Source organism: Phascolarctos cinereus, unplaced genomic scaffold (genome assembly GCF_003287225.1).
Source record: "Phascolarctos cinereus isolate Bilbo 61053 unplaced genomic scaffold, phaCin_HiC Scaffold_5;HRSCAF=322, whole genome shotgun sequence".
Taxonomy (NCBI): Eukaryota; Metazoa; Chordata; class Mammalia; order Diprotodontia; family Phascolarctidae; genus Phascolarctos; species Phascolarctos cinereus.
The window spans coordinates 58054833-58199011 of NW_027555958.1; the positions used below are offsets into that span (position 1 = coordinate 58054833).

General features: G+C 42.3%; 3 protein-coding genes across 7 annotated transcripts; 2 read left to right on the forward strand and 1 right to left on the reverse strand.

Moving 5' to 3' along the window:
• Positions 1–8194: 8194 nt before the first annotated feature.
• On the forward strand, positions 8195–15311 carry LAMTOR5 (late endosomal/lysosomal adaptor, MAPK and MTOR activator 5). Its single transcript, XM_021001215.2, has 4 exons — positions 8195–8484; positions 8734–8795; positions 13349–13466; positions 14494–15311. The coding sequence occupies exons 1-4, from the start codon at positions 8450–8452 to the stop codon at positions 14552–14554; spliced, it is 276 nt and encodes a 91-aa protein (XP_020856874.1). The 5' UTR covers positions 8195–8449; the 3' UTR covers positions 14555–15311.
• A 102-nt stretch (positions 15312–15413) lies between these two features.
• SLC16A4 (solute carrier family 16 member 4) lies at positions 15414–46321 on the forward strand. Of its 5 annotated transcripts, none has more exons than XM_021000995.2 (9): positions 15414–18064; positions 19068–19190; positions 27309–27441; positions 28646–28789; positions 28964–29125; positions 30102–30539; positions 33433–33644; positions 34722–34815; positions 45600–46321. In XM_021000995.2, exons 2-9 carry the CDS (start codon positions 19107–19109, stop codon positions 45725–45727), a joined length of 1395 nt encoding a protein of 464 aa, XP_020856654.1. In that variant the 5' UTR covers positions 15414–18064; positions 19068–19106; the 3' UTR covers positions 45728–46321. The 5 variants fall into 5 exon arrangements, with proteins under 5 accessions (XP_020856654.1, XP_020856647.1, XP_020856667.1 ...); XM_021000988.2 differs by lacking the exon at positions 45600–46321 and adding an exon at positions 43290–43967; XM_021001008.2 differs by lacking the exons at positions 28646–28789; positions 45600–46321 and adding an exon at positions 43290–43967.
• RBM15 (RNA binding motif protein 15) lies at positions 32888–69996 on the reverse strand. Its single transcript, XM_078154974.1, is given in 5 exon segments — positions 32888–38255; positions 54376–54542; positions 61518–68639; positions 68641–68826; positions 68828–69996. Coding segments are annotated over 3 exon segments (2853 nt in total). The 5' UTR covers positions 69815–69996; the 3' UTR covers positions 32888–38255; positions 54376–54542; positions 61518–66959.
• Positions 69997–144179: the final 74183 nt, after the last annotated feature.

A 144179-nucleotide genomic window follows, 5' to 3' on the forward strand; every position in this document is an offset into this window, starting at 1 on the left:
ATTCTGTCCTCCCATGATATGTGTTTCTGGAGCCCAGGAGAGAGGTGGGTGTGCTAAATATTTGTGACAGAAGTGATAGTGGAAGGCATGGGAGTGGATGGCTTAGTAACTAGAGAACAGAGAAAGGATTATAAAAGTCTAAGGACAGAACTTTGGGGAATGTCCTCATTAAGGAAGGAAGATAGTAATCTCATTGACAGGAAGTCATTTTTCATCTTTTTATTCTTAGCTTCTCATATGTCACGCTGCACATAGTAGGCGTCTGACAAATGTTTGTCAAAGAGATGACAACAAAGGAGACAGGAGTAGTCAGAGAACCACTAGAGTACAGTAATGTAAAAGGCAAGGGATGAGGAAGCATTCAGAAGGAGGGGGATGGACCACAGGGTTAAGTTCTGCAAAGAGGCCAAGGAGAATGATGATTAATGAAAGGCCACCAGATTTATCAAGTAGGATGCCACTGATGGCCTTTCAGAGACATCTGAGTAGTCATTTATTAACAGAGCTGTAACTTGAGTGACTGAGGTTTTGCCCTTAAGTGCACAAATATAATGGATGCTGACAACAGTATAGTTTAGCAGCAGCATAGAAACAACCCAGCTCAGGACCTCCTTGACTCATGGGCTCTCTACTGTAGAAAACTTTCTAGCAGTGTTCCCAGGTCTCCTTCACCCTTGCCTCCCTGGAGGTATCACAGAGGTTCTGTTGACACCTACCATTATCCCCATAATTTCCCCAGTGGTATTTCAGGGTTTTTGCCACCACTACCTCCAGCAGTTTCCCAAGGTTTCTTCTCCTACAACCCTCCCTGTGACATCTCCAACAGTGTCCTTACCTCCTTCATCCCTCCCCAATACAACTAACCAAATTAGGACCACCATTTTAGTCATCTCTATTCCCATTCTTTTCCTCTCTTTCTACTCTTTTCTCAGCCACTCCTTGAGAAAACCATTGGCATTTGGGGCCTCCACTTCACCTCCTACTCTCTTCTTAACTCTTTGTAATCTGATTTCCAAAATGGAAACCAAATTGGAGAGACAAAAAAATACCAGCCGTAGCTTGGCAAAGAACCAATAAATCACAATTTAGCTGACAAAGAAGCCCCACAGAGGATCTCAGCAGATTATGGCCCATGACAGTCTTAGTTGGCAGGGAATCAGTAAGTAGCTGCTTCCAAGATAGGTATTTCAGCTGGGTATATCCTAGAAGCATGAGTTGTTCAGACTACATATGTTATCGATTTCATGGGTGTTGCTCTTCCCACTGGAATCTGTGGAAAAGTCTGTTTTTGTATGCATTAGGGGAGTATATTTTCCTTATTTATCTTGATAGTCTGTTTAATTTTTTTTTGTTTGTTTTGAGTGAATGTATCCCCTAATTTGGTCTGATAAAGAAAAAATAAACAGATGGAGACTCATGAACTGTGATTAAAAAAAATTATTGGTTTTCAGTTTCTTATGTCACTTTAGTATCCCATGTATCCCTCTTCCTATCCCCTTCCCCAAGTGCTATCCCATATGACAAATAATATTGTTTACAGAGGGAAAAAAAAGTCAACACAACTGATCCATACATTGAGAAAGTCCAAAAACTTGTGCAGTGTGTAACACCTCTAGACCTTCCACCTCCACAAAGGGGTAGGCTATGGGTATCTTCTCACATCTCTTAATTTGATTCCTACTTAATCTTTATAATTTCGTCACATTTACTTTTGATTTTTTTGGCGTCATTGCTTCCATTTACATTGTTACAGTTACTGTGTATATTGTTTTCTTAACTCTGCTTACTTCACTTTGCATCAGTTCACATAGATCTTTCCATGCTTCTCTGTAGACGTCATGCAACATCATTTCTTTTTTTTCAAATATCCTTTCTTATAGCACAGTAATATTCCATTACATTTGTGTACATTTTGTTTAGCACTTCCCAGTCAATAGGCACATGCTTTGTTTCCAGTTCTTAGCTACAACAAAAAGCGCTGTTATAAATATTTTGGAGGACATGGTGACTTTTTTTTTTAATAGATGGCTTTCTTAGGGCATAAGTCCAATAATGGAGTCTCTGGTTCAAACAGTATGGACACTTTAGTTACTTTATTTGCATGATTCCAAATTGCTTTTCAAAACATGGCTGTATTATTTCACAGCTCCACCAAAAATGTATCAGTGTGGCTCTCTTCCCACAACCCCTCCAACATTGACTGTTGCTATTTTTGGTCATTTTTGCCAATTTGTAGGGTGTAAGGTGAAACCTCAGGGCTGTTTTGGTCCGCATTTCTCTTGTTATTTGTGATTCAGAGCATTTTTTCATGTGGTTGTTAATATTTTGTAGTTCTTTTGAGAATGGTTTATCTATATCCTTTGACCATTTTTCTATTGGAGAATGGCTGTTAGTTTTATATATGTTAATTATTTACATATGTTGGATATCAAACTCTTGTCAGAGAAATTTGACACAAAGATTTTTTTCCCATTTGACCTCTTTACCTATCTGTGATGCTTTAAAGTTGTCTGGACAGAAGTTTTTCAGTTTCAAGTAATCAGTTATCTGTTTTGTCTTTTATAATTGCCTCTACCTCTTGATTGATTAAGAATACGTCTCTTACCTATAGCTGTGAGCAGTAGTGTTTCTCTTCTAATTTTTTATAGTATGACCTTTAATATAAAAGTCACACATCCATGTAGAATAAATTGTAGAAAGTGGTATAAAGTGTTGGTCTAAGCCTAATTTCTGCCAGACTACTTCCCGGTTTTCCTAGCAATTTTAATCAAATAGGGAGTTTTTTTCCTAGGCAACTTGTGTTTTCCATTTTTTTTAAGTTGCATTGTTCCTGAACCTCACTTATCTAGTCTGTTCCATTGATCTGTCTCTATTTTTAATCAGTACCAGATGGTTTTGAAGACTGATGCTTTTAGTTTGAGGTGTAGAAATATTATTCCCCTTTGTCCTTACTTAGTCATTTCCCTTGATAGTCTAGATTTTATGCTTTTCCAAATGAATTTTGTTGTTATTTTATCCAGCTCTGTGAAGTAGCTTCTTGGTAATTTAAATGAGATAGCATTAAAAGTGTATATTAATTTTGGTAGTATTGTTGTTTTTATTCTATTGGAACAGCTTAGCCATGGAGAACTGTGACTTTTCTTACATTGATGCTTGTTATGTTCCTTACCTAAGTGTATGCAACTTTAAAAGGGTTACTTGGGGTGAGAGAGGGCTTCAAGGTTCATTTGGCAGTTACCATGTTGTTATCTTTTTTTCATGTATTCCCAGCTGTACCTTAAGAACAGAGGCCAGAGTCTTAAAATTCTTTTTAACCACTACGAGCCCAACTCATCCCAAAAGTACTAGACTGAAAGAAAAAAGACAAATGTGGCTAGAATTCTGGTTGTGCCCTCTGCTCCGGTGGGTGACCCTGGACAAGTGATTTCATGGATTTGAGTAAAATTAGAGGACTGAACTAATTCGATGATGTCAAAGGTTCCTTATATCCCAAACATCAACTGATTCTGTGAAAGACTGGTGGTTATTCTTTCAAGCCAGCAGCCTCCTTTTGTGACAGTAGGCTGGTGTCGGCTATGGTCTTAGTGCCCTCTGGTGGCACAGCAGATCACATGCCCCTCCCTCCCTCTGATGCACTCCACTGTAAGCACATCTCAGCTTCAAAAATGGTAGTAGGCCTCCACAGTCAGAAGATATCTAGTATCTATATATTACAAAGAGAAAATAGGGCATTCACTCATTCACTCACTACAAGTGATGGAGCCCAAAAGTAGTTTCTTTTCATAAACTGGTCAGGGGTATAAGTGGACAAGGCCCTGGAAAAATTGATACCTACAGTATAGTACAGTGGCATTGGGTTTGGAGTCTGAGGACCTAGATTCAGATGCTAGACTTGTATGTCTATTGGCAAATCATTTAATATCTCTGGTCCCAGTTTCCTCATCTGTAAAAGGGGGCTTGGATGAAATGTTTCTTCATGCTTTAAATTTGTGGTTATCTCTTGTCAGTTTTGTGGACTTGGCCTATTGGTCCAAACATTCTGGAAAACTATTTGGAGTTATGTGAGAATAGTCACCAAAATGTTCATATTTTTTGACCCTGATATTCCACTACAGGTCATATGCACACAGAAACATGGTAAGATTTACATGAAATGATATAGAGTGAAGATGTAAATGAAAACAGCACAAAGGAAAGAATTCTAATTAAATGTAATGACCAGTCTTCATTCTGGAGAAGAGTTGAGGGTGGGAGGGAATCTATGGGTTAGGTCACTGATGAGCTAGTTTCACCTCTATGTTTTTCTTTGTTACAAGAGAAAGACATGGGAAAATTATTATAATGTAAAAAATAAAATGTGTCAAAACTTAAAAGATAGGAAGAGGGGGAAAAAAAGGAAGTTAAAAGAAAGGAAGTCTTAGCTTTTCCCCCATTTCTTAACTTCATAACAAGGACATGCAAGACTTGACTTCTGTGAACTTTTCTTGTCCTTGGCCCTGCATTTATATTTATTCAGTACAGGATCCTTCCAATCTTCAAAGGAATGGGGAAGGGAAGATGGAAAGCATGGTTAAAGATCTAGGGTTCCTAAGGTTCCTTAGCTTCTGACCAATCATTCAACTGAAACTGTCCTCTGGAAGGCTACCAACAATCTCTTGCTGTTCAATCTAATGACTGAATGGAATGGGTAGGACCTCTTAAAATAATGCTATTCTACAGGGAATGAAGGCAGCTAGGTTAAAACACTAGTCCTAGAGTCAGAAAGACCAGAGTCCAAAATCTGACCTCAGACACTTGCTAGTTGTGTGACCCTGTATAAGTTTGCCTTAGTCCACTGGAAAAGGAAATAGAAAACTTCAGTTATCTTTGCCAAGAAAAACCCATGGATAGTATGGTCCATGGGGTTATGAAGAGTTGGACACGACTGAACACACATGTGATGGAGTGCTCAGGCCCCCACCCTAAGATCATGTCTCTGGAAGCCTCCCAATTTCTCAGTAGGTCCCTGTCCTATGAGAAAATTTTCTCTTGTTGCAGAATATTCTCTTATCAGAACAGAGAGAGGGGTGCCTGGCCCATGGATTTTTGTCTCTGGCTGGCCCAAGGACTCTTTCTCCCACCAGATCACCAAGGTCCATGCCTCTAACAACTCCCTCAGTGTCTGGCATCAACAAAATTATCTCTGCAAAACTCCCTATATTGTCCCATCTATAGCTCCCAAAGACACCTGGACCCCTTGCATTACCTAATTAGAATCCTTGGCATCCTTTCCCTTGTCCCTTTTCCATATAAGCCCTAGCACCATCCTAACTTTTTCACAGGTTCCCTAAGGACCCTTGCCCAATTTGGCTAAAGAGTTACATTAAACTTTGCCACTTGACCAAGAGAAGGCTTGAGTGTGTGAATTCATTCCAGGCAACTCTGCCTTGGCATTCTCAGGGTCCTAGCACCCCTAGACCTCCTCACATGTCCAAGACAATGTGTTCAGTGCTGGGGATATAAAAACTTTAAGGCAGCTAGGTAGCATAGAGGTCAGAGTGCCAAGCCTGAAGTCAGGAAAACTCATTTTTCTGAGTTCAGATCTGGCCTCAGACACTAGCTGTGTGATCCTGAGCAAGTCATTTCACCCTGTCTGCCTCAGTTTCCTCATCTGTCAAATGAGCTGGAGAAGGAAATGGCACACTACCCCTATATCTTTGCCAAGAAAACCCCAAATGGGGTCAGGAAATGGCTGAAGAACAACCACCACCATCCTTGCAGTTATCCGGCTTTGCAGTGTCACAGTCATCCTCAATTCTTCCCTTCCTCTCGCCCTTCCCCTCCCACAGTGACTCAGTTGCCAAGTCTGCTTCTACAACATCTCTCACAAGTAGTCCCATTCTCTTCTGCTCACTGCCTCTCCATGGTATTGCAATAGCCCCCTAATCACTCCCCGTCCATTTCATCCTTGACGAAGTTGCCAAAAGGATATTGACTTCTACAGCCCAGGCCTCACCTGAGCCTCCTCCACGAATGAAGTTCTAGTGGCTCCCACTTGCTTCCAGGATGTTGGTGTTTTGAATGTAAAACATTTAAAGCTCATCACATTCTAGCCCCAGCTGACCTTTCCACAATCATTGAATTCTACCTGTCCACATACTCTATGTTCTGTCTAGCTCAGTGGTTCTCTCAAAGTGTGGTCTAGGAACCCCTCAAATCCCTGAGACCCTTTTGGGAGACCTTCATTCAAGAAGTCAACAAAGTAGAAGCTATTTTGTAATAATATTAAGATGTTTTTATTTCTAAAATGACAAATATTGATAGATGCTTGAAGGGAAGGGTGAGGGGAGAGATCCAAGGGGAAATCTAAGTGATATGGGAAAAAGAAAAATTAGTAAAAATCTATTTTAAAATAGTTGGTAGCTTTGGAGAGAACAATTTCATTTGAATGGTAGTGATTTACAAGTGATTTAAAAACTAAGTGAGGAAGTGTAGATAACCAGTATAGACAACTTTTTGTAGGAGTTTGTATGGAAAAATCAAATTAAAGGTTTGTTTTTTAAGAATAGGTAAGATCTGGGCATGTTTATAAATACTGGAGTAGAAGCCAGTGGAAGAAACATTCAAGACAAGAGAATGATAGAAGAGATGATTAAAAATTGAATAGAGAGTGGAGGTGGAACATAAGTCTTAGCAATGAGGCATTTGTGAAATGGGTGAACACTTGTCCATTCATCCCATCAGCTAATATTTATTAAGGGCCAGGCACAGTGCTGAGCTCTGGGAATACAAAGGTCAGCAAAAAACAAACAAACAAAAAAAACAAAAACAAAGCACAGTTCCTGCTCTCAAGGAGCTCACAGTCTAATCGGGGAGACAGTAAGCAAATAACCATAAATAATAAGATAAGTAGAGAATAAATTGGGGGTAATTTCAGAGGGAAGGTACTAAGATTAAGCCCAACGGTGGGAAAGTTTCCTGCATAAAGTGGGACTTTGGCTGATTCTGGAAGGAAGCCAGGAGGTATGGAGATGAGGAGGGGGAGGCTTAGAGGCATGAGAGACAGCTACTGAAAATACCCTCTCAGGAGCAGATAGGTGGCACAGGGGATAGAGCACTAGCCCTGGAGTCAGAAGGACCTGAGTTCAAATGTGACCTTAGACACATGCCATTTACTAGCTGTGTGACCCTAGGCAAGTCACTTAACCCCACTGCCTAGCCAAAAAAATAAAATAAAAATACCCTCTCTCAGTCTCGAGATGAAGTGTTACAACGAATAGCAAAACAGGCCCAGATCAAAGAGGCCCGTAGGGGTGAGCCCAGGTGTGGGATGCCAGGAAAGGTATCCAGCCTATGAAGGGTTTTGGAAGCCAAGTAGAGGATTTTTCTATTTGGTCCTGGAGATGATAGGGAACCAGCAGAGTTTACTGAAGAAAAAGCTGTTTTGAGAAAAATGTTTGTAAATCTGAAAGCCCTACAGAAATGTGTATTTTCACACTCATGTCAAAGTAAATGGGGGAGGATTCCATTACTTAGTTCAGGGGTTCTTGGCCTGAGGTCCATGAACTGGGTTTTTATATGTATGTATGTATATATATATAACTATAAAATTATAAATCCCAGCTGTATAATCCATTTATTTATATTTGTTATATATGGATATTATATTTTGATGTTACATATCATATATTAAATGCATTTCTATATATTTGTTTTTTAAATAAAAACTATATACACACGTACAGAGATAATTTTCGATATGACTTCCTTGTATTCTTGAGTATTTTATTTTATACACTTAAAAACATGATTCTAAGAAGGGTCCATAGGTTTCACCAGAGGTTCCAGGGCCCCAAAAGCTGCAAAATCCCTATTCTAGACATTTTAGAGGGAAAGAAACTGAGGGCCAGGGAGGTAAGGTACTTCCCCTGGGTCACCTCGTCAGTGGCAAAGCCCAGTCTGGACACTCCCCCACCACCCAGGGCAAGGCTAATTCTGTGTGAGCCCCTCCACAGCGTGGGGGGAGGGAGGAGGCACTGGGGTCAACGGGCGGGGCCTGGAGGTCGCGCGCAGTCGCAGATGCACTGGCGCGCCCATCCCCCTCCCCCTACCACGCAAGACTCTGCCTCAAGGGTAACCATGACAACCGGAGGCCTTGACGCCCAGGGGACGCTCCTTGGAGGCGGCGTCCCCTCCCTAGCCCCGTGAGGGCCCTATGGATACAGTGCCCAGCTTGGCGGCGTCTGCGCAGGCTCCGGACTCCTGACACAGCGAGGAAGAGGTGGGCAGAAAGGAAGTGTTTTCAATTTCGGACGCGAGTTGATGCTTTTTGTCCCGTCGGAAGCCCCGTCGCGTGGCTGTTGCTCCAGGGCCGCTGAAGCCACGTGATTGTATCACGGGCCAGAGAGGGAGCGGTCACATGATGCGACGCCCCGGGAGCGGCCCGGACTAATCGGCTGTCAAGACAGAGATGGAGGCTACCCTGGAGCAGCACCTCGAGGACACGTAGGTGGTGTGGGCACGGACGGTCCGAGCCCTTCGGTGGCCTCCTGGAGGCCTGGCCCAGGAGGGAGGGGAGGGAAGGGAGGCGGCGCGTTCCCTGCTCCAGCCCGCGGGTATCCGTGTCCGCAGCCCCGGCCTCGGGGCCCCTTGGTGGGGCTGCGGGACTGTTCCTGTAGCGCTTTGGCCGCGGCCCCGTGGGGGGGCCTCGCGTAGAAAAGGGCTCCTGTAACGTCGGCCTCTGGTCTGTGCTAGGATGAAGAACCCGTCCATCGTCGGCGTCCTGTGTACGGACTCGCAGGGACTGAACCTGGGCTGTAAGTAGCATCTTCGAGAAAGAGCGTGTACCCCGACCCTGGGGCGGCAGGGGGGGTCACCCACCCACGCCCCCCCCATTTCCATGCCTATTCCTGGTAAGAAGGTGAAAGGAGAAAAGACGGGCGGTACCTAGTTGTCCGATACTTCGGACAGGCATAACGCGCCTACTATGTGCTGGGGATGCAGGCCCAGGTCGGTGTGATCCCTGCACGCTAGGATCCCGTGTTCTGACGGGGGAGGACAACGTGCAAATGATTCTATATACAAAAAAAAATACAGTTTAAGTGGAAGGGAATCCTCAGAGTAAAGGCTCTACCCCTGGTGGCGACGAGCAGATAAAGCCTCTTGCTGAAGATGGGAAGATGGGATTTCTTGGGGGGCGGGAGGGGCGTGAAGAGGTCCTCATTCCAGGCTGGGATAACCGTTGACAAAGAATTCACTCAGGAGATGGAGTGTTATAGGTGAGAATAGCAAGAAGGCCAGGACCTCACGGGCCACAGGTGTTCTTTAAGAAGGGACATAGTGATATGCAAAGTGCCATGATTGGTCTATATATTGTTACTACTGTTGATTATAGTGTTTGTGACACTGATGTCCTTGCATTTTATAAGGGGATAGAGGGCTACATCTTTCTACACCTGTTTCTCTGAGCTGTTTTCTTTACTAGAATTTCCAAGATTTAAAAAAATCTGTGGTTTCACAGGATAGCTTCTCTTTTCACTGTAGAAAACATTAATCTTTCTTCAACCTAGGGTAGAGGATTTTTGTGAATTGTCACTGGAAGAAATAAAATTTAACTGGCTTCATTACTGATTTGTTATATAATTTCAGGTGGGCCTTCAGTGCAATCTTTTAACTCTTCCTGGATTCTGTGCGATTTTGTCACCTGCAAACTTCTCTATTCAGCTCCCAACCCCATGTAGGATCACTGCTGCCTTTTTTAAAGAGGCAGGTCTCCTGCTTAAGGGAGAAAAGCAACATAAGCAGTTGACATCCCCACCCCATCCCCTTTTCCCTACCTCACACCCCAAAACTCTTCCACATCTCCATCCATCCTATCTATGCTTCTTTGCTTCAGTCTCTGAGGAAGACACAGCCCTCCCTGAAAAGGCAAACCCTTCTACTTATGCCTTCAATCTCATCTTCAAAGAGCCAGTTTCATCAGTCATTCCCTAATACTAGTCTTAGGTAGTTTAGGGATTCTTTGGGAGATTCCTTAGGACAGGGATAGATAACTACTCCCCATCTAGCGACTTCATTACCTCCCTCTCATCACCCTCCATCTACAGTTAAGCTTGTCTGACCCATCATTTTAAAAGTTTCTTTGCCTCTGCCCTCCCCACATGCTGCCATCTTTTTTCAGTGCCAAACTCCTTGAGAAAATTGTCTATACTCTAGGCCTCTGTTTCTTTACCAGACACTCATTTCTCAACCACATGTAATTGTAATTGGGCTTCCTCCAAGGTTACCAAGGATCTCTTTACCTGCTGAATCCAGCGGCCTTCCTCAGTCTTCATGCACCTTGATTTCTCCAAAGCCTTTACACTATTGACCATCCCTTCTTGAACATATTTTCCTTATTTGGATTTCTTGGCATTGCTTTCTCCTGGTTCTGTCTTTCTGTTTTCATCCTATGAGGTGCCTCCTTTGCTGAAATGCCAGCCGTCCCCTACCTCCTCAACGTGTCTACTTCTCTAGGGCTGTCCTGGTCCCTCTTCCACACACGTGCTCTCCCTGGTTTCATCTGTTACCAGATTCAATGTACCTCTGCGCTGATGACTTTCAAACCTGTGTTTCCAGCTCTGATCTTTTCCTGAACTCCGCTTCTATATTATCAGTTGCCTTTGTGGCATCCCCTGGAGGTATGATAGTTTATCAAAAACTTATTAAAAACAGAACTATTATCTTCATCTTGAAACCTCTTCCCCTAAAACTCCTTATTTGGGCTGAGGGCAGTAGCATATTCTCCCTCTCCTTCCCCCTCCCCCCTGTCCCACCATTTGCCAGCTTGTGTTGATTCTGCTATCCCTTCTCTTCACTCAGTGGCTACCACCCTAGTTCAGATTGTCATAGCCTCCTAATTGGTCTCCCTGCTCCCAGTTTCTCCATTCTCATTCTCCTCTCAGCTACCAAAATTACTTTCCTAATTCAGGTCTGATCATGACACTGCCCTCCAAAATCTTCTCTCTCCCCTTGTCTAGAGCATAAAGTACAAACTCCTTAGCCTTGAGCCTCCCTTAATAACTGACACTACTTTATAGACACCTTATTTGGGCCTCAACAGCCTTGTGAAGCAAGCCTTGCAGGTCTTATTATACCCCATTTTACAGCTGAGTAATCTGAAATTCAGAAAAGTTCAGTGGCTTGCCTGTGTTCACTTCAGAGGTGTCTCTCCTCTGAATCATTCTGTGTATCAGCCTGGCTTACCTTTACTGCCTTGTTTCATTATATTCTGCTTCATACCCTCTGTATTCCAGCCATATTGGCAAATTATCTATTTCCAGTACTTGGCACGCCATCTCCCCTCCATGCTTTTACACAGGCTGCCCATGGTCCCCACCCCCCATGCCAAGAGACTCCTTCCTCATCATTGCTTTTTAGAATTTTTTGGTGGCTGCTTCTAAGGTTCAACTTTGGTACCAACTCCAATAGAAGACCTTTCCTCCTGTTCAAAAACCCACCATGTTAGTGGAACCTCCATCTTTTATTGATAAGGTATTAGAGTTGTGTACTGCCCGTCACAAAGTAAGCTCCTTGAGGGCAAGGACAGAGTTTTTGTTTTCTCTAGTATCCCTAGCATAGGGCTTTATACACAATAAGTGCTTAATAATTGTTTATTTAATTGATTTGCTGCAGCTAAAAAAAAATGACAGCCAAACTTTGTTTTCATTTTTCAAATGAGCTAGACTGGCTCAGACTACAGCGGATCTTCACCAGGCCCTTATTTGAAACCTTTTGCGCTGGTATTCACAGGAAGATCAGAAAAATGCTTTTGTAAGGTTGGGGGTGTTGTTGTTGTTGTTTTTTGATGGAAGGGGGAGTGAGAAGGAAGATTATACCAGGTTGCTAAAGAGGATCAGTGCAGCAGCTAGGTGGCACAGTAGATAGAGTACTGGCCCTGGAGTCAGGAGGACCTGAGTTCAAATGTGGTCTCAGACACTTACTAGCTAGCTGTTGACCCTGAGCAAGTCGCTTAACTCCCATTGCCTCTTTAAAAAAAAAAAGGATCAGTGAAGCAGTTTTTTTAAATATGAAGAAGGAAACACAAAGAAGGACAGCTGTACTTAAGATGTGATTTGTGGTTTATGCTTAATCCTTTTTGTTCTACTTTGTATATGGAGATACTCCTTTTATTTGATGTTTAGACAGTTTTAAAAAATTTTAATAACTTTTGTGAGGGTACTTATAAAGAGGTGACCCATTGCTAGGGTTTTGTAGCCTCAAAGAAATTGTGAGGGCCCTGGCAGCAAATTTCATTTGTTTCCATTAAAATAAGAGTAGTACCATAAATGTTGGCATTATAAGGAATTTTAGAGGTCATCCATTCATTACACAAGTGAAGAAACTGGGACCATGGAGATTGTTACTTGTTCATGCCACAGTCAGTACTAGACTTGGCTTTCGTGGCCTTTAATCCATGCTAGAGTTCTGTGTGAAAAAATGTGTGTGGAAGGGATACCGATGCAATCTGGGCAGATTGCAGTGGGGGGGGGGGGGGGGGGAGTTAAAGGGTTAAAGTTACTTTCTAGATTCATTTGTAAAACTTGTTTAGAATTCAGATGCCTAAATTCTGAAACTTGACTTTGTGTCCCCAAGAGGCTTCCTTCCGTCCTGTAAAACAGCACTGAGTCTCTGTGGTTTACATCTTAGGCGGCAATCAGCAGTAAATCCACATAATCTGTTGTGGTGACACCTCTGTTACCTGGCTTAGTTTTAGACACAATTAGGGGATGCTTGTTTCTTGTAGCTGCTAACATATTTCAAAGTAAACTTATTACTGTTGGTTTGTAGGACCTCAGGCTTACCCATTATCCCAAGACTGAAATAAGGCATCAATAAAAACCCATCTTACTAGCATTAAGTTGATTTAGGAGGATTCAGCCTCAGGAAATAAAAAAGTCAGTTTATTCTAACCAAGAAATAAAGAGCTTCTAGAGTGCCCACATTGTCAAGGTGAGTTGATCCTGGACAGAAGGCTTTAGGGGACACAGGGGGGTTGAGTTTAGTAAATGAAGTCAAAAAATTAATTTGTTTTATCAGTTTCTTATTTCAGTTGACTTTGCATGACTGAACCTGTGTGACTTTCAGATCGATCTGAAATACAGCTTTCATTCCCTCATTGGGATGGATCATGAAATTTAAGGCAGAGCTTTCTGGTGGCCCTTTGTTTAAGACTGGCAATTACCTAACTTGATTGTGTAGATTGAGCCAGAAATTAGCATAAGCGGGAGTGAGTTAAAACATTCTTCACTGAATTGGAATTCTACATATTTATTACTATTGTCATCCCAAAGAGTAGATGCTTAGGTTGGAGCATTTCTGTGTCTTTTAGGCCGTGGAACCCTGTCAGATGAACATGCCGGGGTGATCTCTGTCCTAGCCCAACAAGCAGCTAAACTAACCTCTGACCCAACAGACATTCCTGTGGTCTGTCTAGAGTCAGACAATGGGTGAGTATGTAGAGTTAGATCTTAATCTTAAAGGCCCCCTCTTTCCCATTATTGATGAGAAATTTTATCTCAAATCAGAGTTGCGCCTCCATGTTTCATTCACATTTCAATGCTATCATTGGGCTGACTGAAAAGAAGGTTTTCCCTATGTCCTTTAGGAGTATTTACATGTTCCTTTGCATAGGTTCCCAGAGTGGGAGATACCACCCCTTGGGGTGTGCTGGAACTATCCAGGGGGGTGATAGTAGCCTCGGGTGCAATTGGGGGCTCTTGAATAAAAATAAGGGTTAACCTAACTTAACCCCAGGGGGACACTGAGTAATTTTTTTTTAAAAAGGAGCAGTAGGTCAAATAAGTTTGGGAACCTCTGCTTTAAAGCAAAGGGTTCTTAATCCTTTTGTGTTTTATAAACACCTTTGGGAGCTTGGTGAAGCCTATAGATGTGGAACCCTTCTCAGAATAAGGTTTTTTTTTTTCTCCTACATTCATAAGTGAAGGAAATACTCTAGAGGCTAGGGAAACTAAAGATGGAATTTTTTTCCCCCATCCAAATTCACAAACCCCCTAAAATCTATTCACAGATTCCTCGGAACATTAACAACCTCAGCTTTAGAACCACAAATATAGCAAATGGGTTGGTAGCATTTCCCTATGCCCCAGTATTAATTTTGTTAATCCTTCCCACATTAGATTAATTAACACCTTAAGAGAAGTTATAGAAACTAAAGATAAATTTGATAGTACATTGTATAAATGTAGACCTGATATTCCCTTGAACCAAGAAATGAGTAGCAGAGAAAAAAAGTCATCCTAAAAGATGTCATTTTTTCTGTGACAGTAGTGACATGTACCCAAATAATTTTAAAATGTGAAGTCCCTAGTATCTTAGCTATGACTTTAAACTTCTGTTATTTCCTAGTAATAAAGCAGATAGAATGGTTATATGGTCATTAAGTTGGAGACCAGCCTGTGATGACACCACCGGTTTGAATAAACATTATCAAATTTCCTCTGCTTTGCCTTTCAGGAATATAATGATCCAGAAACATGATGGCATCACCGTGGCAGTGCATAAAATGGCATCTTGACCTCTCAGACCTAAGTCTCCAAACAGTTGTAGAACTCAAACCAATCTTTCCATCTCATTTCTCTTATCCTGCTCCACGTTTAAGTGCTAGTATCAGGCCAGCTATTAAATGTAATACTTGCTTTTTTCCTGTTTATTATTTTAAAGTTGCCTTTGGTAAGCACTTAGTGAGAAAGGGTAATAAGGTTTTAAGGCACCTGTCAAAATCAGGTTCTTCTGTATCGCTGGACTTTGGGTATGGTCAATAAATATAGCTGGAGAAAAGCACTGAGCTTTTCCTAGATTGTATAAGATGTTTGCATCACACAACCTATATAGCGTAAGATCAAAATTTTCTTTTAAAAGGCTTATGATCCGAACTGCATACCTTTCCAAGTTTTCCTAAAGCCCCTGCCTTCTCCAAAAGAGTGGTGTCCGATGATGGGGGTATGATGGCTAATTAACCTTAATTTCTCCAGCAAAGGACACTTAGCATAAGAAGAAATGGGAGAGGTGGTAGGAAAATACTTTTATGTTTAGTCTGTTAAAATAATTAACTTTCTGAAAGTAAGGAATGCGTCTTCTCTAAGTTATATGTATAATATGCATAACCATATATAAGCAGGCAAGCAGATGCTTGATCTACTGCAAGTGAAATATGATCCTTGTTGCCCTACATTGAGAGCAGCTATCACAAGTATTAGGAAAAAATTGTAATTTTACAGTAAGAGGAAATATTCTCTAATATAATTTCATGCAATAAATATTTATTGAACGCCTGTCTGCAGTTTGTTAGGAAGTCCTTCCACGTACGGAGCCAAAATTTGCCCTTCTCCATTTTCTAATCCACCCATGCCAGGGCAGTCCTCTGAAGATGATTTGTATAAGACACATCTTCAAACATTTCAAGATGGCTTCAAGTCCTCCAAGCATGCCTCAGAACATTTGAGTCTTCACCTCATTTGCCTTCTGGAAGCGCTCCATTTCTGTCAGTGTGTTTCCTGAATTGTGACTCCCAGAAGCAAACGTCACCTCCCTGTTCTTGATGTAGTCTAGCCGGTACAGACACTACTGCTGCCAGTATAGCCTCAGACGATGCAGGACAGGAATGCCATACCTGTTGATCAACACTGAGCTATTGTCTCTAGCCCCATCGTTCCCATGCTGTCCTTATGTGGTTAGACTTTTCTAATCCTAGGTAAAGGATTTCACATTTATTAGTAAAGTTCAGCTTATTCTATTCAGCCCATCATTCCAGCTTTTTGAGATATTTCTGGATCCTGTTGTCTTACATGGAGTATGGTAAAAAAAAAATTTGGAGTCAGGAAACATGAGCTAGTATCCCCATCTTAATCACTTAACTTATAAGCATTACCTACTTCTCAGGGTTGTTATAAGGGACATTTTTTAAGGTGTTAAAGAAATGTGCCTTACATAGTTCAGGTCAGTTAAACATTTATGTGCCTACTATGTTAGAAACAATTGGAAATACTTCAGAGGATCTGGGCTTTTGTCAAGGTGGGTAGTGGTGACATTGATATCCTGCTGTAGTCCTACCACCACAAAGGTTTAATTACCATGACCAACTTGATTATGAGCTTGTCCACACTTAAATCTAATACCCACTAGGCCCACAATCTTAAGCCTTTATAGCTCTTGCCAGAACTCTTATTCTGCCAGCTGCATCTTCAAGAATTCAAGGTCATCTCCACACTATGATCGGGTATTGAAGTTCTACTTGACTGGGGCTGCCAGAAAAAAAAAAGAAGAAAATGCCCATCCATGCCCAAGGATCAAAAATCCTATAAAGGGAAGAAGGGCAAGTAATTATGATGCAATAGAATATGAAGGAGGCAAGGAAGGGATCCAGAAAAAGGGAGGGACAACACTGATTAGGAAAGGGTTTTTGGAGGTGACACCTGAACTGAGTCTTGGAAGGTAAGTTTTTGACAGGGAGAGTGCATTTTGGGCATGGATGTGTTGCATGAACTATATAGAGGATGACAAGTTCAGTAGTGGGAGAGGAGATCTGGGACACTACCTTGCCTACAGCACAGAATGCATCAAGGGAGGGTGGTAAAGGCTGGCGAGGCAGGTGCACAGACAGCCTTATGATGGAATCTGCATCCCATCTGAAAGGAGAAAATGATTGATTTTGAGTGATTGGCCGTTTTGTTATGAGGATGGCTGGAAAGGGGGTAGGGGACAGGGAACCTGGAGTAAGAAAAGCTAAGTTAGATTATTTCATTCCATGTAAGAGACATGTACTAAAGTACAGGCAGAGTGAATGGAGAGTGGGGTGGTGAGGGATGCAAGAACCAGCTGGACTTTGACATGAATCTTTCCAGCATGGGTAATGAGGAGGTGCCATTAACAGAAACAGGGCAGGCAGGTTCATTATTAAAGATGGCTTCAGTTTTGGACATGATTAGGATTGGGGCAGGAATCCAAAGAAATGTTCAGCAAGCAAAATTGAAGATAAGGGGCTAATTCAAGGGCAAAATTGGACCAGGTGTATATATTGGGGAGTTACCTGCACAGAACTGACAATCCAGAATGGTAAGATAATTCAGAATACTAGACATGGGAAAGAATCAAGCCCTAATGGGCCCCAGTGGCTGTGGCACTATAGTAGGTGCTAGTCACACTTAAGGGACAGGATGATGAGCCTACCAAGGAATGGGATCTGTTACTGGAGGAAAACCAGGAAAGCAGTGTCCCAAAAGCCAAGTAGAAAAGATAATAAAAGAGCCTGGAGTAGGCAATGTAAAAATTCAGAGTTGGAGGTGATCATATCCTAAACGTCATCATCACTCAATGACTGGCTGGAAGGAAGTTGTAAACGAGTTGGGGTTGAGTGGGAGAACTGATGTGAATTTGATCTGAAGGCCAGGGTAATTGGTCATCAACGTGAATACTGAAGGTCTCAACGATGACAGGAATAAGAACAGACAAAAAAACCTCAGCCATATGAAGTAAATTAAGAAAGGGAATAACCTGGAGGTCAGGATGAAGTAACAGGAAGTTAATGAATTTCAAGAGGCAAGTCTGGCATAGCAGTATGCTGACTCCTGGTCCAAGAAGGAAAGGAGGGAGTGAAGGAGATGAAGCGTTCCCATTGGAAAAGATAGCCAGGGACTTTCAGGAGAAATCCAAAAGATAGACATTTAGGAGATAAAGAATGAAAGGGTGGTTGTTTACAATAGAAGAGAGTTTGTGGACCTAGGAGGAGCTAGAAGGATAGGCCTAGGGATGAGTGCTGAGAGACCACTTGGGAAAGGATATTGGCTGGATCAAATGACAGGCCTTGCCCCTCCCTTCAGGAAGTAAAGTCCGTTGGGAACCAAGACTGGTTTTGCTCAGTCTGCTCTTTTTTCAGGCTCTTATAAATGCTCACTTGTGCTACGTTTCACGCATGCTGAAGCAAGGAGCTGTTGAAAAGGAATAAAAATCCGAGACATGTTATAATTTACTTTTCTTCTTAAACTGACTTACTTGATGAGGCTTCCTTTCCCGAGTTTTACATCAAAAGGTAAGATGGAAATGGAATTTTGTGCTTCATTTGACTTATAGTGGGGATACATTCCTCCCCCAATACCAGCCTATCCCCTTCCCCCATCACAGTCCAGCAATTGAGGCATTTAGTGTTGCCAGGCTGTCCCAGAACTGGGTCTGTCCTGCCTACCACCACCTACCCTGATCTGTGGGGAACTCGTAAACTAATCCATGCCAATGCAGTGTGTTAACCAGGCCATATTCTAACATTATCTTTAACAGATGAGGGGCTTTCTGGAGATGCCGTAAGGTGCCTCAGTCTTTTTGGAGGTTGGGAGAGGGCCAACTGTTAGACTTTATTAAGGATATCCCTGAGAAGAGGGAACCTATAATTCTTCATCTTTGTGAGCACTTCCACACAATAGGTGCTAATTGTTTATTGAATTAAAGTATCTCCCAAACTAATAACATCATGAAAAAGTAAAAGGGAATTGGTTTGGCCAAACCTATCATGGGAAATTGGGGTGAAAAGGACCCTGTGTCAGAGGACTTCTTCATTCAACCAAGACAGGGATGATCAGGGATCCCTCCCCTCAAATAAGTGAGAATGTCAAAGAATGCCCTAAGGTAATGGGTCAAAGATTTTCTGGTGAGTCAGCTTTTTAGTACCCCTTTGATTACACCATTTGAGTGATCCTTATCTCTATTTAACCCACTAACAGACCTTCAGTCCCGAGGGTCAGATAAGCAGGGAGTGAATGATTTTCAGGGACCATCACACAGGAAGTCAATTTTGTTTAAAAAAAAAAAGTGTAAACAAGACAGCAGAAAATTCTCAAAAGCGTACAGTGTAGACAGAACAGGATTTTTGAGATTGAGGTCACAGAACCTATGCTATAAGCTCAGAACTTAAAGGAAGCAAAGGAAAAGAGAGAGGTAGTGAGTTTCTTTAAATTAGTAGACTGCAGAGTACCACTAAAATGAAGGGGATCTAAAAGCTTACTTGAACTGCTAACTAGGAAACGGGCACTTTCTTGCAGGATTCTCTTACGGGCGCGAGAGGAGCGGGAACAGTTGTCATGCTGAAGGGGACAAAGTCACGCCCTTACGCTGAACCCCTTGACGGAGGATGGGGGTGGATGATAGTGTTCCATTTCTTCCTGGTAAAAGTTTATGAGATGATACGTTTTCCTTCCTATCAGAAAGCCGAGCTACTATCCGCTGCTTTACTCTAGCTTCCTGGCAGTTGGGACACGGGGGTGTCGCACAGTGAGTAGGGTCGGTCCTTTTCTGGGGACATAAAGGGATGCTGCCAAGATGCTGACAGAGAAATGACTGTGGCAAATGCCCACGCCTCACTCCTTTCCACAAGTACGCAAGTCTGGGAGGCACTGGCACAGGACATGCCCACATCAGATAAGGCACTGTGCTCTACGAGCACTGCAGAATTGTAGTGATCAAAAGGAGATGTGAAATGCGCCAGCTTAGAGCTTCTCCATTCCAAATGTCCAAACGAATTACTGGTGCCCAACCTGCAGTAGACAGAGCTTTCCAAGCTCATGTGTAGTCTGATCGGCCACCGCTGGACACAGCGTACCTTAACCCCAACATAGTGATGTCATTTTGGTCCTCTTCAAGAAGGAAGGACGACAAACTAACCATGCAGGATAGCAGCACCCATCATTATGGAAAGGGGCAAGGAGAGTAGCTGAATTCTCCTGCTTACTGAGGTGGATTAAGATTCATTGTCAATCTACAAGTATTTGTAACTTTCTTAACTGAAAAAAAAAAAAAAGACAACCTACTAGGACACTGACCTTTCCCCACCCTGAGCTATCTCATTGTTAAAAAGTAACTGGACTTCACGCCCATTTCTATATATAATTAGTCTACTCCCTTTCCCTCAAGGAGCTTTGTGAAAGGAAAAAAAAGGGGCAGGGGGAAGGGTCCAAGTTGACCCATGGAACAGTGGAGACAGACATAAGCAGCTTTGTCTGTGAGATCCCGCCTCCCCATCGCCCGTTCCGAGAACTGTGGCAATTCTATATTCTGTATGTCCGTATTGTGGTCTACACAACCACAGACAAGTCTAGCTTCACTGCCATTCCTGACAGCAGCGACTCTTCACTGTGTGATGGTGTTGGTAGTGGGAAAGGGAAGGGAGGCTCTGAATAATTTCCAGCTGGCTTTAGGAAACAGTCAGAAAACAAAACAATGCTCAGGTTGTCAGCCCAGTAGGGAGCAGGCCATGTGTCTTGTCGTTCAGTTGTGTCTGACTCTTCGTGACCCTGTCTGAGGTTTTCTTGGCAAAGATACTGGAGTGGTTTTGCCATTGCCTTCTCTAGTTCATTTGACAGATGGGAAAACTGAGGCAAACGGGGTTAAGTGACTTGCCCAGGGTCACGCAGCTAGGAAGGGTCTGAGGACAGATTTGAACTCTGAAAGATGAGTCTTCCTGATCCCAAGCCCAGTGCTCTATCCACCTGGTTGCCCACAATGTGTCTAGGAAGTGGAAAAGCATCCCTAGTGGATACCAGAATTTTGCCATACAAGGTATTCACCAGCTAGGCAGTATATATTTCTTTAAGTTGGAGGGAAAGGAAGTAGCCTCAGGTAGTCCTTGGGTGGGGTCCTCACTCAATGTGCACTTACTAGGTACCTCCTCTATGAGCCAGCACTGTGCAAGCACCTGGCAATACTAAAGGGAGCCAGTTTCAACACCTATATGCTACTGAAGAGAACATGTCCAGAATTAGGAGACACGCTCAATAAATCTGCAGTGATGGGGCACAGACACACAACGTAAACACTTGGGAGACTCACAAATAACATACGGTGATGAGGGTAGGGACACCATAACCTGGGGGTCCCAGGAAAGGCACTTTGGAGAAGGTACCACTCCAGCGAAGGAGGAAGGCGAGCAATCCAGACTTAGGGAACAGCCTGTGCAAACACATGGAAGCCAGAGATGTCATCTATGAGAATGGAACAGATCACTTTTGGCTAGATTTGGGGGTGGGAGAACCTGCGGCCTCGAGGCCACATGTGGCCCTCTAGGTCCTCAAGGGTGGCCCTTTGACTGAACCCAAACTCCACAGAACAAATCGATTTAATTAGAAGGATCTGTTCCCTGAAACTTGGACCTAGTCAAAAGGCCACACCCGAGGACCTACATGTGGCCTAGAGGCCGCAGGGTCCCCACCCCTGCCAGAGCATACAGTCAGTGTATGAAGCAAAGTTAACATATAATCAGCCTAGATAAATAGCCTGGAGCCAAACTGCCAAAGATTGTTTATCCTAGGGACAAACAAAGGAGTTTGTATGTTGTCCTAAAAGCTATGGAAAGCTTCCTGAGCTGGAGAGTGTCATGGTCAAACCTGAACTGGCAGCTGGAGGGAGGCAAGCCTTATTGGAGTGGGGACAATTGGGAGGCTAGTGTTATACAGTCCCGGAAGGAGGAGGTAGTGAGTGCTTGGACAAGTTTCAGAGACTCCTAAGATGCAGAGGAACCAAAAAAGACTAAATGTCAATTTCTCTTAGAATAAACCATTTGCCAAATGCCGATTTCACTCATTTTCCTCTCGGAGATATTTTTTGTTTTCAACATGAGATGCTATGATTTAACTTCGTAAATTGTGTGATTCTAACTTAAAAAACTTGTTAATTTTTTTTCCCTTTTGCTTGCCATCTTGAAGTCAGGCTTAAAATTAATCTACTTGAAAAAAATACTTCCCAGGAAAATTTCTCCAAAGGCATATTATTGTTTTGTGACAGTAAAATCACTTTCATGCTGCCCAGAGTCTTTAAGGAGGTCACTGACCTCATCTTCAGCTAATTAACACCATCAATTGCCCAAGAAATGCTCTCTCTCGGATTATGATAGGGACACCAGTCTGGTTCTCAAGCTGGAAGGTGACCCTAAGCTCTAGAATTCTGTGGTTCTAGAGCTGCTTTATGGGGCAGGTGGTCAAGTCCTTCCTCTTAGGATAGTTATAAGAATTTTAGCCTGGCATTACAAGGCCTCCATAACATAGCCCCAACTTACTTTACTCCTTTCCCCAACTCATTTCATCCTACTCACTTTCACATTCTGAATCCCAGCCAAATTGTAGTACTGATTTTGATCTCATTCAATCTTTACTGTTTCCTTTCGAGGCTCAGCTTCCTTGTCATGTCCTCCAAGGAGTCTTTCATAAAATTCTACTCCAACTAAAATAACCTCAGTCTTCATTCTAGATTGTATCAGTTTATTGATACACAGTTCACATGCCCACTATCAGCGTGAGCTCTTTTCAGACACAATGTTGTTTTCATCTCCTAGGTACTTAAGTAAGTCATCTCAGAAACCAAGGGAGATGAAAATATCAAAAAAGGGGGTGTTCAAGTATCAGATACTGCAAAGACGTCAAGAAGGGCTTAAAAAAACGCTATCAGATGTGATAATTAGGAGGTCATTAGTGACCCTCAAGAGTTGTTTCAGTGAAGTGATAATGATGGAAGCCATGTTTCTAGAGAGATGCTAAGGAAATAGAAGCAATCAAATCCAGTCTTTTTTTAAAAAAAAATTTGGCAATGAAGGGGGAAGAAGGTTTGGTTGCTAGCTGTAAAGAATAGAAGGGTCAAAAGAAGGTATTCGGTTTGAGGAGGTCTAAATATGTTTATTGGCAGATGAAAGATCCATTGGAGAGGGGGGTAATGACTTGGAGGAAGGGGGTTCAAGGACACAGGCAAGGTAATTCAGCCCATTCTTTTGGGGCACAGTTCTGAGACTCCTCACACTCCTTTGCACCCGCTCCAGTCTGTCAATGTCCTTCCCTAAAATGTGGCACCTAGAATTTGAATCCTTGGCCACAGGTAGGGAAACACTTCTTCCTCAGAGTTGGGAGGGAAGGACAACAGAATTGACAAAGATGTTCAGGAAGCTCTTGTCAGGGTCCTCTATTTCACAGAAATATAAAATCTCCAGAGTTCCAAGCTACTTCAGAGACCACCTAACCCGACTCGTACCTGAACAAGACTCGTACTCTGCTCCAGAAGACGGAGACCAAAGTCATCTGCTAGAAGTATGAGGAACAGGTATGCATGTAGTTTGAAGTTCTGAAGACAGAGGAAAAGGTTAGATGCAAGAAGTCAGTTTAGGGAAGGAGATCTTTAAATACTATAAGAGAATGATCATGTCTCCAAGTCCTCTCTTCTCAAAGACAAACAGCCCCAGCTTTTTCAACCCATCCTCTTATGACACACTTGAGTCTCTTCACCATCCTTCTGACCCACTGCCCTCTCTAGATGGTGCTTCGAAGATGAAATGCAGATTAGTAATCATGGCAAGCTCTTTCAATACCTGTAGATGTAATTCACTTAAGCCAAATGACCTGACTTCACCAAGGACAGTGAGGATTTCTGTTTCCTGTTAAACCCTTTTGTTTTATTCTTACTTCACTTAAGATCACTCTCTGGTGGAGGAAACAGAAACACAATAAATAGGTCCCCACAGAACAGGATTATGGACAGGCTATACCTTACTATCAAGGCTTATAAATGTCTAAGCTAAATCACACCAACATTCACTGAAAAATATCTCAAACGGGCTGAAGGTAGTTGCTGCTGGAGAGAAAGATTCCCCAGTATTATTTTTGCCTGCCTCCCAACTTTCTTTTCTAGGAAATGTTGTCAGCTCTCCTCTGGTTCTGTTACACAAGGTATTGGTAGGTGTCAAAGAAGCCTGTTCTCAATGACCTTGATGTTGAGAGAACAGGAATGGATAACCCCTTCTTTGTCAATATAAGACTTAGTTATTTGATGGGATGAGAATCCTTGTTGGTCAGCATATCCCTATGACCTTCTCAGGAATATATAATTGCCTTTAGTTTTACTAGATTAATGCCAAGAGTACTTAGTCCAAGTGTCCAGTGGAGACATACCAGCCAGCAAGAGATAAGATGTCAGAGTGGTCTGGTGAGAGAGATTTTAGCTCTAAGGTGTTTCCCAGGGGATAGGGGAGATGCTGAAGATGGTGGGGAGGACACAAAAGACTGTTCTTGGGCATCTGGTGGTGCAGTGGATAGAGCACTGGTCCCAGAGTCAGGAGAACCTGAATTCAAATCCAGCCTCAGTCACATAACACTTACTAGCTGTGTGACCCTGGGCAAGTCACTTAGCCCCGCTGCCTAGCAAAAAAAGAAAAAAAAAAGACTGTTCTTAAAACTTGAGGGATGTGGCAATAAGAAGTGTAAATTGGCAGGTCTGCTGTAGTTTTCTAACGGGGGCCTCAATGAGGGGAATAGCATTGGGCACATAATAAGGAAAACGCAGGGTACTGAAATTTGTGCCACAGACCCTAGCTTGTGTAGCTAAGGTGAGGAAAGGCCTCAATTTTAGCACCCAGGGAAATAAGTCTTTCATTACTTTTGAGGTAAGGACAATACAATACTAAGCACCATGAGATCAGCACACTATAGGTGGGGAAAAACTGACCCAGACCCATTTGATGAGCCAGCAGTCTACAGAAAGGGTATACAAGCAGTGTCCTTCAGTGAAGCAAAATCATCTCCAACCACGAACACTTCAGCAAAATCTCTGATACCCAGAACAACAGAAAGTATCTGGAAATAAGTGTGGTGATCTATTTCTCAAAAATCTACAACTCTGGAAATAATCCCTTTCCCCTGCTGCGCCTCCCCCACCCCAAGTCCAGGACTGTAACTTCCTGCCCTTCCACCTCTTTTCCTCCCTTTCCCTTAATCCCACCAAATCTGTTCTTTGTTCTCACCATTCCCAATACCCTCACAGTCCATCAACCCCATCCTCAGTCCTCCCCTCCCCTCCCCTCCTCGCCCGCAGCTGACCTGTCTGCCACTTCTATGTTGTTTGATCGTCCACCACTGCTTCCTGACTACCCTTCTCACCATGGTAACCTTCTAACAACCCTGGAAAAAGCTCCCATCTCCTTCCTCTGGAAGAGCCAAACGTCTCTGGGCACAGTCACAAAAACTGAGGTGACTGGGTCCACTTCAACTGGGTGCTCCCTGCAGCCGAGCAATTCCTAACCGTCACGTTCCCCAGGCGGCGGCTGCTCCATGTCATCCTCAAGCCCTAGTGCCATCCCTTCCCTATCACTCCTTCACCCACAGAATCACTACATAATCACTTCTTCCCAAGATTCAACTTAGGTAGGCTTCCTTCATGTAATACGTCCCTGATCCCCCAACACAAAGGGATCTCTCCTCTGCAAAATTCTCATTGCACTGTGAAGCTCCTATTTGTATTCATTTGCTATATATGTGTGTGTGTGTGTGTGTGTGTGTGTGTGTGTACATATGTATGTATTCCTTATGCCCCTTGTAAGCTGTTTGAGGACAGGGACAATGTTATTTTGCATCTCTGTGTTCCTAGAGCCTGGTACAGGGCCTTGCATACAGCCACTGCTTAATAATAAACACTCACTGAAAGGGTAGGAGAACGTAGTTGAACCTGGGAGGCAGGGAATCTATCTCCTGTAATAAGGTATATCTTCCATATACTACCTTACAGTTTACAAAGCACTTCACTCTGAGATAGCTAGTATAATTATTGTCTTAGAGGGGCAGGACACCATAGTGGACAGTGCTAGACTTGCAGTCAGGAAGCCTCGGATACTCTAATACTGATAGCTCTGTAGCTAAAGGCAAATTACTTAACTGCTCTGTGCCTCAGTTTCCTCATTTGTAAAAGAGGTATTAGACCTGCAGTGCCTACCTCACAGGGCTATTGTAAGGACCAAACAAGATAAAAAAGCAGTCTGCATAGGTCTTTGCTAATTTTACATACTGGTAAGCAGACTTTAAATATACTTTCCTGGCCATCTAGAGTCCTGCCTCTGTCTGACCACTCCACGTGTCCACAATGTGACTTGGGCAGGGGGAAAGAGAGAGGAAGAAAATACATTCTTTTGAAGAGCAAGATGGCAGAAGGGAGTGAGGTGATCAGTACTCTACTCCATGTGGTCCCCTTCTCAAAGACACTGGGGAAACAGACGAGGGATACAAGCCTAGCAGGGCCACCTAGCCAGTAGCTGAGGGACTCTTGGATCAGAGGGAAGAGAGATTGTCATCTGGCCTACAAGAAGTGAACATATCCCTCATCTGAGGATGGAAGGTTTCCTAAAGGTACTGTCATAGATTTAGAGTGATGGCGATTTACTTCCTTGTTCTACAGTTATTTTTCTAGTCTGTTGTTTCTGGGGATGTGTCTGAAACATACACAAAAGTGCAGAAAGAATGGGGAAAGGAAGCCTACCCAACTCTGTGCACAGTGAGACCAACACCTTGACATGTATGCCATCGTGGCCAGTCTCCAGTCAGTACAGAAAGCAAGGGAATGCAGATGTATAACATGGCGGCTTAATAAGACACATTCCCTTCCCCACTCGCGTCTCAGAGCTCAGGGCTTATCCAAGAATTCAAAGATAAAGCCACAATGAAGTCAGTCTGAGCACGCTGCTCGGTAGCTGATACAATCCTAGAGGGCCCATCGGCCTCTACTTAGCTCAGCAGACACAAGCCTGCTAGGGAAGAAATGCTGGAACATCACTGGAAAGGGCGCCCTTCACTAAGTAACAATCTGGGCTACGGATCAACATAACCTTTGGGCTAAATACCATTCTTCTGTAAAAGATAATTGGAAAGAGATGCCTTGTCTTAGGACCAAGCAAGATGGAAAATTAATTCCTAGGTTAATTCAAACTCAGACACCCAGGACAAAACCTACCATAGAATTTACAAGCAGGTATCAGTCCTCAAAATGCCCCAGACCCAGAGTTGGAACAGGGATCTCCAAGAAAATGCAGTATAGCCCTCTCATTTCCGACACACAGAGGCCTTTGCCCCAGGACACACAGCTAGTCATCAGCAGCCCCTCGGACTCTTTATCCCCGCACGGTATTGCTTCTCACCAAAGCAGAAAATCGATTTAATGATGGAGAACAAGCTGAGAGCTGGAACCTTTAAAGGTAACAGCCTGAGCTGTGGGGTTGTTGGAGCTGGAAGGCAAACATGAGCTCTGCACCTAATCCCTGACTTTACACACAAGAAGACTGAGGCCCAGGGAGCTTAGTTTGAAGACTGAATGCTCTTTTCATTCTGCACACTTCTGTTCTCCCCGAGTTTTCTTTAGGATAAAACACACCAGCTCCTTTGACTACTGTCTCTCAGTTCTGAGTCCCCTCATGACCACCATTACCCTCCTCTGCAGACTTCGTAACAGACCAGTCACTTACCTGAACCATCTGGCCTGCTTTGATTTAGGTAAACATGCTTCTAATGGGACTGACCAAAACCTTTGCAATTTTCTTCGTGGTTTTTCAAGAAGAATTTGGTGGCACTTCAGAAGAGATTGGCTGGATTGGATCTTTGTTGTCTTCGTTGCGCTTCATTGCAGGTATGAGACCAGCAGACAACTCCATGCTTGTTTCAAATGGTAAACGCCCCGGCCATGCAAGGCTGAAGGAAGACCTTGGCAAAGGCACCTTTAACCTTGGAAACCTTTACCAAAATTCACACTGACCTGTAAACATCTTACCCTTTCAAGCTGAGTCTTCATCTACACGCCATTGAGTGCCAAATATCAGTGCAGACCCAACTTCCAGAACTACTGATTATGTCCCTGGGTGACATGTATCTTTAGCAAACCCGGCAAATCAGGTAGAATTAGCATGGTTTGGCGGGCTAAACGACTATCTGGTCAAGTATGCAAAGTTGTAGCTCCATAATATTCACATGGGTCTACCATATAAGCTACCATTCTCCCCTATCCATCATTCACCACCTTGATCCCAAAGAGATGGAATGGATGCTATAATACAGCAAACAACAGACTCAAACTTGTCTGCACAAGTACAGACTGATGCTTTAAAATGAATTTTCACTACATTAGTCATCCCAAGTTCACTAGAATCTAACATGACATGAATACCCCTTAGAGGGAAAGAGACAGGGCAGAAAATACTATTGGCTTTCTATTAATAAAAAGGTGGCTTAAAGGGCTGACCTAGCTAGGCTTTTGCTCCGAGCCACTGGCAATTTACCTTTTATCCCCAATATTCTGATACCCTCAACTTCTCCTCTGCCAAAAAACAGACAAACCAAAAAAAACCCCTCACTGACCCTCTGGAATCATTTCCCTCAAGCTTTTGTCTCCTCTCCCTTTTGCCTCTCCTTACATACATACTCAATACATACTGCTCAACAAACTGTTAGAATACTTCAGCCAAACCCCCTCTCCTACATACTCTCTTATCTCTCACTGCTCTTGGTGTCTCTTAACACCTTCACTAAGCCCACTCACCCCAGCCTTACTCGCAATGGAGCTCCGAAACTCATTTGCTCCTAATTAATCCTCCTTTGGTGTCTTCATTCTGGAATACAACAGGGTGGCAAGGATTTGGGGACTGTCAGACAACCCAGTGCGGCTGACCGTGACAGGCCTTAAATTTCCCTTCAAACCCTTCTTCATCTTAGAAATCACAAAGTCATCATGGTGCTGGGCACTCTCCTCCCTAATCTATGCCACAAAGTTTAACATCCATTGTCTTACTTTCTCGAACAACCTCTTTTTCAAGTCTCCTTCATTCCCTTTTCCCCAGCTCCACTGGGTGCTGTGTTGTGTGAAAAGATAGGGGAGAAGTCTACGTCCATGCTCGGTGCCCTCCTTATCTGCACTGGATACTTGATCAGCAGCTTGGCCACAGGCATCTCCTTCCTCTGTATATCTATGGGGCTTCTACCGGGTGAGTCCAAACCTATCTAGCCTGCTGACATCAGCTGCTCACATTGATTCAGTTACATTCCTTCTGCTCAGGAGGGCCGTTTACCCACACGTCATCTTTTACATGTTTATTGAATCCCCACACCTATCAATGGAAGCAAAAGTGATTCCAAGTGTTTGCTCTTTCTTTTTTTAGGTCTGGGCTCTGCTTGCATGTACCATGCAGCTTCTGTGATAATGGCTAAATATTTCAAAAAACGACTGGCTCTGTCGATGGCTGTTGCTCGTTCAGGGATGGGGCTGACATTCCTGCTGGCACCTCTCACAAAAATCCTGATAGATGAATATGACTGGCCAGGTGAGTCACCCTGACAATGGCTCTACTGCCATCTTAAACTCTGCTAGACTCGGAATGCATTTTTAAAAATACATTCCTTTCTCCCTTGGTAACTTGATGGCTGGATGCCGTGGCAACCAATTGAATGGGAAATGAGTAAAAGCAGGAAGACCCTTAATTTCCTACTTCCTAGAGATGGACTAGAGGGACAGGTCTCTAAATATCTTCAGTGCTTACCAGCAGGCATCAGACAGAAGCTTATTAACTAGCAGGGTTCAGTCACCAGGGAGAAACACTCTTTGTAACTTGGAAACCTACAACAGTGAAAATGACCAAGTGAAAAAGGACATCTCAGCAGTTTCCAATATTTTTTCCTTTAAGATTAGCAAATAAAGGAAAAAGAAAAACAGATTCTAAGCTTAATGTTAGTAAACAAACATTTTAGTTATTACTACTCACAAATTTTATAAATGGAAGAAAAAGCGGATAAAAATCAACTCTAGATACACAAACACCCCCTCACAACTCTAGAAAAGAAAGGAGGGAGTAGCCCCCCTTTCCTGGGGGGAAGGGGGCAGAATACAGTACAGGATGTCACCAGAGCTGTCAGGGCAGGGTCTGTGTACTCTGGTTTTGCTTAAATGTTTTTCTTTGTTACAAGGGAAAACTAATGGGGACTTTGCTGGTAATTAAAACAAGGTATCCATCAAACTGAAATACAAAGAGGACCTGGGTCCACAGGCCCAGCTCTGCAAAAGAGCTTTATTAGTGATGTGACAACATTCAGTAATCATTCTCCAAAGGAAAGGCTAACATCCGAGACAAATCAGTAACACGAAGGACCACGATAAAAAGCCTATGATAACTGGTTCTCGGTACCTTTTGGAACCACTGTACAAAACTAAGACAAGATTATTTCAGCTCAAAACTTTTAACAATGAAATGTCTACCAAACCTATAACCAAAAGTTATAACATTAACTGTATTTTCTACTTAGGTACCCTTGTACTATTTGGAGGGATCTCACTGAATTTAGTGCCCTCCAGTATGCTCTTACGACCCATCAGCATCAAAAGAGAAGAGCACATGGCTACCAGAAGTACAGATGCAGAAAGTCCACCGGAAGTGCCAGCCGGCAAAGATGGACAGCCGCCTTCCCCTGGAAACTGCTTAGTCAGCAAGGATGAACCAACTGGTCAAGGGGCAGCAATCTCAGGATGCCAAGACAATGACGAAGCAGTCTTCAGCAACAAGCCTCGATTCTATAAGCAGCTCATCGACAACTCTCCATTGAAGAACCCTTTATTCTACATATTCACCTGGTGCATGCTATTCAGCCAGCTGGCATATTTCATCCCTATTTTCCATCTGGTAGCAAGAGCTAAAACTCTGGGGATCGACACCATGGATGCCTCCTATTTAATTTCAATGGCTGGTGAGAAAACTGAGTCTTTAATTTATGCTGGTTGTTTTCCAGGCTGTTTGTTTATACTAAAAAGAAAAGATGGGCCTAACTCCGTAAAAGACCAACCTGTCATTTTCTTAAGAAAAAGGCTAACAAGAAAAGAAAGTGGGGAAAGTGGAGACCACACACGAATAAAGAAGGGCCTGGAGGAGAGTTCTCAATGTCCTATTTAAGATTCTCCCTAAACACCGATCTCCAGAAACTGTGTTATTAAATGATGAGTTCCAGTTATTTATTTATTTAGGGCTTATGTGCCAGGCCATGTGCGCAGTTAGCTACTAAGACCCACTTATAAGTAAATATTTTCCTCTCTGAATCATTATATGATTTCTCATTGAATTAGGACAGTCCTACACAGAATTATGGAATTTTGGAGATGCTGAGTCTCAGACATCCCCTTATCTAACCCTCCTCATTTTAGAGAGGAGAAAAGGAAATCCCATTGTTGCAGTGACTTGCCCAAGGCAAGTTAGTCAGTGACAGAATAGGGCAGGCAAGACCCCCGATCTTATGACGTTCAGTCTAGTGCCCTTTTCCTTAAAACAACATAATTAAGCCAGCCATAATAAAGACTTGCTTTATTATTGGCCCAAGACAAATCCTTCTTCTATCACTAGCTTTATGACCAGAGGCAAGTCACAGCTCCTTTGAGCCCATCTCCTTAGCTGTAAAAGGGGATAACAGTTGCAGCACCTACCTTAAGTTTGCATGTAAAACACTGCAAACTTTTAACTATTCACTTCATGAATAACTGTATTTTAGTAAATATCAATTATAACTGGTTTGTAATTCTTCCACTTCTCCCTCTCTGGTTATTGTAATCAAATCAATACTGTCATTGCTTTTGAAAGGGTGTACCAATCAGCTCCCCTATGGGGCTACTCTACTAGGTAATGTGAATTCTCAGCCCAAAACACTTCCCTAGCTACCACTTCCCTAGGTGTTTTCTCCCCCCTATTAGAATGTAAGCTTCTTGAGGGCATCCACATTTAGCATCTGTACTTAAACCCCAACAGTAAGCAGATGCTGGGACATCATAAGAGCTTAATGCCTTTTTCCATTTGTTTTTTGTACTAGCATTTATGGAAACTTGTGTTGGAACTCACTTTGCTCCAGCAAAACAACTCCACTCCTTCATTTAGAACATGAAATGGTATGCAGAAATGTATACTGCCAGAAGCCATTAGTTAATATATAGGACTGATCATTCTAATAATCATCTGCAAGGCTGATTCAATAATAATTGCTGAAGTCACAGGGTATTCAAACATCCATATTTTATAGTGTGGATCCACATCCTCCCTCTGCTGGCTGCATCACAATGGTTCTATTTCAAAGTCAAAATGAGATTAATATACTTACACACAGAAAAAAAAATCCACAAAAAATGGCTGCTGGTTTACTGACCTGGCCAATGTTGCCTGTACTCAGCTTCTCATCTCTTGGCCCCAAGATATTCCCCTTTGCTGGAATCTTTCCTCCCCTGCCTTTTGGTATCTTGAGCTTTCTTCAAGGTTCAGCTCATCTTCTATCTCCCATGAGAATGAACCTTTTCTTGACACCCTTAGTTATTACTGCTTTCCCCCCTCCTCAGATTATTTTTCACCTAATTATCTATGCGAATGGTGCATTTCCTCAGTAGAATGCAAGCTATTTTGAGTACAGGGACTATTTTTTCATATTGTCTTTGTATTCCTAGTGCCTGGCACAGCACTTTGCACAGAATAGACACTTACCAACTGCTTATTGAATTAACTTCTCATATATATTGTAAATTCACACTCGGGCTTTCCCTGTACAACTAGGTGAAACAAAAATGGGTTAATTGTAGGAATCCTCCATTACCTATAACTATGTGAAACTGATATAAAAAGTACGGTTTGGGGCTTTTAAATAACTATGTTTCCTGTATCAAGTAAGTCTTATGATAATTTGTTACATAAATTGTAACTAATATATAAATATGTAACCAGAAATACTGTCTACAGGAAAAAACCACATGCCACTCATTTTCTCCATGAACCTCGATTAGAATGTCTTGATTTTACATAAGCTCATAATAGGATAATGGATTTCAAGAAGAAAGCTTATGAGGTTCTACTTCTCCAGAAAAAAAAATCACCAATGCGATTTATGTTCCATCCTCCCAATCAATCTATAGGAGATCACAGTGAAGGAGCCAGTGTTCTACAAGACAATGTACTTCTGGTTTCTTTGCAAGGTCATGCTTAAATCCACTACTGCCAACAACTGCAATGCAACAGGCAACAGCGAGGGGTTATCGAAATTTTACATTAGTTCATAAGAAAGAGTCCCAATTTTCCTTTTTAAAAAACTTTATTAATTATACTCTAACCACCTTTCCCTCTCACAACCTCCCGAGCCCAAGAGGACACTGACTTGAAGGTTCTAGGAGATTCCCCAGCGATTTCTGCTTCCTTGGCAGAAAGGAAACTGGAGGAGAGAACATTCTTCTACAGAGAGAATCCCTTTGGGGTGGGAGGGCCAGGGTGAAGGGAGCTACTGGGCGTCCCCAATCTGTTTCAGCTCTTCTCTAGTGGGGCACCCCTGAAGCACTGCAGCACTGAGTCCTAGAGAGATGATCAGAGGAAACACGGCTGAAAAGAGTTCCTTTTAAGGCCCTTCACTGGGTGTGCATTTAAATGAAAGCTAGATCCAAATGGCAGAACACATAAAACTAATTTGTTCTCCCTGGCTCACTTCCCAGGGAGCTGTTACTCACATTACTCACCTGGCCTAAAGACTGAGTCATGAGATATATGCAAAGATGTTGCGTGCAGTCACTCACTTCAAGGAGATGAGGTTCAGGCTTTCATGTGGATCTTTTCCAATGTCTCTCCAGGCATGACAGAGACACTCATGCAGCTACTGTCTGGATGGGTTGCTGACCAAAACTGGATCAAGAACTATCAGTACTACAAGGCTTACCTCATCCTCTGTGGCATCACTAACCTGCTCGCTCCTTTAGCCACCACATTTCCTCTACTCATGACCTACTCCATCTTCTTTGCCATTTTCTGTGGCTGTTATTTGGCAATGATGCTCCCTGTAATGGTGAGTAGACACACTCATTAAAACTATTAGAAGAGAAACATCAAGGAAAGGCAATGTTTTATTGTGATCTCCCTAAACAGACTGAAATTAGAAGTCAATGTGGTAGCCAGAGAAAACTGTCCTGGGTCCTATGATGGCTAAGTAGACCCCAGTCAATGATCTATCCAGTCATCCATCTTGGGAAAGACTAGATAATGGGAGAGAATTATTCTATCCATAAAGCAAGGAAGAAATTGAAGAGAGCAAGGAATACTTAGGAGGAGCCTCAAATCTGTTTTTTTTATCACCACAGATAACACCTTAAATCCACTCTGCCCCTATGGCTGCAGAGCTATGTTCAGTTCCTCACAAGGTACAAAAATGGAGATATATTCGTGGGTTAGAAGGGGGTGTAACCTGACCTTGTGTGTCAGTTTTCTAGTTTGAGGCAGGAAGCCCTGAAAATCACTGCCCATATGCCATGGATTCAATATGGAACCAGGTCAGAGCTTCCCAAGGGATTTACCTTCTCCAGTATCGTTAGCAAGGGCTTTTTCTATCTACAGGAACAGGCTCTCTATGGCTAAGTTTTGGCCTTACTAATCAGGACAAACTTAATGAATCCTACAAACACAAGAATAGCCTCACCACTGCCACCAGGAAGCTCTAAGAACTCCACAGCCACAGCTTCCTATTTAAGAGATGCAAGGTGGTTTAGGAGGCCTACACCTCAAATAAAAAGCACAAGAAAACAGGTTATTTACAGCATCCTCAAATTAGCTCTGGCTAAAATCTCAACTTCTACATGTCAGCTACTTACCAATCGTTTGGGGAGACCACCGCTTAGCTCTATGAAATGGGACATGGCACCCTGGAGGCAAGCCCTTCCTTCAAGTACTTTCAGGTTGTAGCTTTTTGATGAAACACATGAGAAATCTGGTTGTGATAATTCAGCATTCAGAACTGTGAATCTCTGAAATTATCATGTAAGTCCTAGTGTAAAAGAATTTTTTTTACAAAACTTGGGATGACACAGACTTATTTCTTAAGAAACAATTTTTTTTACATACTCCAACAATGGTTCTCTGATTCCAACAGGCTGATTTCACTGGGAACTCTACGCTAAACCGGTTTTTGGGGTTTGCTGCCTTTTTTGCTGGGCTGGTTATTCTTTCTGGACCACCCATAGCAGGTAATTATCTACCTTCTGAGGGTATCAACAGGAAAGTATTGATACATGCTAAGTTTCTATCAACAATCTACCAAAAAGGAACCATTTCATTCCTGACTTGTTTCCTTGTCTTTTCCTCTTCCTCTTCCCCAAATGGTCTATGTGCTCTTCTCCAAACTTGAGTTCCATCTTCTGACTCTACGCTCCTACAGATTCAGCCATGCCTGCAATGCTCTCCTTCTCTTCATTTCCACCTCTTAAAATCCTTGGCTTCATTTAGGGGGTCAGCTCAAAGGCCACTTCCCATAGGAAGCCTTTACTGGTCAACAAAGGTTAGTAGTCATTCTCTCCTCAAATTCTTTTGTTCACTCCTTGGTGTATATGTGGGACCCCCTACAAAACAGGGGAGACCAGGGGCCATTTTTCAACTTCGTCCTCAAATCCCCAGTGCCTACATGCTTAATAAATGCTTGCTGAATTGAGTCTTCTCAAGGGAATAGGTTTTGGGGAAAGAATTTGGCCCAACTGCTATAGGCAGCTATCTGGGTCCTGTTACTCTAAGGACAAGGCTTTTCAGAACTCCATGGTCACAGCTTGCTGGGATGGATCTCATGGGAATCACCACACCATCACTGAGACAGATTCCCAACAGTTTCTGCCTCACCAGTCTCGCCTTTCCCTCTGCAGCAGGGCCATGTTACAGGTGTCTCCCTAGATTCTTTTCATAAGAAATTGTGGATAAAACATCATCGGGACTAATAAGATTAGAACAAAACATGACAGAAAAGCCTTGTGGGGAAAGCATTTGCAGATGCGGGCCCTGACAAAATTGGAAAGCTGAGTAGAATGACGGCAGGTCTATGCTTTGTTCTGTTAACTTCTCCAGACTAAAAATCCAACTTCAATTTACCTCTTTTTTTTTTTTTTAAAACCCTCACCTGGATATCTGCTCTCGAACAAGGTCAATATATTGAGAGCTAGAGTTGTAAGGGGTAAGGAACAATTTTTAGGGGAAGATGTTCGAATGCTAGACAATAAATATAACACTTTCCAAACATCTGGTAAAAACATAGCCACTAGAAACTCTCACTTTTATGCTTCCTCCAGCCAAGACCAGTATCAGAGACAAGGAGGGATCTGATTTTGCACCTTTCATTTTTCACCTAGGTAATTTAGCGCTAGAGCCAGATTTCAGACACTGTAAATTTAAGACTCAATAAAGGGCAAAGATCAAAAGGGAATTTTTATTTTAGCATCTGAAGTTAAATTAGGGGGCCCCTTTAAAGAAAGTTATATGTGAAGAAGAAAAAAAAGCACAGGACTATATATTTAAAGTCCAGTTTGCATATAGTGAAATGGAGAAAAGGGAAATTTATACAACCAGATTCCTTTCTTTGAACACTCCTTCTTCTACCTGCAAAGATAAATGCTATTTGGCAAAACACTATCTATATTTCCTGTAGGGAATGCAGACTGGTATTTCAAGATCTAATATCAGAATTAAGTTTTATAGGAAACTATAAGGAGGAGGCCAAGTACCAGAAGGTGCCCAACAGAGTGCTTGCATGGTTAGTGCCAATACCAGCAAGTACTGATGAGAGTCTGAATGTAGTTTGCATCTCTGTAATATGAATACTGCCTAGTAGGCTGATCCTTTCAGGCCAATAGCACAAGGTAGGAAATGTCTCTCAATAATATATCAACTACAGATTATATAATTTCATTCATAATTCTAAAGGTAGAATCCAGAGATATGAAATTCTAATGTGTTTAAACTTTTAAAAATATATTTAAAGATTTCAGCAAACTGGACAACTAAAAGAAGGGCTTGAGGGGTAAGAAGAAGAACAGAAAGTAAGGGAGAATTATAAAACAAAATACTTAGCAAGAGGGTAAGCAGAGAAATCATAAGAAATGTTCTAACTTCCAAACTCTGTGCCATAACCTGTGGATGTTATTTTTTTTCTAAAAACAAAAAACCCATAAATCTTAAATTCTGATTTTTCTTATAGTCAAGGAAAGGGATAAGGTTATTGCTAGAAAGTAAATGTTTTTATATAAGGATCTTTTGAGTCAAGGGGGTTGTTTGATTTAGTTGCACTCCAACTACTATGGCAGCTCCAACAAAATTATGCTAAACCCCTCTCCCTGACTGCAGCAATGACCTGATTAGAAGCAGCAGAAGGGAGAATCCTCCAGCATCTCCCAGGTCTTCCAACTCAACCTTCCGTCAAATTACACAATTTGCCTTTCTTGAACAGCAACAGTCAGACGTATGTCTCTCATCCCTACTCTAATGCTGAGTAGTAAAGCAGCAGCAGAAATATTAAACCACTGACTGACTCAAGTCTTTTCAACAGGGACTGAACATTGTAAGATTTGGCTTAAGAATTATCTATGACAAAATGCCAGAAACAAAGCCAAAGATGGGCCTTTCCACTTTAATGCACATTACAAAGAATGTTCTCTTTCTTGCTGTCTAAGTCAACTATGACTTTCTAGGCCCCTTTGTCACATAATAATTCTTCTTCCACAAAAAATAACTTTCCCCAGGGATCCCCACTCAGAACATTAATTAGTTAATAGCTTACCAGAAAATTCATTTTTCCCCTTCCTGTATAGAAGTGAAACAGGAAAAAAAAAGTTAGTTCTTTATCATTTGTTTCAATTCAAGGGGGGCCAACAACGAGCATGGGAAATTTTAGACATAACATAATTGCATTTATACCATTTTAAAGCCTAAGCATAGCGACATATGTTTCTTAACTATGGATGTAAGAATAAAGAGTAGATAAATTCATAATGAAAATTTAACTAAAATTTACTGATGCATGTGTATTGCATGAGTACCCAAGAGAACACCACAGATAGATCATAAAAATGAATTGACATGGCTCACCACCAACTTTTCCAACCCCAGAAAGTCAATCTGATCTCTGTCAAGTCTCAGCAATACACCAGAGAGATCTTCAAGAAGGCTGGCTCTGCTTCAGGGCATACTTGGCAAGATTCCAGCCTGAAGCGGACCTCCCTGATCCACCTTGGGTTAATCCTAGGACTGCCCTTGGGAATGGAGTCAAATATCCTTCACAAAAAGAAACATCCTTCTCCTTGACCCAAACTATGTCACTAGGCTCTGCTACCTACTGACCAGGTGACCCTGGGATTATTTTTAACCTGATTGCTCAAACCTCAAAACATTCTGTATTCTCTGATTATTAGCCTTCCTAGTAAGTCTCTATTGATTTAGGTAAATCTGAAAGAAAATGTAACACCTTTAACAAACCTGGGCAGGCTATGAAACAAATAGTCATCAAATCCTAAATACAAATACAAAGCAAAAAAGAAAATGACTTACCTACAATTTCCTCATGCTCCATCCATGGCATGTGACTAATCTCAAACTGCTAAAAGCTCAAATTTATTAAACTGCACCATCAAGGACTGGAATTAAAACTTACCTGTCAATAAAGTACAAAAATAAGTAGTTTTTCCCCGTGCAGTTATGGTGTCACACAAAAATTAGATTAATATGCATCCTCATCTTTTAAAGATTTTTTTCCTCTTCCAAAATGTTATTGTTTAAAAAAAGTTTCACTCATATTTATTAAGCCTAAGTGAACCCTCAGAGAAGGAACAATGTAATGCACAAAGTGAGTTAACAACAGGCTGCCATTTATCACAAATTCTAATTAACCAATAACAGTTCATTCAAAAATCAAGAACTATGAATTACAACACATGTGGAATTTGCTGTTACAAAAGGTTTTGGGTTTCCCCCTCATTAGAGGTGCTGAAACAAAAGGCTGGTTGTCCATATGTTAGGCATTTTGTAGAGGGAATTCTTTTGAGGCTATGTCTGGACTAGGGCCACTAATGTCCCTTCCAACCCTCAAATTCTGCAACTCAGCAAGTGTTAGCTCCTCCACCTTATGGTGCAAGCTTCAGAGAGACACTTTGACCTCCTCCCTCCATTTTCTTATCTTTAAGATGGGTGGAATTTTTATTTGAAATTACTATAAGAAATTGATGGTTTCAGGGGCATCTAGATGGCACAGTGGATAGAACACCAGCCTTCGATTCAGGAGGACCTGAGTTCAAATCTGGCCTCAGACACTTACTAGCTGTGTGACCCTGGGCAAGTCAGTTAACCCCAACTGCCTTTAAAAAAAAAAAGAAATTGATGGGTTTTTTTTTTAAAGTAGAGGTCCACAAAGGTTAAATGATTTGTCCCGTCAATAGTAGAATTCAGGGCAACTTCTCTATCAGAATCCAGTTTCCAAAATGAATAATTACAAATTAACCATAATCTCAGGTAAATAACAAACTGTCTCATTCAGGAGCAAGTCATTTAATCCTAGTGCTTCTCAACAGTCAGAAGACCTGGGTTTTCCTCCCAGTTCTGCCACTAACTAGCTGGGTGACCAGGGGACCAGTCCGGTCCTCCTCTGGGCCTCAACACCTCCAGACTATATCACCTTCAAGTCCCTTCCAGATATGACATTCTGTGACTTGGGGAGAACCACAGATAAATCATATCAACTTCCTATGAAATGCTAGCAAAATGAACCTTTGCTCTCTATCACTTTCCTTCCTTCTTGGAATATTAGAACACTTCTACTCATACTCAAAAATTTCTACTAACCCTAACCATACCTACACACACACCCACACACACCAAAACCCAGAGTTTCACTAGTCTTCACCAGCCACTTGAGACTTGCTTTCAGGTGCTGATCACTAATTTGCTGAACTTTTCAATCTTTTAGTCTGATGTTCTTAATCTTCTGAAACCCACCATCCCTGATTCCCAGTGGGTAAAGGGGGAAGGAGGACAGAGGCTTACAACAGCATCCTTTCTCCTCAGTGACATCACAAGGCACCTACTATCCCCTGCAGCAGCAGAAAGAGAAGCTATAAATTACTTTATTTACATAGAGATGTTCTTGCAACATATCAAAATCCTGTAAGGCTTAGCTCTCCTGAAGTTCATGAGTCCCTAAATCAAAATGAAAAAACATTTCCAAAGTGCCTAAGTATGCCTGTAACTTTTCTTCTTGGTCCAGGATAGATTTTACTGTTAGGAGAAAGAACTCCTACCAATAAGAATCAGAAACTTTTCTGGAACTTTTAGTCAGTCTCCTGGGGGCACTGAGAGAGTTAAAAAAAAAAACCCACAGTCACCTGGCCACTAAGTAGTAGATGGAGGACCAGAGCACTCTCAACTAAAAAGGGAGACTCTCCTTCCCCACAAAATGTCACGTGTTTAGCAAGACAAATGATATAAACTACTAAAGCTGTAGTGTGGACTGGGAAAATACAGTGGGAAATGTAGGTGATGTAAAAACAAACGATATCAACAATAAATTGCTTGTAATAAAAGCACAGCCTGCAGTGTGGGATGAAAGCTACAAAACACACACACACACACACACACACACACACACACACACACACACACACACACTCTCACACACTCTCTCTCTCTCTCTCACACACACACACACACACACACACACACACACACACACACACAGCCCATAGCCACAACACTCCCCTGTTGGACAGGGAAGAGATTATTTATGCAGGGTCCTCTGGGGCCCCAGGTCCCCACAAGGGTGGGGCTTGATAAACAGCTATAGCAACTTGAGAGTTCCTATGTAGGGGATAACCCATCCCCGGGAATGTCAAGAAGGTGGGTGGGAGGAGTTTTAATGTGCCTAATACCTTCCAGAAAAAGGCAGGTGTATCTTTTTTAAGTGTGAGGCTTTTCAGTTCAGGTGGAAGATGTGAGAGAACAGGAATAGAAAACAGTACTCCCTATGAAATAAATTTAGGAAAGCTCAGTCCAGCACTCACCACAACTCAACAAGCACTTATTACATGCAAGATACTGCCAAGGCCCAAGTCTCTACGGAATCCTGCAGCTAACAATTTAATGAAAAGAATTACTCAGTGAAGACTTGGTAAAAGTACATAGCTTAGTCTGTCCTTCTTCAGGACTTCTCTTGGGGACACTGATGTCTCCAAAAGCATTCAAAGCATCTCGCTTTCAATTGTGCGGTCAAGTTTCGCTATCAAGACTTTAATATCCTGGACGCTGAAATAAGAGGAGTTCTTTTACCCAAGCATCACAACAGCAGGGTCCAAGTCCCATAGCCATAAACAGAAATAAGCCAGGCACAGTCACTGTGCTGTATTTTGCCTCTATGCTGCTGTTCTTGAGGTAACACAAATCAGGTAACTTTCAAGGCAGAGGCAGTTTGGCTGCTGTAATGCACTATTCAACATAAAGTAGACACTCAGACTCATCGGACTTTCGTGAGTACTATCTGAAACACGACCATGTCACCTTCTGACCCGTAACTCAAACCATGTCTCTTGCACATACATCTCTATTCTAGACACCCCAACCATCTAGAAGCTTCAGAGTCAGGGTTTACTACCACTGTCTAATATTCTGAATATTCTGTAAAAGGAATCAATAGCATTCTCAGTCCTGATAAATCTGCCAAACTGATCTTACTGTTTTCTTACCTGGCTAGACTTGGCAGTCCACTAAGTACCCCTTGACCTGCCATTCTGGACAGCAAAGGCTAGAAGAGATGAATAGACCTTACTCATTAAATGAGGTTGGGGAAATGCACTGACTGATATTTTTGTTTAAGCCCTTTTTGATATAGAGCTTTCTGAAACACATCCCAGAACTACCTGCCACAGTAAAACATTTTATCTTCACTTAGCCTTATCACCTGGCTGCCTTGCTTGTAAAAATCAATACTAATCCAATGGCTGATGCCAAATTCCTTCTCCACCTTCTTTCTTGTTCCTCCCACTCATCTTCATCTCTATTTTTAAACAACATTCAAGATATTTCCTTAAAATATCAGTAACCACTCTCAAATGGACAGACCAGAGATTGCCGACCTTTCCCTAAAGATCTATTTTTGATTCTCCCAAAATTTTAAGATCACTGAATCTGGAAGGAAAAGATTGTAAAGAAAGTGAGTATTTTTGCCAGCTAGCCTCCTCTTTAAAAGGTACAAAGAAGGCATGGTGGTAGCAACCAGATGGGATGTTGACCACATCATTAAGTCTAAAGTTCTATAATTTGGTCATGATCAGTACAACTTGTCAAAGAAGCCTTCCTTTTGTAGAGTGGATTGAAAATGGTTATTTTAACAGCAAGGTTACCTTTTTTTTCCTACTGATGACCAAAGAGCCAAAGAAGGGGGAATCCAAGTAATGAATAAAAAGCAGCTTGATTTCATTTAAGTTTGGGGGCTTTTAAAGAAATATCAATTGTCATACTGGCAAATCAAAACCAGAAGCAAAAAATACATTTTTAGTGCTTTAGAACTGCCACTTAAGGGAACAGAAAGTGATATAACCCAACACACCCATCACTTGAAAGAAAAAGAGATACTTTAATGGAATGACAGAGTTGTGTTGTGTTTTTACAACCACAAACACAAAATGAGCGCCTTTAGTCTATCAATACTACTTCTAGGCTATTGCTAGCAAAGCTCACTAAAGCTAAGTTCATTCTTTTGACAACCAAAGGCATAAATAGGGCTGTCTTCAGCTGTCCCTTTACTTACAGGTTCACCACAGTGTTGGCTCAAGGTTTTACTGGACTTCAAAAATAGTGAATTTCTTCACGTATTCTTTTGAAGGCAGTGATAAGCAACATCTTCCATATGCCAAGCAGATGCCTAACAACAAAAAATGGGGTATATGGCCCAGGAGGTTTCTCTTTATAACCCCCAAGAATTTGGGAGACCGGAGATGGCCAGTCTTTCCTCTGCCAACACAGCTAACTTAGATGACTTAGGAAGTTACAGATAGGAGCACAATGAGGGCACAGTCACACTGCTGCTTTAGGGCAGGAACAAGGAAATCATTCTAGTAACTACCTGGTCCACATGTCACATACCCTGAACCAAAAATCAGGGCTATAGAGTCTAAAAGCCTGATCAAGCTATACAGTAATGTGAAACGACTCTCCTCTGGCTTTTATCATCCTAGTCATCTGCTATGTCAGTAGACAGCAGAACCCCATTTGTGATAAAACTTTAGAATGTGAATTCTGGACGCTTTATCCTATACCGAAGTAAACCTCAGATTTCTTAAAATTAGGTTGCAATGTATATGGAATTTATCTTAAATATACTTCCATTAAAGAGAACTCTGAATTTATCAGAGGCTATACAGAATAGTTTTTCATGGTTTCAAGTACCATACTCTGAATTCTCTGATGTTTGTTACCTGCATGTCATTTTCAAAACTGAATCCCATTTTTTTAAATCTCCAAATTTTGGCTTAAGACTTGACTGAGTTGATGAAGTCTATGTGAGGTCCCAAATAAACCAAACAAAGCCCCTAATAACTGAAGGACAGTACAGCTCTTTCAAGTAGGTTCTGGTCAAGAAGAGTCTCTTACTTTATCACTGTCAAGCACAGTCTGCTTTATAGAAATGTCTCTTTCTCTCCAGGCTGGCTACATGACAACACCCAGACGTATGCCTATTCCTTTTTATTTTCTGGGATGTGCTATCTGCTCTCATCAGTTTCTCTGTTCTTTGTGCCCCTGGCCACAAGATGGGCAAAGAGATGGGCTGAGCAGCAGAGGACGACTTCAACCAAATAGGAACAAAACAAAAGATTCAAACGAAAGCCTGCAATCACTAATGCCCAGAAAAAACAAAACAAAACAAAAGAGAGAGAGAGAGAGATCCCTGACCGGCATTAAGAAAAAGTTATCTCTATTTAGCCAACGAAGAAGTTAAAACTAGACTTTCAATTAAAATTACAGTTTAATCCCAGTGGTCTAATCTAACCCATGTCAGTGTGGACTGGTATTCTGCCACCACCAGACAGCTCTAAAATCAATAGTCCTGTGGTTCAAATAAGTGGTAAATTAGCAGAATTAGTCCAACATATGATCCTAGATTTTTCCATTTTTATTTATACATTGATCTGCAAAAAGATTTTAATATATTTGTAATTTGTTTCCAAATCATTTGAAGCATCTTTTTTCTTCCTGTAAAGCACTATTATTTTCCCACAAAGCTAATCAAGAGAACCACTATCCTAGCTTGAATTCAGGGTGTTTCTTTGGAACCAGAATAGTGGTTTAATTTCTTTGTGGCACACACATTCTAGCTTGATGTTTTCTCCTCCTTTTTGTGTAGCTTATTAACATTCACCACACTGGGCCAATTGGGTTTGTGGACCAAATCTTTTTGCCCATGGTTTTGCTTGCCTTCAAGGGGAGAAATAAAGTGGGGCTAGCATCCTCAGCAACATGGTCACACAACAGCACTGGACTGATTAGTGGCTGAAAAGAACTGCCCCTCCTCTTCTTCAGACAGCTTTTTGCCCTAGAGCAGTAACTATACTTCCCTAAAAGGACAAACACTCCTAGAGAAGTCCTTCGGAGACTGCTTCACTTGTAGGCCCCTGCTTGGAAGCAGGACTAGCTAAAGAATGGTTACGTTCTTAATTCAGATTCACACAGACTCTACTTTACCAGTCCAAGCAATACATAAAAGGTCTAGATCCTTCTCTAGAAAATAGCACCTTTAGATATGAACAGACAGTTCTCAGATGAAGAAATTAAAGCCATCTATGGTCATATGAAAAAATGCTCTAAATCGTTATTGATTAGAGAAATGCAAATCCAAACAACTCTGAGGTACCACATCACACCTATCAGATTGGCCAACATGACAAAACAGGAAAATGATAAATGCTGAAGATGTGGGAAAATTGGAACACTAATACATTGTTGGTGGAGTTGTGAAATGATCCAACCATTTTGGAGAACAATTTGGAACTATGCCCAAAGGGCTACAAAAATGTGCATACCCTTTGATCCAGCAATAGCACTTCTAGGGCTATATCCCAAAGAGATCAAACAAATGGGAAAAGCACTCACATGTACAAAAATATTCATAGCAGCTCTTTTTGTGGTGGCAAAGAATTGGAAATTGAGAGGATGCCCATCAGTTGGGGAATGGCTGAGTAAGTTGTGGTATGTGAATGTAATGGAATGCTATTGTGCTATAAGAAATGATGAACATGCTGACTTCAGAAAAACCTGGAAAGACTTATATGGTCTGATGCTGAGTGAAGTGAGCAGAACCAAGAGGACTTTGTACACAATAACAGCCACGTTATGCAATGACTAAGATTGTTAAATTGAACCCTTCTCAGCATTACGAGGATCTAAGACATCTCCAGAGGCCTCGGGAAGGAAAATGCTGTCCACATCCAAAGAAAGAACTATGGAAGTCAAATAGCTGTCACTTACTTTTACCTTCTGTTGATTTTTGTTTCATCTTTCTGATGGTTCCTCCCATTGGTTTTAATTTTTACTTACAACTTCACTAATGTGAAAATATGTTTACTGGGTATATCAGATTGTGTGCCATCTTGGGGAGGGTGGGGGGAGGAAGGGGGAAAAAATTTTCAACTCAAGAGCATATGGAAGTGATTGTTGATAAATCAAAATAAATTTAAAAAAAAAGAAAATAGCACCTTTATCATCCATGTTGCTTAAAGATTAGAAGAACCTAGGCTCTAGGACTTTTAAAAAAGCTAAGGATTTCTATAATTGTGTACTTTGTAATTTCCAATGGTGGTTGACATTTTCTCATTCATTTGCTACTTTACATGTATATTTTATAAGATCTCAATTTAGCTAAGCAACCTTAATAAATATTTTAACCACTACAGTCAGTTTATATAGTGCATTTTCTTCTTAAGAACTCAAAATACCTCTTCATGTTCTTTTTCCTTAGGACATTTCGATAAGTCAGAAAGAACCAAATATATGCCTGTTTCACAGATGGTAAAAATGAGACACTACAGTTACTGGGATGACCATGAGTCAAAGCTAGAGCAGACAGTGATCATCTTCTCTAACTAAACCATTCTAACTGCTGTTAGCAGAGATCAGGCTCTTCAAATGCTGGAAGTATCATGACGCACCTTGAATTGGACAGGAGAGACTGCAATGCACCTAAAATCTGCTTAAAAAAAAATGCCACATAATGCATTCCCATTATAAAGGAACAACAGGAAAATTGCTTATTCATTTATTTATTAGGCAACTGGGATTAAGTGACTTGCCCAGTAAGTGTCAAATGTTTGGTATGTGGCTGTATTTGAACTCGGGTCCTCCTGTCTTCAGGGCCGGTGCTCTATCCACTGTGCCACCTAGCTGCCCCCAACAGGCAAATTAAAATAATTAATTTCTGAAGACTTTCCAACAGCTGGGTCTGTAAGGTCTGTCAGATAATTTAAACTGATCAAAGAAAGGCCTGTTTAGGTAGAAATTTAAAGTTAATACTGAAGCATCTAAGCTAGAACTTATTAAAAATATAGCCCTATGTGTTATAATGTACAGATCACATAAAGCATATTCCCTTGAACAATATTCACTTTATTTTCTCTTAACCTGATTTTAAAACATGCTATATTTTTCAAGTACATCAGTCACCTGTGCTTTCTTCAGAAAGAATAATAAAGTTGTTTCTCTTGCTTTAAAGTTTTTCCTAGAAATGTTAAGATCATTTTTTTCTTGCTTTCCTAGCTTTAAACAAACAGCAAATTCAAAGCTAGTTAAACACTGCACACCTTCAGAGTGGCAGATACTACCTTAATGCAAAGAAAACATGCCAAAACTTGGCAATAGCATCATGGTGGCAAGACAGGAGCGAGCTTTATTTTCTGGCTTAGAAATAATAGCAGTATAACTACAGTGAGACAAAACCTCATGGAGAGAGAGAGTTGGCCTCCATATCATAAAGACCTGGGTTCAGAACTGGCCTCCAATCCTGGATTTTTCTTCACTATTATTCACTACTTCAATAATAACAACTAACATTATTATAGCACTTACTATGTATCAGGCGCTGTGCTAAGCACCGTACAATTATGACGACATTTGATCCTCACAACAACCCTGGTAGGGTAGGTGCTATGATCTCCATTTTATTATCCCCATGAAGAAACACAGAGATAAGTGATATGCCCAAGGTCACACAGCTAGTGTCTGAGGCTAAATCTGCACTCAAGTCATCCTGAGTCCAGGCACAGTGCTCTATTCACTGACCTACCTACCTGCCTTTGAGAAAAAGTCAGTAAAACAAAATCAGAATCTACTACCCCATCAAAATCCTGGTAGCCGCTGTCTACATACCTCCGGGTCACTACGCTTCCTTCCTTCCTCAACAAGTCAATGCCAGGCTCACAATTTTTCTCTCCTCCCCAACTCCTAACTTCATATAAAGGCATTTCAACACATCTACTGATTCTTAGATAGAGCGCTGGGCCTGGAGTCAGGAAGACCTCAGTTCAAATCTGGCCCGAGATATTTAACCAGCTATGTGACCATGAGAAAGTCACTTACCTTCTGTTTGCCTTGGTTTCCTCCACTGTAAAATGGGGATGAGAGCAGTATCTGCCTCATAGGATTGTTGAGAGGATCAAATGATTTATTTGTACAGTGCTTAGCACAGCACCTGGCACATAGTAGGAACTACAAAAATGCTTATTCCTTTCCCCAGCCCACCCTCTTCTCCCAAACACCATGGACCACTTAGTTCCTCAACCTGCTCACTTCCCATATTCCTCCACCCCACCTCAGTCACACACAAAGAAGGTCACACACTAGATCTTGCCATCACCCACAAATATATCACCTCCATGTTCAAGAATTCTGAAATCTCTTCATCTGACTACAACCTACCGGATTTTCACCTCTCCCTCTTCTTTCCCTTAGGTAACTCTACTCTTCATTCGCACTATTACCTCTAATCCCTTGACCCCTCAATTCTCTCCAGGACATCTCCCCTACACTAGCCACTCTCTGCTCTTCTCCTCATCTTGATCCTCTGGTGAACCAAGTTCAACTCCATACTGTCTTCTTCTCTTGAATCCCTAGCCCCCTTATCACACTGACTACACACCAAAAAGTCTCAGCCTTGGCTCACTCATCACGCCCATCATTCCATTCATTACCTTCTCTCCTTCACACATGCTGAACAAAGGTGGAGAAAAATCACACAACTTTTCACTGAGTCCACTACAAACTGATGTTACACAACCTCAACTGGACCCTCACTGCTGCTAAGCAATCCTACCATACCTCCCTCATCAACTCATCCCGCCCTTCACTAGGGCTCTTCCAAACTTTTGCATCCTTCCTCAAACCTCCTAGGGCTCTTTCTTTCCCTCCCCCCTCCCTTACCTCATATTTAAAAAAATAAAATAAAGATAAAATTGAGGCTATTCACCATGGGCTCCCTCCTCATCTCCTATCACTCAAATGCCTTCTGATACTCTCTTCTCCATCACCCCACTTTCACACAAAGAGGTGGCTTTTCTCTTCACCAAAGCAAACTCCTCTACGTGCAAGTGATCCCAACCCATCCTGTCTCCTCCAACAGAATGCCCCTTCTGTCATCTCCACTCTAGCTCTTCAATCTCTGTCTACTGGCTCATTTCCTACTGTCTACAAACTGTGTCTCCCTCATCCTCAAAAAAGCCTCACTTGTTCCTTCTGAACTCATTCTCACCCTATCATCTCTTCTGCCCTTCATAGCTAAACCTCTTGAGAAAGGCTGCCTACAATTTTCTACATTTTCTCTCCTTTCACTCATTAACTCCTTACAATCTGACTTCTATGCTCATAGCAGCCACATCTAATGGTGTTTTCCCCTCAATTCTCATTCTCTTTGACCTCTTCTGCAGTCTTTGACCCTGCTGCTCATGGTTTTCAGGATACCTCTCTCTCAGTTCTCCTCCTATCTATCTGGATCCTCATCCAGATCACACCCTCTAATCATAGCTATCCCTCCGGGTTCTGTACTGGGCCCTCTTCCCTTCTCCTTCTACACTACTTCACCTGGTGATTCCAACAGCTCCCATGCATTTAATTACCATGTCTATCTACCCTGACTATTCTCAAATCTCTTTTCTACTCCAATCTCTCTGCTTACCTCCAATCTCACATCTCCAACTGCCATTTAGACTTTCAAACTACGTCTAGCAGACATCTTAAACCCAGCATGTCCAAAACAGAACTTGCGATTTTTTCCCCTTTACCTCTTTCCCTATTACTACAGAGGGCAACACCATCTTTCCATCCCTCAGGCTCACAACCTAGAAGTCATCTATCACCTTCCACATCCAAGCTACTGCCAAGGCCTTTCAATTTTACCTTTGCAAAATCTCTCGAATTCACTTCCTTTTCCTCTTGCATAGGCCTTCATCACCTCATGCCTGGATTACTTCAATAGCTGTTGAAGGGGTGGGTGGGTGAGGGTGGAGGGGGGTCCTGCCTGCTTCAAGTCTCTCTCCACTCCAATCCATCCTCCACTGAGCCACCAGTGATTTTCCTAAAACACAGATCTGACTGATCATGTCATACACACCCCTCCCATTCAAAGTCCAGTGGCTCTGTATCACCCCCAGGAGCAGATGCAAAATGTCCTTCATGAGACCTTCATAACTTTGCCCCCTCCTAACCTTTCCAGTCTTTTTATACCTTATTTGCCAAAAAGTCCTCTTTGATCCAGTGACAATGGCCTCCTGGCTATTCCATGAACAAGAGCCTCTATCTCTAGGATGGGGCATTCTCTTCGGCTGTGCCTCATGCCTGGTGACCCAACTAAAATCCTATTTCCTACAGGAAGCCTTTCCCAAGCCCTCTTTATTCTACCACCTTCCCTCTTTCAATGACTTCTTACTTAATCCTGTACATAGCATTGTGTGTTTGTGTGTGTGTGTGTGTGTGTGTGTGTGTGTGTGTGTATAAAATCATATTGTTGGAAGGATCAAATTACTTATTTGTAAAGTGCTTAGCACAATGTCTGGCACACAGCAGGGCCTACAAAAATGCTTATTCCTTTCCCCACCCTCCCCTCTTCTCTCAAACACCATGGACCACTTAGTTCCTCAACCTGCTCGCTTCCCGTTTTCTTCCACCCCACCTCGGTCACACACAAAGACGGTCATACGCTAGATCTTGCCATCACCCACGTGGTAGGTGGCTGGCACACAGTAGGTGCTTAATAAATACCTTAATAAATTTTCATTCAGTTAAAACGGTTTTAAATAGCTCTGAATATTATTCTACCTTCAGCAAGGGCTCATTAATTCATTTCTATATTGATACTCAGATCTGCAAATGGGTCAGGTACCCCATTGATCTGTAATATTTGTTATACCCTAACTATCCAGTTTAAAGCACTAGGAATGATTCTCAAATGGCCCCCTCCCCAGTAATGCCTTACCTCTGAAAATGCCTTCCATTTACACTGTACACATCTTATAGGCACAATATGTTCATTAGATGTGAACTCCTTGTGGGCAAGGATCAAGTTTTGTCTTTTTTGTATCCCTAGCACTTAGCACAATGCCTGACACACAGCAGGAACTTAATAAATAGCTGCTGATTGATGTTAATTTTACCTGAAAATTCTGAGCTTAGCTAGTATTACCTAAAATGACCTACTAATACGTGCATTGTTTAATGCCAAGATTCAAAAAGATGTCAACTTTGTAGTGAAACTAATGAAATAAAATTTAGTGGAGTTAGAACTTGCAGAAACAGAAAAAGGCAGGTTTAATATCTTTGACTGCTACTGTTGGGGGGGTCGTGATTTTTTTTTTGACCAAAAAAGAAAAAACAAAGTAGATAATTCTGGCTAAAATAAATTAAATTTTAAAAACTTTTGCATAAATACAAGATGGGTTAAGAAGATAGATGATATGTACACACACACACACACACACACACACACACACACACACACAAATACCAAACCCTTTTCAGATTTATCTAGTAAAATAGGTTTCTTTTACCCTAGTCAACTGCTTCCCTTCTAATCCTAGATATATGAATTCTGTTTGTGCAAATGCTCTTCAATGCCATGTAACAAATATTATCAATGTTGGCTTTTGTAATTACCTCTGTTTCCTGTTTGGCTGTGAATTTGTCTCCTATTGTCCTACCCATAGACAACTCACAGAAATGAAAAAAACAAAAGCCATTCCCCAACAGAGAAATGGTCAAAAACATTAAATAAAAGCTCTCAGTAGAAAAATTGCAAATAACCAAGTGAAAAAATCCCAAAGCACTAATAAGAGGAATGTTTATCAGTACAACCCATAGGTCTCAAATTGGCAAAGAGATTACAGGTGGAAACAGAAGAAAACTGCTGGAGTGGTCATGGAGAGATAACCACACTGGCCCTGTTCTGAAGCTGTTATTAGCACAGCCACTGTGGACAGCAATTTGGAATTATTTAGAGGCTTTCCCCTAGATTTGGAGGTCCCCCTGTTAGGGACCTTCCCCAAAAGGTCACTGACAAAAAGAAAGGCTCCACATAACACCAGAAACACCTTTTGTGGTAGGAACTGGAGACAGAGTGGATGCTTACTGTCTGTAAAACAGCTCAACCAAGTGTGGTATGTGAATGCAATAAGCTGTAAGATGACAAATATAATGAAAACCTGAGGCAGAATGAAGCAAGCAGAGCCAAGAAAACACACACAATGACAATGGAAAGTACCATCACAAAACCACCATGGCCCCAGAGAACATGAGAAGATATCCTGCTTCCTCCATGCACTGGGGCCCAGGATATGAAATACTACCTATGTTTGCGGATTATTTTGATGTTATCAGTTGGCTTTGCTCATTTTCTCATTTTTATTAAAAAAATATTTTGTTATATGGGATGGTTCTCCGGAGTGGAAGAGAGGAGATACAGGAGAAATTTAAAAATACAAGTTATAAGGGGCAGCTAGATGGTGCAGTAGATAGAGCTCTGGCCTTGGGGTCAGGAAGACCTGAGTTCAAATCCAGCCTCAGACACTTGACACTTACTAGCTGTGTGACCCTGGGCAAGTCACTTAACCCCTGACTACCTCACCAAAAAGCAAAAAAAAAAAAGGTATAAATATAAATGTATTTATAAAGAAGGGAAAATAAATATTGCAAAATTACAAGGAAAGTCTGGCCCCAAAGAAGATACATGAAAAGATACCTTTGTCCCCATCTCTGGAAAGATGGGGGAAAACAGTCCATGAGTATGAAACGTTGCATGTCAGATTTTCCAATCAGTTTTGTGGAATTTCTTTTCTTTTCCTATTTTTTCTTTGAAAGGATTCTTTTACTATAAAGGATGGCTCTCTAAGAGTACGGAAGGAAGGAACACAGAGGGAAATCTAGGGGACATTAAAACAAATGATAACAAAAAAATCTTATTTTAAAATAAAATTGTTTTTTAAAAGTAGTCAAACAGGATCTGATAAGGGACCGATGTCCAAGGATGGCTAACCAACAGAAACATATAAAACCAAAGGCAATTCACTCCAAAAGGTAAGTGGTCTAAGATTATGAACAAAGAGTTCTTAAAAGAAAAACTGTAAAGAGTTAGCAATCATATAAAAGGATGCTAAAAGATCACTGATAAAAGATGCACATCAAAACAACTGTGAGTTTCTACCTCCCAGTAAATGGGCAGATATGACAAAAGATGGGAGTCATTATTGTTGGAAGCGCTATGGAAAGATGAACACATCGGTATTGGTGGAAGTTTTGAATTGGTCAGACCATTCTGGAAAGCAATCTGTAATTTCACACATACACACATACAAATATATGTCCACCCCATAGACTCAATTGCTGGGCCTATGCCCTCAAGTGAGGTGATGAAGAACTGAATGGGTCAATGTCAGAGGAGAGAAGGGGCCAAATTTGAGACATGCCACAAAGGCGAAACTGACAGGCCTTGTCAACAGACTAGACATCCAGTTCGTGCTGTCTGAAACACAACTGGCGATGCAAGATTGGAGATTGACAGGGAGGTCAGGGAAAGACTGATAGGTTTGAGAATCATCAGCATAGAGATGATAATTAAATCCATGGGAGCTGATGAGATCACCAAGTGATATAGTGCCCAGGACAGAGCCCTGAGGGACACCTATGGTTAGAGGGTGTGACCTGGAGGAAGACCCAGCAAAGGAGACAGAGATGGTATGATCAGATAGGTACAAGAATGGAGTCCTGAAAACTCAGAGGAGAGAAAATCCTAGAAGAGAGTGTCAAAGACTGCAGAAAGGACAAGAAGAATGAAGACTGAGAAAAGGCCACTGGATTTAGCAACTCAGGTCACTGTTAACTTTGCAAAGAGCAGTTTTTGTGGGACGATGAGGTCAGAAGCTAGTTTGCAAGGGGTTAAGAAGAGTGTGAGAAAACAGCATTCCAGGGCTGGCTACAGCCCGCACAAAAGCATGTAGGCCAGAGATGGAATGCTGTGTATGTAGCAAAGCAAGGAAGCCACTTTGGACAATAGACTGTGTAAAAGATGGAATCATGGGTTCTGAGCCTGGAGAGGGAGGCTAAAGCCAAATTCTGCCAGGTTTTGAGTGCCCAAGAGAACATTCTGTGAAGGTATGAAAAAAAACAGGAGAGTGACACTTTTATACGAAACCAATTTCATACTGACAGTTCAAGATCAGCCCAAACTGTAGACAAGTCTGCCTTTTGGGATAAAAAGGGTACCAAAGAACTCTGAAAGATCTCAAAATCTCACTTGTTAAGAGTTTTAAAATGTATGTTTCCTGCCTGAGTGGGAAAGCTTCCTGTTTTACTTGTGCTGCTCCTAAGAATAGTTTTATACAGCCCTGCTAAAAAAATAAAAATTTCCCAAGTTAGCTCACAACTATAGAAAATAACATTCTCTGGGAAGGCAAGAGTCTATATCTTAATCTTCACATACCATGACCAGTGATATCACAAAAATGAAGAATTCTGAAATAAGAATAAATCAAAGTGTAACTAGTAATTAGCGAGAGGACACCAGCTGTTCCAAGGTGACTAGGAGCAACTGATAAAACAATTTGTAAAGCTGGTAAAAGGAGGTTTTTCTCACACTCTGGGTGGAACACAGCCGTGAAATACCATAGCAATGAAATGACTCACTCTGGCAGGGAACTTAGGCTGTATGAAAAAAGGGGCAACTGCCTAAAGGAGATCAAATGTTATGTCCCCAAACAGAAAACTATAACCTATGAAACTAAGACACAGAAGACAGACTAATTATCAGCCAGCTATACTGCTCTTGTTATTTTGCAAAAAGAGGCATGATTTCACTGTGCCCAGCAGAGCGTCATCCACACAACTTTTTTATGTGTCGTACATATTCATTTTATATTCCTAATTTCATTTTTTATCATAGAAGTGCAACAGGCTAAGCTATAAAGTCAAAATCCACATGTCCCAGAGGGCAGGTGGGACTGAAGGTAGTTCTCATATCGAGCTCTTCTAACCCTGCTCCTCCAGAAATGGGGAGCCAGGGTCCCTAGAAAAGTGTATCCATATTTAAACCCTTCCATTTCATTGGGGGACCTGATGTCAGTTTCCACTGCAGTGAAAATCGGCAGCGCACCTCAATAACAGCTTGAGTTTTGAGCTGTTGTACACTCCTGGGTTCAAACTGACATTATGCCACCATCAATAAGGTTGGGGGTTTTAAAATATGGAATTTAAAGGAAACTTACCCTTCCCTTTGTGCAGCTCTGACTTCCAACCCAGTTTCTATTTTCTACAGAAACAGGAGGACAAGTGTCCATGCCAGAAGTCTGCCCATGAGAACTCATCTTTTTAGCTGCTGGTTAATACAACCAGATTCCAAAGCCCGTTTTACATTTTTGATTGTCAGTAGTGCCTAAAAAGAAACCCAGGAGGAAAAAAAAATGTTTAACCAGTCATTTGATACTCCCTTCTTTAAAAAAGATTTTTTTAATAGAATAAACTAAATTTACTGGGATTGCAGAAACAGAGCTATATATTCCTTGAAGGGCAGACAGCATAAAGAAAAGGTGACATTTAATTGTAACTACCATCACTACATGAATATCGTATTTTTTAAATGTACACTCTAAATGAAATAAAGTATCCTCCTCTCCAACACACAACCAACCAAATTAAAGCCCAAAGAGATCTTGTAGAATGAATTTTCTATCTGGCTTCAAAAGTATAAGCATCCAGGAAGAGTGATCCTTATAAACAATGCTTTTCACCAGCAAAATGTGATTCTATTACTCCTAATGAAAAACTGTAGACCAGAGCTGAGCACCAGCAAAGGGGGATGCACGGGATGAAAAGCCAGTACTTCCCACAACCACCCTCTACCACCACTCTCAAAGTACAAAATTATATACCCCAACTTTTAAAATGGAAAAAATAAATTCGCTTTTTCAAGCTAATCTAAAAAACTTTAGGTACAAAGTATATCCTTCTGGCACCCAGAATCACTTAAAATAATGCAAGTTAAGTCACAGCAAAATCTGTAAAAATCTCACATTTCTACTAGCTCCCTTAGTTTAACATAAGAATTTTAAAACTTTGACACGCTACCAGGGGTCAACAAACTGAAGCCCAGGGCCAAATCAAGCTCACTGCCTGTTGCTGTAGTGTCAAGAACAGTTTTTAACATCTATAAATAAAGTGTCACGTATTTTAAAATGTAAAACTCATTCTTAGCTCGGGGCTATACAAAAACAGGTGGGGGGACCTCAGTGTAGTTTAATGACCCCTGCTTAATACTATAAAATGTGTGCTGATTTCTAGAGTACATCAGTTATTAGCTCTAATGTTACAGATTAGGAAATTGAGGCACAACAGTTTTATGAGAGAAATCAAGAAAAGGCTTATACTGAATTAGGTTAAGGGTTTTTTTTAATCTCAGCTCTAGAATTTTACGGAAATGAGCAACTAAGGGCAAAACAACGATTTCTTTATCTGCAAAAATACACAAGAGTTACTCTAATAGCTATCACTTTTTAAGAAGTTATTAGTCAGGAAGTAAAGCAACCAAGGCTCAGGCACTCTGATTAATTTCCCTGTTTAACTGAAGTTTTGAGTTAGAAACCTAATACATATTAGTAAACTTCCCTACCTTGAGAATACAGTAAATAAATAAAATACTCCGACTGAATACCTTTGTCTTTCTGGAAGAAAGGGATTTTGAACATCAGCTGTACAAGACTATACAAATGTCTCAAAATAAAAGTTTATTTTCTTATAGTTTCTCACTATTAAAAATGGATTATAACAAAATTTGTGGAGTGAGGATTCAGATTAGTTGGGTTCTGGTTAACTGAAATTTATTTTGGTGTTCATAAATCATCATTTATCAAGTATTTGCTTTCCTTAAGTGTAAAGTAAAAGTGTCTGTGATAGTTACTACCTATAACATGGTCAAGATAAAATAAAATTCAAATATAAGAGGGACTGATTTGTAACTCCTTTAAATATATCTACTGGAGAATGTGTACACAATGCATTACTTTTGCATTTAATTTCCATTCTGGTCACATGTTACATGGTTCTTCCAGCTACAAAATTCTATGACTCTCTATATGATTACTTCATGAAGACTCTCTTTCAGGATAAAAAAAAAAAGTCATCTTCAATTTGTTGGTGAGCAAAACGAATGGGGTTAAAAATTTTTTTTCAGTACTTAAAAGTATCTCTCTCACACACACACACACACACACACACACACACACACACAACATCCCTTTACTTGGTTCGGGTACCATAACACTCTACAAAGAGGAACTTATGTCAGGTCAACAAAGAAAAAGACAATTGTCTAAGGACATTAAATTAAATGTTATAAAATGTGAAAAAGTCTAACAGCTCGTTAGGCCATAACACTGATGACCACAGCTCAACTAAGTGGTCAAGGATGAAATCAGAACAAGCCTAAGGAGAAGAAAGTTGGAGCAGGGAGTAACTGTTGAAAAAACCTCTCTCCAGAGGAAAGAGCATCGCGCCCATCTCTACAGACGAGTGGATGTTCTACAATCACCGAGGTCCAGGTCCACCTCCATCCCTGCGCCCTGGCCATCCCCCACACCTATGAGGTGCCTCTACCTTCTGCCTCGTGGAATCCTTCCCTCCTTTCAAGCCTCTGCTCAAGCTCCACTTTCTATGGCAAATCTCTCCCGATTCCCTCAGTTTCTGCCTCCCCTAACTCCCTCGCCTGGATTCTATTCCATACTCCTCCATGTTGAGACCTCACCGCTGCCAAAGTGGCCACATGACCCTGATCAAGTCACTAACTGCCTCACTGCTCCAGGTGCTGAGACTAAGGTGCGGAGCAGGTACCAAGCAGCATGGTAGAGGAAGGTCCTCACCCTGGGAACTCCAAACCCCGGTGAAATCAAAAGTCCAGTCCCTATCCCTAGGCATGTGTTATCTTAACTCTCAGATGGGAAATTCTCATTTCTTTAATCTGTATACACCAAGCAATGTGTCTGGCACATGGTAGGCACATAATGATTGATCATGTAAACACAGGACTAAATCTGCACCCACCGAAGCCACTGACTCTTAATTATCTGCGCTGATGATGGGGAGCAGCAGCACAAATCACTCAAAACAGAAAATAATTTTATTTTCAGGTTTTGAACACTAGTCAATACACATACACTCACCTTCACCTCCAATCCTTCTGTATCAATGCTGTCAGCAGCCTAGCTAGGATCAAAGCTAACTGAAAAAACATGTGCATAATCAACTCTCAGTTCAAGGCACATTGGCCAACGGATTTCAGGTTAACGTAGTCATCTCCCTTTTGGAAATTAATATACACAGAACTCGAGAATCTGTCCCTGGCTCTGCCACTGATAGCATCCTTGGTTAACTCATTTAACTTCTTCAGAGATCAGTTTACCTCTCTCTAAAATAAAGGTTGTTGGGGCAGCTAGGTGGCGCAGTGGATTGAGCACCAGCCCCGAAGTCAGGAGGATGAGAGTTCAAATCTGACCTCAGACCAAACACTTGACACTTACTAGTTGTGTGACCCTGGGCAACTCACTTAACCCCAATTGCCTAAAAAAATTAAATTAAATTAAATTTTAAAAAGGCTGCTCTTCACTGAGGCTAAATTGGACAACTGAGATAAACTGAGTTCCAGGAGAAAAGTGCTACATAAATATAATCTATCCCATAATGGAGAGAGCATGATATAGGAGACAGAAAGATGAGAAGTGGGTTCAAATCCTACCTGACCCCTACCAGCTATGTGACCCTGGACAAGTCACTTAGCCTCAGAGTTCTAGGCAACTAAGTTGCCCAGAAGCTACTGTCCTGGTATGGTTAAGAATGTTCTAAGCCAGTAAACGTTTGCTCCAGTCCCTATCCCTGTCCTATTTAACAATGACTTTCTAAACCTCCAAATCTACTAGTCTTTCCTTTGTCTTCATTCTTGTTAACTTTCTCCAACATTAAAACCTTAAGACTACTCCTTTCCTTCAGCGATATTTCCTAGTTCTCCTAGTAGACTGTGCTCCTTCCATCTCTTCTGGCAACCCTTCAAATGCAGAAGCTCACCAAGGTGTAAAGCTAGGCTCTCTGCTTTACTCTCTCCCCTACACTCAGAGCTCCAACAATCCCCTCCATAGCACCACCATCCAGCCAGATGACTCCTCTCTGGAGCCCCTGATCCCACCTTTCCCAACTGGACTTCCTCCTCAAACTAAATACGTCTTCATTTCTAAAAAACTTCAAACTAGTTCTCTCCCATCCCATTTATTTTTCTGTCGACGACAACTGACCACCTGTCTCCCAACTTTGACCCCCTCTTCCTCATGTATACGGCCCTCCCTGATTTCCCCAGTTAGAACTGACCCCTCTCTCTCTAATTATCCATGTAATAATCTCATATTCCCGGTGATGGTTCTATTGTTTGTTTGTAGTGTTATTTCTTTTTTGTTTGGTTGCTTTTCTCATTTAATGTGTCATCTACCTACCCAACTGATTTGTAAGCTTTCTGAGGGTAAAGTACTTATCTCCTACAGCACCAAACACAGAACCTTGCACAAAACTGATTTTCACTATGTGAGCTGGCTTTGAAACTCTGATACTTTAAAAAAAAAACCCATGGGACAGCTAGGTGGCAAAGTGGATAGAGCACCAGCTCTGGATTCAGGAAGACCTGAGTTCAAATCCAGCCTCAGATACACAACACTTACTAGCTGTGACCCTGGGCAAGTCACTTAACCCTACTGCCAAGCCAAAATTAAAAAAAAAAAAGGTCACTGGAGTTGTATTACTTAGGACATAGTACTACCTGAAGGTCAGATTATTCACACCTTGGTTATCAGGCGTTAGGCCCTATTAAGTCTACTGTAAGTCTGTATATTCAAAAGAATAATGCATTATTTCAGGTAGAAACTACCAACAATTTAGGACTAGGTCGATTACTAGACCAATATGATTATGAACCAAGAAATGAACATGATGAGTGAAATCAAGGATTTCATCCTGAACACCCATAAAGGAGATGGGGGAGGAGATAAACAGGGGAACGTTCCTCTAGGTAGAATGACAACATGGATCATCTTTCTCTTACTCTCCAGAAAGATTATGCGCCCTTTCAAGCCAGGAACCTTAAATGTACTGCTCCTGTCAAGGATGTCTTTTAGTACACAGATGTGATACAAACTTGTGACCTACCACTAAGCAAGGGAAAAAGGATCTAGTTGTTTCACTGAGTAGTTCCTTCTTACTTTTTTTTTAAGTAGCCTAGTTCAGTTTAAAGGTGTACAAGTCCTTAAAAGTGCTCTTTATTTACAGTAGCAGTTAAACCTAAATCATAATAAAGACAATTATCTGGAAAGCTATTTACTTCAAACGAAGAGTCGTCATTTTATAATCACAGGTCTAGTTCATACTACGTCCTTAAATCAGTTAATGGCAAATCTCTTTCTAAAAAACATATGGGGGAAGGGGTGGGGGTATCGCTCCACTATTACCATTTTAAAAAAAAATTTCTGTATTCTTCGCCTACTAGTTCTTCATACTTCCAATAAACTATGATTTCACTGGTGTAGGATCTCTCCCTCTATTAATCCAGATCAAAACTCTTTAAGTCTTCAAGTTTGCTGTAAACAAAAAATTTCATCACCCCATGGCCAATCTGACTGTCCCTATCTAGGTAAAATATATGAATCCCCTCATGTGTATAATTTTTTTTCCCTTGTATCCCTTTGTAGGACACACCCTGGATATGCATTTAAAATTTGTATAAGTCTAAAGCATAAATTTTCCCAAGAGTTATGTGTCAACTTACGAATTTGAGTACATGACATACCTATAATTTAATTTGCTATTACTAAACAGCAAAATGGCAACTGTGGCAAATAAAAATGTTTTTTAAACTGGGAGGATAAATCACTTCTATGAAACTTCTATGAAAACCATCTTCAGTGCAGGGTTTGCTTTGTGTGTATTTTTTAAAAAAGTATTCCTATTCAAAAATTAAGACTCTGAATAACTTGAAATCCAAACCAAATTCCTAGGTGGCACAGAAGATAACTGAGTGCTGGGCCTGGAGTCAGGAAAGACCAGAGTCCAAATATGGCCTCAGTCACTTATTAGCTGTGACCCTGAACAAGTCAGGTAACCTCTCTGTTTACCTCTATTACTCTGTCTGGGATAATAGCTATCTCCCAGGGTTACTGCAAGGATCAAATGAGATAATAATTGTGAAGTGCTTAGCACAGTGACTGGCACATAGTAAGTACTATATAAAGGTGAGCTATTATTATTAGGATAAAATATTATCCAGAGGAGCTGCCCAATCCTGTGAAGAAATAGATAAGTTCTAATGAAACTGCCCTGCACCCTACCCCAAGTTCGATGAGCTGTTGGGGGTAGGTAAAACTCCAAAATGATTACAGCCCCCATTAAACAGAAAGAAGTATTAGGATTTGAGCAATGAATGCCACATAAGAGCTGTAGATGAGCGATATGAGTCTCCTACTTGGGTCTGGGGGAAAAAAATAAATAAAAATCGAGAGCAACTAGTCCTCTTAAGCTCCCTAAGTAGTTTCTTCTCCCCAAGCAAAAAATCGTACATTTTACTACATTTTATAATTAACCTACCTCCCTTCCTGGGATGAGAAGGCATTTAATCTAGTCTATGAATTTTGCATTGTAATCTCATCCCTTCTACGCCAGGGTCCTAAAAGTCTATTATTCTTGTATAGGAGAAAGATGGTGATAACCATCAATATCCAGGTTTAAGATTCAATGCTTAAGGATGAGAACAAAACTTTTTTATAGTAGTAGTTGTCTCTTGCCAGAATAGACAAGTGAATAATGTTCCTATTTCCTATCTGAATTCACTGGACAGTAAATTTCTCTACAAAAAAAGAAATTCTATTCTGCTAATAGTAAGCAGTTCATCCCAAGACCAAGTTCCTCATCTGTCCCCCAATACTCTGCTCCCAAGATCAGGGGACAGGTACGTAATAGTCACAGTATCACAGACCTGGGAGGAAACTAGGGCCCAGGTAATATTTAAGATGTAGAGAAGACCAAATCAGAGGATTTTTAATGCAGAAGTCCAGTTTGGATATCTAAGATTCCAATGTCTTATAAGTGAACATTCTTTAAGAAGGTCCTCTAAGAATAAAAGGAAAAAACAGCATTAGTACCAAAGTTCTCATTCTACCTGCCACATGGAAATTGGTAGTCTGATACTTTAGTGAAGGAGGAAGGTGTTAGTAACAGAGCATTACAAGCACCTGAGAATTTCCTGCTGCAGAAATCCAGCAGGGAATACAAGCAAAAACCCTCACCCTACATATTACAACGCATTTTGACTTCTGAAAACCCCCCTTACCTGTTTACAAGTTTACACAGCTGTTTGAAACGGGAACACCACCTTGTGCAGAATACAATCGTGGCATCCTCGGTTGATAATCACCTGTTGCCTAGCAATCAACATCCTGCATGGAGACGGACAGCACTAGGGCTCTTCCATCCGAGGTTTACAATTCAACACAAGCCAGATAAGCCTGCATTTCAAGGTTGTCTTCGTCTGCAACTAGTTAACTTTTAAACTGGCAAACCACAACAAAAGGTGTCTGAAGCCAGAATGGTGCGGCAAGGTTAGCTTCCTCTTGGGCTCTGCCGTCGTCCCCGTGCCATGATGTCTCCTGCGGCAATCATGGGAGTTGTGCTCCTATACTGGGAGCAGCCTTCCAAAGCTCAGGAGCCCCCATACAGGACAACGCAGGAACTAAGGCAAACCCTTTCCTTCCTTAGGAATGCCTTTTTTTTCCTCACAATCTGTACTACAAACCGGAGTAACAGGGACTGAGTGTGCGTTCGTACCTACGAAACCATCACGATGCATGCACATCCAAGGCTTGTGGAACCAGAGGTCAAATAAGGCACTGAGACCAATGAATGGTTTTAATTACAAACGCTAGCTCTCAGGAACTCTTCATCCATTCAGAACTAAACCCATGACTGCATAACTGGTGAGAAGCCCCTGGAGATGGAGGAGCTCCTCAAATGTGTCAGCAAAGGCTTTATTAACATCATTAACATTTAAACGCAAACGGAGCATTTCTCTTTCTTTTGGCAATTTGGTGCGAGCGTTTTAAGTGCAAGACAAAGCAATTTCAAACTTTTTCTTCAAATTAAAAATGAAACTAAGGCCAAACGTGTTGGGTGAACAAAATAAATCAAAACTTAAAATTCAGCAACTCCAGCTCTTCCAACCAGCAAAGCCTCAGACTTCTGCAATGTTCTGAGGCTTAAGGTGCTCTCCCTGCTTCTTGCATCCCAGCAAACAGCACCATTCCCTCCAAAGGATGAGGATTGAGCAGCAAATGACCCCCAGTAACACATTCACTAGAGATCCTTCAGATTTGACACACCAGGCTTGTCAACATGAAATGATGGTTTAACTGCTTCTTGCTCAGGACACACAAGATCTGAGCAGCAGCAAGTACCCCCTCCGCTGCAAACAAAGGGGTCAAAGGTTTGTCGTCAATTCACTTCCAAGCAGAAAAACATTTTCCTCAAAAGAAACAATTTATTTAGAATGAAACAAAATCAGCTCAACTGTGAGAGCATGTTTGAGTGACAGCTACTTTTAAGCTGTGTGAGCCATAGAAAGGGTTTTCCTTTACTTTTCCAGAACTCTTGTGTACACAGCACAAAGCAAAGAGGTCATTTTTTTCCACTTAAAACACGGGCATTGGCATCACAATAGCAGATACACAACTTTTTAAAGCTGCCATTTTAGTAAAATGCACAAATACTAAACAGATAAGCTTCCTTCCAATCAAGAGGCGTTATGTAAATTCCACATAAGCCACAACTTCTCTTCCAAAAGGTCCATTAGAGCTTAGAATTCCAAATCTTCATCCGCTGTCCACCAGCTTTGCTTGCAGAGGGGGAAAAAAAGGTTATTAAGTACAAATGTTTACAACATATTTTTTCCCTACAATACATAGATGAACATAAGCTACAAGGCCTTTCTGGATAGTCCACTTTGATTTCAAAAAGCACCAATAATACCCACTGGCACAAACCTTGAAATGAATTCATTCCATGAAAACACAGAACAAGTGTAGAACAGGTTGGGTTTTGGGCTTGTTTTTTTTTTTAATAAGCTAAGCTTAAGGTTATAGAACTGAAAATATCCTTTACACTCAATTGAGTGTGTGAGGGAAAGGGGAAAACACAAAATATTTCCACAGAGAAAAGTCTAGTGAAAGCTTATAATTATTTGTTGTTTTTTTTTTAAATGAGATTCTTCCTGAAGGCAACTTAAAAGTGAAAAAAATGAAAGCATGAATTGCAGTCAAACTTTCACCTCTGTGGTGTTTTTGCTTACAATAAGCTTTCCAGCAATAGGTCACTCCACTATCATAGAAAAAGGGTCAATGTACACAGCCATTTAAAAATCTAATGGGCTATGTTACCACTTAAAAAGACAAGATGAACCATTTCCATATAAAGAACTGCTAAATAACCAGCAAACCCTTTAAGATCCTTGGTTTCAACACTACTCAAATCTTATATACAAACTCTCCATCAGGTTTAACAGTTCACTACAGTTAACTGTGATAATATTCCTTTTAAGGATGTTACTATAATCAAGAGGATAGGAGTCAAGTCTATAAATCTAATAGCTGCTTCTCATTTTCACAGTGGACTCCTTTGTAAATGTTATCTCAAAACCAGTCATGGAAATGAGAAAGAATAGACCCAGAAATTTTGCTCATTACACACACCAAAAATGTCCTTTTCACAAAAGGTTGTCCAGACCTCTCCTAAGGTGGTTTCCTCATTCTGTTACTACTGGAAGTTTCTGATGAATGGTTCCTGTACTTAGAAAGCAAAGGTAATTCTTTCAGCTATACCAGGTAAGAAACAAAGGGCTTCAAAGTAAATTACCTTAAAAGAGGAACTGAATTTTTATAATAACCCTCAGAGAAACTTCCAGTTTCAGTCAACAAGAGGTTAGGTAAAGTTATCGACCAGCAGTTGAGACAATTAGGGAACCAATTATTCCTTTAAAAGTTTAGCATTTTGACACAAAAGGTTTAATCATCTAGATGTCTTCCTTTTCTTGCACACCAAGCCATTAAATGCTTTATGGAAATAATGTTCTTTCAATTCACTTGAACTAATAAAATCTAGAAACATCAACTGCATGCACACAGCCAGTATCAAGAAAATTTGGTTATAGAAAATCCAATGATGGGATTACAAAATTCTGGCTAATAGTGTTTAGCATCACAGAGATGGCTCTAGACTTCCAGAATTTCCCAATTCTGATGTTACACACCTGTACAACAGAATAGACAACACAGATAAGACGGCAGCATTGTGAATTGATGGCACTCAGATAACTGCCGTACTAAACATAATCAATTACTTTACCTTACACACTCAAGAATGATATTAAACGTATTTCACAAAGAGAGCAGGAAGCACAAATTACCAGATCTAACAAAAACCGTAACTTGAAATAAACATTCAAGCAGGAAGTAAAAGCACAGTACTGCCCATTCCTGTTACCCTTCAAATATACCTGATTGAAAAAACACCTTGGATCATAGCAGAAACTAGATGCCATGAGCTTACTCTTCCAAAGAGCAAAACCCTGCTCTCCCAGTTTATTTTATCAAAAGGGGCTCCAAAAATTGAGTGAGATAATTTCTAATTGATAAAGGGTTTCTAAGCATAAACTGTACTTTGACTCCATACATGCATCAGTTTTTAAAACAGGTGTCTATTGCATATTTGAGTCCCAATCACTGCTTTTCAAAGGTATTAAACACAAAAGGCTTAAGGAAAATACATTTTTTTCTCCCCAAAGGTGTACCAAGGACCTCAAATCCAAAGTCCAGCAATATTCTTTCTCTCCATAACAGTCATCAAAAGTGTGAAGTTTTTTCCACAGTTTCAAAAACAAAACAAACCCTCACAAATGTATAAAGAAAAACAAAAGGATGATATACTACAGCAGTGATGAAGGTCAGGCTAACATGCGTTAGACACCTGCCGTAACGGAAAACAATGAATACATCTTTTAAAAAGTAAATGATGAATTTAACATATGAAGTTTCCCTTGGGTTATTATTGGTGCTATTTCAAAGTATCAGCATCCTCACTGATAATAGAAAGAACAGCCAAGTTCTACTAGGCTTTGAACGAGTAAAATACTTTCACAGATAACAGTAACCATAATCCAGATCTTCCTAAGGTTTCTATTCATAACTTAATATGTACTACAGGCATTAGTGGAGGTCATCACCATTTCAGTCAGGGGGAAAAATGCAAAATACAGCCAAGGATAAAATGACATATCAAAAATAAATAAATAACACACTGACAAGCTGCGAGATGCCCAAGCAGCAAAGTGCCTGCTTAAAAAACAGAAATAAAAATGATGTTCAGTTAAAAGAACTCACAAGAGTGGACTGGGAGAGAAAATTCAAAATCCAATTGAGCAAACTTTTTTTTTAAGAGTTGTGTTAAATTTACACTTCGGGACCAGCTATGTACAATGAGCTGTCTGGGAAGCAAAACAAAAATGGGCCTTACAGCCCTGGAATCTATTCAATTTTTTAAACTTTGTCAGATACCAGGTAAGCCCAGTGTACGTGGATATCACCAACATTTAACATTTACAAGGATGTAATAGGCCCCCTCATTATCATTTGGGGATCCCCCCAAAAAAATCCCAAGAGGGTCCTTTTGGGGCATTTTTTAGATCACCAACCAAAAATTCTGCAACTCAGATATGGCTGATTGATGCCCAATGACCTAAGATACACCTTGAAAGCCTGTAGACAACTGTTTCTTTCTATTACTGAAACCAGAACTTTAAATGGTCACAAAAATTAAAACCCACCTTTGATGACAAACATTTAATTTTGGAGTATGCACTACTAAGTATGAATTGTACTTCTTACACTTCTTTGAAACGTCAGTAAAAACAAACACCTATACTGACTATTTTTTTCTTCTTAAAGCACCTACTTGTTTCTTGCATACTAGAGTAAGCACAAGACATATATGGTTTGTAACATAGTCCTCAATATTTACTGAACAGTCACAGCTACAAACCAAAAGTGCATATATGGGATACAGTAGAACTCATGAATAGATGCTAGAATGCACGTGTTAAAGCATACTTTCTGGGAATTAATTTTGTATATTAAGTGAAATACTCAAACACCTGATTAAAAGAATTAAACTGCTGTACAGTGTACCACCTGTCATTTGCACTCCCTGATCAACTTTTAGTCAAAATAAAACAAAATAAGTCTGACATAGGAATTATTTACATATACACCAAACCTAACATTTAGACTTCTAATCAGATTAATAAGTACAACACAGGCCAAGTCATTCTCAGGTGTATATGGTTTCTTCTGCCAGTCTTGGGGTTTTTTGTTTTCCAAATTCTGACTTTTCAAATATTTGGGTATGTTAACTTAGAGGATTTTTTTTAAACTGAAGTTTACAAAAATGAGGATAAAGGACAAAAGTTACAAATAAAAAGGATGGGAAGTTCTAGTTGAAGCAGCTTAATCTGCCTGCTACTTTCAGGGTGATCCCCTTCACTTATGTATGCCAACAGCTAAACTTTCCTGACTTCTACTTTAAAGTGGTTTACAGAAATGTAAAGGAAATAGCTACAAATAAACATCTAATTAAAAAAATAATAAAGTTGTGTCTGATGCTGTATCCCATAACACATCACACATTAGGAACCATGTCAAGTAGTAAATGCAAGCTACACATGGACTTTTTAGGACGCACCACGGACAATGACCATGACCAGGTAATCTTCTTCAGATTTGGCCAGTGCCTTGGCAGGAGAATCCAGAAACTGCTGGGAGAACTCACAGGGTGGGAAGGCGTGGAGGACCCCGGTGTTCTCCTTGTCTTTGTTGCCCCCCACAGGGAGGCTGATGACTCCCGCAGCCTGCTTTTGCTTAAGGTAGGACACCAGGTTCCTAAGCGGCCTCTGAGTCGAGGTCGTGGCCTCAGACACAGCTGAGGAGCGGCTGTCCGAGTTGCCAGGCACAGCAAGCAGAATGGCATAGCCGTTGGGCCCTGCCACCTTGATGCGCCGGGTCACTTCGTCCAATTTGGGCTGGTCCAGACGCAGGCGCTGGGTGATCTTCAGCTGGGCCACCTTGCCCCCAGTTGAGCCCTCCACCAGAAGGCTGCTGGCCACATGGAGATCGCCCTGTAGCAGATGCATGTTGGAAGGGAAGTTGCTATTTTTGAGCAGAAGCATGCCCTGCCAAGCCAGGCACAGCTTGGGGGCAGCGGCTGGGGCGGAGGACGCAGCAGCTTCAGCCTTTTGCGGTGGTGATTTCAGCTTGGACCCGCTACTGGTGCTGGGAGCGGAGGCCTCTGCTCGCTCCTCCTTCTTCAGGGGGCTTTTGCCCTCGGAGGGCGCAGGGGCACGGTGCTTCCTTTCCCGCTCCACTGATGCCGAATTTTTGCGGTCTCTCTTGTCGCCCTGACCCCTCTCCAAGCTGCCTCTCCGGTCTGCCCGCACAGGGGAAGGCCTTTCGAGCAGGAGCAGGCGCGAGGAGCGGTCAGGGTCGCTGTTGTAGCGATCTCGGCTGCTGCTCCCCAGATCCGGACTGCGTTCTGGCGTTGGGGGACAGTGCCTTTTGCGGGAGCGCTCGCTCTCTGGAGATCTGTCCATATGCCGGCTCCCGCTGTCCTCAGGCAGCCTCCTCTTGCGGGGCGGGTCACGGCTGCTGGGCAGGTCTCTCTCCCCACGGTCCCTCTCCAAGGACCAGCCATCCCGCCGGCGCTCCAGACTGTCGAGAGGCTCGTAGGCTGGCACTGCGGCTGCAGCGGCTCTGGTACTGCGCTCCCGAACTGGAGGGGGAGGCGGCACCCAGTCCGTGTCTGGGTAAAGGTCCCTGTCCCTGTCCCTGTACAGCAGGGGCGGTGTGCGGTCCCGGGCCCCCCGCAGAGGGTCAGGAGCTCGGTGCCCAAAGGCATCGGCCACTAGCTCGTAGTGGGTCAGCGGTAGCGGCTGCAGGTACTGCTGCTGGTAGCGGTGCTCCGTGTCTGCAAAGTCTACCCGCAGCCTGCGGTCGGGGCCCCCCAGCGGGAAGCCCCGCATGTGAGTCCAGGCCGCGTGGGCCGCGTCCAGGCTCTCGTACTGGATGTAGGCCCAGCTGTCACCCTTGCGGTAATCGATGGTGCGGATGGTGCCGAAACGGTCGAACTCGCGGGCCAGGGCGGCCAGCGGCACCCAGGGGCCCAGGCCGCCCACCCAGAGGCGCGTGGTGGGCGTGGCCTTGCCATAGCCGATCTTGATGGGGTTTCGGATAATCACTTTGCCGGACATAGCCAGCTTGGCGCGGTGGGACATGTCCAGGTTCTCGAACTTGAGAAAACCGTAGGTGCTCGTCTGGCCCCGCGTGGGCCGCTTGATGTCCACCTCGGTGATGACCCCCAAAGCGGTCGAAGGCCCTGCGCAGGTCGCTCTCGGTCACTGTGATGTCCAGGTTGCCCAGGAAGAGGGTGCGGTTGGCACGCTGGCCGTCCTCGGGGGACAGCTCGTCCACTTCGCGGAAGGGGGCGGCACCGGCACCCACTCGGGGCTCCAGGCTGTAGGCTGGCCTCACGCGCTCGTAGAAGGGGGTAGTCTCGCTCACGCTCCAGCTCCCGGGGCAGCGGCGGCGGGGGCGGCGGGGGCAGGCGACCCAGGGCCAGCTGCTGCAGGCGGTAGTCTCGATAGCCCAGGGCCGCGCCCCCCGGGGACAGCGCCCGCTGCCCGCCACCCGGGGGGTGCCGGTGGCCGCCCACTGCGGCACCCACCACGGCCGCCGGCGCATAGGCCTCCTTGTCCAGCGGTGAGCGGCTACGGCGCCGGTTCACGTACACGGCCTCGATCTTGAGGGGCCGGTCGTAGAGCACTAGGCGGCCCCGGGCATGCTTGGCCGCCCGGGCGTCCTCGGGCCGGCGGAAGTTCACAAAGGCCACGCGCTCGTCGCCCGAGCCCCCCGGAAGGCGGCTGATCTTGACGCTCACGTCGCCGAAGCGCTTGAACTCGTGGAAAAGCCCGTCCTCCACCGCCTCGTCGCTCAGCTGGGAGCCCAGCTCGCTGATCTTGAGTGTTTTGTACTCGCCGCCCCCGCCGCCGTCGCCGCCTGTGGAGCTGGGGGCGGCGGCGGCCGAGCGGGCCTCCCCGCCCCCGCGGGAGCTGCTGCGCGACTCGCCCCCGCCCGACGAGTTCTTGGTGCTCGGAGAGCTGTAGCTGTGCAGGCGGCTACTAGAACTGCTTCCCGGCGCGTCATACTCGCGGCTGCCACCCCGGCTGCTGCCCTTGTCCAGGTGCAGGCTCCGGCGGGTGCCGCCGCTGTCCACCTTACCGCTACTGCTGCCGTTGCTGCCGCCGGAGCCCCCGAGCTTCTTGCTCCGCTCCCCCCGGGTGCTCGACTCCTCCCCGCCGCCGCGGGAACGCTTGGCCTTCGCGGGAGAGCGCTCTTTCCCCTTCATCGCTGAGGACTGTCCGGGGCCGCCTCGGAACTGGGTAGCTCGCCTGCCCGCGCTGGTTTCACACAGCGGAATCCCACGCCGCCATCTTGGACACTGCCGCGGCAATGGACCCCGCCCCACCGCCCTCATTGGTCAGTGAACTCGTCTCTTCCTCAAAGTCATTGGGGGCTTCCTCTGTCCGTCTCCCCAGCTCCCTGCGCGGAGTGAAGGATCCCGCCCGACCTCTCTTATTGGATTCTTGACGTCCTAGCGAGAGGATCCCATTGGTTGTTGCCGTTGTCTGTATTAACGGTTCCTCGCGCCAGTCGGTGGTTCCGCCCCTCCGCACTGTCGAGTCACCTGACCCTAATCCTAGTGAGGTTGATTGGCTAATAGGCACGTCCTGTAACGGTTCATCTCGCGCGGGGAGAATAGCGAGCCCACCTCTTCATCCTTTTCATTGGTCCGTAACCCCTGCCCTTGGCTTCTAATTGGAAAGCGGGATCATGGGTTCGGGCACTTTTTCGAGGCGAGGGTTAGGCGAATATCTCGCGAGAAACTATCCCCCGCCCCCCCCTTACTTTTCCTTCATTTTATCCAGTGTCTGCATAGAGAATTTAAATTTGGTTGTATGCCTGCAAAGAACCTGATAGGCTTCAAGGTATGTCAATCAAGTTCTTAACCCTTCAACTTCTCCCCCCCTTAAAGGGCTAGTCTCAGCGACCGAAGGAGGAGACTGAAGGTGAAGACTGGAACGCAGGGTTGCGTGGTGACGTTACAAGCGCCGGGTACTTAGAGCGCGACCCGGCCCCGCCTCCGCCTCGCGGTGGGTGCGTAGGGTGTTCGGATCCTCCCGACGTCTTTGCGGCGCGGGTTCCCGCTGCGCCTCTTCACCCCCTCCCCTCCACCCCCAGGTTGGGGGAAGGGTAGCCTTACGTCGCTTCCCGGACCCCGCAATCCCAAGGGAAACTGGCCGCCCACGTCACGCGCCTCGCCGCAGGGCGGGGCGGGTACTGGGGGGCGGCCAGCCTGGCCAGGGGCTTAGCGGTATTAACTTGCCCACACCCAGCACTTTTTCCTGCAGGCCTACCTGACCGCTATCGAGCACTAATTGAGCGCCAACTGTATGCAGGGTTCTAGCTACTAGTAAGGCACAGCCTCCGACCCCAGGACTGTGACAGTCACCCACAATCGCATTAAAATTAATGATAGTCGGTATTTATAAAAAGCGTTACCGGTTTTCACCTCCTTTGATACTCATAACAACTGGGGGGGGGAACACGTGTGTGCTTATTCTACTGTATGACTTGCACGGGCTGACCAGCTGATCAGCGTCGGAGTTTCTGGCCGACGGCACAAGTGAGCACCTATTAAGCACTTGCTGTGTACTCGGTCTGTGGGGCCCGCTATGAACCTGGCCCTGCCCTCTAGGTCTCGCAGCCACGTAGGTGGAGGGGGGACCTGGAGGAGGTGTGAGTGTCGCCTGCCAGGACACACGACCCGGGATACGAATCCCAGTCCCCAGCGTCTTAGAAATTAGGCCGATTGATGGTACCTGGGACTGAAGTCAGGATCGGAAAAGTGCGAGGGTTTGTCTTTTAACTTACAGCATAGAAAGTGACACAGTTTTCATTTATTTGTAACGTTTGGATAAGAAGTGGCTAATGTACGTTTGTTTTTTGCTCAGACGATGCAGATGCATACTGAGGGATTTTTGCGGGTTTAAACAAAATATTTTGCTCAATGTGGACTGAGTGGGAAATACTTGTAAATTTGGAAGGTGAAAATAAATTTTCTTAATTAAAAAAAGAATAGCACCTACATGTCAGGTTGTGAGGCTCAAAGAAAAAGATATGGGTCTGTAAAAAGCATTTTGCAAATCAAAAAATGCAATATAAATGACTTCTGACTTGTCACAGGATTTCCTCCCTGGAAGTCAGTTCTCATATGTAAAATTCCTTGGGTCATTGGACCTTAAGTTTCCTTCTGGTTGTCAATCTGGGATGATGTGAGGGAGATGGAAGGTCACTAGATCCAAGAAGGATGTCAAGCACAGTTGAGTTGAGCTGAGAGAGTGAGTAGATAGGAATGGAGCAGTTCTTTCCAGAGGGTGAAGTTTGATATTCCAGGTAAGGAAAGGCTCTAGGTCTTTTTGAGGGATGGTGCATGAGATGTGGGTCTGGGACCAAGTTCATGTTTTTAATTTTAGCTTTTACAACATTAAAAGTGGTAATAATATATAAATATAGTTTTGAGTTTGAATTTGAAAAATTCTTAGGAAATTAGTCTGTTTAGGCATGTTTAATGCCAACAGGGTGCTGCAGATTTGGGGTCCTCCTAAGAATTCCATACACTTTTACAATCCTTGAACAATCCTGACCCTGATTGTTAAATGGATTCAAATTTAAGTAACTTGATTATAAAATATAGGCAACTTATATCGAAAGACTGGGTATAGATATACAATCAACTATTGATTGTTTCAGGTACTATAATATTAGCATTACATTTGGGTTTGCAAATCACTGATATTTCATTTTATTTGAGCTCACATGCATCCTGTGAGGTAGCTGCTATTATTTACACAAGAAGAAACAGATTCAGAGAGGCCAGGGTCAAAAGGCTCATAAATTTGTGAGACAGGATTGGAAATCAGGATTTGCTCACTCTAAGCAAGCCCACTCTCTCTCCTGCACCAACCAGCTTCCTCACCAAGGCTGGGTTGACACAACACCCTGAAATGGAAATACCCAAGTGCTTAGTCAACGTATTTTCCATAGTAGACAGTAGAAGATCAGAGGCTTCCTTGGTAGTTATGGTTGTTCATCCTTCATTTCAAAGAAGGCTAATGATGTCACAAGGTGATGTCTTGACTGGTGTGTGGATTGGATTTAAGGGAGGCAGAGTTGCACAGTCATCAGCCTCACTCCCTCTTCCAGAGTCATCAAAGTCCAGTGGCAGGACACAAGAAAACTGGTGATGGCCTAAGATGCAGTGGATGACCTTGGCATCTTCCATATCTGCCCAAGCTCTAGGCACTCCACGGTGCCTGTTTCAAATACATTCATGGCCTTTGGAACAAATTGTTGTCAACCACCCATTCTGCTGAAGGAAGTCTTCACGTGCTTGGGGTAGACATCCCCCCTAACCCACTGATGGTTACTCTCCACATGGTTTAGTTTGTCTGCTGAGGCAGTTTACCAGGCTGTGGCCTCTGTGCATGCTATAATAGCTTTTTGGAGCCACAGGTGAGAGCCGAGTGTCAGGTAGACAGCAAAGGTGGATGAGCCTCCTTGAAAAGGGCTCAGCAAGTCCTCATACCAGAGGTGCTAGTCTTCTTTGAACATCTCATACACCCCATTGTCAACCTGAAAGTTGGTTAAAGAGACAACAAGCTAGGTGATAAGTAAATTCATATTGTTTTATTCCCTTAAGTTAGCGTATGTACATGGAGTCAGATCTTTAACTCTGACTGATTTAAGCAATTTTAGGAGGGCATTTAAATCCTGACTCAGGAAGTCTGTGTTACTCAAAAAGAAAATAGCCTTCATATGTTTTTAACATATAGCAGGAGAAACGAAGTTTCTCAGTTGCATAGGTTGTAAATACAATAAAATAGGAGAATGTCAAAGTGTCAATTGAAATCATAGATCCAGGAGAAAGGACTGTCACGCAGGGCTGGGAGAGGAGTACAGTGTGGCATGGGCACGCAGACCGCAGTAACCTAGAGCAGGCCTCAGAGGACTGAATGGCGGGCAGCTGTGGCGGTTTCCAGACCTCTCAGCCCAGGAAAGCCAAAGACAACTTAGAAGGTCAGTGGGAAAAGTCTGTTTCTGAGGTGAGAGAGGAGCTAGGTCTCAGAGCCAGTTCCAGAGTGCAGAGCACTGAGTGAGGGCCCCTAGGTGATGACTGTGTCCTGAGCTTCTGGCCTACAGACGGGAATCCAGTGGCTGATCACAGGGGGACTGCAGGGATCTCTTTGCCAATGCTTGGATCTGGGTCACAGTTCTGGGCGGCGGTCCTAGGGTGAAGACAAGCGCTGCTGTGGTGGAGCTTGTAGTGGCTGTAGAGAGCAAACCCTCCTCACATTTCCAGGACAGAAAGAAGTGCTTGTGGTCACGAATAGACTAGAGCACAGGCCAGGAAAGGAGTAAACACCTCGACCCTTATCATACCACCTTGCAAGAACTGAAAATTTACGGGTCCCAACAACTATCTCTGAAAACAGCTATACAAACCCCTAAAGCTTGGGACAGTACATTCTCCACATTGGAAGCAGACTCTTACCTTAACAAAGAGTTTAAAACTCAAGTAATTGGCCTGGATCATGAGCAAGCAGTGCAAAAAGAGTCAGACTATATTATCTTACTTTGGTGAAAAAGAAGATCAAAACATACAACCAGAAGAAGACAACAAAGCCAAAGCTCCTACATCCAAAGCCTCCAAGAAAAATTGAATCAGCCCCAGGCCTTGGAAGAGCTCAAAAGGGATTTTGAGAAGCAAGTAAGAGAAGTAGAGGAAAAACTGGGAAGAGAAATGAGAGTGATGCAAGAAAATCATGAAAAACAAGTCAACAGCTTGCTAAAGGAGACCCAAAAAAATACTGAAGAAAATAACACCTTAAAAAATAGCCTAACCCAAATGGCAAAAGAGGTCCAAAAAGCCAATGAGGAGAAGAATGCCCCAAAAAGAAAAATTGGCCAAATGGAAAGAAAAGTCCAGAAGATTACTGAAGAAAATACTTCCTTAAAAATTAGAATAGAGCAATTGGAAGCTAGTGACTTTATGAGAAATCAAGACACTATAAAACAAATCCAAAAGAATGAAAAATTAGAAAACAATGTGAAATATCTCATTGGAAAAACAACTGACCTGGAAAATAGATCCAGGAGAGAGAATTTAAAAATTATTGGACTATCTGAAAGCCATGATCAAAAAAGAGCCTAGACATCATCTTTCAAGAAATTATCAAGGAAAACTGCCCTGATATTAGAACCAGAGGGCAAAATAGAAATTGAAAGAATCCACAGATCTCCTCCTGAAAGAGATCCCCAAAGGAAAACTCCTAGGAATATTGTAGCCAAATTCCAGAGTTCCCAGGTCAAGGAGAAAATATTACAAGCTGCCAGAAGGAAACAATTCAAGTACTGTGGAAACACAATCAGGATAACACAAGATTTAGCAGCTTCTACATTAAAGGACCGCAGGGCATGAATTAATATTCCGGAGGGCAAAGTAGATAGGATTACAACCAAGAATCACCTACCCAGCAAAACTGAGTATAATCCTTCAGGGGAAAAAATGGTCATTCAGTGAAATAGAGGACTTTCAAGCATTCTTGATGAAAAGACCAGAGCTGAATAGAAAATTTGACTTTCAAACACAAGACTCAAGTGGAACATGAAGAGGTAAACAGGAAAGAGAAATCATAAGAGACTTATTAAGATTGAACTGTTTACATTCCTGCATGGAAAGATGATATTTATAACTCATGAGACCTTTGTCAGTATTAGGGTAGTTGGAGGGGGGAAAATTATATGTATGTAGATAGATTAGATAGAGGCACAGAGTGAGTTGAAGATTAAGGGGTCATATCTGGAGAATAAAATTAAGGGATGAGAAAGGATTATACTCAGAGAAGAACAAAGGGAGAGGTAGAATGGGATAAATTATCTCACAAAAAAACTGGAAAGAAAAGGCTCTTACAGTGGAGGGGAAACGGGGGAAGATGAGAGGGAATGAGTGAATCTTATTCTCATAGGAATTGGCTTAAGGAGAGAATAATATACACATTCAATTTGGTATGGAAATCTGTCTTACCCTACAGGAAGATAGGGGGAGAAGGGGACAAGAGAGCAGGGGGATGATAGAGAGGAGGGCAGATTAGGAAAGGGGGTGATCAGAAGCAAATACTTCTGAGGAGGGACAGGGTTAAAAGAAAGAATAGAATAAATTGGGGGGGCAGTTTTTCACAACATGTTCACTATGGAAGTGTTTTGCATAGTTGCACATGTATAACCTGTGTTGAGTTGCTTGCCTTTTCAATGAGGGTGGGTGGGGAGGGAGGAAGGGAGAAAATTGGGAACCCAGAGTTTTAAAAACGCATGTTAAAAATTGTTTTCACATACAACTGGGAAATAAGAAATACAGGAAATGTACAGAAATCTATTCTGCCCCACAGGAAAATAGAAGGGGAAGGGGATAAGAGAAGGTGGGAAGAGATAGAAGAGAGGGCAGACTAGGGGAAGGGGTATTCAGAATGCATACCATCTTGGGGTGGGGAGAGGGGTGAGATGGGGTGAAAATTTGGAACTCAAAATCTTGTGGAAGTAAATGTTGAAAACTAAAAATAAATAAATTTATATATTTTTAAAAAAGAAATTATAGACCCAGGATATCTGTGTTTCTCCTACATAATGCATGTCCATAGGATACAAAGATAAGAAAAGTCCTGCTATTCAAGAAAGTGTCTGGTCCCAGGTACCCTTAGTGATCACAAACAGGAAGAATGCTGGTCAGTTCCATCCTGTAGTTGCTGACACAGGAAGGGGTATTTTTAGTTCACTCAGAGAAAAGATTAATTCAGGTTTGGGGCCCTTATTGGGGCTCAACTGATCTTAAATGATTATCACCATATAGATGGTAAAATGCTGATAGACTACAGAAAGAAGCTAAACTACTCAATTGCTGTATTTTTTTCCTCTCTGCAAGAAGACAGACTAAAACAAGGTATAACAAGGAGAATGAATAAATGAAACGACATTCATTAAGCGCTTACTATGTGCCAAGCCGTACGCTAAGCCGTGGGGGATAGAAATACAAAGGCAAAAAGAGTACATCCTAATAGGGGAAACCATAAAAATAGAGGAGAGGTCAAGGAGGTCCTGAAGGTTACAGGGATACAGACGTAGAAGGGATGGAAAAGGTAAGCCCAGGCTATTGGGAGTGGGGAGTCAAGAAGGAAGTGGAAAGAATTTCAAGACTCCTGACCCTGCAAAGTGAAGCCCTAAGTCAGTTACAAAAAGACTCAATGATGTAATTGACCAATGACATGCTGTTATAATCTTTAGAGAATATTTTATGAAAATCTTTAATCTTTACATTTCGTTTAATCTTAATGAAAAACAGAAGCAATACTAAAAAGCTGAAGATGGATAAAAGTACTAGTTTTCAAGAGGAAAAAGGAGTTAGTTCTTTCAACCAAATATTGGCCTCCGAATAGTTTGTTAGATCTTAGAAAAACAGCAATGGCTTACCCATTTCAATGGCACCATTATTCAACATTCACTAACCCTTACCCAAAACCTGACTTTCTTATTTCAAAACTCTTTCTTATTATTTTTGCCTGCTTTTCCTCTAACAAGCTACATCCAGGAACAAGTATTTATGTACCACCTACTATGTGTCATGCAGTGTGTCAAGCACTTTACAGATACCTCATTTGATCCTCACAACAACCCTGGGAAATAGATTATTGCCATTTTGAAGTTGGGAAAACTGAGGCAAACAGAAGTAAAGGAGCTTACCCAGGGTTACAGACCTAGTAAGTGTCTGAGGCTGAATTTGAACTCAGGTCTTCCTGACTACAGGACCAACACTATCCCCCTGTGATACCAGCTGCCTCTATAAATTGGCCAAGACCTGCCAGTTCACCCTCCAAAATATCTCTTAAATTATGGAATCATAGATAGATTTGGAAGGGCCCTAGAGGCCATCAAATGCAACTCACACATGAGGAAACTGAGCCCCAGAGAGGACTCAAGAGATACTTCAAACTGACAAGTCCTCTCTGACATGGTGGCATTAAGAAAAAGGAAGGGTCAAAGGTAACACCCAAATTTTGGATGTGGATTCCTGAGTGAATGACCTCATTTTCCTCATCTGTAAAATTTCTGGACAAGATGATCTCCGTGGTCCCTTCCAGTTGTACATCTGTGACTCATTTCTTACTTTGCATTCCCACTGCCTCAAACTTAAAACAGGGTACAATCCACCTCTTCTAGTGTACAGTTCCCTCTTCTAGGTTCCCTTTCAAACCATTGTTGTCAGATGAACCTTTTAAAATATATGTATTTACAAAATATGTAACATATGCATTTACATTTATAAAATATAAAGACAAATTTACATTTTAAAATATATATTTACAAAATATGTGAATATTATCTATATATTTAGAAAACATATACATGTTAAATATGAATGTGCATTTATTTATTTATTTGTTTATATATATATATATATATATATATAGTTTTTATTTTCAGTTCTAAATTCTCCCTCTTCCTCCATGCCTTCCCTCACTCACTGAGAAGGCAACAAATACAATACCTATTATACATATGAAGTCATGCAAAATACATTTCCACATTAGGTAGGTTGCAAGAAAAAATAAAAAGTGAAAAAAAATACACTTCAGTCTCCACTCAGAATTTCTCAGTCCTCCCTTTGAAGGTGAAGAGCTTTTTTCCAGTTGAACCTTCCTTATGCACAGATCTGATCATGTCATTGAATGGCACCGCCTCACCGTTCTAGCTTTACAAGTTCTTCCTGCTGTGCTATCCTGAAGCCAGATTCCAATTCACCTCCATTCTCCTACACATCTGGTGCTTTCCTATCTCCATGCCCTCATTCACAAAGTCCCCTTCACCCAAGATGCCCTTCCCTCATCTTAAACTTGATAGCATCTGAAGACAGATTCAAATGCTGCTTCCTTGATGAGGTCTAACCCAATCTTAGCATGGGGTAGTGTATGCTGTGCTAAGCTTTGAGTAAAAAAGGTTTTTGGTCAAATTCCATCTCCAACACTGATTAAGCAGGTGAAGGTAAACAAATTACTTTTCCTTCTGAGTTAAGTTTTTTTGGGGTGATATAATACATAAAATTGTTGGGAAGCTTAAATCAAAGGCATTTTTAGAAGCTTTGATGCACTATACATGTAGCAAGGACCTAAGGTCTGTCCAACTGCCACTATGGGATTTCACCCAAACAACCCTGACAGTGTTATTTATAAATGTCAGTTAATATCTCACCAGTCAAAAATTAAATATTCCTTGGGTTTCACATGGCACTTGGTACTTCTCTTGTGCTTTTATTATATTCTTATCATTTATTGTATTCAGTCCCATAGTAGTTATTACATATTTGTAGATGTGTATCATCCTCTCCTAGGTTCTGACTCTTTAAGGGGAGGGATCATGACTGAATTATCTTCAGACCTCTCCTAGTGCTTTGCAAGTTTGTGTTGAATGAACAGATAAGCCAAACTAAGAAATTGTGCTAGACTAACCTAATTCCTCTTTTTTTTGGACAATTATCAAACTGGACTGAGGTAATGCTATAAACCAGTAAAATAAACCATAATGTTATAAACTAGTAAGCTCTTTTAAAATGAAATTGTTTTGGTTTTCTCTTTGTATCCCTAGCATCTTGCACATAGCGGACATGGAATCAATGTATGTTGCTGTGAATTAAACGAAATTATCTGGACTTTAGCGAGTCAAAAAAGCCTTGTGATATTCAAAAAAGCCTAATATTCTCTTGGACAAGCTGGAGCTATGAACCAGATGATAGTAAAGTTAGGGGGCATTCCTATATAGTTGAACAAGCGAAGAACCCAAAGTATTGTTTACTGGGTGCCAATCGTGAGGGAAGACTGGATTAGTACATTGAAGGGCTCGGTCCTTGCACCTGTTTTGTTCACCATTTTATCAATGACTTGGATGAAGATATTGATTCAATTTAATTCAGTTCAGCAGACACTTTAAGGACCTTCCTATCTACCGTATGCAAAACATACTTCCAAGAAGAAATATAACATCTAGATAAGATGGACCCTTATCTCTGAAATTACCAGATGTAGCATACTGATAGCCCACAGGATGTAAAAAATCCGAGAAGTCTGGAACAGCTAGCACTTTGAGATTCGCCAAAACGTTTTACAAACATCTTCGCAGTTCATCCTCACTATAACCCTGTAAGGCAGGTGCTATTGTAATGCCCATTTTACAGATGAAGCAAAAATAAACTGAAGCAGACAGAGGTTAAGTGACTCACCCAGGGTCATCCAGCTAGGAGGTGTCTGAGGCAGGGTATGAGTCCAGGTCCTCCTGACTCCAGGCCCAGCAGTCTATCCACTGTACTACCTAGCTGCCTCTGGAATAAAAAGGTGACTCTATAAAGATTAAATTTTACATATAAGATATTTCAATTGTTTTTTAAAATACAGCTGTGAAAGACAGGATGGAGAAGAAATGGTTAGACGACAGTGTGTCCAAAAAAGGAGCCAGAAATCATAACTTCAGAAGATTGATGGTGAAGTATCCCCCTTCATCCCCCATCTCAGCAGAGAGATGCTGGATTAGAAATACAGAAAGGGGCAGAGGCTTTCAGACACGGGTGAAGTAAGGTATTGGTTTGTTTTGTTTGACTGTACTTACTAGTTACAAGAGAACAAATACCCCATCATCAGACCCATCTAATTCAAATCAACTCAACACTGAATAGCTGTAGGATACCAGACACCCTAAGGGTACAAAACCCAACCATTCCCTGCCTTTAAAGAGCTTACACCCAAGCGAGAGGGGAGGGTGGGGAGAGGATTGTAATGAGTAACAGAAAGGGAAAGGGAAGGTAACTGTTGAGTACTAGGGTACTAAGGTGGGGGGGGGGGGGGGAGTTGTCAGAAAGTCTTGCTTCAGGAAGAGGCATCTCAGCCTGAAGGCTGAGTTCAAGGAACAGCTGATAGGTTGGTTTGTCTGAAATGTTGACTATTTGAAGCGAGATAATATGAAATCAGACTATGAAGTTGTACATCTGTGACCCGTAGAGTTTTCTTAATGCCAGCCTGAGTAGTTTGGATTTTGTCCTACAGGTTAAGAAACCACAGAAGAGTTTTGCTTGGGGAAGTGACTCATGCCTTGGGAAGATTATTTCAGCAGTTTCAAAAAGAGTATGGTTTGGAGAGGAGAGAGACTTTGGGGCATGAGACCAATCAGGAAGCTGTTACAATAGTGAAGGCAAGAGGTAATGACATCTAGCATGTTGGGTAAACTCTGTAGAGGAGTAACTGAAATACTCTGACAAAAATAACAAAAAATGAAAAGAAGAAGAAGACGAAGGAGAAGGAGAAGGAGAAGGAGGAGAAAATATTTAACAAAATCAACATAAATACAGCTAGGTGGCGCAGTGGATAGAGCACCGGCTCTGGAGTTAGGAAGTTCTGAGTTTAAATGTGACCTGAGACACTTGGTCACTTGATACTAGCTGAGTGACTCTGGGCAAATCATCTAACCCCAACTGCCTGGCAAAAAAACAGCAAAACAAAAAAATAGCAAAAAGTGTAAAGGCACGAGGGAGTTGCAAGCTGCACCTGTGGAAGGACCACACTGATTAAAAGATGGTGGATCTCTTAAAGCACTGAAATAAAGAGGAGACCTTTCTAACCATTAGAGCAGTCTAAAAATGAAACAAACCGAGGAAAGTGAACTAAGTATTTACTAAGGCTCCTTCTAGCAGGGCCTGGAAATTCTACGACTCTCTGCTTCCTGAGGTACTGCTGGAGGAATCTGTCAGAATTAGTCAGAATCTGGATTGGATGGTAAATTATCAGGTGTGTTTTAGAGAGGATTCATTTACTAGGTAGGGAGCAGATGAGACACACAGATCTGAAAGGGCCATTAAATGTCATCTAATCTAACTCCCTCATTTTATAATGAGAAATCTGAGGCCTAGAATATGAAGAAACTCATCTGGGACCTTTTTAAGGTTTTGTCCAGACCTCTAATTTCATGTGAGAATTCCTAGTGTGGAAATGCCTAATATTTGTCCCAGTGGAAAATATATGGTCTTAGAAAATTGTTTGGAAGTGTTAGAAGTGCTAGGAAGTGTTAGAAGCAGGATCTGAACCCAGGTGTTCTGTTACCTCTGTCTAAGGTCCAGTGTCACACAGCTGCTTAATGACAAGAGCCAAATGAGAAGATAGGTCTACTGAACCCTACTCTAGTACCTTCTCTCTCTTTTTTTTTTCATTTAAATATGTTCAGCATATAATAAAACATAGGATGTGCCTACAGGTAGAAAGGGGCAGCTAGGTGGCACAGTAGGTAGAGCCCTGGGCCTGGAATGAAGAAGACCATAGTTCAGCTCCAACCTCAGACACTCGCTGTGTGACCCTGGACAAGTCACTTGACCCTGTTTGCCTCAGTTTCCTCATCTGTCAAATGAACTGAAGGAAAGAAATGGCAAACCACTCCAGTATCTTTGCCAAGAAAACCCCAAGTGGGGTCATGAAGAGTTGGACTCGACTGAAAAAAAAAAAAACAACAGGCAGAATATGCCTGCCAACAGTTCAAATGTGCATCTTACTTAACAGGCAAGCTGCTCAATATCACAAATAAAGCTCTGGGATTGCAGGATTGCAAAGGTAGACCTGGGTTTGAATACAGCCAAGAACATTTGTTAACTATGGACCCCTGGGCAAGTTGCTTAATCTCTTTTGGATTGTTTCCTTATCTGTAAACCAGGAATGATAATAGCACCTACCTGCCGGGGTGGTTGTGAGGATCTACATAAACAATATATGTAAAACACTTTGCAAACCTTAAGGGGCCATATTATTGTTAGCTATTGTAGTAAGTGTGCTTCTGGAAAGGCCTTATTGATAATTTACTATGTAAGTATTGAATTCTTTTGCAAGAAGACTATTCACCTAATTAACCTTATTTATTAATTTGGCTATTCATATATCAGAGTTTCTCAGTTTATGAGACAATCTCTAAATAGACAAATCAAGAAAAATTCCATTATGTAACCCAATAGGAGTTTGTCAGAAATTTCATTAAGTTTCTAAAATAGTCTACAGCATATTCTTTAAAAGCTTCATTTATTATACATTTATTTGTCATTTTAAACTCATTTAAATAAATAGAAAAGATTAAAAATAACATTAATGTTAATAATTCACCTTGCTCATAAAGCACTCTGAAAAGGAGAAAAAACCACTTGGCATATTAAATGATAATATTCATTCACGGCCATTTGCCATGGCCAAAAAAAAAAAAATATTACCACCACATGGCAAGCCTGCTAGAAATGTACCTCTCCATAATTAACTAGTTTAGTCTTCATAAAACAGGCTTGGCCTGTTTCCAGGGCCATAGCTGAAGTCTTTCCAGCATGATAAAATCTGCCAGCCATTGTACTCCACTGATACAACCTTTCAGAACCCAAGGTCATATAAACTTGTCTGTAAAATCTTAGGAAGAAGACTGATGGATGAGTATGAGCACAAGTGGAAGTGGAAGGTAAACCAGGTTTTAAAAACCATGGCAAGATATCCTACTAAGCAAAGTCATCTCAAGGGCATTCAAGGATGAAAATGGAAAAACAAAAAAGGAAAAGATTTTCAAAAACCCTTTTATCAAATTGTTTTCTCCATCAAAGATAGTGGACCATCATAGCGGGGAAGGGAAGGCAATAAATATTAAGTACTTACTAGGTGCCAGGTACTGTACTAAGCACTTTACAAATATTATTTCATTTGAATCCTGGCAACAACCTTGTGAGATAGGACAAATAGAGTGTCACACTGGTAGCATTGTGATGTTGGGAAAAATTGAGGAAAGCCTCTGTGTCGCCAACTTGGGAGAACATAGATGAGAGTTTCAGAGGATGGGGATATGTGGATGGGATGCAGTCTGAATCACCAGACTTCCAAAAGGATAAGATCACAGATACATTTAAGTAATATTCATTCATTCAACAAGTATTTATTAAGCGCCTACTTTGTTCCAGGCCCTTCTTGTGAGAGTTCACATACATAGTAGGGAGAAATTACTTGCAATTGGGAGGATAAAGGGAAGTGTTCATAGAGTCATAGAATTTCAGATCTGGAGAAGATCTTCAAATTCCTTTAGTTCATAGCAGTCCTTTCCGAACTTCCAGGGCCCTTGTATGTTGTAATCGGTGCTCATTATATGCTTATTATTGAATGGATGAAGGAGTTGGTATTTGACAAAATCTCAATTTATACAATGGGCCTGTCCTCATCCACCTTAATTCTAGTGATTTCTTTCTGTTGATTATTTCCCATTTATCTTATATACATGTACACACACATACACATATATATGACAAATTGGAAACTACATGCATATGTGTGTATATGTTGTGTGTATACACACAGCATGTTTGTACATAGCCATTAGCATTTTGTCTCCCCTGTTAGATTGTGAGCTCCTTGAGAACAAGGCTTGTCTTTTTCCTTCTTTGTATGCCTTGCACTTAGTGAAGTGCCTGGAACAAAGAAATAGGTGCTTAATGGATTTTTATTGACTTGAGTTGGGCCTTGAAGAGTTCAATTCAGTTCTTCCTTTTTTTTTGGGGGGGGTGAGGCAATTGGGGTTAAGTGATTTGCCCAGGGTCACACAGCTAGTAAATGTCAAATGTCTGAGGCCGAATTTGAACTCAGGTCCTCCTGACTCCAGGGTTAGTGCTCTATTCACTGCACCACCCAGCTGCCCCCAATTCAGTTCATTTTTATAGTCATTTATTAAACAACTACTATATGCCAGGCAAAATGGTAGACACTATGGATAGGCAAAATTTCAATGGCCAGAAACAAAGTGAGGGAGGAAAGAGTAAGTAAAGAACATTCTAAGGCCAAACAGAGGCAACTGCACTAGAGAATAAAAACCCCAGAGTGAGAAAGGGTGGGATTTGTTCTGAATGAAGCTGGCATTCTCCAGATATCCTCCAGGCCAGAGGGGAGGGCATTTAAGGGGAAGGAGTGGTGGAAGATGAGGCTGTAAAGGGAAGAGGATAGGGTTTTGCATGCTCCCAGGTCCTTGAAATTTTTGGAACAAGGGTACATCTTCTTGTTAGAAAGTATAGCTCAAGAGAAGTAGTTTAAAATAAGACAGAATGATAAAAGTCTTAATTCATTGGCCGTAGAGGAGACATGAGATGAGCTGTTTCTCCTCATCATGAAATACGTGGTCACGTGCCCGAGCCCAAGGTAACACCAGTGCCAAGAAAAAAGTTAAACGTGTGCTGTCCCTCATTTATATGTTTATTCATTCAGCAAACATATGTGGAGAACCTAATACCCAGCAGAGCATTATATCACATTGCTGTGCATGTATATAGCCACTATATAAGTAAAAAACCAGTATGCTCAGTTCATATCTATAGGAGAAATCATTATATATATGTATGTATATGTGTGTATGTATATATGTGTGTTTATATGTATAATAGCTGACATTTATAATGTCTTTTATGTGCCAAGCACTGTGCTAACTGCTTTATTAATATCCTCTCATTTGATCCTTTTTTTTTTTAGGCAGTTGGGGTTAGGTGACTTGTGCAGAGTCACACAGCTAGTAAGTGTCAAGTGTTTAGTCTGAGGCCGGATTTGAACTCAGGTCCTATGCTCGATCCACTGCGCCACCTAGCCGCCCCCGTCTCATTTGATCCTAACGACAACCCTGGGAGGCAGGTGCTGTTATTATCCCCATTTTATAAATGAGGAAACTGAGGCAAAAAGAGGTGAAGTGCCTTGCTCAAGGTCACACAGCGAGTAAATAACTATCTGAGGCCTTATTTGGACTCGGGTCTTCCCAACTGCTGGCCTAGCTCTTTATCAACCTAGCTGATGTACATATGCACCATATATACATATGTACATACACACATACATACACACATGTGCACACTTTCTGAGAGAGAGACAGAGGTAGAGTTGACACAGGCCTTCATAAGGCCAAGGTTAGGAGCTTGAATCTAGCAGCATCGTAGCCTCCCAGCCTAGGCTCCAAATGCTAGGCCATGTGTTCACAAAAGTTGCCAGTTTTTGTCTGAAAATGCTTTCATATGAAGAAAGAAGCTACATGCAGCTTTCAGAGTGGTGCAGTGGAAAGAGTGGACTCTGGATGAGGAGGCCCTGGCTTCATGGCTTCCTTCATCTTGTTTTTCTTGCCCCCCCCCCCCCCCCCGCAACTCCCCTGCTTTGGACCACTCTCCCTTCTAGCTTCCCTGGCTTCCTTCAGGTCTCAGCTAAAATCCGCTTCTGCAAGAAGCCTTCCTGATTCCCCTGAGCACTAAGGCCTTCCCTTTGTGGATTATCATCAGTTTATCCTGGATGTGTCAGGTCTGTACATAGCTGTTTGTATCTTGTCTCCCCCATTAGACCGAGAACTCCATGAGAGCAGTCTTGGTATCTTGAGAATTTCTCTTTATCCACAGTGCCTGGAACATACCAGGTGACTGAATGAGTGGCTGACCAAAGCTTACTGCTTAGATGACCTCAGGCAAGTCTCTTAACTTTCCTGTGCCTTAGTTTCCTCAACTAGAAAATAAGTAGTTTAACTTTTCTGGTTCCTTCTAAATCTATGATTCCTGCCAATTCTTCAGTTCTGGCTTCAATAGAAAGCAATATAAAATTTTCATAATAGTATGCATGTGGAGCATAACAAATATGTAATAATAAAAAGGCATGCTTTCAATCCCCTTGAGTTCCCTTCTCACCAAACTCCTACATTTTAAAAATTATTACAATATCTTCAATATACATAAAGACAGTTATGATTGAAGTATGAAATTTATCTTGGAAGCTGTGTGCCATTTGATTTCCCAACAGATGTAGAAGGAGTTCATACAGGGATTCAGAGAAAAAAAAACTTTTCCCACCTATAGCAGTAAATTAAATTTTATACCTCATCTCACTCCATAAACTGAATAGTCTCTTGACACTGGATGTATTTTGTTGGCTAAAAAAGAAAGTACACTTTTATTCCTAGGCATATATTCGGTCTCTAAAATAACAAATAAGTTATTTAAGAACTGGTATGTTTTTTTTAACAGGCAGGCATGGATGGGTTCCAGTCTACAGTGCTGGAGGAAAAACATCAGTGAGAGCACAGATCTGCTGATGTGTATTTTATAAGGCCACCTATTTATTTGTGGTTGCATCACAGGAAGAGAGTCCATTGCCGCCTCTTATACATAATCAGGCAGCCAGACAAATGAACCACATTGAGGGAAGATAGCAATAGACCACCAGTCTTTCATAGCATTTACTACATGCCTAAGAAGAATAATCAACTTTTCCCTAGGGTTGGTGTCTCTTAAGTTTAACTGGCAACTAAGTACAGGCCAAAAAATAGCTTCTAAGATATTCCTGTTTTAATCACACCAGTGAGCTTGACCTCAATTCTTGGCAAAACTCTGGGAGGTATTATTAGAAAGGAATCAATGATTGCTAAAAGCCAGCAGAGCAGACTAAACTAATTTCATTTTTTTTTAACAGGATAACTAGATTGTAAAGAAACATTGTGATATATAGGTCATAAAGTGAGAGCTTGTCTGGCAGTCTGGAATACCAGGGTTAAAGTTCTGCCTCTTACAGATGTGAGTTGTGTGACTGAACAAGTCACGGGTGAGTTACCTATTTGCAATGTTGGAGGGGTGGTACTTTTAAAAAATGTTTTATTGATGTATTTGTGTATACGGGTGTGTGTACGTACTATGTAATTGTCACTTTCCACAAATATCTTAACTCCCCTGATCACGGAACCCTCTCTCGTAGAAGATTATACAAGTCAACATAGTGACTGTTCCTGAAAATACATGCTCCACATCCCTAATCTATCCATCACCTACTAAGAGTCAGTAGGCATACTTCACAACTGGTTCTCTGAAGTCATGATTGGTCATTGCATTAATTAAAGTACTGGAATTATCCAGTAATATTTTTGGAGAGAGATTTCCACAATGGGAGTTCACCATGCATATAACATCATAAATCTGCTCCCGGCCCCACCACCCCCAGAAAAGCCATGTAGATTGGCAAAAGGGGATGTTGCTGACACAGTATGCTTAGCAGAACATCTTCTGAAAGCTCGCTGCCCTAGAATCACAGACCTAGAGCTGGAAGGCTATCTAGACCAACCCTCTTATTTTGCAGATGAGGAAACTGAGGCATAGCAAGGCAAAATTACTTGGGATCGTAGATTTAGAACAGAGAAGGACTTTGTCCAAGTCAGGACAGGCCACGTTGGGAATACTCATTGTAGCTAGTATTCATCACTAGGTCATGACTAATGCAAGTGCAAATGATTTGAAATTTTCTTAGTGTGGATTTTAAAATGATACTAGGTCACATTTAACGTGAGCCAAAAATCAGTGAATGTGATGGTGTGCAAGCCAGAGGAAGGGGAACTCATGCTGGTTTTCACTGGCCTTTCAATGGTTTTCACAAGGGGATCTCCTGCGCTGCACGTGCTCCATCACCAATGTCGGGTTTAATTCTTTTTTAAAGAGCTCTTAGCAAAATAGGAAGAATGCTTCAGATGGAGAAACTGATAGCACAGAAATAAAAACATTTGCTGTAATTGAATGATGTGAATGTGATCATAGTAGTATAAAGAGGACAAGGAGTCAAAATGGCCTAATCTATATGGAACACTATAAAATATTACTCTGTGTGTGTGTGTGTGTGTGTGTGTGTGATGTCATAACAACAAAGAGTAGAAGTGAGACAGTGACAAAATGGAGGCCGTCTCTCAGCAGCTTCTGGGACTGAAGGATCCAGTCAAAAGCACATGTCCTGTGGTAGCAGAGCGACTGTTAAGACAGAACCCTCAAGTTTATTTCAGGCAATAAAAAAAAACAACCTGAAGTGAAGTGAGCAGTGAATAAACTTTTATTGCAAGCATTTTTTGATTCTTTTCAAAAATTGAGTCCAGTTGCATAATGTTAAAACTACCAGAGGCAGCCAATGCAGATGAGGACACTGCAGCTGTTTTGAAGAAAATGATTGAAGAAAGTGGATACACTGATCAAAAGGTTTTTAACATAGCTGGAACAGGCTTGTTCTGGGAAAAGAGGCCTTTCAAAACATGCATTTCTAAGAAAAAGAAAATTTAACCTGGATTTAAAACATCTAACCATTACCTAACAATTATTGGGAGGCATTGTAACGAATGCTTGTTTATCAATCTCAGTATCCCTGGAACTCAGATCAATTGCTTCCAGTTCTCTGATGGTCAGAAAGGAAACCATGTGTGACTAGAGCTGTTTTTGAAAACTGATGTACAAGTTATTTTAGTCCAGCTAGTGAAAAAATATTTCAAAGAAACAATATCACCTTTAAAACATTGTGTGAGAATGTGAACATGCAAATTTTCTGAGATGTGAATAAAGCTCTCTGCACCTCCCAGTGGATGTTATGAAGATTTAAAGAAAGAGAAGACATTCAGTCTTTGCTGCTAATATAGTTTAGGTGGCAATAACAAGGTTATATCAGGAGTGTAGGCTTATCTTTAGGTAAGATATTCAGGGTTTTTAAAATTTTTTGCTCTCCATAAATTATTATTTTGTAATAAGTGAATCAGAATTGCATTTTTCTTATCCTTTGTTGCTGTATTATGTTAATTATCAGATCAAACTTACTTTTAAGTTTTTGCATTGCATTTTTCACTGACCTGGAACCAATGACCATATTTTATATATAATTATAATTTCAGATAGTACAAAGTCAAATAATGCAACCACTTCAGAGAATTCCTTATTTGCACAAATTGGAACCTGACTGTATATAACAGCACTTTGATGTTTAGAACACATTTGACAAATGTTATCTCATTGACTCCTCATAACAGCCCTGTGAGGTAGGTGCTGTCAATATTTGGATTTTACATGGGAGGAAATGGAAGCTGAGAAAGGTTAAGGAACTTGCTCAGGGTGCCACTGCTGCAAAGTATCTGAGACAGGATTAGAGCACCAGTCTTTCTGACTCCAAGTCCAGCACTTTCTCTACTCCATTACCACTGGCCTTCACTCCATCTCATCACTACTGAGATTGTGTTCATTCAGTTCTGGGCACTGTGTTTTAGGGAAGATATTGAAAACGTGAAATGTGTCTAGAGAAAGCTAACCAAAATGGTTTGAGGATCGGAAGAGATTCTGTGCAAGGATCATTTGAAGGAAGGACAGATGTTTAGCCTGGAGAAGGGAAGACTTTGGGGGGAGTGAGGGGTGGGAAGAGTGGAAAACATGATGATTCTCTTTGTATGACTATCATGTCGAAAAGGGATTAGATTAGTGAAAGCTACAGAGATGTGAGTTTTGTTCCAAGTTAGGAAAAACTTCCTAAAAATTCTAGCTATTCAAAACTGGCATGGCCTATCCTGGAAGTAGTGGTTCCCCCTTCTCATTATAAGTTTTTAAGTAAAGGCAGTATGACCACTTGTTGTGGAGAGGATTCTGGTTCATTTAGAGGTTGGATGAGAGATGGCCTTTGAGGTCCCTAATAGCCCTGAATTCTGTCCATCATTAAAGCTAATAAGAGAATGGCCTGCGCCAGATGCCAGCACAAAGTTAAGGTGATTCAAACTTCAGTATGTTTATTTAAGAGTACCCTATTCAAATGATAGATTAGATAAACCAAAACAAAATGAAGATATTAAAGAGCTATATTGAAACTGATTGTTTCTTATTAGAAACATGTAATCATAAGTTCCTTGTGTAATGGTATGAACATTTATGAGCATTTAACATTTGCTTGTCTAAATGATAGTATGTTTATGATGAGATTTGCCTTCTGGAGATGATGATTGTTTCTAGGAAGTCAGGTTAAATAATAGTGACCCCTTAGAGATTAGGGATCCAAAATGAAAACAAACAAACAAAATAACCTGAGACTGCTTCAGAGATCCCTTTCAACTGTTAGATTCTGCAGAAGGAATAGAAATCTTGACATAGCAAATGAAAGGCAGGAGAATGAAATTTAGTAAGATAAATGATGGGGTTACCGTGTTCATTCAGGGAAGAAATGGAAATAGTTTAGACTGTCCCATAGACTGTTAACATAATAATGGGTTGTCTTTTAAGAATTTTTTCTTAAATCTTAGAAGTTCTAGAAATCATGAAGGAATGTCTCATATTAGAGTGTTAGACTGAAGTAGAAAGGTCTCCTTCCTAGAAAATAAGAACTCAGGAACTCTGCGTTATTATGCTGTTATGCAGACTCAAGAAGATTTAGGCGATACCAAAGTCCAGGACAAGAAAACGTGAAGCTCACAACAAGAGAGAAAAGCAAGCCATCTACATTCAGAGTAGATACTCACAAAACAAAGTGCTTAGGGTAGTGCCTGGTGAATAGTAAGCACTTAATAATTGCTTGTTGACTAAGGGACTATGGATGTGGCTCTGGGCAGTGAATTCCACATGAAATTCCTACCTCTTGCACTTCAACTTCCCCTAACTCATCAGGTGTATTAATAAAGGCTGATAAAACAAATGCCTTGGCAGCCAATCCAGGTGAGCAAAAGTAGTTGGTAAAGTGTTCCCTCCTAGAGATGGCAAGTAAATCTTTGCTAAGTGGCCGTTGTCTGTGTTCATTAATTGTAGCCAGTCACCTGATGGCCTCAGGTACACCAAATAAATGAAGTATCCTTTTTAAAATTATTAAATTATTTAAATTATTTATTTAAATAAATGAACATTTTAATTTTTAAAAATTTTAAATTAAATTAATAATTTAAATTATTAAATTGCCAAGAGAGACATTGCAGAGCTAGAAGATAAAGCAGATCACAGACAGAACCTTGAGGCACAGTCTCTAAGGGTTATGCAAACAGATGAAGAACTGAAGAAGGCATAATTACAGATAACAAGAACCAGAGGAGTGTGGCATTTCCAAAGTTAAGGGGGAATGTATGCATTAAGAAACCGGTCAATAGTGGCAAAAGCTGCAGAGAATCAAGAAAGAAGAGAATTTCCCCGCCTCCCAAAGTATTTGGTGATTATGAGGTCATTGGTGGCCTTTGAGGAGGTAGTTTCAGTAAAGTGGGTGGGGAAAGCATCCCGTTGCAAATAGAGTGGGTGGCAAGGAAGTTCACCATCCGGAGTAAGCAATTTTTAGCAATTTTTAGCAATGTAGGGGAGGAAAGGGATGGGACTGATGTGGTAGCAAGGTCAAAGGGGCCTTGTTTAGGAATACTTGAAGACCTAAGCATGCCTGTGAGTAATTGGGAAGAAGCAAGGAGATTGAAGGTGTATGAGAGGTGTTTGAGAAAGCAAAATCCTAGGGAAAAGAGGAAAGAATAAAATCAAACGTGCAGGTAGGATTAACGTTGGAGAAAGCAGCAATGTAATGATAACTATGTAACGGTTTTTGTCACTAAAATACTAAAGTAAAGTAACAGCATTACATATTACATGTGAGTGACAGGCCTTGAAGGCTGATGAGATGTGAATTTACAATCTGTCTTAACATTAAGTTCAGTCTTGGAAAATATAATGGCCTAGTTCTCAAAAAAGGCAACCCCTCCATTAGGTGGGCCCCACTTGGGTTAAGGCTAAGCTTTGGAGAAGAGATCTGAAGCCAAAATCAATGGAGTCCCTGCCCTGCCTGAATAAACCGTGGAACCAGATGGGCCTTGGGGCCTGAGAGGGAGCAGCAGAAGGCAAAAGGTGGGATGAGAGAACACTTTCTGGAATGGGCTGTATGGAAGGCAAAGGAGGGAACTGGTGAGGACCCTTCCAGGACCCAGGGAATATTCACAAAGCCTCATGATCCTGGGGAAACTTGGGCAATGAAGCTTCTCTGGCGTGGTGAGAGGAGGATTCCTCTACTCCCAGATCTGCCTTCTACCACTTGAAATTCTTTCCTTATTTAAAATTTCTTTTTATTTTAAAGTTTTCATGACTTGAAATACCTATACCTCTAGTAGGGTTCAGGGATCAAATAGTACTATGAATCAATTTATGCCTTGTTCGATTCAGTTTGACCAGGTTACTTTCTCATGCCTAAGATCAAAGAACCCTGAAGGAGTAGGATTTTCCCTGTGGGATACTTTGAGAATGATGAGCATGGGTTAGGTCAAGCCCTGGGCAGCAGTAGGGTGGGATAAGGAAGCTGGGGGATGGGAAGCCTCTGAAAAGGACCAGTACCAAGGACAAACATTGAAATTCTCAACTCTCCCTAAAAAACAGGGCTCATCAGGGCAAGAGAGCCCCAGCCTCCCTACATAAATGTCCTAGAAAGCAGGGAGGCAGGCACTAATTAGTTGGCTGCCACTGGCTTCCTTAATCTCAAAAGCCTTCTTCGTGAACCCACTCTGCCAGACTGAGAAGGGAATCTTCTTCTTCAATGACCAGACTGGGGTTTAGCCTCTCTTTTGAGACATTTCACTTCTTACTCTCTCTGTCTCTCACCTGCCCAGTGGAATTTATTCTAGTGAAGCGAGGCTGAGTCTTTGCGGGATCAACAAAAGGAAATCCTGGCATTGTATAAATGCAGAGACACCAATCACAAGCTTTGTAAGATCTCTTAATTGCATCAAGGGTTAAAAGAAATACAGACTCCCAAATATAAATTTCGGACCCTTGTCAACTTTACTCTTAAGCAATGTTGCCGAAATAACATACAACTTCCCCCCCACCCCCCACCCCCCTCATACCCTACTGTGATACTGCCCAGTTCCGCATTCTCCAGGAACTCCCCAGGATTTTTCCTCTAGGATCCAAACTCTTCAGCTGGGCACGTATAGCTCTTCATTTCACAGTCTAGTCCTGGCCTCAGTCTCCTGACATCTTTCACATTCCTCCTCCTGATATCCACTGATCCAAGCAGTCTGGTCTAACTGCTGATCCTTGAACCTGGCAAGTGAACTCCAGCCTCCTTGTCTTTTCGGAGCCTGTCTCCCAGCTCCTGGAACTCCCTCCCTCCTCAATTAGGCTTCTTAGGATCCTCAGCCCCCTTAAAGTCTTAGCTCAGATAAAACTTCCTACATTCAATCTTTCCTGATCCTTTTAATTGTTAGTGTTTGCTCATTCCTCTTGTTCATTTTTATCTACTTAATCTGTTAGTGGTGCAGTGGATAGAGCTCTGGGCCTGAAATCAGGAAGGCTCATCTCCATGAGTTCAAATCTGGCCTTGGACACTTACTTAGCTGGGTGACCTTGGGTGAGTCACTTAACCTTGTTTGCCTCAGTGTCCTCATTTGTAAAATGAGCTGGAGAAGGACATGGCAAGCCACTCCATTATCTCTGCCAAGAAAACCCCAAGTGGGGTCAAGAAGAGTCAGACAGGACTGCATAACTATGATTTATATTCCACTCCCCACTCCCAGAAAGGAAATCTGATTGATCCAAGTATTGTTTTTCTTGGCCCTTTGTACTAAAAGAAAATTCCTGATTTCAATTCAATAGAAATTCAGCTGTAGATGTGGAAGCTAGGTAGCCCAGTGGAGAAAGGAGTCAGGAAGACGAGATCTAATTCAGCTTATTTGGCATGAAGTAAGTGCCATATAAATGTTAGCTATTATTATTAATTAAAAGTTCTTCTTTAATCCACTATTGTTGTTCAGTCAAATCTGACTTTTCATGACCCTGTCTACCATATCATGCCAGTACTGACCATAGGATTTTCTTGGCAAAGGCCACTTGGAGTGATTTGCCATTTCCTTCCCTAGTGGATTAAGACAAATAGAGAGAGGTTAAATGATTTTCTGAGGGTCACACAGCTATTTAGTATCTGAGTCTAGATTTGAACTCAGGTCTTCCTGACTTCAGGCCCAATGGTTTATCCATTGAGTCACCCTAGCTGCCTCCTTTCTTAAATCCATAGTACAAACTCCAACTCTTTACTTCTACTTGTTGGGTCATTCATTTTAAAGCCTGATTCAAGTATAGTACCTGCTTAATAGGACACTGTGCTAAAAAGGAGAACAAAGAAATAAAAGACAGTTCTTATTTCTAATTGTCTTACAGACTAAATGGGAAGGTGAGCCTTGCGAACCATAATATTTATACATATATAAATATACACAAATTATTTGTGTGTATGTGTACACACACATGTACAATAGCTAATGCTATAAAGCAAGATGTAATATAGCTAAATGAGGGCTAAAATAAATATAAATAAAATAAATAGGACAATAAGTATTATAGAATTTTTTTTGTGTGTTATAGGAATTTTTTAAAAGGAAGGGTCATCCTGCGTTGGGCTAGTTATGGAAGGCTTCATGGAAGGGGTGGAAATTTAATTATTTCTTGAAGAAAAAGCAAAATGCTATAGTATCTGGGACCCCTTCTCTGTGAACCCTTTTGCTCACCGTGACAGGATGTTGCCAATGTTGGCAGCAGCATGAAGGGGAAATTTAGTTTGCTGAAAAAATAATATTCTGATCAGTTGATGCCCCCTTGGCCCAGCCTTTGAGATCAAAAGATGGAGCCAGAAGTACCAGGTTCTATAAGGAGGAACCACCCCCATTAGCAAAGGTAGAGTTAAACCATGTGGGAAAGTCTGCAGTGGCCTCACACCACTATTCACAAAGAGAAACACTGTCACTGGTTCTGTCTTTTAATAGAAGGAACAATCATAGCATTTCATGTGAACAGACAACATTGTGAATGGCTCTGTCTTTTAATAGAGTAGTCACAGAATCCCAGAGTGATATGTGCTGTATAATTGAGCCTAAAGTGCAAACTCTGGGGAATGATAAGTTAAGCTTGCTAACATTAACTAAACTAGAGAGGTCTTCTGCAATAGTAAATCTTTGAAAAATGAGACTGCTTATTAAATGAACTTAAAGAGATGTCATATAATTTAAGTGCTAATAAATGCTGGTTTTTAAGTTTACTCATTTTCTGGACGATGTAAAGATTAGCTGGTTGACATTAACCAAGCTAGAGAGGTTGTCTAAAACAGTGAATCTTTGAAGACTGGGTGTCACTTATTAAATGAAGTCCTATAATTTAAATAGTAATTAGTGTTGGTTTTAAAGTTTGCAAATTTGGTGATAGCCCACCTTGTAATTTATTTTGTTGTAATGAAATTCAATACTAACTTCTTACCAAGTCCGGCAACTTTGGTCCTTGTCATATTTGACCTGCCCTCACCATTTGGCCCACTTGTTCTTGACTTGGTTTCTCTGACATCACGGTAATTTCCAGGTTTTTGTCTATGCAGATGATTCCCATCAGCCCTGACCTCTCACATTCTCTGGATTCCAGGTAATTCTTGGGTGTTTGCATGCCTCACTGGGGTATAGTGTGGACTTGCCTAATTAGTGACAATAAAATCTTACATAAATGCCGAGTATAATTATGAAGAGAAATTGTTTTTGCCTGGAGAGGAACATATCCAGCTGCCTCCAGGGTGCCTCCACTTGGATAGCCCACTGTCACCTCCAGCTCAACATGTCCATTCTCGTAGTAGAAAAAGCACTTTGGACTTTTGAGTCCAAAAATCTGGGACGAGGTCCTAGAGCTCCTTAAGCCTTGGTTCCCTCATCTGTAATTTTACCTGCACTACCCTGAGGTCCTGTGAGCAGCATTCCATGAGATAATGTACAGTATGTAAAGCATTTTGTAACTGTAAAGTGACCTGTTATTATGCCTGAAACTGAGTTCACCATTTCCCCCCCAAAACCAGTTTATTTTCCCAGCTTGCTTTCTTTCTATTAGTGGTACCAGTCAACCACCATAGAATCCTAGAATCAAAAAATTAGAATTATTAAAGAACCTCGGAGAATACCTTGTCTAATTTCATCATTTTATAGGTGAGGAAATAAACCCAGAGAGGTCACAGTGTCATAGACCAAGAAAGGGCTTCAGAAGCCATCTAGTTAAACCTCCTCACTTCATAGGCAAGGAAACTGCCCAGAGAGGTTAAGTGACATGGCAAACATACAGGTAGTAAGGATCACTGGTGGAATTTGAACACAGGCCCTCTGACCACTGAGCCAGTGATCTTTCCCACTGTATTATGAAATAACTAACTCTAGGCCATATAGTTAGAGGTAGAGGCAAGCACCTGGGTCTCCCAACTCCCAGGTTTTTTTTTACTCTAGAAGCTTTGCAAAGCTTTACTTTTGCTAGAAAGAACCAGCTTAGAGCCATTATTAAGAGCGCAGCGATCAAAACACTGGAAGGACCCTGGGAGATCATTTAGCCAGGGATTCTTAACCTTTCTTGTGTCATGGGTCCTATCGGCAGTCTGGAGAAGCTTATCACATCTTTAAATTCATGAAAGAAAATATGTAGGGTTACAAAGGAAAGCAATTATATTGAAGTACAGTTATCAAAATATATATTTTTAAAAACATGTTCAAAGACTCCAGGTTAAGAGCCCATGAGTCTAGCCAAACTTCTTTATTTGACAAATGGTCTGTTTGTTGTTCCGTCGTTTCATTAAGTCTGAGTCTTCCTGACCCCATTTGAGGTTTTTTGTTTGGCAGAGATGCTGGAGTGGTTTGTCATTTACTTTTCCAGGTCATTATGACAAATGAGGAAACTGAGGCAAACAGGGTTAAGTGACTTGCCCTGGGTCATACAGCTAGTAAGTGTTTGAGGCTGGATTTTAACTCCCGAAGATGAGTCTTCCTGACTTCAGACCCATTGACAAATGAGGAATTCTCTAAATCCAGAAAAGTTCAGCAACCTCTCCAAGGTCACACAAACAGTAGGTACCAGATCCAGGATCTGGTGTGTGACCTGCAGTTCTGTCCTTCATCCCTTTGTACCTCTGCTATTTTATAGAATAGAGCTGATAACTCTTGGATGCTTGCATGCCTCACTGGGGTGTAGTGTGGATTTAACTAATTAGTGACTGTAAAATGTTACATAAATGCCAAGTATAATTATGATGAGAAATTTATTTTTGCCTGGAGAGGAAACATCTAGGCCACTGTCAAGGGAGGAAGATAAATTATAGTTTGTTCTTTCTGGAGCCATATGGAAGCCAGAACTATTTTTCTGGTCCTCAGAGGGTTTGAAATCTAAGGATAGCTCTGTTATACCTGCGGCAGAAATAGAAAGGGAGCTCATAGCATCTGGAACTTGTCTTTTTATAGATTCCTTTTTGGTGGCCAGTAAGTACTCAGGAAAGACTTGATCATAGAAGTAGTTACTGCCTACTAACAATGAGCAAGTCACTCACCCCTGGGGTTGGGGTTAGTTTACCCAACTAGCAAATGAAAAGGTTGGATTGTAATCTGCAAGCCTCCTTCCAGCTCTAAAGTCTGTGTTTCTGGTTCAGATGGTGATAGAATATTGTCTGATGGGTAACTCAAACGCCACATGGTCAAAATGGAGCCGAGTACTATCCCTCTACGCTCACCCCTCTTCCAAATTTCCCTATTTCCACTAAGGCACCACAACCTTTCCATCCACCCAGATTCAAGCCCCAAGAATCAGCTTCAGCTCTTCTTCCTCTCCCTTTATCTCATTAATTGCCAAATCTTGTCAGGCCTGTTTCCATTGCATCTTTCACATCTGTCCCCTTCTCTCTGCCAACTCAGCTAAACACTCAGATCCAGGACCTCATCATCTCTTTCTTGGACCATTATGACAACTGCTCCCAATTCTTTCCCTCTTAAATCCATCCCCAGCACAGTGGCCAGGACAGTGTTTCTAAAGTGCTTGTCTAGACTTGTTACTCTCCTGCTCAAAAGGCTTCAGTGGCTCCTTTGTGCCCCTGGGCCAGATATTCTTAACGTTTTGTGTGTGTCATGGACCCCTTTGGAAGTCTGTGGACCCCTTCTCAGAATAATGGTGGTTATTTTATTTTTTGGTAAATATTCATCAATTTTGCTTGGATTGTCAGATTTATTGACAAAACCGAATAATGGGTTGGGTTTTTTTTGTTTGTTTGTTTTTTTGGCTAGGCAGTGGGGTTAAGTGACTTGCCAGGGTCACACAGCTAGTAAGTGTTATGTGTCTGAGGTAGATTTGAACTCAGGTCCTCCTGAATCCAGGGCTGGTACTCTATCCACTGTACCACCTAGCTGCCCCCCAAATAATGTTTTTAAATGTATAAAATAAAATACCTAAGATTACAAAGAAAACATCACACTGAAATATAGTTATCAAAATATCTTTAAAAACAAGTCCTCAAGTTAAGAACCCCTGATCTAGGATAAAATAAAAGCAACTCAGCTTGGGATTTAAAGACCATCGCGATCTGTTCACAGCCTCCTTTTACAAGTTATTCATACCTTACTTTCCTACATCCCAGAAAAATAACTTATTTGCTTGTCCCCTGGATTGCACATATATCTAGTGCCTGTCATGTATGAGGAGGCCCAGTGCAAGGGGGATGAGAGATACAAAGAATAGGACAAGGCCTTGCTTCTTGCCCTTGCAAATATTTGGTCCCTTGCAGAACTGCTTCTGAGTCCAGAGGGTGACTGAGGAGTCTGAAGACAAATCAAAATGGGACAGAGCCTAGGAAATTACAAAGAAGAGACAGCATAAGAAGGAAACAGGAATCTGGGAACTAAACAAGTCTTCCTGCTGTCTTCTCCCCTCTTTCCTTTATTTGCCATGGTGTCTCAGGATTTCACCTCCTGGCTATGGATACTTGCCAGGGAAGAGGAAAAAGAGATGCTAAAACTTTGAGTTTCCCACCAAAACCCTGGAGAAATAGAGCCTCCTGAAGGATTAGAGCGAGTTATTAGAAAAGCTTCCTTTCCTTATCATTGAGATGTGAAGCAGGTTTTGTGACTAGAGAAGTGCTTTCGATTTGCTCTTCAGTCAATCAAAAATCCATTTCTCTACCAGACTCGAATGGGAAAGTCATAGAATGCCTGCACATGCTCTCAAGTGGAGAGCAGGAACTCTTCTGTTCCAGGTGACCAGGCACTTCCATGAGTCCTTATTGGTGATATATAAAATGAATAGCATTTTTTTTTGCAGGGGGAGGGGAGTGTTAGCAATTAGGAGAGAATGGGCAGGAAAAACTTTGTGAAGAAGGTTGGACTTAATAGAGTCCAATATTTCCATTTTACAGATGAGGAAACTGAGGATCAGAGAAATAGTCACCTGGCCAAGGTCACACAGCAGAACAGTTAACTGACAAGCATTTATTAGGTCTTATTCTGGGCCAGACCCTGTGTTTAAGCACTGGGGATGTCAAAAGGAAAAAAAAAAAGTAAAAATACGACATCAAGAAGCTTATATTTTACTGAAGGACACATGCACACAAGTATTTTGTCTACAGGATTGAATAGATATAAAGGTACCATTAGAGGGGAAGCCACTAGTAATTGGGGGTATCAGAAAGGCCTAGTATAGAAAGAGGAGCTTGAGCTGGACTTTGTAGGAAGCTGGGGATTCTGAGTGGTGGAGATGAGGAGAGAGAGCATTCCAGGCTTGAGGGACAGCCAGTGCAGAAGAAATGGCACATTTCTCAGTATGGACCATAGAGGGGAGGGAAGAATGTGTAAGATTAGAAAGAAGTCAGGTTGTGAAGAACATTATATTTGATTTCAAAGGGAGCCCCTGGAGCTTATTGACTGGAGAGGGGTGGGGTGTGTGTGTGTGTGTGTGTGTGTGTGTGTGTGTGTGTGTGCGTGCGTGCGTGCGTGCGTGTGTGTGTGTGAGAGAGAGAGAGAGAGAGAGAGAGAGAGAGAGAGAGAGAGAGAGAGAGAGAGAGATGTGGTCAGATCTGCACTGCACTGTAGGGAAATTACTTAGACATCTGTGTAAAGAATGGATTGGAATGGGGAGAGACTTGATTTAGAGGCTATTGCATTAGTTCAGGCAAAAGGTGATGAGGGACTAAATTGGAGGGGGATAGTTAGCTGTGTGTGTAGAGAGTGGGGGTTATATACAAGGAAGACTGTGGAGATAGAAATGACAAGATTTGGCAGCTGATTGGTCATGTGAGGTGAGAGAAAGTGATGGGTCAAGGACACCAGGTTTGTCAGCCTAGGTGACTGGAATGAGGATGGTGCACTCTACGGTAATAGGGAAGTTCTGAAGAAGGGCAGGTTTGGTCTCCCCCACTCCAGCCCATCTTTCACTCAGCTGTCAAAGCAATCTTCCCAAAGCTCAGGTCTGACCATGTCACCCTCTATTCCAGGGGTGGAGAACCTGCACTACGCTGTATTGTCCCTTCATTCAGCACAATGTGATTGAAAATGTACATGCAAAGAATCTTCTTAAGGCGCTAGGAGACCTGAGAAAAAACTATGATACTTCATACACTGAAACCTAGGGTAACAGCATCATAAATACGGAGCTGGCAGGGGCCTTCGAGGTGGCTCGTGCAGCCGTCTCATTTTACTATTAATAATAATCTCCAGCATTTATATCTTGCAAGCTCCTTTAATACATTATTTTATTTCCACTTCGCAACAATCCTGGTGGCAGGTGCTATTGTTATGAGTCAGTAATCTTTCCACTGTAGTAATAAATTTAAGTGTAAATAGATACTAAGCAAGTATAGTTATTTATTTTGATGTTTGATGTTTTTAATAAAAGAAGGCCACCTGAGTTTAAATCCTTGGGCTGCTGCCTGTCAATAAAGAAACCACTTGTCCTTCTTGAGCTGCAATGTTTTTGAAAATTGACTAGCTGGACTGTTGTTGTTCAGTTATGTCTGACTCTTCATGAACCTATTTGGGGTTTTCTTGGCAAAAATACTGGAGTGGTTTGCCGTTTCCTTCTCCTGCTCATTTTACAGATGAGGAAACTGAGTCAAATAGAGGTTAAGTGACTTGCCCAGGGTCACACAGCTAGTAAGTGACTGAGGCTGGATTTGAACTCAGAGAGATAAGTCTTCCTTACTCCAGGCCTGGCACTCTGAACTAGCACCTCTGGTATGAAGGCTTGCCAAGCCCTTTTCAGGGCTGCTTATCCACCTTTGGTGTCTACCTTTACCCAGCTCTCCACTGTGGCTCCAAGAAGCTATAGTATGTGAAGCAGCCATACCCTGGTAAAACCATCCTGGGAGATGGGCTAAACCAGGTTCAGGGTAGCCGACAGGCCTCAAACCTGTTGGTGAGTTTTGGGAGGTCTGCTCCAAGCCATGTAAAGACTTCCCCCGGTGGAATGGACAGCTTAAAACAATTTGTTCCAAAGGCCATGGAGTCGGCTGAAGCAGGCCCAGGGAGACCTTAGAGCTTGGTCAGACATGGAAGACGCCAAGGTCATCCACTGTATCCTAGGCCATCACCAGTCATCTTGACTTTTTGTCTTGCCACTGGTCTTTGATGACTATGGAAGAGAGAATGAAGCTGATGACTGTGCAAACTCTGCCTCACTTAAATCAATTCATGCTCTGGTCAAGTCATCAGCTGTGATGTCATTGGCCTCTTTGAAGAAGAACAACAACAGTTTTGTAAGATAGAGATCTGTAAAAGGAGGCTGATGCTTTTATGTCCTACTTCATAGGATTGGTAGGAAAACCAAATGAGATAACCTAAATGAAGACTGTTAAAGCCTGTGTAAGTGTACTTTTAATCCTCTCATTATTTTCCAGCAACAAGAGCTAATGCTAGCTTAGATTAGAGGACCACTGGCTGGGACCAAGGCCCTTGAGAGAATGGCACTCAGGATGGTGAGAGACAGAAGAAGAAAGCAGGGAAGAGTCCGTGAAAGGGAAGAAGGGGTGCATTACCTCTATTCATTTTCCTAGAGCCATCCCTGTCCTCATTTCCCTTTTAGATTATGAAAACCAAGTTCAGGACACTCACTGGTTCAGTTCATTCGACAAATATTTACTAAGCTGAGTGTCAGTTTCCTTTCACAAAATCTCCAGTGGGATTGCTCAGATACTTGCTTTTTCTCCTTCCATGGAGACCAGCAGAGGGCAGGAATGACACATAGATAGCTAAGCCCTTCTCTGCCTGTCCAGACTACTCTCCACAAGGACCAGGGAAAATCTGGGTCGATCAGTCCCTCCAAGCAGCAAGCAAGGAGGGTGCTTGTGGACTGCCTAAGGCCAAGACTGTGAGGCTCCACACGGCAATGGCTATCCAAGCTGCCAATAGCTACAGAATTTTTTTTAAAAAAATCATTTTTCAACCCATCTAATGATCAATACTCTGTTTTGTTAAGAAAGAAGTGAATGTATGAAACTGATTCTGTTTCCTCAAAGAGAAATCTGGTGGGAGAAGCAAAGGAGGCAGCTAGGTTGATCTCTTATAAGACCAAATAGTGTTCAGAAACTGTATTGACTTGAATAGGAACACACTGGAGACCAAAGCAAAGTGAGGCTTTTCCTGGATATGGGCAGATTTAATGAGAGAGCCTCAAACCCGACATTTGATTTGGTCTTTGGTGATTGAATTGAAATCCTGTTCTGCACAGGGAGAGCAAGACTGGAAACTGAAGTTAGTTTCTCTTCCCCACCTCTACCCAACCCCCATCTTTCCTACTTTTTCCCCCTTTGTTCCTGGAAGCTTCATCTTAGTCGTCAATAAGCATTTATTGAGTACCCGCTAAGTGCCAGGCACTGTGCTGAGCACTGGGGGTTACAAAGAAAGGCAGAAGACAGTCCCTGCTCTCAAAGAGTTCATAGTATAATGGAGGAGAAGCAGGCAAACAGAACGTGTACAGGATAAATTGGAAATAATCCACAGAGGGAAGGCTCTAGCATTAAGAGGGATTGGGAAAGGCTTCTAGTAGAAGGTGGGATTTTAGCTAGGATTTTTAATTTGTAGAGATGAGGAGGAAGAGAATTCAGTAGTCAGTAAGCATTGTGTTAAACACTGAGGTTACAAATAGAAATAAAAATAAAGACAGTCCTTGCCCTTAAGGAATTTACAGTCTAATGGGGAGGACATCACACAAAAGGAAGCTGACAAGTAGGAGAGGAGGGGAGAAGGTACCCAGAGAGTGGGCGTGCTGCAGAAATCCAACCACAGTGTAGCTGATGGGAAATGGGGAGAAGACTGTGCTGGGCTCCTTCGGCACCTCCTGCCCTCTAGTCAGAGGATGCAATCAGAAGGGCAGAGGGTACTGAGGCAGGGGAGATAGCCATCAAAAATGCATGGAGTCAGGAGATGGAATCCTGTGTAGAAGGAACAGAGAGGAGACCAATGCTACAGGATTTTAGAGTATGTGGAAGGGTGTAATGTGTGAGAAGATTGTAAAGGCAGGAAAGTGCCGGGTTATGAAAGGCTTTGGAAGCTAGACAGAGAATTGTGTATTTATTCCTTAAGATGAGACGGAGACTCTGGAATTTATTGAATAAGGGGTGACGTGGTCAGACCTGTGCATTAGGAAGACTACTTTGACAGCTGAATGGAGAGACTTGAGGTGGGGAGATTCACGGTATTGTATTCTTTTGTGAAAATTTGCATGGAAGTAACCAGATCCCTAAGCTCAAGGGAGAGGCAGCTTTCCCACTGGCCAGAACATGAGTTTCTCCAGCCACTGGTTGAAGCCTTAGATGACTGAGGCTCAGAAATGATAGTATCTAAACCTGATCTATGGACAGATTTGAGGAAGCTCATTTCTCAAGGTAGATATTAAAAAAACAAACAAACCAAGAATGAAGGCATAAAGATCTTCAGTGGTTCCAGTAAGGCATTCTTGACTAAAATCCTCCCCCAAGCCTCATCACAGCTGGAAGTGAGATTGGATTTCCTATGATAGGCCAATAGAAAATAAGCCCTATGGGGTTTTACCAACGAGAGAAAGTCTTCAAATACGGGTCTAGCAATGGATACAGTCTGAGGTGTGTTTTGGAGAGGCTCATCTCCAGACAAGTTGGCTTTATCTTTTAATTTTTATTATAATCTTATTTTTATTCACAGAAACTCGTGAAAACCATCCAAGATCTTGATCTGCACAAATAGGAACACAGCACTAATGAAATAGAAGATTTTTAAGTCTTGAAGAAGTAATGAATGCTAAAGTATTTTTTTAGTAGTTTATTTTTTTCAAAACCATCAGACATCCATTCTTTGTCATTTGATGCTTACAACAACTCTGAGATTGATAAAGCAAGTGGATTATTATTCCCATTTCATAGTTTGGAACCCCAAAAGGGGTCATGAAGAGTCAGACATGGCTGAAAAACAGCTCAGCAACAACACAGAAGAGGAAGGCAAGGGGGTCCTTGTGGAAAGACAGCATGAAGAGACATCCAGTTTCATGAACAGGCTTCTCTTTCTATGGGCAGAAGACTCATTTTCATGAGTTCAAACCTGATCTCAGATACTCACTAGCTAGGTGATCCTGGGCAAGTCACTTCATCCTGTTTGCCTCAGTTTCCTCATCTGTAAAATGAGCTGGAGAAGGAAATGGCAAACCACTCCAGTGTCCTTGCCAAGGAAACCCCTAATGGACTCTCAGGAAGAGTTGGACACAACTGAAATATTCATAACCATGACCAAGATAATAGCTTATAGTAACAAAGCACTTTCACCCGTAAGATTTCATTCTGTCATCCACTTTGCGAGCAGAGCCTTAACGAGGTCAGGAGCTTTGTTCTTGGGCATTTAGAGGGTGGTCACTAAAGTAAAAACACCTGACTTTACCCCCTAATTAGCAAAAATAGTTAAGATGGGCAGCTACTAGGGGTAAGCTATTTCTTTCTGGGCAGGCCCGGTGAGGTCTCTCCCCTACCTGTCTCACCTTAGCATTGTCTCAGTCTCTACTTAGAGGCCAGCGTCCCAAGGGTTTCTATCCTCCCCCACACCTCTAACCCTGGGGTAGTGTCTCAGAGTCTGACGTTTCTCCCAAGGCTTCCACACCCACCTTTACTTAATTCTTTTCTAGTGGTGTTAGTTTATCCTCATTTTTTAAGTGAGGAAACTGAGTCTCAGAGAGTCCAATTCAAGTCTTCTGGATTCCAAACTCAGTGTTCTTTTCTACTATAACAAATGGCCTTTGAGAGTGGAGGCCCTGAGATCAACAGGAGTGGTTTTTTTTTTAAGAATATTTGCAATGTGCCAGGTACCTTACTCAGCCCTTTGTATGCAGTGACCAAAGGAAGGCAGGTGTTTATGGTCTACTGAAGGATCTATGCACACAAAAGGGACAGGGGATGAAATTCATGATTTCATTGATATAGGTGTTCCTCAGAAAAGAAGACTCCTTCTAGTGATGCAGGTTGGCATTTTCTTGGCAGTTTATAGCCTTGGAGAGAGTTGTTTGGAGTAGTGAGAGGTTTTGTGGCTTGCCCAGGGTTATCCAGTATGTGTCAGAGACTGGACTTGAACCCTGGTCTTCCTGGTTCAGGGGCTGGGTCACTATCCACTGTACCACACGCTGCCTGTCTGAGAGATATTTGTATACAGATAAATACAAATTTTAAAAATGTATAATAATATATATTCAAATCAAATAGTGGGGGACAATGGGACAAGATTTCATTAGTATAACTAATTGACTTTACAAACGCAGGTTGGTGCCTTCTCTGCAGTTTATGGTCTTAGGAAATTGTCTTGAACCTGGGTCTTCCTGACTTCTAGGCTGGCTGATTGCCTCTGAAAGCTAAAGCTTACAGCACAGCATTCTCAGGGAGTGTCCCCATCCACATACTAGCCAGGTTTGATCCTGCTTAGCTCCCAAGATAGATGAGATAGGAGGCCAAATTACATGTATCTATATCTATGTGTATGTATATATACATACACACAGAAACATACACACACATATATGTTCATTAAATTATACACAACATATTTTATATACAAAATGGTTTCTTGGGTGAATACTAAAAACCGGGAGAAATCAAGAAAGACCTCCTGAAGGATTGAATAATTTGCTCAGGATCTCCGGACCAATCAGGGACAGAGTTGGCATCATCTCTTGCCATTTCTTCTAAACCAGGGAAACATTCCCATTGGCCCTTCCTTTCTGTCTTCCTCCCTCCCCCCCATCTCCAAAGCTTTATTCATACCTGGAAACACAAGCTTTCCCTTTTTGTATTCCTTTCCATCCTCCCCTCCCAAAAGGGACAACAACGTGGGGGAAGGGGAGAGAATAAACTAAAGATTTCCTGTCCTGGAAAAAAACTAGCAGGCAGGAGGGAGGCAGGAGCCACAGATAACAAGGTCAGTCTTTCCATATCGCACTCCTAACACGTCAACAAGAAGCTGCATCACTTGAAGTGTGGCATCCATTCCAAGCTCCCCTTCATTTCCCCCCCAGCCCCCACGACAGCAGGAGCTAGATCAGGGTGCTGCTGGAGAGCCCCCAAAAGCTGTCGCTGAGCCGATATTGTCCAATCCCAGCCCAGAGCTTTCCAGGGAAAGATGTGGGCTGCTGTCTAAGCCCGAAGCAACCAGAGATAGTGTTAGCAGAGACTGAGAAAACTCAGCCTGGGGCTCGGGACTCAGAGGCTTCTCCTTGGAAGCTGCTTCCCATTCCGTGACCTGGGAAACCACTGAAGATCTGAACATGGGAACGTGGCTGGAGCCCAAGGAAAGGTTTGGGATTTCCGTAGTGGAAAAAGAAAAGAAAAAGCCTGCAGTGGAGAAAGACGGTGGTGCTGGGGAAACACGCTGGGGTTGAAGCAGGTCTCATTCTCATGACTGAACGCCTACTATGAGTATGGCGATCAGGCAGCGTTTTCCTCTCGGTCGCACACTAGGGGTGTAACCCTAGAACGAGCCACACAACTTCTCCCTGCTCCAGGAGACTCTGAGATTGTAAATTGCAAATAAAGGGATTGCTGGGGCAGCCTCAGGGGGTTGGGGATTACTTTACAATGGAGGCTCTAACTCCACTGGCTGCCTGCTCCCCCCCCCCCCCCCCGCAACCAACCCCCTAACTCCTTTGGGGCTTGTAACCACCTCCCAGCTTCCATTTAACCCCATTCATATCAATTAGCTTTTTTAAAATTTATTTTTTTAATATAAATTTATTTATTTTTAGTTTTCACCATTCACTTACACAAGTTTTTGAGTTCCAAATTTCTCACCCCTCCCCCACCCCCAAGATGGCACGCATTCTGAATACCCCTTCCCCTAGTCTGCTTCTCTTCTATCTCTCCCCCTCCCTTCTCTTATCCCTTCCCCTTCTATTTTCCTGTAGAGCAGGATAGACTTCTGTACCCCATTTCCTGTATTTTTATTTCCCAGCTGCATGTGAAAACATTTTTTTAAAAAGTGTTTTTAAAACTTTGAGTTCCAAATTTTCTCCCTTCCTCCCTCCCCACCCACCCTCATTGAAAAGGCAAGCAGCTCAATATAGGTTGTACATGTGCAGTTATGCAAAACACTTCATAGTAGACATGTTGTGAAAAACTAACTCTATTTCCCTTAATCCTATCCTGCCCTCCCATTTATTCTATTCTTTCTTTTGACCCTGTCCCTCCTCAGAAGTATTTGCTTCTGATTACCCTCTTTCCCAATCTGCCCTCCTCTCTATCACCCCTCCTCTTGTCCCCTTCTCCCCTATTTTCCTGTAGGGTAAGACAGATTTCCATACCCAATTGAATGTGTATGTTATTCTCTCCTTAAGCCAAATCCTATGAGAATAAGATTCCCTCATTCCCTCTCACCTTCCCCTGTTTCCCTCCACTGTGAGAGACTTTTCTTTTCTGTTTTTTTTTGTGAGATAATTTACCCCATTCTACCTCTCCCTTTCTTCTTCTCCAGTATCATCCTCTCTCATCCCTTAATTTTATTCTCCAGATATGACCCCTTAATCTTCAACTCACCCTGTGCCCTCTATCTATATATACATACATACATATTTTTTTCCTCAACTACCCTAATACTGACAAAGGTCTCATGAGTTATAAATATCATCTTTCCATGCAGGAATGTAAACAGTTCAATCTTAATAAGTCTCTTATGATTTCTCTTTCCTGTTTACCTCTTCATGTTCCACTTGAGTCCTGTATTTGAAAGTCAAATTTTCTATTCAGCTCTGGTCTTTTCATCAGAATGCTTGAAAGTCCTCTATTTCACTGAATGACCATTTTTTCCCCTGAAGGATTATACTCAGTTTTGCTGGGTAGGTGATTCTTGGTTGTAATCCTATCTCCTTTGCCCTCCGGAATATTATATTCCATGCCCTGCGGTCCTTTAATGTAGAAGCTGCTAAATCTTGTGTTATCCTGATTGTGTTTCCACAGTACTTGAATTGTTTCCTTCTGGCAGCTTGTAATATTTTCTCCTTGACCTGGGAACTCTGGAATTTGTCTACAATATTCCTAGGAGTTTTCCTTTGGGGATCTCTTTCAGGAGGAGATCTGTGGATTCTTTCAATTTCTATTTTGCCCTCTGGTTCTAATATATCAGGGCAGTTTTCCTTGATAATTTCTTGAAAGATGATGTCTAGGCTCTTTTTTTGATCATGGCTTTCAGATAGTCCAATAATTTTTAAATTCTCTCTCCTGGATCTATTTTCCAGGTCAGTTGTTTTTCCAATGAGATATTTCACATTGTTTTCTAATTTTTCATTCTTTTGGTTTTGGTTTACAGTGTCTTGATTTCTCATAAAGTCACTAGCTTCCAATTGCTCTATCCTAATTTTTAAGGAAGTATTCAGTAATCTTTTGGACTTTTCTTTCCATTTGGCCAATTTTTCTTTTTAGGGCATTCTTCTCCTCATTGGCTTTTTGGACCTCTTTTGCCATTTGGGTTAGGCTATTTTTTAAGGTGTTATTTTCTTCAGTATTTTTTTGGGTCTCCTTTAGCAAGCTGTTGACTTGTTTTTCATGATTTTCTTGCACCACTCTCATTTCTCTTCCCAGTTTTCCCTCTACTTCCCTTACTTGCTTCTCAAAATCCCTTTTGAGCTCTTCCAAGGCCTGGGACTGATTCATATTTTTCTTGGAGGCTTTGGATGTAGGAGCTTTGACTTTGTTGTCTTCTTCTGGTTGTATATTTTGATCTTCTTTTTCACCAAAGTAAGATAATATAGTCTGACTCTTTTTGCACTGCTTGCTCATGATCCCAGCCAATTACTTGAGTTTAAAGCTCTTTGTTAAGGTAAGAGTCTGCTTCCAATGAGGAGAGTGTACTGTCCCAAGCTTCAGGGGTATGTATAGCTGTTTTCAGAGATACTTGTAGGGACCTGTAAATTTTCAGTTCTTCCAAGGTGGTATGATAAAAAAGGCGAGGTGGTTACTCCTTTCCTGGCCTGTGACCACAAGTACTCCTTTCTGTCCTGTAACTGTGAGGAGGGTTTGCTCTCTACAGCCACTACAAGCTCCACCACGCCAGCGCTCCTCCTCACCCCAGCACTGCCGCTCAGAACTGTGACCCAGATCCACACACGGGCAAAGCAAGAGATTCCTGCCTCAGCACTGGCAAAGAGATCCCTGCAGTCCTTCTCTGATCAACCACTGAACTCCCCCTCAGTCTGTGGGCAGGAAGCTCGGGAAGCAGCTGCCCCCCTCAGGGCCACGCTCTTGGGGAATGGAGCTGAAACCTCGCCTTCCTCTCTGAGCACCGACAGAAACAGACTTTTCCCACTGACCTTCTAAGTTGTCTTTGGCATTTGTGGATTGAGGAGTCTGGAAACCTCCACAGCTGCCCTCTGAGTCCTGCTCCAGGTTTGCTGCGGCCTGCGCGCTCACGCCGCGCTGCGCTCCCAGCCCCCGTGCGATACACCTTTCTGATCAATCATCCAGGTTGTCTTGGGCTGGAAATTTGTTTCACTCTGTCTTTTTGTGGGTTCTGCTGCTTCAGAATTTGTTTAGAGCCATTTTTTATGAGTATTTGGAGGGGTTTGGGGGAGAGCTCAAGCAAGTCACTGCTTTCACTCAGCCATCTTGTCTCTGCCCCCCCTCAATTAGCTTTTACAAAAGGATATTTACTTAGGTGATCTACCAAGAACAAACTGGAAGCATTTCCCCAAATACCTCCAGGACGTATTTATTCTAATTGTCACTTCTGTCCCTGGGAAGAGTAGACTCCACACTTTGCTCAATTTCTGCATAACACACAATTGAGTAAATATTCATTAAGCTCCTAAACCCTGGGGATACAAAAAGACCCAAAATACAGTCCTAGCCCTCAAGGAGCTTACAATCTAATAAGGACAACATGCAAACAATGCGATTAGGGAAGCATTCTATCAATTCATAGCTAATGCTTTAATTGTCAATTAATACCTTACCAAAGATGAATCAAGAACAAAAATGGCAGATACTTTGGGTACTGGGAGAAAAAGATAGCATTTACAAAGTCCTTACAATGTGCTTTGCACTATGCTAAGCACTTCACAATTATTTCTCATTTGATCCTCACAACCTTGGGAGGTAGGTGCTATTATTATCCCCATATTACAGATGAGGAAACTGAGTAAGAGGTGCCATTATTATCCCCATATTACAGATGAGAAACTGAGGCAAAGGCAAGAAGTGCTATTATTATCCCCATATTACAGATGAGGAAACTGAGGCAAACAGAAGGTAGCCCTGGCTAATAAGGAAAAAGGACAGTGAGCGGGGGAAAGGGAAAGGTGCATGATCACCAACATACTCAGTGACACAGAGCCTGGTTATTAATTGCTCACATTTATAAATAAGTCAATGTTTAAAAGCATTTATTGAGTAAGTACTTATGATGTTAGATCTGCTAGAAAAAGCTGGACAGCAGGAAGCAATTGCTTAGCAGATTGTTTCCAGACAGAGAGAAAGGATTTGGAGAAGAGAAACTTGATAGGATTTTGAGTAACAGATTAAAGAAAAAGAGACAGGGCGGAACCCAGTAATTTATACCTAGGCATTTCTGCACCTGGGGAGAACACCTGCCTTCAAACAGCACCTGGCAGGCTACCCTCAGTTGGTGTGGAAGGCTGGACACTGTCCTTTTCATTCTGGCGAAGACACAGACACTGAGGAAACGTAAGCATGAGGCCAGTGTTGGGGAGGCTGCTCCCCAGTCTTGGAGGGGCTAAGATAGAGTGAAGAGGCAGCTCTTCACTGAAGTGCACCTTCTATAATCAGTGCCTAGGGAAAAGCTTCCTTATCCTGCCATAGTGACAGTTCTTGGAATCCAGGGCAGAATTAAAAACCACTGTGTCGAATCAATAACAACAATAAGGATGGATTAATGGCGACCTGGAATCTAAAGATGAAGCTGGGAGCCAATGAGGTCAGGGCTAAAGGACCATGTTATCTGGATGTTCTGGAAGTAACAGGGAGATTTTGCAGTATGCCAGCAGCCTGCTGAGTGATTTTATCTGGATCAAGCTTGTTTAAGTAAAGAGACCGAATGTAACTGACCTCCCTGCCCCTGACCCAGCTTCTACCCATTCGTACTGGAATAATTCCCAGTGTGAGCAGGATGTTGGATAGCTAGAAAGAGAACAGATTTGGAATCCAGCTGGATTTGAGCATGGGGTTTGGGTTTGATAACAGGAGTGAAGTAGTATGATTAGCCAGAAGGTTCGTCTCCCATTCTGGCCGCTTCAGAGACCGCACAAGAAGATTCATTTCACCAAGCATTATTGAGTAGCTGCTATGTGTTCAGGCATTGTACTAGGTGCCAGGGGAGACAGTCTGTGCCTTCAAGGAACTTAACGTTCTACTGGGGAGAATTTGGGAGCAAGGGACTTTGAGTGCAGTATAGAGGGTTGGTGGGGAAAAAGCCTGTAGGGAAATGTTTTGGGATAGATGGGAGTGCCCCAGCCTAGGTGCTATCTAAGATTGTCAGTATGATCTTCAAAGGGATCAGCTGTTCTGGTTTTGTCTAGCACTTGGCCTTTAAGAAATGCATCTTGGATTGGAAGTATCACATCTAGGAGCAGAGACCATCCTCCTCTGCTGCTGTTACCAGCCCATGTCTAGGGAAGCAGAGTCCCATGGGGTAATCCCTGGAATTGGAAGCAGGGACTGGTGCTATCTCTGTGACAGAGAGAAGTTCTAGGTCCAGAAGGTGACCTATTAGAATTTTAATCAACTAGTAGCTGGGTGGCACAGTGGAGAGAGCCCTGGGCCTGGAGTCAGGAAGATCTGAGTTCACTTGCTAGCTGTGTGACCCTGGGCAAGTGACTTAACTCTGTTTGCCTCAGTTTCTTTATCTGTCAAATAAGGATCCCAAGAGCATCTGCCTCCCCAGGAGTTGTTGTGAGGATCAAATGAGATAATATTTGTAAAACACTTGTTCAGTTGTGTCCAACCGTTCTTGACCCTGTGGACCATACTACTGTCCCTGGGGTTTCCTTGTCAAAGACACTGGAGTGGTTTGCCATTTTCTTCTCCAGTGGATTAACGCAAACAGGTTGTCAGGGTCACACAGCTAGTAAGTGTCTGAGGCCAAATTTGAACTCGGGTCCTTCTGATTCCAGGGCTGCTGCTCTATCCAGTGAGCCACCTAGTTGCCAATGAATTTTTTTTTTAAGAGACCTGTGATGTTATCTGTGTGGGGAGCTCCAGATGAGGGTTTTCTTTATCAAAGCAGATCTGTACCTTCTCTGATACTTGTCTCTGCTTCCTGGGGCACAGGGGCAGTTAAGTGACTTGCTCAGGGTCAGTATGTGTCAGAGGCAGCACCTGAACCCAGGTCTTCTTGACTCAGGGGCTAGCTGTCTTCCTCTATAGTACTCGATAGCAAAACGATCAATATTACTAATAATAAATCACATTTGTATTGCATTTTTAAAAAATTTTACAAAGCAGCCTCCAAAAATAATGTAGCATGGTGGATAAGGAGATAAACAGCTCTAATCAGGAAAAGCTAGATTCAAAGTGTTCCTGGCCCCTGAAATCTGTGTGACCCTAGCAAAGCGGTACCGGTAAAAGTTGATAACAACTGACTTGTATGAAGGACAGGGAGCAATGTAGGCATGAAGCACTTTTCAGCTTAATCTGCATTCTTAACATTTTCCCATCACTTTCTTAAGTCTAGACATCCGACAAAACAATAAATCAGGCCCTAGCTTGGCCCCTGTGCAGATTCCCAAGGTGCAAATGCTCCCACTGAAAATTTAACTATGAGCCCTTTGAAGGGCTTCCAAACAACCCTGGAACTAGGACTAGAGCCTCCAACCTCTTAATGCCCTCAGGCAAGCTCTCTATCTAGATGAGGTGCGGAGAGTACTGTTATGCCTTGGTCAGCGAGCTCCTCCCAGGGAACTCCCAATAAGGACCAAACTTGTCCAAAACTCCTCCGCCCAAAAACAAAACCACTTTGCCCATAGCCATCAGATAGGGGTAGGTCCTGAAAGCATTATTAGCCACATTTTACAAATGAGGGAATTGATAGTCTGAGAGATCAAGTGACTTGCCCCAGGTCACACAGCTAGTTAGAATAATGGCTGACTTCTACTGTGCTTTCAGATTTGCAAAGCACTTTATATATGTACTAGTAAGTGCCACCGGCATGACTTTATCTACTTTATATTTTTAGATGGGCAGCTAGGTGGTGTGGTGGATAGAGCACCAGGCATGGAGTCAGGAAGACTCCTCTTCCTGAACTCAAATCTGGCCTCAGACACTTCGTAGCCGTGTGATCCTGAGCAAGTCACTTCCCCTTGTTTGCCTCAGTTTCCTCATCTGTAAAATGAGCTGGAGAAGGAATCATTCCAGTATCTTGGCCAAGAAAACCCCAAATGGGGTCACGAGAAGTTAGGTATGACTGAATAAAACTATGTATTTCTAGATAAGGAAAGCCACAGCTCAGGGTTAAGAGATGTGCCCCTGGCCACACAATGCACCCTGAAGTAAATAAGGTAGAAATGCCTTTTCCTTTTGGTCTGGAGAGCTAAAGAGTCCATTGGGGTGTTTCTCAGAGTGCCCTGCCTTTTCTGCCCTGACTTCTGGCTCCCCAGCTCCCCTTAAGAATCAGCTCAAATACTACCTTCCGCCCAAGCCTTTCCTTCACCCCCCCCCAGTTCCTTTCCTCCAAAATTGCCTTCTATGTCTTACATGCACAGTTATTTGCATATTCTGTCTCCAAAAAAGAATGTGGGCTGCTGGAGGTCAGTGACTGTATTTGCCTCTCTTTTGTATCTCCGGTACCTGGCACATAGCAACTGCTTAACAACTTGCTGGCTGACTGGCAAGAGAAAAGAAAGGTACATGGGCAAGTATCTGGCTGCTTAGGGCTCAGAGAGAGGTTTGTATTCAGTTCTAGCCTAAATCTCTAATCTTCTGACCTCACTTTATCAGGGTAAAGACAAATTTAGCACAGTACCTGGCACACAGTAGGTGCTTAACATATACTTCTTGACTTTGTAAGCCCCGACTGGGAGAAGCCGAGTGTTGGATTTTCTGAGAGCCACTGGCCTCCAGCGGCAGTCCAGAGGATGAAGACTGTGGTTGCCAAAATCATGTCCTGTGAAGGTTACTCAAAGGATGTGGGGGTGTTTAACCTGGATGGTGCTGGCACTCCCTTTGTGAATCAGCAGCACTTCCTCGTTTCGCCCAGCTCCCAGATCAGCTGAATCATATCAGCTTTATGGCTCCCTGTGCTGCTTGTCACCCTTTTGCCTCCAGAAACTGGAATGAGAACATTAGCACTGAACGAGTCTGTCCTACTCTGTTTTCTTGATGCTCAAGCATCAAGCTAGAAATGCACAGGATCTCTAGCAAATCTTCCAGGCATCAGAAAAAGGAACTTGTCCTGCATCCCAGGGGCCGATTCTTCCCCATCAGGCAACACATGTGAACCTCTCCCTGATCCAGCCCATAGCCAGAGGAGGCAGAGCGGACACTCACCCCTTTCCTTCCTCTTGCAATGCTGGCTCATTTCTGTCTTGTTCTTCCCTATTATCCTCCCCTCTGGGGAAGGCTCGTACACGATACGAGACTGGCTGGCCCAATTCGGACCAAACTTATCCAGAAAAATAATAGGAGGGAGATAGGGAGCTGCCACTCCTAGGATAAGTAGACTGTACATGGCTGCAGACCAGGTAGGAGAGGCGGGGATGCTTACCCTGAGCATATGATGTCCCACTACTAGCTCTAAAAGGACCTTCCAGTTTCCAATTTCTATGATCCTATAACCCTACAGCCTTTACTCCCCACTGTCCTTCAGAGGCCAACTCAAGCCTTACCTTCTCACAGAACTCTTCTCCGCTCTCCCTTTCCTCTCAAGACTTATTGCTCTGGTAAGCTGCACTCTTTTGTTGCTTAGGAAACTGAATTGTATTCAATTCCTATTCATGTTGGTTTATCTTGTTTCTGAAACTGGATCCTGAGTTCCATTTGTAGAAAGGCAACTCGGCTTATTTGTTGATATTTGTCAAATTCATTTGAAAAAAAAATTGTTATTATTTAAAGATGCCTCTTGGGATAGTGGATGCTGTGCTGGACGTACGATTGCTCGGAGGCCAGGAAGATCTGGGCTCAAATACCGCCTGTGACATTATTAGTTACATGACCATGAGCAAAAATCACTAAACTCCTCTGAGCCTCAGTTTCCTTGTCTGCGAAATAGGACTAGTGATACCTGTGGGACCTGTCTCTCTCATAGGGCAGTTGTAAGCCTTCAGTGAGATGATATGCCCAAAGTGCTTTGCAAGCTTTAAAACTCTGTAGTGGAGACTGTTCCAGAAGTCTTCCTGTCGTTTTAAGCTTTACTTATTTTAAGTCTTACTAGCTTAAAAGGACAGGAAGACTTTTGGAACACCCCCTGTGAAGGTCAGTTGTTGTGATCCTCCTCCGGGGCTGACCAGCAGCACTATCCTATCAATCCTGTTTAAGGGAGCAAATGCAGCCACTAAGATCAAAAGAGAAATCTTTCAACCGGCTACACTTTAATAACAGTAATAATAATAACAATCAAGACATTTATAGAAACACTTTATAGCATTTTACATAGGGGGCCTTCAGTACAACACGTGGAGGGCGGGCGAGTGTTGTTATTCCTGTTTTACATATTTGGGAAACTGAGGCTCAGAAAAGTTGAATCTGACTTAAGGATCCATGACTAGCAATACTTATAGTTGGTTTTATGTAGGTTTTCAAAATATTCTCATTTGTTCCTCTGCAAGGAGCCAACAGAGTGGGGAATTAGACCCGATCCTTGTTCTGACTCTATGTAAGAATAAGTTCAGACTTATATAGTGCTTTGAGGTTTACAAAACCACTTGCAATAATCTTGTTGACAAGTCAGTCAGTAATTTATTAAACACCTATTAACTAGGCACTTCCTCCTTTCCTCCCTATGCTAAGAGCCGGGGATATGAAAAAAAAAGGCAAAAAAAATGTTTGGTGCGAGGAGGGTCAATATGCAAGCAACTCTGCACAGATGGCAAATATACAGGATAAATTTGAGATAACCAATGGAGGGAAGGTACTAGACTTAAGAGGGGAATGGGAAAGGCTTCTTTCAGAAGATGGGAATTTAGCTGAGATTTAGAGGAGGCAGAGAGATTTCTAAGCATGGGACAGCCATTGAAAAGACACAGAGTGGGGAAACGGGGCCCATTGCGTGAGGAGCAGCAAGGAGGCCAGTGTTGTCGGATTGTGGTCAGTGGAAGGGCATGAAATAAATGTACGACTGGCAAGGGAGGAAAAGGCCAGGTTATGAGGGACTTTTAAAGCTCCCTTCCCTCACTCCCTTCTCTTTTTAAATTTGGCATCAAAGACCTCAACATCCTTTCCCGGGATGCGTTCCTCCATCTCAGACTATTGTCTTAATCTGAAGGTGGGTTTTGGGGAGGGCTGCCTTTCCTGGCCACCCCCCTTCGTCAGCCCCCAAGAAGCAGCCAGGACTTCTCATTCTTGAGTTCTTGGCTGTTCTCTGTAGTTTCTTCTCATCTTAACTTTGCCAAAGCCCTGCCAACTTCCCCCTCCACACCTGATGTCAAACCTTTCTTGGTTCTCGACGGCACTTTTGCTATGGCTGTTCTGGCTTCCAAATCAGCTGTCTTTTTTTTTTTTCTCCCTCCTCATTAGTAGGAAACATCCACAGAGCCTGGATTTGCAATTTACCACCTGGTACTTTCTTTTCTCCACCTGGGTCGCCTCTTTCTAGCATCTCCTTTAGCATCACTGTCTGGATCATGCATTTGTCGCAGATCTCAAGCCTTCTGTTGGTTTTCTTTTCTATCCTTCCAGCCAGACTATAAATTCCATAGGTGGGGAATATGTGGCAGAGATGGACTTTTGTCATAAGATCATAGATTTTGAAACTGGAAGGGCTTCTAAGGCCGTGAGGTCCAAAATTCTCATTTAAAGAAATGAGGAATAGAGAGAGGGTAAGTGATGTGCCTAAGTCACACAGCTAGTAAGTGTCTGAAGTAAGATTTGAACTTCGGTCTTCCTGATTCCAAGGCTAGCATTCTATTGATTGTAGCTAGGTGGCATTGTGGATAGATTGCTAGATTTGGAGTCAGAAAGACCCGAGTCCAAATCCTGCCTTAGACACTGACTAGCTGTGAAATTATAGTCAAGTCACTTAATTTCTCTTAGACTTAACCTCCTCATTTGTAAGATGGGAATAATAATAGTGCCTACCTCCTGGGGTTGTTGTGAGGAGCAAATGAGACAACATATCGAAAGTGCTTTGTACACCTTTAAGAGCTATATAAATATTATTATTAATTTATTATTATTACATCAGTGGTTCTTAGAGATTAAGGCCAAACTCTTGACCTCAGGGACCCTTTACACATTTAAAAAGTGTTGTGTACCCCAAAAGGTTTTCATTTATATGGGTTATATCTATTAATATTTACTACGTTAGAAATTAGAACAATATTTTTATTAATTAAAAAATAAACACATTACATGCTAACATAAAGAACATGTTTTAATGAAAACAACTATTTTCCAATATAAAAAAAATTTAGTGAGAAGAGTGGCATTATTTTGTATATTTTGCAAATCTCTTTAATGTCTAGTTTAATAGAAGATGGCTAGATTTTCCTATCTTCTTCTGCGTTCGTTCGTTGTGTTACAGGACATTCGAACAGACTGTCTGGCTTGACCTGTGGTAGAGCCTTCCGAGCTCCTATTGGACTGATCAGCCACAGTTGGACATACTGTGATGTCATTTTGTTCCTCTTTGAATTGGGTTGTTGTTGTTAATCCTTCCTTCTCATTCTTGGTTTTTTTTTTTTTTTAGTGAGGCAATTGGGGTTAAGTGACTTGCCCAAGGTCACACAACTAGTATGTATCAAGTGTTTGGTCTGAGGCCAGATTTGAACTCAGGTCCTCCTGACTTCAGGGCAGGTGCTCTATCCACCACACCACCTAGCTGCCCCTAATCCTTCCTTCTCTAAGAGGGCCAGTGACATCAGCAGGGTGGTGTCTTGACTTGCAAGTGAATGGGATTTAAGTGAGGAGGAGCTTCTCAGAGTCATTAGCTTACTCTCTCTCCCAGAGTCATTGGAGTCCAATGGCAAGACCCAGGTCAGGATGACTAGCGATGACCTTGGCCGTAGTGGGAGGCCTTGGCCGTAGTGGGAGGCCTTGGCCTTTTAAAGCTAAGATCTTTCCCAGTCTCAGTTTGAGGCAATGCCCATTCATTAATTACAGGTGAGGTAGGAACCTCATGAAGCAAAAGATGACCTAGTTTGCCTTCACAAAAGAATCCATGTGGGAGCTGCTTAACTATGTCTTTAAACCCAAATCTTTCTGGTTTTCACTGATTGACCAATAATTGGTCCCGGCCCAAGCCACACTTGTTCATTATTTGGCTTTTGATTGCTCAGAGTGAACATAAATAGCAATTGTTTCTGTTCCTATTTGAATACAGCTAACTACAACATATTATTTTAATTAAAGTATAGGAAGAAAATCCTTCCCCAGGTATGTAGTTGGAAAAGGGGGGCATATTTTAATAGACAAATAACTTATTATTATTATTATGAAAATACTTTTGACTTCATGGACTTTGTGAGTCTCAGGAGGCCCCGGGGTCCTCAAACAATACTTTGAGAACCAATGCATTATATCATGCTGTCCTTCTATCTCTGTATCCTTCAGGCACATAACACAATGCCGCATTGATCCTAGGTGCTTGCAAATTATTCATTGATTGGCTAATTTGATTTCACCCGAGCCCAGCTGTGAGTCCATCCCTGGATTAGTCAATGCCTCTTCATGAAAGTGAAGCTCTATTAAGAATTTCAGAAAACCTGGGCCTTCCTCTCTTAGAAAGTCATGAACTTAGGTTCCCCTTCTTCTTGAAAACAGGGTAAGCTTAGGAGGAATAATAGATAAACTTACTATCTAGATGAAGTGGTCTTATTGTGTGACCCTAGACAGATGACTTCATCTGTAAAACGAGATTGCTGGACCTTATGACTTCTGAGGTTTCTTCTAGCTGCAAACCTCTGATCCTATGAAGGCTGTGTTTGGTGGGATATACTCTGTTAAACACACAGTCCCTGCCCTAAGGGAGCTTATGACCCAACTGGTTTGAGTGCACTGACTTTTCAAATTTGGACAAAAGCATGAACAGCTAGCAGTAACTCTTCATCACTGGAGAAAATGGGTCTTAAGTATATCAGTGGAGAAAATCTGGAACTCAAAAATTTTTTCTTAAGTGAATGCTAAAAATTGTCCTTATGTAATTGGAAAAATACTATTTAAAAGAAAAAAAATGAAAAATATAACCTGTATTAAATTGCTTGCTATCTTAGGGAAGGGGGAGGTGAGGGAGGGAGGGAGAAAATTTGGAACTCAAAATTTTAAAAAAAAAGAATTTTAAAAAAAAGCACATAAGTGGGGCTATGGGAGATAGAGCTGGAGGACTTGACTGTACTTTTCTTAAGATGATTGATACTTTCCCAATCCTTTATTTTCTAGTCTGAGGCAATTTAACTTAATAAATGCTTGTTGGACTAAATTATATTAAACATCTGTTAAGTGCCTACTATATGCAAGGCAATTTGATAGGTGGTGGAGATTCAAAAACTAAAAGGAGCCTGTCCTCAAGAAGCTTACATGCTACTTATTTTCAAAAGTGTTATGATGCCCCTTCACCAAACTGGTTCTAATCCAGTTCCAAAGTCCTTTCTCCTCCTCTTCCTGATCTTTCAAAAGTCCCATTACATGAACAGACTTCATATAATGGTAATTACAGAGGAAGAAACTGAGGCTGAGGGCATTGAATTGACTTGCCTGTGTTCATAATTAATATTTTGTTTTGTCCTGACTCCTCTATCTACTACACCCACAACCAGACTGCCTCCTGATGTTAGAGGAGCTGGGATCCATATCCAGGTTTCTGACTCCTGGTCATTCCATTCAATGAAATTCAGTAAACATTTATTACAGGCATAGCATATGCCTGACATTTTGATAGACACTGGGGGAGGTACAAAGATGAATAAGACATAGGCCTTGGGCTCAAGGAGTTTACAGCCCAATAGGGGCAATAATTCATATATATTTATATGGTATTTTCAGAATTACAAAGTGCTTTCCCAACAATGTAGGTAGGTAGATAGTACAGATAATTTCCATTTTATAGATAATTGATAATATATAATGATATATACTTTCTGTTTAATTATATATGATTTTACAGATAAAGAAACTGAGATTCAGATGAAATAACTAGGTGTGTGACCCAGGACAAATCAGATGTCAGAGCCTGCATTGAGCTTAGCTCTCCTGACTTTTTCTTTTTTCCATCACCACAAACTGACATGTACACAGAGAGTTATGATACAAAATGGAATCTAGGAGAGGTAGGGGGGGGAAAAGTGTAATGGGGCTATATAGTCCAGACCCCCTTAGACAGCATCTCTCTGCTTTGAGGATCCTAGGGAGCTGTTTCCAAGAAAATCATGATGCTATATAAAGTAATTGCCTTAGAGAGGCAGACTGTGGAGAATGAGTAGACATTCTATAACTGGTTCTGGTTGGCTAGCCATGTTTTGAAGAGGGGGCTATTTGATTGGCTGTGGAGGCATTCAAAGAGTCATGGGGACAGGAAGATCAGCCAAGATGGCAAAGTAGAAGGAAGTAGGTCCTTTTATGTGAGAAGGAAAAAATATGGGCCTGGACTGCAGAGGGAGTGGGGGTTGGGGGGTAGAACAAATAATATGTAAGAAGACTAGAAAAATATCAGGGGCTTTAAAATATGTGAAGAACTTTAAATTCCAAATAGAGGAGTTTAGATAGATAGATGATGGATAGATAGATAGATAGATAGATAGATAGATAGATAGATAGATAGATGGATGGATGGATGGATGGATAGATATAGGCTACTAGAGGTAAAGGGGGAGCCACTAAAGTTTGTTGAGTAGTGAAGTAACATGGTCAAACCTGTGGTTTAGGAAAGTCTCTTTGGCAAGAGAGTGAAAGATAGATTGGAATGGGAAGAGACTTCAGACAAGGAGACATTTAGAAGCCATTGCAATAGTCCAGGGGAAAGGTAAAAAGGGCCTGAACTAGGGTGGTGTCTGTGTTAATTGAGAGTGGAGGACACATATACGAGAGATGGCATGGAGGTAGATATGACAAGATTTGCCAATTGATTAGTTATTTGGGAGTGACAGAGAGGAGCTGAGGATGACACCAAGGTTTGGAACTTGGGTGACTGGGATGATGGTGCTACCTTCAACAGTGACAGGGGATCTCTTTCAGGTCGTGAACAGTAGGTTTTTTCCATTTCTACTTTACCCTCTTGTTCTAGAACGTCAAGGCAATTTTCCTTAATAATTTCTTGTAGTATTATATCCAGATTCTTTTTTTTTTATCAAAACTTTCAGGTAGTCTGACAGTTCTGGTAAGTGGCAGGTGGTGGCAGCTGGAGAGTAACAGGGATAGGGTGAAAAAGAGAGGCTGAGAAAGAAAATAGTGAGTAAAAATAAGATGGAGGGAAAGTCACAGATAGTAATTGTAACTTCAAATGTGAACGGGATATTTACAGCAGCTCTCTTTGTGGGGCAAAGAGCTGGAAATCGCAGGGATCGTCATCAGCTGGGGAATGGCTGAACAAGTTGTGGCATATGGTTGTGATGGAATCCGACTGTGCTATAAGAAATGATGAGCTCAGTGATCTTAGAAAGGCATGGAAAGACCTGGAGGAAATGATGAGCGAAGTGAGCAGAACCAGGAAAACATAGTATACAGTAACAGCAGTATTGTTTTCAGAATGACTTTGAGTGACTAAGTCATTTTGACTATTATAAACTTGCAAGTTGAAAATAAAGGATGAATGAAGACACTGTCTGCATCCAGAGAAAGGACTGATAAGTAGAAGTATATATAGAATTTTACACATACACCCCCCCCCCATCTGTGTCTAATGGTAGCCATCTCTAGGATGGGGGTTGTGGAGGAGGGAAGAAAAAAAGGGAAAAAAAAAGAAATTTACACGATAACTTTGTTGTATATTTGAAGGGAATAGCAAGTTGTACATGGTAGATTTGCAGTTTTATGTGCAATCACTTCTTTTTATTGTACTGTGTAATGGAAATGCTTGTTTTGTTCCATGAATTGAAAATAAAACAAATGAAAAAAACCATTAACAAGGGACTTAGGAAGAGGGGAGGCTTTAGGGGGAAAAAAAATGAGGTCTGTATGAGACATACTCAGTTTTAGCTGACTACAAGACATCCAGCAGTTGATTTGAGACTAGAGCTTAAGAGAGAATTTGGCTGGATATAGAGGTCTCAGTGAGCTCCCTTTCAGATTACTCCTAATTTATCTTATCTGCAGCTTGTTTGTACACAGTTATTTGGGGCAGCTAGGTGGCACCATGGATAGAACTCTGGACCTGCAGTCAGTAAGACCTGAGTTCAAATTTGACCTCAGACATTTTCTAGCTGTGTGACCCTGGGCAAGTCACTTAACCGTGTCTGCCTCATTTTCCTCATCTGTAAAATGAGCTGGAGAAGAAAATGGCGAACCACTCCAGGATCTTTGCCAAGAAAACCCCAAATGGGGTCACGAAGACAACAACAACAGTAATGTAGTTGTTTGCATGTTGTGTCCTCCATTAGGTTGTGAGTGCCTTGAGGGCAGGGACTGTCTAGGCACATGGTAGGTGCTTAAAAGCTTGTTGACTAACTGAGTAGGGTAGAACACTGGGATCAGAACCTCCCTGTTTTGATCACCATAACCTCTCTGCAGTATGGCTTTGTAGACTGAGCACTGAACTTGAAGTCAGAAAGTCCTGGGTTCAAATCTTTCCTCAGACATTTACTAGATGTGTGAGCCTGGGTAAGTCACTTAATTTCTCTCCCTCATTTTCTCATCTATAAAATTAGGAGGGGTGTGGGGGTGTGGGGGTGTGGGGGTGGATCCAGTGGCTTCTAAGGTTCCTTCTTGTTCTAAATCTATAATCCGATGTATGAAGTTTAAGATTAACCTTTCTATTTTTGCTCTTTGTTCATGCTTTCCTTCCCCTGTGTCTGGACCGTCCGACCACTTGTCCTCCCACCCCCACCTGCTTCCTTCACCCTGTTTCAAGGCTCCTCCATGAAGCTGTCCCCCCAAAGTGAGCCTCTGGCTTCTAGTGTTTGCTGGCACCCCTTTACTTCATCCCACCGTCCTACGATCAAAGATTTAGAGCTAGAAGGGACTTAGAAGTTGAGTCCAATCCCTTGGTTTTGCAGGTGAGAAAATGGAAATCAGGAGATGTTAGGTGACTTGTCCTAGACTGAAAAGCCAGTAAGTGATAGCTCTAGGATTTGAACCCAGGTCCTCCTAGGGACAACTAGTTACGGTGGATAGAGTGCCAGGCCTAGAGTCAAGAAGACTCATCTTCCTGAGTTCAAATCCTGCCTCAGACACCTTCTAGCTATATGACCCTGGGCAAGTCACTTTACCTTGTCTGCCTCAGTTTCCTCATCTGTAAAATGAGCTGCAGAAAGAAATGGCAAACCACCCTAGTATCTCTACCAAGAAAACCCCAAGTGGGGGCAAGAGTAGGACACAAATGAAAAACAACTGAACAACAAATCTCTGCAAATATGTTCCTCTCCCCACTATACCACGCTGCTTTCCCTTGATCATAATGAATTTCAGTACATCTACATCTTTTTTTCCTTTAGGTTTTAAACTCCTTGAGAATTGGGCTTATGTGGCATCAATCCTTATACCCAGCACCTAGCACAGTGTCTTCCTCATGTTTATTGAATAAATGACTAAATGAAGGGAAAGGAGGTAGAAGGAAGCGTGTGGTTGCCCACAGTGAGGGGATTTTGGAACAGCTGCTTCCCATCCCCCATCACTGGAGAGAAGATGAATGAACCGGACTCAGCATTCATCTGCCTGCAGCTCCCCTAAAGTGAGAAACACTTTCATTGATAAAAAGAAAATTGAGTTGGAATGTGCAGTCAGTCACAAACCCCTCAAACAGTCCTCTGCATGAGAGGGTGGAGGAAAAACACAGCCCACAGCTAAAAATCCACCCCCCCCCCACTCTTCAGGTTTCGTTGGCCCACAGCTCACAGTGTTTGGAGAAGCTGTCACTGGGGAGAGGAAGAAGGCACAGAGCGTCCAGGGAGCCAACAGGAAAAGAAAGAAGGGCTTATAAATGGAAAAAATGTTGGAGTGGGGTACAGGAGAGGAATGTTTATAAAGGGGAGGAGGCAAGGGTACTGTAAGCCTTGGCGTCAGCCACCCCAAACATGTAGGAAGCCTGGGTAGGAAGTCAGAAAGGTCTCTCTTAGAGGGAAGCTCCTTTGATTTCTGTCATGTTCCCTGGGGGAGCTGGAACACACAGAAACAAGATAGTCCCGTTCCCAGCCCCTCTCAGTGGAAACCCCTTCCAAACTGGGAGGGCTTGGAGGGGGCTTGGAAGAAACGAGATGCCTTGTTCCTACTTAATGGCTAAACGTTGGCAAGAATTAGGCAAAAACCTGCAGAGAGGAGGGAGAAAGAAAGGCTTCCATGGAGGAGGTGGGGAGAAAACCACACAGAGAGGTGGGGAGAGAGAGAGAGAGTTTGAGGAGAAAAGGATGTGACAGGCAGGAAGCCTCAGGAGGAGAGGGAGATGGAAAGGCAGAGATGAGATTAATCCATGTCACGGAAGAGTGAGCGAGATACAAACAGGGCTCCCAGAAAGGCAGGAGAGGGCCAGGAAGGAGGGAGGGCGAAGTGGCAGTGATGGGCAGGAGAAGGGAGCTAGAGAAAAGGGAGAGAAGGGAAAAGACAAGGACAAAAGGCCGCTGGGGCACCTGGCTGGCCAGGCAGACGAGTTGGAAGTTACGATTTAATTGGGTAGCTCCTGGCCTCGGGCCACTGGTGACCACTTCATGCCTGCACTTGAGATGGCTCTTAATTAGACCGAAACCCTGCTTTGGGAGCTTTCCCCTGAATGTCCACAAACGGTCAGCTTGGTCAGGCCAGCGCTCTAGACTCTGGACACGGGACGGGCCTTTTATTTATTCTGTCCAGCTGTCCTACTCTTGATATCTCAGTGGAACCCTGTGATAACTAGTGTCATTGTCTCACAGGGTCAAAAACAACCCCCAGAATACTCTGTAGGGGCGTAGTAAGAGCTGGAGAGGCTCTGCCTTAAGTATGGGCATGCTGAGTGGGAGCCTACATGCTCTAATAGAGGGGCTCCAGTGTGGCACCTGCCAAAACATCTACCTCCCTACGTAGGTGCCAGTGGTGCCTGAAATTCCACCATTAGATAGTCATTCCTTTTGGCTAAATATTGCCCTCTTTTAAAATGCTTTTGCCCATGGGAATTGATTCACTAACACCATAGCAAGTGTTAATTTCTCATGTTAGGGATGGAAGGAACGGTGGTGATCTATTCTAACCGTGTTGCAGATAGGAAAACTTAGACACATGCCCAGGACTGCAAAGTTAGTCTGTGGCAGAGCCAAAATTATAATTCTGGTCTCCTGACTCACATGAGGACCTTTCCTATTCTACTGTGCTGCCTCTTATCACCTGTGGCTTAGGAGGCCCAGCTAACACAAGAACCATTGGGTGCTTGGGAGAGGTGTGCAGGGATGATGGGAGAAAAAGACTGGAGAAAGGGGAGGCAGGAAGCACCAAGGGCAAATTGGGCCAGCTTCATAATTTGGACAGGGCCGGTCTGCTCCAGTGACCTTCTGCCCATTTCCTGGGGCAGCTAGGGGGGCACTGCAGTGCCCAGAGAGCTGGGCCTGGAGTCAGGAAGAGCTGAGTTCAAATCTAACCTCAAATCCTTATGAGCTGTGTGACCCTGGGCAAGTCTCTTAACTTCTGTCTGCTTCAGTTTCCTCGTCTGTAAAATGGCAATAACAATAGCACCAGTCTCTCAGGATCATAGTGAGGCTCGAATGAGACAGTGACTGTCAAAGCACTCGGCTTGTCCTTTGTGCTGGAAGTGGGGTCAACTCACAGTGTGTCCGACGGTGGCTGGTCATCCCAATGCGAGCTCCGAAGTCTCTCCCACAGATTGGACACAGGTGGTTTGTATGACCGCTGGGGGGAGAGATGTCTCTGAATCTGTGCATCTCATGTTTCTTTTGAGGTGGTAAGTGCTGTCTACATGTTAGCTACCACTACTCCTCTGTATGACTTTGGGCAGATCGCTTAAACGTTGACCTCAGATTTATCTTCTATAAAGACAAATTTGAGAATAATAACACCCAAACTGATGATCTCACAGCATTCTGTTGAGGGTCAAATTAAAGGGTTACTATGAAAGCGATTGGAAAAATGACAAGAATGATATAGCTGGTCTGCCCATAAAACTGGCCTCGTCTATGTTTTGCGAACCATAGTGCTGTGGTGCCTAAAACTTTACCATTAGAGATTTATTCCTTTGGGTCAAACACCAAGGAAGAGGGAGGTAACATGCAGTTTACTCTCATGTTAGAATGAACCAATGTTTCAGAATCCCTGTCTGAGAAGGGGCAGCATAAGGACCCAGACACCTGGGGCTTAGAATGATTCAGGTAGATTAAAAGCTCCAGAAATAGCCCCCCTGAGTCCAGCCCATCTGGTGTATCTGCTGGAAAGAATATAGGAAATTCTTCGTGCAGAAGCAGCTCAGGGCCTGTACCATCAGAGGTTGCAAAGTGATCCCTAACCTGAGTGAGAGGGTTGCTAGAGAAGGGCAGCATAGACTTAGGCTGCATCTTTCCCTGGTGAATGGGGAGAGTATCCACTCTTTTTTTTTTCTTTAAAATGCAATTCAATTTATTTATTTATTTTTAGTTTTCAACATTCATTTTTATAAGATTTTGAGTTCTAAATTTCCCCCCTCTCCAAGATGGTAAGCAATCTGATATAGGTTATGCACGTACAATCATATTAAACATATTTCCATATTAGTCATGTTGTGAAAGAAGAATCAGAACAAAAGGGAAAAACCACAAGAAAGAAAAAACGAAAAAACAACAAAAAAGAGAAAATAATATGCTTTGATCCTCATTCAGACACCCGAATTCTTTCTCTGGATGTGGATAGCATTTTCCATAATAAGTCTTTTGGAATGGGAGAGACTCTCCACTCTTAAAGTAATACAACCAATGAAATCAACAAAGCTTTTGTGAGTGGCATAAAATCCAGCCCCCAGCAGACAAAACTAGCTAAAGGTGGAGAAACCAGTTCAGTTGAGTTCAACCAGTCAAGGTCAGATATTGTGAGCCAGCCTACTATCAGTAGAGGACAGCTAGGTGGTGCCATAGCTCATGGAGTGTCAGGCCCAGAGTCAGGAAGACTCATCTTCCTGAGTTCAAATCCAGCTTCAGACACTTCCTAGCTGTATGACCCTGGGCAAGTCACTTCACCCTGTTTGCTCCAATTTCTTCATCTGTAAAATGAACTAGAGAAGGAAATGGCAAACTACTCCAGGATCTTTGCCAAGAAGACCCCACATGGGGTCACAAAGGGTTGGACGTGACTGAGCAACAATGCTATCAGTAGCAGCACTAGAGTATTATTATTTGTCCTAAGTAATTTGCACATGGAGACTATACCTTCTTTCTACCCTTTCTTTTTTTTTTTCTTTTTTGGTGAAGCAATTAGGGTTAAGTGACTTGCCCAGGGTCACTATACCTTCTTGAAAGTAGCGACCTATTGTATTTACCTTTGTATCTTTGCCTGCCTGACATTGTGTTAACAATGTACAAAGCTACTTAAAAATATTTGTTGCTTGACCTGTGAGGGTCCGCTACACTTCTGGTGTGGGAGAGATAAGGAGACCCAGTCTTCAGATATATGTGCACACACATACATATGTGTATATAATATATAATACAATAATTATAACATACACATATATATATTTATTTTGCATATAGTATGTAGAATACTATATGATATAATACATATATGTACATACACACATATTATGTATGTGTACATATATATATATAGTGTGTGTGTATGTGTGTACTCACAGAGGCACACATATTTAAATGTCTGTTGAGAGAATGAGGGGAGGAGGATTAAAGTTTAGGACAGCAATGTAAGTATTAGAAAGTGGTGAGGGTAATTTGGAAAAGGAGGTGGCATAGACAGAGGGTGATAGATGTTAGAGGTAATCATAACAACAGCACCTTCTAGCCTTTTGTCCGTTGCTGAGCCTTCTTATGTGTGTTGGCTCCCCCATTAGAATGTAAGCTCCTTGAGGGCAAGGACACTCACTTTTGTATTTGTATCCCCAGGACTTAGCACGGTGATTGGCACACAGTAAGTATGTGATAAATTTGTTTTCATTCATAATAGAAAAAAAATCCTACTCATCAGAGAAAGGAGAGCTGGCCTGATTTTTCCTTCCTTACTTTAAATTTTCTCCTAATTTCCATGTTTCCAAATTTCAAATGTTTAATCCAGAGCATGAAAAAAAATGCAGAGCGTGAAAATGAAATAAAACCCAAGAGACTGGAAATGATTACGTAGGCATCTGTAAGCCTGAGAAGATGAGCATATTGACCTTAACGTAGTAGAATCCATACTGTGGTCCTTCTTTATGTGTGTAACATAGATATGTTGCTGTGTTGTTCAGTTGTGTCTGATTCTTTGTGCCCCCATGGACCATAGCATGCCAACAATCCGTGGGGTTTTCTTGACGAAGATACTGGAGTGGTTTGCCATTTCCTTCTTGGGCAGATTAAGGCAAACAGAAGTTAAGTGACTTGCCCAGGGCCACACAGCTAGTAAGTGTCTGAGGTTGGATTTGAACCCAGGTCTTCCTGACTCCAGGCCCAATGCTGTATCCACTATCACAGATTTAGAGTTGTCCAATTGCTCTTAGAATTGTCCTTTGCTACATGGTTATAGTACACATTTTATGTACTGTCCTTTTGGTGGCAGCCGGTTCTTTAACCACCTGATAGCCTTCCATAACCGTTTTCAGCTTGTGAGGGGCACACTGGGAAATCCCCTGCCACCAGCCACATCTTCACCAGGCAGACCACCTGTCCACCCACACCTCTGTGGACTGACCTCCATCGTGTGGAGAGGTGTAACCAGCCAGGTAAGGGAAACAGGTTGCTGTGCCGCAGCTGTATTGGTTAAGTGAATGGAGGATGTCTCTCCGCTTCCCCCTCCGGAGGCTGGATGGCTTGCTTTGTTTAGAAAAGCATCAGAAAGTTGGACAAGGGAAGCCAGGTGTCTGGGAAAGGAGAAAATGGCAGACAAAGCCTGGAGGAAAATTCTAAAATGAAAGAGCATTTTGTTTCACAAGATGGACATATTTGTAAGGAGAGTCAGGCTTCATCAAGTCTCATGTTCCAGCTAGGGAAACTGAGACCAGAAGATTCAGTAACTTGCTTGAGGTCATACAGCTGGTAAGTAGGAGCAGCAGGACAAGAACCCAGGTCTCTTGAATACTACAATGCGTTCTCTGCTTTGTTGTAGCTTGTTTCTCTTTGGTGGAGACTCGCGTTAGGAAAATGTACTGGAAGGGCAGCATGGAAACCAAGAACAGGATCCTTTCTGCAGAAGATGTAGAGGGGAACAGGAGGAGCTGTCCCCAAACCTAGATCCTGAGCCCCAAACAGAACTCAGGACTTTCCTTCTCCCAACCCTACCCCATCTTCAAACATCCCTGTATCTATGGAAGTCGCCACCATCCTTCCGAGTCACCCGGGCTCAAAACCTCAAGGTCAGCCTTGACTCTTCACTGTCTGTCCCTCAACCTTCACGTCCAGTTATTTGCCAAGTCCTATCGATTCTGTTTCCACGGCATTTCCTGACTCTGTCTTCTTTCAGCTCACGGAACTGGCTGCCTCTCTAGGTCAGGACCTCGTTATTTCTCTCCTGGACTATTGGAACAGAATTCTGATTGGTCCCTCTGCTCCTTTCGTCTTCCCTCTCCAGTCCATCCTATTCACAGATATCAAAGTAATCTCCCCTTGGCCCAGGTCTGATCGTGTCACTCCCCTAACACCCTGAGGAGGGACTACAAGCATTTCAACCTTGACTTCAAAGCCCTTCAAAGCCTGATCCCAGAGTGTCCCCAAAGTCCTGCTGCGCTCATGAGCTTTGCTGGCTTAAAACTGGGAGAACTCTGCTAAGTGATCAAATACTTTACTAGCACTTTGGGGACACCTTGTATTTCATATTGCTCCCTCCCCTTCATAATTCCAGCCAGACTGGCCTTTTGCTATTCCTTTACTCAGTGCCTGTTCGTGGATTGTCTGGCTGTAAGATACCCTTCCTTCAGCTCCACCTCTTACATTCTCTCTCTTCAGGCTCTGCTCAGATCCTACTTCTTTTGAGGAGTTTTTCTTACATGTCTCCTCCCCCCAACCCCTAATTGTTGTTATTCTTTTCCTCCTTAAACTACCTTAAAACTTTTTTTTTTTGCCTATGTGCATGTTGTATCCTCCAGTAGACCATATGCTTCTTGAGGGCAGGAACCATCAAACAGTTTTTCCACAGTGGATGGCACATAGTAGGTGCTTAATAAGAGCTCATATTCACATAGTGCTTGAAGGTTGGCAAAACACTTTGTGGATATTATCTTGTTTTGAGCCTCAAAGCCACCTCGTGAGGTGGGTTATCCCCATTTTATAGATGAAGAAGTTGAAGTTCAGAGGGGTTATGACAAGATTAGGTTTCACATAGGAAACCTATGTGACGGGAGATTCAAATCCAGGTCTTTCTGACTCCAAGTCCAGGACTCTGTTTTTTATTCTAGGCTGCCTCCTTTGTTGAATTGGGTTTTATGTTCTTGTGCCTGCCTGACTTGTTAATAACCCATTCCTACATCGACTGCAGTGCCTGTGGCAAAATAGTTAGTGTGGTGCTCAGATAAATGGAATGTTCAGTTACTCAGAGGAAGCAGGAAGAAGATTGGGGGTCATTTTCCCATTAGCCCTACGTCACGCAAGAGCCTCTGCAAACACTCGGACGGTAAAAGAGCTAGGGCCTTCTCTCTGTTGATTATCTCCAATTTACGCTGTTAAATCTTTTTTGTACATAGCTATTTGCGTGTTGTCTCACCATTAGACCAGGAGCTTCTGCAGAGGAGGGACTGTCTTTTTGCCTTGCTTTGTATTGCTAAAGCTTAGCACAGATCCCCAGCACACAGTGGGTGCTTAATAAATGCTTATTGACATGCCAGGGAAGTCAGAGCACATGCATGCTTGGAATTGTGGCACCCTAGGCTCTCAGCTACATTTTTAGATGACGTTCCCTGCTTTCGCCCTCCCTCTCCTCTGCCCTCTAAGGTCAGTTATGCCCACTTCCACTCTCTGCCCTTCTAGTCATGCGCTGATGGATGGCAGCGAATAACTCCTTACCTTGATAAGTTTATATTGAGCTACATACATGTGGTCTGATAGAGTGTACCACATCTGAAGTCAAAGAACCTGGGTGCGAATTCCACTTTCACCACTTATTGTGAGTGTGGCCTTGGCCAAGTCACTTGGCGTTTCGAGACTTTGGTCTATAAAATGAAGGGATGGGACTGGATGGATGACCTCGAAAGCCATTTTCTTCTCTAAATCCTACATAGTCCTTTAAGCTCTTCAGCGAGCTTTCCTTATGTCCACATCGGGAACTCGATACTACAGGTATTATTATCATTGTTTTGCAGCAAAAGAGACGGAGGCTTAGAAAAATTAAATGACTGGCCCAAGGCCACACAGCTAATATGTGTAAGAAAGCCAAGACTTGAACCCAGGTCCTCTGGTCCCTTTGGTCTTCTGGTCCAATGGTTCGAGTGCTTTTTCCGCCATAAAAGAGAGCAATCTGGGACAAGTGAGGGATACTTCTCAGATGGACCGAAGTTCCCCAACCTACCCATTAGGACACAAGTGTTAATTGTGAACTCAGAGACAAGAAGTCAATTGAAGAAGGCAAATGTCAGCAGCATTCCAGACTGAAGCCGCACAGTACGGTTCTTGTAAAATGACTTCATTTCCCCCATTCGTGGGTCTGGCATCATCAGATGCTAACAGTGACCTCTCCCATGATTTCGTAGAGTTACTAACTGCAGAATAAAGAAGAACCATTGAACAGAGCCACAGACTGGGTCTGTCAAACAAATGTGTATTTGTAAATGACCAGGGCAGACTGTTCCACGGAGGGAACACGGCCTTGCCCAGATGGGGGCACAGCTATTTTCAGCTCCACCTCCCCTTTCCCTTTTATTTTATTTTTTTGCTTTTCCACTGGGATTCAGTGAGTGATGGAGATAATTTACCATTTTATGTGGGCAGATGGCTTAATTAAGCTAAATGAGAAAGAATACACAGTAGCAAGGCTGTCTCGGTGATGAGACCGCTGTGCTAGATGGGGGCTGTTTCCACCAGAATGCCTAGGAGAAGAGCCCAAAGTGCCCTCCAGCCCAGCCTAGTTAGCTTCCAAAGTGTTATCCCAGCATCCTCACCTTGCCCTGTCCCTGGCCAGGGAGATATTCTACACTTTAGACAAGATGGCAAAGCTTCATGGAATTAAATGATCCAGGGTTGTAGAGACCACCCTCTCATTTAACAGATGAGAAAACTGAGGCCCCCAGAGGGGGCACAAAGGCAGTTAGTGACAGAAGAAGGACTGGAACCTGGCTGCTTTGATTTCAAAGTAATATTTTCTTTTTCACCTCACTCCACTGCCTCTCAAGGACATTTGGCAGGCTTGGGCAGGGCATTGAAGAATTCTGGCCCAATCTGTCCTGGAGCTTGTGTGTGTGTGTGTGTGTGTGTGTGTGTGTGTGTGTGTGTGTGTGTGTGAGAGAGAGAGAGAGAGAGAAGAGAGAGAGAGAGAGAGAGAAAAGAGAGAGAGAGAGAAAGAGAGAGAAACACTGGCTCATAGCTGAGAGCACCAAGGGTTGGTCCAAGGTTGACCACTTACAGACATCTCACTAAAAGAAAAAGGCAGGAAAAAAGAGGGTTGTAGGAGACTTCCGCAGATGGATTCTTCCAGAGGAATTTCCTGAGATGACAAATGAGAAAGGAGATTCCTGCCATCTGCCTAGAGGTGATGAGGAGAGAGAGAAGGAAGAGGATCTCCAGTAAATTTTCATTGCAAGTCAGGCCAGCCCTAGCCTCAGGAAGCACTGACAGAGGGGACAGCCCTATGGAGAGAGGTGGGAATCTAGAATCTAAGGAAAACCTGAGATCTGCAAGGTGTGATCAATCCCCCCTCCCCCCGCCCCAGCTTTCTCAACTGTGCTGCTATTCATCCTAGCCTTGGTAGGTTCAATGGCATTAGGAATAATAAGCAGTCTGTCTGTCTTGTCATTGGACACTACTTCAGCATTTCCTAAGTGCTTTCACATATATCATTTTATTTCATTCTTTCCATAGCAGAGCTATTATCTCCATTTGATAGATGAAGAAATTGAGGCAGGGAGGCTAGATGAGCAAGGGAGTGAAAAAGCTGGGTCTGGACCTCCAGCCTGGGTTCTAGACCAAAAAGATTATGCAATCTTACAGTGTAAAGGGGACCTCAGAGGGCACATCCATACTCAAAGCATGAATTCCTTCTATAATATCCTCAAATAAGTGGTTATCTCACTTTCATGTGAAGACTCCAAGTGATTAGGAAACCCATTACCAAATGTGAGAGCACATCCCACTTCTTGACCAATATGATTTTTCAGAAGATTCTCCTTATATTAAGTCAAAATTTAGCCCCCTAATAACTTGTACTCTCTGGAGAAGGAAATGGCCAACTACTTCAGTGTCTTTGCCAAGAAAACCCCCAGTGGGCTCACAAAGAGTCAGATACGACTGAAGAACAACTCAACAGCAGCAACAGCAAAACTTCTCATTGGTCCCAGCTGGCTCCTTCTCTCTAGGACCCAGAAGAATAAGCCTCTTCTCTAAGGTGATCCTTCAAAATTTAAAGACAGGTTCCCTCTAGGTCTCCTCTTCTCTAGGCTCAATGCCACAACAAATTTTCCTCTTCTGTTTTTTTAAAAAAATTTTTAAATTTTTAGGCAGTTGGGGTTAAGTGACTTGCCCAGGGTCACACAGCTAGGAAGTGTCAACTGTTTGGTCTGAGGCTGGATTTGAACTCAGACTTCAGGGCCCGTGCTCTATCTACTGAGCCACCTCACTGCCTCCAACTAATTCTTTAATGGCATGAGTCCTTCTTAAAATGTACTATCCAGGACTGAATAGTTCAAGGCCTCATCACCTCTCACCTGGACACACAAGGAGGTCTTAGCCTCTTGATTGGCCTCTCATATATATATATATATATTTATATATATATATATATAAATATGAGCTTATATATATATACATATATATGTATGTATGTATGTTTATATACAAACAGACTCTCCTCTCCCCCTGCAGTCCATCCTCTCTACGTGTCTGCCATAATTATATTCCTAAGGCACAATCTGACCATAACACTTCCTTCCTCAAATATCTCCAACATTTCCCAATTGCCTCTTGAGTAACAGACACATTCTTTAGCCTGGCATTTAAGATTCTCCACAGTCTGGCTCCGCCTTACCCTTTCAGCCTTTTTTCACATTACTCCCTTTCTTTTTTTCTTTTTTTTTTTGTTTTTTTGTTTTTGCTTAGGCAATCGGGGTTAAGTGACTTGCCCAAGGTCACACAGCTAGTAAGTGTTAAGTGTCTGAGGCTGGATTTGAACTCAGGTCCTTCTGACTCCAAGGCTCTATTCACTGTGCCACCTAGCTGCCCCTACATTACTTCCTTTCATGAATTCTATGTTTCAGCCAAGCTAGATGACTGGGCATGGATCTTGTCAGTTTAGGCAGGAGTATCTGCTTTTCTAAAATCAGAATCATTGATTGTTTACCTAATAGGAATCTTTGTAAACAGGCTCACCATAATGTGAACTTTTCCTAACATTCATATTTTTTTCACCTTGCTTTTCTGGAGGATAATAAAAAAGTCTATATGAGAGTTCCCTCATATTTATCTTTTCCAGCCTTACTTTTCTGGAGGATGTAACATCTAGCCATCCTCTAGATATATTGCTATTCTTATTGTTCTTTGTGAATTGTTCAAAAGGGGTTTTTGGTCTTAATATCTTTTCCCACAACAGGAGACACAGCTAGCCCAGTGCTGAAATCCATCGTCGTGCTTCATGATGGTCTTCGGTTGCCCTGTTCCCAATAAGACTATGGTTCCCTTTCCCATTCCTGTGCATTTGTGCAGGCATATCCCATGTCTAGAATGTGTTCTTCCAGCTAAAATGCTTCAAGACTCATCTCAGGTGGCACCTCCTCCATGAAGTCTGCTCTTATTCCATGAGCTGAAAATGATCTCTTCCTACTCAAAATTTTCTGATTGGTGATTGCCTCTCCTGAACCACCACTTCAGGAAAGATCCAGCCTCCATGCATCACCTCACCCCCCCAATCTCCAGCCATCAGTCACTGATCATTGGTCATCTCTTGCTAGACTGCAGTCGTCTTCTTCCTGACATTGCCAACCTCCTTGCCTTCTCTGCCCCCCAGTTCTGGAACCATGGAGTAAGATCAAATCCATGAAAGCACTCCCCTGTGGTCGACTTTTGTAGTCTCCCCCCCCCCACTCCCCATTAGAATATAAGCTCCTTGAGAGCAGGGACTCTCTTTGCTTCAAATGCTTTCTAATTAGTTCATCCATTCCACGAGAAGGAATTTAATAAATGTTTGTTGAACTGGATGTACGGGTTGCTGAGTCACATGGACATATGTAGTTCTCTTTATACTACACTTTTTTGCTGATTATATATAAGAGGGGAGGGGACATGAATCATCTGATTCCTCATTTTTCCTTCCTTTCCCTACCCTTTGGGGAACCTCCTTTTCTTTGCCTGTTCCCTGGTTTTCCTGCCAGAACACTGGTTCCACTTCCCTGTGAGACCCTTTCCCAATGCCTAGACCTTCCCCAGCTCCGTCAAAGGCATAGCCCCAGAGCACATTGGGAAAGCACCACCAATTTCAGGACCCAAGTGAAATCTTCATTTTTAGCCCATTAGCCTGTTCTATTTGCTATTGGACGGTAGCAAAGAAAAAAACACCCTCCTCCATTTCCAGTTCCCACCGCCACCTCCTGGCCACCATGTACCTACACCTCAAAAAGGATTGATTTGGCCCAAATCCAGGACATTGATGAAGTTTTCTGAACCACTAAGCAACACTTCTCGTCTCGTTAGTCTAATTACTCTCCCAGCCCTGAAAACTCAGCTCCATCCACCCCCATGCCTATGCCTGGGGCCCATGTCCTCCCAGTGTGACCGCTGGGCAAGGATTTGGCTCTAAGGAAGGAAAGAGGTTCAGTGTCATATCAACACACAACAGCTGCTTATATTTGTGGGTCCTGGCCCCAATTAGGAGGCTGAATCGCAGCCAGGACACTACGGTCAGGGACTCTGGCTCAGCAGCTCCTGGAGATCCAGTTGGCTCAGAATTTCAAGGATATAGGCACAATCTCCTATCCCCCTAGGCCTCTAATAAATCTTTAGTCATGTGTATTTGCCGGGGTGGGAGCGAGTGGGGTGTCTCTATTCTCAGTCCGGAAGGAAGAGGTGTTTCGGAGCAGACAAGCCATGCTGGAGTAAAAAGAATACTGTATCTGGTTAGAAAACCCAGATTTGCACCCTAGGTCTGCTGCTGTCTTGGGTGGTAAAAGCTGACATTAATTAATGTCACTTTTTAAGGTTTCTACTTTATAAGCATTGACAAAAGTCATTTCATTTTTCCTGACTGCAACTAGCTATCCACTGCAGCACCTCGCTGCTGGAAGAAGTGAAGGATTTGTGGAGGGACCACCACCAAAGTTTGGCCTTGAAGGAAGGGAGATACTTCAACAGATAGAGATAGGGGAGTGGCATGCCTATTCTAATATGCACGTAGAGATTGAGACAGGAGAGGGCAGCATGAGAACAGAGGGTAGTGCAATTGTGCTGGTATATAGAATGTACAAAGGAAGGTCAGACACATTGGTTGGAACCAGATTACGGAAGGCTTTGAATGCCAGAGAAAGGATTTACCCCTTTACCCAAGGTCCTCCTCACTAGGAATGCCACCCTTGCAGTCAAATGGTAATAGTCAGTCAACAAGCATTTGTTAAGTGTCTACTGTATGCTCAGCACTGTGCTAAGCCCTGGGGACACAAAAAAGGACAAAACCAGGTAATAACAGGTGAAAGTGGTAGGATAGCAAGTGTTCGATGGCTCCACGCCTTTTGGCAATATTTGCTGTTTATTTAGCAAGCATTATGAGGCAGCTTCTATGTGCCAAGTACTGTTCTAGGTGCTGGGTAATACGATAAAAAGGAATAGCCCTTTCACTCAAGGACATTACATCCTACTGGGGAAGCTATCCATCCATCCATCTATCTGTTTATCTATCTATCTATCTATCTATCTATCTATCTATCTATCTATCTATCTATGTCTGTCCATCCATCCATCTACCTGCCTACCTATATCTCTCTATATTTATCTATCTATATTTACACATAGTTTTTATATATAGTTTTATATATGTATGTGTGTATATGTATATATATCAGCTGTATGTGTGTATATGTATATATATGTATATATATATATATATATATATATATATATATATATATATATATATATATATATATATATAGAGAGAGAGAGAGAGAGAGAGAGAGAGAGAGAGAGAGAGAGAGAGAGAGAGCGCAGCTAGGTGGTTCAGTGGATAGAGTGCTGGACCTGGCGTCAGCAAGACTCGGTCTTCCTGAGCTGAAATCCAGCCTCAGACACATACTTGTTATGTGACCCTGAGAAAGTCACTTAGCCCTGTGTGCCTCGGTTTCCTCATCTATAAAATGGGCTGGAGAAGGAAGTGGCACACCGCTCCACCTTTGCCAAGAAAACCCCAGATGGGGTCACAGACAGTTGAACCCAACTGAGATGACTGAAGAACAAATCTCTCAGCACCTGGCGCAGTGCCTGGCGAGCAGTAATTGCCCAACAAATGCTCGTTACCTAAACGATGCGTTTGATTCTTTGGTTGGGAGAGACATTTTGGTTTTCACTACATGCAGTTTGCTAATGACAGGCAGCTAGGTGGTTCGGGGATAAAGTGCTGGGCCTGGAGTAGGAAGACCTGGGTTCAAATCTGTCCTCAGACACTTACTAGCTGTGGGACCCTCAGCGATCACGTAACCCGTTTGCCTGAGTTTCCTCATCTGTGAAATGGGGATGATAATAGCACACACCTCCCAAGGTTGTTGTGAGGATCAGATGAGATCACATCTGTAAAGCTCTTAACAATTGTCTGACACATAGTAGGTGTTTGTTCCCTCGCCCCTTCCTTCCCTCCTTTTCTTATGTATGGCTTTAGAGAATGTCAAGATTTATTTCTCTCTCTCCACTCTGCTCTCTCCCTGCCTTGCAAGCTCTGTGTCTGGCTCCTTTTGTGCCCCGAATTCCCATTCTGGCTTTTCTTTGTCTTTACCTGTTAACTTCCGTACCCTGCTGCAGCCGGAGTCCCAAGGCTCTTGGGCCAGAATGACCTGTGATCCATAGGATTTAGGGCCTGAACGGCTCTTAGAGATCATCTGGTCCCACCCTCTCCCTTTGCAGATGAGAAAACTTCTTGGCAGCCACAAAAGCTAATTTAATCTTAGAGGGCATTAAGAAAGGCATCACATGCAAGACCAGAGAAGTGATTGTCTCAATGCACTCTGCAGGGTTAGATCCCCTGTGGGGCATTGTGTTCAGTTCTGGGTGCCTGCTTTTAGGAAAGACATTGATAAACCGGAGGGCAGCTAGGTGAGGCTGAACCAGAAAGGGAAGGGCCTAGAGATTTTACCACATCTGAGCTCTGAGGGTACTTAGCCTGAAGGAACAAAGACTGAAGAGGGGGAGCATGCTAGCAGTCCTCAAGTATCAGAGGGTAGAAGAGGGATCTGACTTGTGCTGCTTGGTCCTAGAGGGCCCGACAAGGAATGATGGGTGGAAGTGGTAGGCTTCAAATAAGGGGAAATTGTCAAATCATCACAACTGTTCAAAAATGGAACAGGCTATCTTGGAAGGGAGTGGGGTCCCTTCACACTCACTCCAGGTCTTCAGGAAAAGCTGGAAGATCACTTGTTATGTATGGTGTAGAGCAGTGGTGTCGCATTCAAATAGAAATTAAGGTTTTATGTCTATAGCTACCTATCCATCCATCCATCCATCCATCCATCCATCCATCCATCCATCTATCCACCCACCCATTCATCTATCTGAATGTTTATCTATCCATTATCTATCTATTTATCTATCTACAGACCCATATAGACATAGAAAACCACATATTAACTTTGGTAATACATTGGGGATACATTGGGAAATTTTGGGATACATTTTCTTGTTCTAGCCTCACTCATAGACTGCAGTAAGGCCATCAGGTCACTATTTGACTCCTCTGGAGTAGAAGAAATTTCTACTTAGGTCTGGGTTTAACTAAATGGACACTGAGCTCCCTTCCAAACTGAGATTCTATGATTCTATGAAACTGATAATAGCTAACTTTTATATAACACTTTAAGCTTTACAAATATCTCATTTTATCTTCCCAACAGTCCTGGGAAGCATGTACTATTTTAATCTCCATTGTATGGATGAGGAAACTGAGGCAGACAGAGGTTAAGTGACTTACCTTTTGTTGGACAGCTAGTAGGCTGGATTTAAACTCAGGTCTTCCTGATTCCAGGTCTCACACCATTCACTGTACCATCTAGCCTGCCTCTGTGAAGCCCACAGAAGGGGACATGATTTACTGAAGATGCTATTGACAAGAAGTAGCAGAGCTAAAATTTGACTACTGGTCTAATGCTTTTTCCATTGGGGTGGTCTCCTATATATTGGGGCTGTTTTAGCCTTAGCTACCCCTCCATAGTTCATCTCTCCCTCCCCAACTTAGCAGAATCCTAGAAGTGAAAGGTATCTCAGAGGCTATCTCGTCCAACCTAAATCTAAAAAGGAACCCCTCCCTGCTTCCTTTTTTGTCTCTGACACTGGAATATCTGAGAGAAATGTCCATGGGCAAGAATCAGATCTCCGGGGATCTATATAGGCAGTGTTGCAGTGCCTTGAAGACCACTTGCGCCATGATCTATGCCTGCCTTCACACGGGATATGTAGAATACAATACCTTTTCAAGTTCTGTCTTCCCAACCAAGCTCTAGGCCCCTCCCCAGCACAGAGCTTGAAGAGTGGAATATCTTTAGGGCCATGGGATCAATGAAAGGGTAACGATGTTCTGACAGTTGATAATATAACATGGCATGATGAACCAAATGCTAGATATTTAAGTCAGGAAGATGTACCACCTCCTACATTTGTGAGCTCTGTCACCGTGGACAAGTCACAGGGTCCTCTCTGAGCCTCACTTTGTCATCTGTAAAATGGGAACTCATGGTGTAATGGGTAGAGAATTTTTCTCAGAGCCAGAAAGACCTGGCTTCAAGTCTTATCTCTGGCACTACTTTCTGTGTGACCCTGGGTAAGTCATTCTACTTCCTAGTATTTTAGACAGCTCTCCAAATTTCCAGGTTGCAGAGAAGATGCCTACCTGCATTGGCAGAAAGATTTTCCTCATCTTAGAGTTCTCAATTCCAATGAAATCATCGGTCCAATTCCTTTCCCTTCTCCCTAAAACGGGAATGCTAATAACCCCTACACACACAGGATAAAATGAGACGTCATTTGTGATGTACTTTGCAAAGCCTCAAAGCCCCGTGTTATTTAATATAAAGAAAGTCTGTGATTTGTGGGAGTCTGGGCTATTCCCCTTGTATGTGGCTGGACCTGGGTGGAGCACATGGGAGGGCAGAGCACACTGAAGGCAGCAGTTTCCCAGCAATAAAATTAGGCAGGCTTTGCTATCTCCACTATCTCCAGACCTTTCCTGTCCTGGCTGCTACCCGACAATTGACTGAGTTACGGGACTCCAAGGCCCAGGAGCGCTGCTTGGCCTTACATGACAGACACTGGGGCCTGTGAAGCAGAGAGGGGAGGAAAGGGTGAGGGTCTGTCTCCCATCCCCTCCTTGGGCAATAACAACTCAAAGCCCCTTAACAGATGAGCTATTTTAGGGACTGGGAAAGCAATGTAATAAGGAATACCATGGCGGGCTAGGTCACAAATGGTTTCTAATTTTCTTTTTTTCTTTCTTAAAAAGAACAGCCCACAGCTAATTTGCTTGTACTCGGTTGCCTACGGCATAGGAAGGGGAACTGGGAGGGTGTAACATTACAGATTCTATTATCTCCCCGATCCCAGTCAGAACCTGCCCCGGCCAAACTGTTTCACATTTCAAGCTAAAAGTAAGCAATTTCAAACACATTCTGGTGGCCCTTGGGAACATTTTTTAAATGATGTGTGTTCTTTGTTGCCTTCACTTATAACATCACCCCTATCAAGTGAGCCTGAGTTGCTCTGATACTCAGAACACAGGCAGAAAAAAAAGGCTAAATTTAGAATGGGGGGGAGGGAAGAAATTCCCCCAAACAGAAAGGGAAGCAGGTCCTGACAATTTAGAAAAACTTGGGGTTTCAACAAAGAGTTGTGCAATGTACACGCATGTGTATTTTTGTGTTTGTATGTGTGTTTATGTTGGTTGCTGTCCTTGGTGCTCAGAGAGGACCAAAATGACATCACTTTGTTGGAGTCAATGTACAGTGTGTCCAGCTGTGGCTGATGAGACCAGTATGAGCTCAGAAGGCTTTGCCGTAGGTTGGACACAAACAGTCCATATGGACATTCAGGATGGAGACATCTCTACGTTTGTGCGTCTCGTTTCTTTTGGGCTGCTGCAATTCTGCTTTGCTCACAGAGCACAGTGCCTCCTTTGATGTGGGCACGCCGTGCTGGGTGGTCCTTTGCCAGTGTCTCCCACGTCTCACAATCAAATTCAAAGTTCTTCAGAGAGACATATATATGTGTATGTGTTTATGCATATCTACGTGTAGATATATGCATGTACTTGTATATATGTATATGTATTTATGTATGTGTGTATGTATGTTTGTGTATGTGCACGTATGTGTAAAAGCCCCAGCCCCTGGATTTGGAGTAAGAACACCTAGGTTTGAGTCCCTGTTTTGCTACCAACTGGCTGGGCCATTGTGGGTAAATCACCTAATCTCTTGGATAAAGTCATCATTTTCTCATCAGTAATATGGGCATAGAAGGATCACAGATTTAGAGTGGGAAGGATCCTTAGAAAACGTCTAGTCCAACCCCCCCCTTTTTTTTCCCCGCAAATGAAGAACTGAGGCCCAGAGAACTTAAGTGATGTGCCCTTATGGCCCACTGGTCAGAATTTGAACCCAGATCTTCTAACTCCAAATTCAGCTCTCTGTCTTCTGTACCACTACTTCACAATCCTATATTATACCATTCAACTGCTATTCTTATACAAATCAATCAATACGTATTTGTTAAATACTTGCCATGGGCCAGACATTGTTACTAGGCACTGAATATACAAAGTCCAAAATGACATTTATGGGAAAACTGTTCATTCTCAATTCAATTCCATCATTCCCTCCTCAATCCCCTAAAGGCTAAAAATCTGTCTATTTTCCACTAAAAAAAAATGGAATCCTAGAGTCCTTTTTTTTTGCTATTTCTTTCTTAATAGTATTTTGTTTTTTTCCCCAATTACATGTCAAGACAATTTTTAGCATTCATTTTTACAAGATTTTGAGTTCCAGATATTTTTCCCTCCCTCCTCCTTTTCTGAAAATGGTAAGCAATTTGATAAAGGTTATACATGTGCTGTCATGTAAAACATATTTCCATATTAGTCACAGTTGTGAAAGAAGAGACAGATCAAAAGGAAAAAAACATGAGAAAGAATAAAGTAAGTAAAAAAATATGCTTCGATCTGCATTCAGAATTCATTATTTCTTTCTCTGGATGTGGGCAGCATTTTCCTTTGTATTTTCTTGGATTATTGAGTTGCTGACAAGAGCTGAGTCATTCACAGTTTATAGCAGCTCTTTTTTTTGTGAGGCAATTGAGGTTAAGTGACTTGCCTAGGGTCACCCAGCTAGTAAGTATCATGTGCCTGAGGCAGGATTTGAACTCAGGTCCTCCTGACTGGTGCTCTATCCACTGCACCCTCTAGCTGCCTCTATTCATAGCTGATCGTCACACAATGTTGCTGACACTGTGTACAATGTTTTGCTGGTTCTGCTAATTTCACTTTGCATCAGTTCATATAAGTCTTTCCAGGTTTTTCTGAAATCTGCCTATTCATATGCCAAAGCTTGTTCAGCTATTCCCCAATTGATGGGCATCCCCTCAATTTCCAATATTTTGCTACCACAAAAAGAACTACCATACATATTTTTGCACATGTAGGTCTTTTTCATGATCTCTTTGGGGGTACAGACAGTGGTATCGCTGGATCAAAAGGTATGCACAGTTTGGTCCTAGAATATTTTAAGGTTTATAAAATACTTGCCTCATAGCAGCTTTGTGAGATACACAATGCAAGTGTTATCATCATCCTTTTATCACAGAGGACACAGGTGAGAAATGAAGTGGGCCTACAATCCCATAGCTATCGTACTAAAGGAGGGACTCAATCTTA

Coding starts and splice junctions, on each gene's coding strand:
- SLC16A4 (XM_021000983.2), top strand. CDS start 19,107: ATGCTGAAGGGGACAAAGTCACGCCCTTACGCTGAACCCCTTGACGGA. Junction 19,191..27,308: donor TAGTGTTCCATTTCTTCCTG/GTAAAAGTTTAT, acceptor GCTTTGATTTAG/GTAAACATGCTTCTAATGGG. Junction 29,126..30,101: donor AGATGAATATGACTGGCCAG/GTGAGTCACCCT, acceptor TTTTCTACTTAG/GTACCCTTGTACTATTTGGA.
- LAMTOR5 (XM_021001215.2), top strand. CDS start 8,450: ATGGAGGCTACCCTGGAGCAGCACCTCGAGGACAC. Junction 8,796..13,348: donor GCAGGGACTGAACCTGGGCT/GTAAGTAGCATC, acceptor TGTGTCTTTTAG/GCCGTGGAACCCTGTCAGAT. Junction 13,467..14,493: donor TGTCTAGAGTCAGACAATGG/GTGAGTATGTAG, acceptor TTTGCCTTTCAG/GAATATAATGATCCAGAAAC.